The sequence below is a fragment of the Nuphar pumila genome, chromosome 7, assembly GCF_984573655.1.
Source record: "Nuphar pumila chromosome 7, dmNupPumi1.hap1.1, whole genome shotgun sequence".
Classification (NCBI taxonomy): Eukaryota; Viridiplantae; Streptophyta; class Magnoliopsida; order Nymphaeales; family Nymphaeaceae; genus Nuphar; species Nuphar pumila.
In genome coordinates, this window is record NC_143255.1 from 110944942 (window position 1) to 111089120 (window position 144179).

Here is a 144179-nt window from a genome sequence, read left to right on the forward strand (position 1 = left end):
GTCGGTTCTGAGTAAACCTGACCCGTTAACACCCCTTCTCAAGGGCTTTAGCAATCAGGGGCCAGCCAATGTGCGGTCGGTGATGAGAGGGTTTTTCTTTAAGATTGCCATGTCTATCAACGATGTGTTTTTTAGATAGAGATTTTCATTTAGATAATCGAATCCTTCCCTTAATATATCAAAAACAGCCTTTATGTTTTCTAAAATGATAGATTAAGACGGAATTTCACTGAAACTATCAGACATAGTCAAAATATATGCCTAGAATGCTTATCCGAGTAACTGCTAACTTATATGCAGTAAAATCATTAATCTGCCACTATTATGTGATAATATAAGCTGATGCAGGGCAGTGTCAGATCCAAGTCAAGCTGCAAAGAAAAAGAAAAGGCAAGAAAAACTGGAGCAGTACTAGGTTTGGAATCAGTTTTGGATCCGGATAAAGTATTTTTATTTTATGCATTGTATTTAAATATAAATTTAAATTTTGGGTTTATCCGAAATCCGTTGTAGGATTAGGGTTTGTCTTTTTGCATATAAATATTGTTACGATTTGTGACAATCTTGTATAGCGATTTGTGTGGTGAGACTACTACCTTGATATGATTTGTAGAAATCGACATACCACGATTTACAGGCAAATTCATGCCACGATTTGTAGACTCGTCATGTCACGATTTACAGGCAAAATCTAATTACGCTTTACCTGATGTAGTTGTAGGGATTGTTACGATTTGTAGACATTTGCAGGAGAGAAGACACGATCAACACAGGAATTTTATGTGATTCGGTCGATATGACCTACATCCACGAAACGGCTAAGCCACCCTCAAAGTGTTAATTGATAATCTTTATAGCCAGAGATACACGATTTTTATAAAGATATAGAGAGGAGAGGATAGACACTCCTAAAAAATGTAAGACCAGCAGGATAAAGATATCTTGTTGGATTTATAGGGCTTATCATAACAACCACCGTGAATCATGAGATATCAGGCTCAGCCGTTATAGAGCCATATTTTTAACACTCCCCCTCAAGTGGGGCGAAGATTAGCAGCCCCACTTGTTTATGATGCTTAAAAACTGATCGCAAGATAATCCTTTAGTCAATGCATCAGCTAGCTGGTTTGAACTTTCTATAAATGGAGTTTGAATTTCATGGTTCTGAACCTTCTCATGAACATAATGGCAATCAATTTCAATGTGTTTTGTTCGTTCGTGAAAGACAAGATTTGCAGCTATATGAATCGCAACTTGATTATCGCAGTACATAGAGATTGGTAGCTTATTCTAAATTCCCAGATCCTTTAGCAACATTTTTGTCCATGTGATTTCACTTGTTGTTGAAGCCATAGCTCGGTATTCTGCCTCTGCGCTGGATCGAGAAACCACGTTCTGTTTTTTGCTTTTCCAGGAAATCATATTCCCTTCTACGAAAATACAAAAGCCCGTAGTAGATCGTCTATCTTGAACATCCCTTGCTCAGTCTGCATCAGAGTACCCAACTATATCACAATGCTCAGATTTTTTATACCATAAACCTTGACTAGGCGCCCGTTTAAGATATTTCAAAATTCTCTCTAGAGCTTGAAGATCATTGTGAGTAGGAGCGTGCATAGCTTGACTTGCTCGGTTGATTGCGTAAGCTATATTAGGGTGAGTGATTGTAAGGTAGATAAGTCTTCCCACGAGTCGTTGATATTTGTCCTTGTCCTCAATAAGCTCCTCCTTAAGCATGTCTGCTCTTTTTCCTGTTTCACATGGAGTTTCAACGACTTTGGCTCCAAGCTTCCTTGTTTCCTTGAGGATATCAAATGTGTATTTTATTTGAGATAATAAAATGGCCCTTTTTTAGTATGCCAACTCAATTTAGAGAAAGTATTTAAGCCTCCACATGTCTTTGATGTCAAACACTCTATGTAGGTATTCCTTAGTACTAGCAATTTCTTTCTTGTGATTTTCAGTTAGAACAATATCATCCACATAGACCAAGACTACAGTGATGTTAGGATCATTTTTTTTAATAAATAAAGTGTTGTCACTAGCGCTTCGAAGAAATCCCTTTTCTTCAAGAGCCGAGCTCAGCTTAGAGTATCACGCCAGTGGTGATTGTTTTAGACCATAAATGGCCTTCTTCAACTTGCACACAACATTGGGTTTTTCCTTCATCAGGGTGCCCTGGAGGTAATTCCATATATACTTCTTCTTCAAGCTCTTCTTGAAGAAAATCATTTTTTACGTCAAGTTGGAACATATCTCATTTAAGGTTACATGCCACCGAGAGGAGAATTCTAAGGGTATTCATTTTTGCCACATGAGCAAAGGTCTCGGTGTAGTCGATCCCTTGTGTTTGGGTATATCCCTTAGCTACCAAACAAGCCTTATACCTTTCAACTGTCCCATCACTCTTATATTTGATTTTGAAGACCCACCGACATCCAACAATTTTTTGTCTAATAGGTCGAGAGACAATCTCCCAGGTTTGATTTTTGTGAAGAGCATCAAACTCTTCTTCCATAGCTCTTGCCCATGTTTTTTGAGTTTTGGCCTCTTGAAAGGTCGTGGGTTCATGCTGATTAATTTAACTCAGATATGTAACATACCTTGGTGACAATTTGTCATAGGATATGTGTTTTTATAAAGAGTGAGCAACTGAATATGTAATAAAGTCTTGAAAATGAGCTTGAGGTCTTGAAGTCCTCTCAGACCTTTGAAGATATGGTTCATGAAAATGAGTAGGGTCGTCTTCTAGATTGGATTCCACAGTCTCATGAGAGTCTTCAGGAGATCTATGCATGACAATGAAATCATCCATACTTCCCAAGTTGGGCAAAATTGGGTTTTTAACCTCTATTCCCTTTTCACAATTTTGTTGTGAGAAGTATGACACTTTTTCATTGAAGCTGACGTCCCTTGAAATAAGCATTTTTGAATTGTCAACATCAAAACATTTATATCCTTTTTGGGTTATCGAGTAACCAAGAAATACACATTTTTTTGCACGAGGGTTGAGCTTATTGCGGTGACGGGGTGAAATCCACACAAACACTTCACATTCAAAAGTGCGTAAGTGTTCCATTTTGATTTTCCTTCCCTTTAAAATCTTCAGAGGAGACTTTTCTTGAAGGTGTTTTGAGGGAAGTCTATTTATCAAGTTGCAGGCTGTCAAGATGGCTTCGTTCCAAAAAAAATTAAGGACATTACTTTAAATCATAATAGCACGAGTGACTTCAAAGAGGTACCAATTTTTTCTTTTCGCAACCCCATTTTGTTGAGGTTTTTCAACACACGTGGTTTGATGATCAATGCCATGAGCCTTTTTAAATTCATCAAAGGCTTGATTTTTGTATTCTTTCTCATTATTTGTTCGAAGAGCCTTGATTTTGACGTCAAATTGAGTTTTCACAAACTTGTAGAACTCTTTAAAGGTAGTCAAAGTTTTATCATTAGATTTCATGAGGTAGATCCATGTGCATTTTGAAAAATCATCAATGAAAGTAATATAATATTTGTAACCACCATTAGAGACTATAGGGGCTGGTCCCCAAACAACAGAATGAACTAATTGAAATGGTTTATTAGTGAGTTTTTCAGCTAATGAAAAAGGTAATCTACTAAGTTTTGCATACCAACAAGCATCACATAAGGTAGTGTCAAAATTAACCTCTGGGATAAGAGATTTTAACGCCTTTTTAATGAATGCCCAAAGACGATGATGCCATAATTCTCTATTATGCTTTTCCATGGTTATGAAGGCTTTATGATTCTGATTTTCACTCAAAAAATAAAGACCATTAATGCACTTTCCTTCACCAATCGTCCTTCCGGTTTGCCGATCCTGAAAAACAACATTAGTTGAAGAGAAGTCCATATTGCAATCTATAGCCTTGGTAATTTGAGATACCGACAGAAAATTAGAGGCTAATGTGGATATAATAAGAGCTTTGCTAAAATCGTTACAGAAAAAATCTTTAAGCCCAAAGCCGTTGATTTTGATTTTGGAACCATCAGCTAAGGAAACGAAACTATCGCTTATGGAATTTTCGTTATATAAACCAGACTTATCATTCATCATATATTGGAAAGCTCTAGAATCTATAATCCATTGAGAGTTAGAGGTCATATGTGAAGGAGCAGATTGAGAGACATTTTCAACGGTTGCTGATGTTGCCATATTGTTGTCATTTTTTGTAAGAGATTGAAGTAAATGCGTCAAGCTCTCAATAGTAAGTGGTGTTCCACTGGGTTCTTTTCCTTTTCACCCGGCTATGAGATCATCTTGATTTTCGGTCCCCTGTTTCTCAACTGACACCTGATAAGCCTCACAATTTTTATTTTTCATATTTTTTGGTTTTTCGACAATGAACCAACAGGTTTCGCGGGTATGCCCTATTTTTTTAAAATGAGTGCACTTAACCCCTTTCCCCCAGTTTTTGTTGTTGGAAAACTGTTGCCTTGATTCATTCTTACTTATCTTAAAGGCTTTTTTTTCTTGTGCCTCAGAACTATACGTATTGTCTTCTGAGTTCATTACACGCCTTCAGGCTTCTTCTCTCATAATTAATGAGCAAACCGTGTTTAATGACGGTAATGATTGAGTCATCAAAAATCGACTCCTCAAATTTTCATACTCGGGTCCCAAGCAAGCCAACATTTGAAAGATTCGTTCCTGTTCTCTTTGTTTTTTAGCATCTAACGGATTACTAAAACTTATGGTGTATGAGTCCAATTCATCCCATAAACCTTTGATTTTTGCATAGAATTCACTAAATGCAGTCTGACTGTTTTTTTTAAGGCTCCGTAATTCTTGGGTTATTTGGAATATTCTCGCAATATCATATTGTTTTTCGAACATTCCTTTAGCAGCCTCTCATATTTCTTCAGCCGTATTTAAGAACAAAAAACCATTTGCGATCTTAGGCTCCATGGAATTAAGTAACCATGACATTACAAGATGATTGTTTGATTCCCATTCTTCACGTGTCGGGTCACTTACATCGGGTCTCAGTTTTTTCGGTCACATAACCTAATTTCATCTTGCTGCTCAGGAATAAAGTAGCAGTTTTGGACCATTGTAAGTAATTGAAACCATTCAAAGACACATTCTTGATTTTGATATTTGGACTGACCTGTTCTTGAATCATGATTTTCTGAGGATCGATTTGGTTGCCACTGTTGCTTGTGCCTGCCATGGAGTTGCCTGTTCCGCGTCCTCAGCAACTTGGCTTTGATACCATGTTACGATTTGTAACAATCTTGTGTAGTGATTTGTGTGGTGCGACTACTACCTTGATACAATTTGTAGAAATCGTCATACCACGATTTACAGACAAATCTATGCCACAATTTGTAGACTCGTCATGTCACGATTTACAGGCAAAATCTAGTTACGATTTACCTGATGTAGTTGTAGGGATTGTTACGATTTGTAGACATCCGCAGGTGAGAAGACACGATCAACACAAGAATTTTACGTGATTCAGCCGATATAACCTACATCCACGTCAAAGTGTTAATTGTTAATCTTTATAGCCAGAGATATACGATTTTTATAGAGATGTAGAGAGGAGAGGATAGACACTCCTAAGAAATGTAAGACCAGCAGGATAAGGATATCTTGCTGGATTTACAGGGCTTATCATAACAACCACCGTGAATCACGAGATATGAGGCTCAGTCGTTATAGAGCCATATTTTTAACAAATACTTTATTTGGAAGCTTTGTAATTAGTTTTGTTAAATGACTATTCTAAACTTGATTAATTCTTTTCTTCTTCTCTCTAAACATTTTTTCCTGGTAGTTTGATAGTGGAGGTATAGTTTATAGTTTAGCAAATCTTTGTCAGTCGGGCATCTCATTTGCATCAAGTGGTATCACAGCAAGGACGCAAGTGCAAAGTTAAAAGATAATGATGATATTTATGAAAAACTATATATATATATATAAAAGGAATAATCTTTTTATTGTATATCCAAAAATAAAGCCTACCATTGGGTTTTGAACTTGCAACGACCCAACACAAAGTGACGTGCACTAACTGCTCCTACCAAACAAGTGGACCCCCCCCCCCCCCCCCCATTGGTCTGCCCAACCACAACTTTCTTAGTAAAAAACAAAACATTATAAAAAACCCAAATAAGCTAGGGGTGCTGGTTAGGCATTAGGCCAGGTAGCTTGTAGACCAAAGGCTTCTCAAAAAAGGAGTCGGGATAGGGTGCAATCACATGGCACAAAATTTGTGCATTAAGAACCTGATCACCCAACATCTGGCCTTGGGCTCCACAACTGACAGACATGTCCACAAGATGGAGGGCGATTCGGTGCGTAAGGCACAAATATTTGTGCAATCATATTGCACCTAATGATCTTTTCACCTCAAAAATGACCGTATCCTCGATGTCATGTCAGAGGATCATGTTGATCGTAACCATCCAACTGATGCATCTGGACGGGTAGTACTAGTCCACATCCAGTGAGAATGTGGACTAATCTATTGGATGGCTAGGATAAATGCTGTGAAGATCAGTTTAAATCCCCAGATTCAGATCAATTCGGCCAAAAGACGATTCAAAAGGGGCCGATCCAAGTTCGTTTCAATTCAAATTTTTTAATATTTTTTAAGGAATTTAATTTTTTAACATTTTTTTAATGGCAAGTATCGATAATAAAAAGGGTCTGATTCAAGATCGATTCCATTTCTTTTTCTTTTTTTTAAACCGATTCACCTAGTGAACGGCTAGGACTGAATGTAGAATGGATTTCATTTTAACAACATTCTTCAAGCGTCTCAACCCTTTGGACAGAAGGCTCAATAAACATACCCAATTTACCTTCGTCATTTTCAAGTTATAAAAGAAACTTTTTTTCTGCCTTATAACTTAAATGAGACTATTTGGCTTGCTATTTTTAACCCAAAAGCTAGCTTGGCAATTTTACTCTTTTTAATTCATTACTAACTCGAGTTAAATGGACGGAAGTCACACTTATTCGATAGTACTTTCTACAAAATTTTGGATTTGTGTATGCGTATTTTATCTAAATATATTTGTACTTGGCTGTCACAGGGATACTACGATTCATTCTCGTGTCCTATCCTCTTATATAGTATTATTCTTAACGAAAATTTACATGAAAATTACAGATAAATAGTGTACTGTCCTGTGCTCTTGTGAGATATTCAGGTTTTAGGTAAAAATAATGGGTCCTTATTTAAATATTCACCATTTAAAAAACTTAATTTAGAGGCTCAACTTTTGCCTAATATCCTAAAAACAGTCCCATGTTTTCAAAAAAGACATATGAAGACCCATCAGTTCAATGGAACCTCCACATAGAGGCCTGAAGCTAATTTCATGGCTAGGACGTACATGATATATATATATATATATATATATATATATATATAGAGAGAGAGAGAGAGAGAGAGAGAGAGAGAGAGAGTCACTAGATATATGGGCATTTTCAAGGCTTTTTTTTATATAAATCCAACCATGTGGATGTGCTATGTGCTTGGCATGGTGAATTTGCTAGAAATCAGCCATTGGATGTTGTATTTTAGATAAAAATATGTGAGTTTTGAATGCTTGATTATTTATGAAGATTATGAGTCATTGACTTTAAAGCCTTAAAAGAATCTCATTTATGCATCAAAATCGGATGATTCAAGGCGGATTCTTATAAAACCATGCATGTAGATCACGTCCGTATGACTAGATTCATGAGAAAAGAACAAATATATCATGAAAATTATGGTTCACACATTAGTTCTCATGTTCTAGTGTTTCTCTCTCTCTCTCTTTATATATATATCCTTGTTTGAGAAAAGATGTTTTGCTTACGATGCAAATCAGATTACTGACTTGTGAATATCTGCTAAACTACAGACTAAGGACTTTGGCTATCAAACTAGGAGGGAAAATTAGTTTAGAGATACAAACCTTAATCCTACAATAAATTTCTTATAAACCCAAAATCCAAATATAATGCAAGAAATAAATGTCTATCTGGATCCAAAATCGATTCCAAACCTAGTCCTCCAACTTTTTCTTTCCTTCTTTGCGGCTCAACCTGAATCTGAGTTTGCCCTGCATCATTCTCCTCCGGTTGGATAAGACTCTGCCTAGAGTCGGATTTCCGTTTAGATCCTCAAAACCGCCTTCAAGATTTGAGTCCTTACCATGGTGAAACCATTGTTTAGAGCTGGACGTCTAACCTGATCCAAGTTAAATGTGTTATGCTGCCGTTTAGAAACTCAGTTTAGGTCTCATTTTTTTGACTGGCGAGGAAACCTCGCAAAGAACCAGGTCACTTAATGTTCTCACTCTCACCCCCTGCGCAGTAAACCTTGGTTGAAGTCACCGACACCCAAGCCCTTACCAAGCCCACTAGTTGAAGGCACTCACACACCTGGTGGGAGTATAACCATGGACAAAGGGGTCAACACCTTCTCTCCGAGCCCGCTGCAACTTGGACAACCCCAGTGGGTGTAGAAACTCAGCTTTGTACTGCATCCTTAATTCAAGGTTTCCACCTATTTTTATCTTTGGCTTATGGTTAATCCAATCATAATAATTGTCCCCCATTATTTGGGATGGAAAAGACTTGCTGCAACTCCTTTTTAATCTTCCAATGTATGGTCCTTTTCATTGGTCTTTCATCAACTTCAAAGGCTAGCTTATAGGAGGGTCCCCTTGGAAATATATAGCATGGTTGTAAAGCTTAAAGTCAGGAACCACTTCCATCAAGGGCCGTCCTTACCAACAGAGTGCTCAGTGATACTGCATCTGTCTTTTATGTTACCAGGCTAGCCCGTGCAATTTGCTCCTCAAATGATCTCATTTGTATCGGGCTGGATGATTACAAACACGGTGAGGCAGTGTGTACAACTTGGCCCTAAGTGCACATGCATTAGGTGAGCTGCTCTTAGTCCGTACGGAATCAAGGGCTTAGAGGAATCACACCAGGATGCAACCAAGTCTTGACTTTGTAGGGTTTGTTCTCATTGGCTAGGACACAAATAGGGATGGCAGTGGACCGGAGCGGGGGCAGGGGACAAGGTCTCCACCCCCGCCCTGTCTCAAAATCCTACCCTCCATTCCTGCCTCCATCCTCACACGCGTTTTGATTTCAACCTCCATCCCTATTTCATGTCCTTCTTCGTTCCCGCCTCCATTCTCGTTTCATGTCCTCCATTCCTAGTCCAAACGGGGCGAGGTGGGGCCATTTCTCCTCAGTCCACTGTCATCTCTAAAGAAGGATTGGGGACAGAGCGGGGCGGGCCAAGGCAGGGATCGAGGACGGGGACGGGGCGGGGTGGGGGAAAGCTTAACTCCATCCCTGCCTTCATCCCTGCACGGGTTTTGATTTTAACCTCTATCCCTCTCTTCATCCCCGTTTCAAGTCCTCCATCCCCGGTGCAAGTCCTCCATCCCCGGTCCAAACGAGACGAGGCAGGGCGGGCCCATTTCCCCACAGTCCACTGCCATCCCTAGACACAAGAGGGGCTCCACTTGAGGCCCATTACTAGCATTCAGGCTTTATCTTGAATTATTGGAATCATGTTGCTTCCCACTAAGACTGTCAAAGGATATAGGGTAGGGTCTCCACTTCAAACACTAGCTGCTTCATAATGGGCTGTGGGTTCGACCTAATGTTGTCTTGGAATCAGATTCAGACCCAAATCAATTTTTAAAATGATTCAAAGAATCACCGATTCAGACTAGGGGTGGCAATCAGGTCGGGTTGGCGGGTTGGCGTGTCAGCATACCTCAACCCGAACCCCACCCGTTTATTAAACGGGTCGGCTGAGGCAAACACGAACCCGACCCGTTTAATAAGTGGGTAACCCGACACGACCCGCCAACCCATTTAATAAATGGGTTGGGTCGGGTAAACGAGTTTTCAGGTTCGCGGGTCAGGTTGGCGGGTTGGCAGACGAGTTGGCGGGTCGACGGGTCGGGTTGGCAGGTCGACCCACCCGCCTAACCCGTTTATTAAACGGGTCAGGCGGGTTGGCGGGTTGGCATACCCCTAACACGAACCCGACCCATTTAATAAACGGGTTAGGCGGGTTGACCCATTTATTAAACAGGTTCATTTTTTCCAAACCCGAACCCGCCTAAGAGGCGGGTTGGCGGGTCGTGTCAGGTTTTGCCACCCCTAATTCAGACTCGAAATCAAATAAGTTGCATCAACTAAAATAGAAAAAGAAAAAAAAATAAAAGAAAAGACAAAAAAAGGCTGACGATACTGCTCTATTTGAGGTGAATTGGCCGATTTATAAGGGGGCTGAATCAGCCCCTTTATTAAAGTCTATTTTGGGCTGGTTTGATTCGATTCGACCAAATAGCAACAATTTTGACAACACTGGCTTGACGGGTCCGATCCGATCAAGGCCATAACTTATACAAAGTCTAGCTGGACACGTTCCAGATCCATTTTACTCATAACCCATGATGGTCCGAATCAATGTTGTCAGAATCGGTATCGGAGCAATTCAATTTTTAAATATTTTTTAAGGGATTAATTTTTTATGCTCTATAATATTTTTTAATAACACGTGTCATCTGATGGTAAAAGTTGACGATTCATAACTTATTCGATTTGATTCTTTTTTTTTTTTTAAGAAACCGATTCACTAAGTGAACTCATTTTAACTGCATTGGTCCCAATGATTTTTTTTTTTTTTAAAGGCAAACTGGGGCTAGGCAAACGTACCACTGGGGTTTTGAACCTGCAACGTCCCACCACAGGGAGATGTGTCAGACAGCTCCTACTAACCACACGGAGCCCCGTTGGTTGTTCCAATGAATTATTGGCACAAGGAAACATCCAAACTAGGGCTATCAATGTGTAGGGATTGACCCAAATGAGATCTATTTCACATTATTTGTCCCTTAATTATTGGACAATTCTAAAACCATAGAAACTGGTTTTAAAAGCATGAAACTACAGGCCTTATTTATGCTTTCCAAACTTCGTAAAAAGTTTTGGAAAGCATTGGATAGAAATGAATGGAGGAGAAGGATTCATGTGGAAGACCCATAATGATTTTCTTTGTTGGTTCATATCGCCGACCCCAATTGTTTTGGGATGAAGGCGTAGTTGTTGTTGTTGTAAACTTTGTAAAAAGTTTTGGTTGCAGTTAAACCACCACTAATCTGATTGCTCAAATCGATTTCAACAATACCAAATCAACTTAAACAACCCAAGAAAGCATAAAAAAATAATTGCACAGAAAAGCAATAAAAAGATAAAGAATAACAAAGTACAAACCACACCCCCAAGAAGCTACATCTATAGGCAAAGCCCACAAACAATATTTCATTATCAATAAAGAGATCACAAGAAGAATACAAGATCCAAAAACCCTACTAAAATAGAGACAGTAACAACATATTCTCTCCCTCCGGTGAGATTCGAGATGGCAAACACCCCTAAAAAATACCTGTGGGCCTTAAGGTATGAATGTTGAAAGCTTTTGAAACCAAAACTCCCCCTATTCTCAACTTTTACAAAGAATATTTTTTTTTTATCTTTAAGTAGAAGGACCCTCACATTTTCTTCTTATTATTAATAAAACCAAATAACCAAAATACCCTCAAAGAAAATGAAAAGTAACTTACTAACTCTAACAGAGATTAAACTTCCTTAATGTGGGAAATGTGCTTTTCATATTGGATTGTTTATGGAGCAAACCCTTCCAAGTAGAAGCACAAGTTTTTTTTTTCTACTCTTATACATAACTTCCTGCTTGAGAGTTTGCCCTTATGCTTCCTACTCTTTCAATTATGATTTGCTCAACTAAAATTGATGCACCCAATCTGATATTAACATCATCCATGTCATCTCTAGTTGGAACCTACCATTGTTATAAAAATTGAATTAAATTGGCTGATTCAAATAGAATCAACTCCTTATTCAGACCTTTTTATATATGTTTTTTAAATTTAATTTCTACTTGTTTTTTCAAAAGATCAATTAAATTAGATTCGATTCGATGCAGCTTTTTTTAAATAAAATTTGATTTAAAAACCAATTCAAACAACATTGGACAATGCAAGTTTCAAATCCAGTATAGCCTAACTTGTGACTCCACTTGATCGGAATCAAAATTATAGGATGGTTAGGATCCAGATCCAAGAAGATCCGACCCATTTACAGTCCAAAGTGTCCCATCATTGGGAAATTTGCATTGTGTCAACCTCCCCCCTTTTCATTAGGTAGATGATTAAAGAACCGAATAAGACATTCACGATGGTAGCAGGGCAAAAGTGTGGTTGATGATTAGGTTATCAAAATCAAACCATAATTCCTCCCTTTCGACCCAAACCCAATTAATCAACCATTAGTACTAATCAACGATCCAATTAGGAAAAAGGCAAACTCACATGAGAGAGACGGAAAAGGCAAGCGACAGAGCATGTGCAGCACGGAGTGATCGAGAAGCTTTTGACTGTCCACCTGACCGTTGACCGTACTCTCAACACCCCCCCCTCCCCCCTGGAAATCGTGAGCATGTCTTTCGCTTTACATTGCAAGACACGAGCAAGCCGCGAGGAATTTACCTGATTCCCAAACTACCCTCAAACCTTTTGTCGTCCGACTGCCACTTTTTGTGTAACTGATATCGTAGTTTCGAAAGATACGGAGGGTAATCTTGCGAACCTACTCTTCTACTACCTCAGTTATTATCCGCTGGAGTCAGTTTAGGCGCGCGGTCTTCAAACTTCAAAGTTCAAACTCTGCACGTGCGGGGCCCGCATACCACGTCAGCGCATTTGCCACGTCACCGTTGCCCAGCTGCCGACCGGCGAGCCGTAATACAGGCGTCCCTCTTCTAGCAGAGCGATACCGTAGGCGTCGCACTCGCATGCCTCCGACTGCGAGTGGACCCGAAGTCTCATATTAGACTTTAAAGGGGTCAGACCGGGACCCACATTGCTTCCCGGATGGCCACACTTTCAAGATCGGACGGCGCGGGGTTTACTGCCTTGCAGGAAGTAGGTGAGCGACGAGCGCATGGGGAAAAGATTTGGCCCATCGCTTGATTCCGATTCTTTAGGGAGAGAGGGGTGAGCCATTAGCTTCTGCAACCTCTCTTTCCATCTTCTTCTTCTTCGTCTTCTCTCTTTCTCTCTATCTCATTTATTCCTTTCTTTTCTTTCTCCAAGCGAGAAAGAGAGAGAGAGAGGCCACGTGATAGGTAGTGAGGCGTCCTCTGCAAGCAACTGCCCTAGAAGAGAGAGAGAGAAAGGGAAGGAGGAATCATGGCAGCTTCTTCATCAAGGGCGAGGAGTAGCTCTCCCTTCGGATCCAGGAAGCCCTCCTACTCGTCCTCGTCTTCGTCCTCGTCGCTCATGAACGGGAAGCTCATCCCTCGCTCCTGTGCCTCCTCCGCCTCCTCGCACTTCTTCGGGGGCAGATCCGTCACGCCAAGCCGCGGAAGGAGCGCGAGAACGCCCACGCCGCCGCCGTTCCTTTCGTCGTCGTCGGACGCGCTCGTGGCCGACTCGATGGAGTCGGGGAAGGCCGGCGATAGCATATCGGTGACGGTGAGGTTTCGGCCTCTGAGGTGAGGGATCGAGCTCGGTTTCGGGTGGATCTGCTGGTTTCTTGGGATATCGTCTTGAGATCGTCGTTTTTTTTTTGTTTCTGTGTGCAGTGAGCGGGAGATTCAGCGTGGGGATGAGGTCGCTTGGTACGCGGGCGGGGACAAGATCGTGCGGAATGAGTATAATCCGGCGACGGCATACGCTTTCGGTACTTTTATGCAAATATCTTGCAAATCCCAAATTCACATATGAATGATGTTTTGTTGCCTTGGGCTGTGTTTAATTTGAGTGATTGATGAGAAACATAAAAGAAAAATTCGTCACTTGCAGACCGTGCCTGCATTTGCTTGAGAACGCCGCTTTCATGAATTCTATTAATCCTATTTTTACCATGTTTTGTTGCTTCTGGATGGAATTCATTGCTTAAAATAATGAGAGCTGTAATGTGCATAGCAATTCCCGAACAGAGGGATTGAACAGTTTGAGAATGTGTTAGATTCTATTACATCAGGCTGATTCTTAAGTACAGTGCTGCTGTATGAATGGATAGAAGTGTAAGACATATTGAACGCGTAAATCTGGACGGATCCCCTGTTAATACGGTAGTTTGTTGCAATGACTCTGAGATGTCCATTTTCATTTGGAATGCAGATGATACGAAACCGGATTACTGTTCATATTCCGTAATTGCAACACCTTCGTCACTCTGGAGTCTCACTAGATCCTAAATCCTTGGACTGGGAATTCTCATTGCTCTTCGGCAAATTGGATGTTTGTATGTATATATTTGTAATCATTCAGTATTCAAGTGAAACGAAGTGAAACTTTTGGGAACACATGGATGCAAATCATGCTACTGGAACGTTAACCATATCCAATTATCAGTCGTTCTTGATTTGGATTCTATCAATGTCCTGTGTTTCGACATTGTGTAATCATGTGTTGGCTGTTTGTTGATTCCTCATCACTCGTTCTTCTGCAACCAGCATGGTTAGATGGAAGGCACATAAATGGAAAGAATAGGAGATTGGATTCTGTGCAGAAGAATGGCATATTAAGCATAGCCTCTGGGAGATAATATAAAATGGCTGCATTTGGTTTTCAATATGAGCTACTTCTATGTGATGTTCACGAATTCCTGTCTTTTATGGAGCTTAGGTTCTTATATTGTCAGTTTGCATGCATTTGGTGCCCTTTGACTAGTGTGACTCTGCGTTTGAGGACTTTTGGTTTTGGAAAAGCACTGGTGCTAACATGTTGACTTTGTTATTGCAGATAGAGTGTTTGGACCTTCCGCATCTTCTAAGGCAGTATATGAAGTAGCTGCTAGGCCAGTGGTTAAGGCTGCGATGGAAGGTGTTAATGGTATGTGTTCTCTTTATCAAGTCATTCACTATCCTCGCCTTCTTCTCTTTTCTTTTTTTATGTAATAGCAGGATAACCAGTATATGCTGTTACTGTAAAGGAACTTGAGTGAACATGGTCCACCAAAAAAGAAACTACTACATCCATGGTGCTCACCTCGGTGAAATTATAGGAAATGCACATAGAAGAGGGAGAAGGTCACAGTGACATGGGGAATCACTTAAAGACATTTGTCTGGGCTTATTCTGTTGCTTATGTATACCAGGTGCCTTGATATGGTGACACATTGGTGTCTTCTTTGCTTTTGATTTTTTTTTCTTTTCGCTGTTGAACACTTATATCACATTGATACTCTTTTAGCATACAAAATATAGCTGCTTCTCCAAAAGAATTGTTTATAGAGGGATATGATGCCAGAATAAAAATGGATGCATCCAATAACATGAGTGCTGATAAATGTAGTGTTTTGTCTTTTCCACTTTTCTGTTCCATGCAACATTTACATATTAAGGAACCAAGGAAACTACAACAGTGAATGTTTGAAAAAACAACTCAGTGAACTCACCTATTTATTGGGAAAACATTCTAATGCAGAATGTATTGAATCTTAGCCTTTATTCTAATTTATGCCTAGTGTTGTGGGTTCAACTATGTGAATTCTCAACTTTTTGTTATTCCAAATCCATGTCCTAAATTTTGATGGGGTTAGAAATGATGTTTGGGGACCCTTTTTTCCCCTCACTACTACCTTTTTCAGTGGCCTAGAATAATGCCAATTTTTTTATAATTGAATTTCATAACAATTTTGTGCCATCATTGTTAACTGTTTGGGGCAGTAAAACGTGTGGGTATTGCGTGAATGAATGCTTTATTGTTGTTCAAGTACTATAATGCAAACAGTTCCTTCACACGTAAGTTTACAATAATTATCACTTTGTTGTTGCTTTCAGCATTGATGATTCAAATTCTTGTCTTTTGTACTTGGTTATTCATATTGATTTAATGTTTGAGCTTAGTATCACATTGAAACTAACCGGAAGTATGTTTATTTGAATTCTAGGGACGGTGTTTGCATATGGTGTTACAAGTAGTGGAAAGACACACACAATGCATGTAAGTTTTGTTAGTTGTTATTACATTGTGGTACGATTCTTTTTTGTTTACTGAAAGCAACTGCCAAAGATAGAATGGACTATTATGTATGTCTTTTGAAGCATATGTTAGGTGCTTGATGTTGTTGTGAACGCTAAATACTAATGTGTCACTTTCTTTATTTAAGTGATTTATGATTTTTGTATGTTTTATATCCTTCCTTTTAATGGTGTAAGTGGTAGAGGCGAATACATTAATCATTTTTAAGTTGTGTCATTTTGGATATTGTATATACCATTGAAGACCATCTATATGACTGTTTGCCTTATCTTTATGTCTTTTTACTTTGAATTAAAGTAAAGCTAATGTTAAGTTTATTCTATTTTATATGACGTCTATCCCGTGAGTGCTAGTGCTTATGCTTGTATGAATTTAAAGAATCCTTGACAACTTTCATTCATTGTTATCAGCATTAGTATGGTCTTTCCTATTTTTGTATTTTTTTCATGATAATTGGAGATTATTTTCTTCCATTTTCTTCAGATTTTTCATATATTAACTTAAAGTTTTGTGCTGTTCATATTTCTAATTTATTTCTTTAAAATTCAGGGCGATCAAAATTCCCCAGGAATCATACCATTGGCAATCAAGGATGTCTTTAGTATTATCCAAGATGTAAGAATCACATGTTTGATCATCTTGGTTTCCTGGTTTCATTTGAAACACTAGTATGATTGATTTTGATTTAAAGCATGGAAACATGCATGATTTTCTAACTTATGGTATGGAATGGAGCTGTTCACAGACACCTGGAAGTGAGTTTTTGCTTCGGGTCTCCTATCTTGAAATCTACAATGAGGTTGGTTTTGTTTTAAATGTTTATTTTATTTTTTATTTTCATTGTTATTGTTTTTAATTTTTAGTGGCCATTAAATATTTACTAATTTTCATAATTGTTAAGGTCATTCCTATCTGGTTTTCTATATGGGATGGTAGCTTGTGGCCTGCAATCTAGCTTACCCCAGCGTTGTGGTGCTGTCTCGGTTGGAATGATCCAACATGAGCACATTGGGGTCCAAGGTCATCTGCAACCTGCACATGGTCCCTGATGACTTTGGTTGAACTATCATTCCACATGTTGGTCTACTGAAAGTTCCTCTGGCTATATTCTTGGATCTAATCACTTTGTCATGTTGCCTTATTTAGATTGTCCCTACTCAATAATTCTCCTAAAAAACATTCATGTTTTCATGTTTCCAACAATTGGCTAATATAATATTCGGCATTCACCTTTTTGCTTCAGGTTATCAATGATCTGCTTGATCCTACAGGGCAAAACTTGAGGGTCAGGGAGGATGCCCAGGTGTGAAGCAAAGTGAAATCTGTTGTCAGTTTGTTCTTGGGCTTTTTTGATAACAATGCTTTAGTTTCCAATGATTTCTTTGCCTTTTTTTTTCACTGTCAAATTGCTGTGGATAACCGTCTTGTTGCAATTTGAGATTTTTAGCTGATCAAGTTAAAAGATATCTGAAATGTTTAGATTGTTTTTTATTCAATCATATGTCTAGTTTTTTTTAGATATCATCTTCTCATTCAGTTTTTTAGTTTCTATCATTCCTATGTGTAGTGCCTTGCTTTCCATCCTTGCGAAAGTGTGCTGCTTATTGTTGTCATGTCATTTATTGCCACTTCACAAAAGCTTGAGAATTTTTTACCCTGTTGAACACAGATTTTCATTTGTTGTTTATGTTTTTCTTAGATATGATTCAACAATTTTGTGCTTGGGTGAAGCATGCTTCTTGTTTCTTGTTTCTTGTGGTCAGACATACCCTGTTGCTCATCTTTGTTATTTTAATATGTTCATGATGAGTCCTTAGTTCTATTTCTAATCTTGTGTAGGGAACATATGTTGAAGGAATAAAAGAGGAAGTTGTCCTGTCTCCTGGACATGCACTTTCCTTCATTGCTGCTGGTGAAGGTATTTTATGTGTCATTATGTTAGCACTGACTGCCTTATAGATAGTCTGCACAATTCTGACCAATGAAGCGCTTATCATTCCATTTCCTTTTTTTAAGATTGTTGGATGTGTTTGTGTCTCAATCATTTTCATGTGTTAGGCAACTGGATGTCTTAAATACAAAAAATGTTGACAATTGTGAAAAAGGCTGCAATTACAAGTGTCATGCTATTATCACTTTGACGTTCTCCTTTTGGATTCTATATTGTGTTCAAATTTCAAAGATTAAAATCTGTGATCTTCTTTTAAGAGTAACCCTGAATAGATGTATGCTTGGACAAATCTTGATAGAAAAAAAATGAAGCCTGCTCCACACTTGTGACCTAATAGCTTTTCATAGGTCTTTCTAACATATGTATTGCATGCCCCGTTCATGATCTTGTGTTGCATTTCCTTATGGTATTGGTGGGATTGATTTCTTGTTATGCTTTTTCAGAAGGCAAATTTTTCATGCCGTTACTATCATTTTGGGCTGTGTAGAATCCCAATTTAATTGCTTGGGTCTTTCTTGTGTCCAATTTTCATCTCTGATTGTTTCTTTGTTTGCATGCCTCCTTATCACATGCAGAGCACCGCCATGTTGGCTCAAATAACTTTAACTTACTGAGTAGCCGAAGCCACACAATTTTCACCCTGGTATGCAATTGCTTCTGCAAATATGTATCTTTTTCTGTTTGCTTTTGTATTATTATTTGTGTACATTTTTATTGCATTTTTTTCTTTTTATTTCCATTCATTAATCTCAGCACTTTTTATTTGCTCAATATTATTCTCTTGTTCACTTTTAAGATGGAAATCTTTGGGGAAAAAAGCATCTTAGTTTATATTTTTTTTATGGTCTTATGAGATACTAGTTTAGCCACTTTTGTTTAGTAATTTTCAATCTTAATGTTAAAGGTCAGTCATTGAGGGTACTGAAAGGAAATCTTCTAGCAGAATGCTGCCTTGTACAAAATCTTGTAGCACCTTTACTAAATAAGAGGTATGGTACACTTTGGAGAAAACTGCTTTTCCTCTGAGCAGGCAGTGCACCACTGAGACCGGATTCTGAAACGCAGGACAGTCGTGATATATTTTCTTGTTTGTTTTCTGGTTATATTTGTTACGGAAGTAATGAAGGCACCGAACCCTAGGTAGAGAGAGAGAGAGAGAGAGAGAGAGCTGCAAGTAATCAATCTTCTTAATTATGATTAGGGCTTCTCTCTATATTAAATAGAGAGAGGCTGAAAAGAGTAGTTACATTTAAGTCTACTATAAAATCAAAAATTCAAATAGCATCTAATATATAAAACGACTTAACTTAAAACCACCTATTTACTTAAAACCACCTATTCTCAACACTCCCCCTCAAGCTGGAGCATAGATATCAATCATGCTTAGCTTGTCACAACATTTTGAGAAATTTGGTCTAGCAAGAGGTTTTGTAAACATATCTGCAACTTGGTCTTCAGACTTAAGGTATTTGGTAGTGATATGACCAGCTTGAACCATATCTCTTACATAGTGGCAATCAACCTCAATGTGCTTTGTTCTCTTATGAAATACAGGATTGTTCGCTATATATGTTGCCGCTTTATTATCACACATCATGGTCATGGGAGAAGAAACTTTCACCTGAAGATCATTAAGAATAGTACGAACCCATATCAATTCAGCAGCTGTTTGGGCCATAGCCCGATATTCATATTCTGCACTTACCTAGAAACAACATTTTGTTTCTTACTTTTCCAAGAGATCAAGTTGTCTCCCAGAAACACACAGAAACCTGTGGTAGATTTTCTATCCACTACAGATCCTGCATAGTCAGCATCAGAATAGGCCACTATCTCCAGATTTTCACTTTTTCTGAACAATAACCCCTTTCCAGGAGAAGATTTTAGGTATCTGAGAATCATAATAGCGGCATTCCAGTGTACCTCAGTTGGTTTGGCCATAAACTGACTAACTTTGCTTACAGCTAAAGCAATATCCGGCCTAGTCACAGTTACATACAGTAGCTTCCCTACTAGGGAACAATAGCTCTTGCTATCAACCAGTTTTGACCCTTCTTCAAACAACTGAACTTTATGGTCCATGGGAATATTTGCTAGTTTAGCTCCCAACATTCCCGTTTCCTTTAATAAGTCAAGAACATACTTCCGTTGAGACAAAACCATCCCTTCACGGCTCCTGGCAACTTCTATACCCAGAAAATACCTGAGTGAACCAAGGTCTTTTGTAACAAAGTGTTTTTGAAGATGAGCCTTTGTGGCTTCAATAGCTTTCACATCATTTCCTGTAAGAATGATGTCATCCACATATACCACCATAACAACTATGTCAGAGCTAGTTTTCTTTATAAAAAGTGTATGATCTGCTGCTGATCTATTAAAGCCAAACCGTGACATCACTTCAAACAATTTTTGAAACCATGCACGAGGACTTTGTTTCAGGCCATAAATCGCCTTTTTCAATCTACACACCTTCTGACACTCTCCCTCAACCTCGAATCCTGGAGGTTGTTGCATGTAAACGGTCTCAGATAGATCCCCATATAGAAATGCATTTTTCACATCTAACTGGTACAAGCTCCAACCATGCTGAACAGCTACTGAGAGAACAAGACGGATGGTACCCATCCGTGCAACAGGAGAAAAAGTTTCAAAGAAGTCAATTCCATATGTCTGAGTATACCCTTTCGCGACTAATCTGGCCTTGTACCTTTCAATAGAACCATCAGCTTTGTACTTTATTGTATATACCCATTTACATCCAACAATGTCAGCACCTGCTGGGGAATCGACTAGATCCCAGGTATGCTGAGATACTAAAGCTGTCATTTCTTCGTGCATAGCCTGCTTCCAGCGAGTATCAAGTTCGGCCTGTTGATAGTTCAGAGGAATAGTTTCAGCAGATAAGGCTGAAATAAAAGACTTCATCTGATGTCCAATTCTGGCATGGGAGACAAAATGAGATATGGGATATAAGGTACATTGTCTTGTCCCCTTTCGTAGAGCAATAGGCCTGTTATCATCATCCTGAAGATCACGATTGTCAGTAGAACTTACCTCAGGAGAAGAAGAAGATGAAGGCTCTTGCGGAAGTGGAACTCTACGCACATATACCAATGGAGGATTATTAAATCTGGAGGAGGATAAAGTTTGGTTCGGTAATGAGGGCACAGATTCCAAAGGAAAAGGAGGTATAGGTAATGGAAAAGACTCAGCTGGATCAACCTGCAGCGGGGAACCGGAAATAGAGTAATATGGAGAGGATTCCAGGAAAGATACATCCGCACTGACATACTCTCGGCGAGAAATGGGATCATAACATCGATAGCCCTTTTGATTTTTGGGATAACCGATAAATATACATTTTGTAGCTTGAGCGGCTAATTTAGCACGGTCAGGGCCAAGTTTGTGTACAAAACAAACACATCCAAATATTTTTGGGGATAAGGAAAAAAGTGGAGCATCAGGTTTTAGGATATGTAATGGAATGTGATCACCCACAGAAGACGAAGGCATGCGGTTGATCAGATAGCAAGCAGTGGTAATCGCATCACCCCAATATATCGCAGGAACATTGGATTGAATCATAATGGTCCTGGCAACATCAAGTAGGTGCCGATGTTTTCGCTCAGCCACCCCATTTTGTTGAGATGAATAGGCACAGGAAGTTTGTGGTTGGATGCTATGATCTTGGTAAAATTGTAACAGACCTTTTGATTTAAACTCGAGAGCATTATCAGTGCGAACAATCTTGACAATAGAGTCAAACTGAGTTCTTATTTCAAGAATTAGGGATTTAATAATACTTGGAACTTCAGATCGTTCTTTTATTAAAAAAACCCATGACAACTTAGAGAAAGCATCAACAATAACAAGATAATAACGACACTGAGTCCTAGTAGGAATCTTACTAGGACCCCATACATCTGCATGAAGAAGTTCAAAAACTTTATTACTAGACTGACTCTGACTCGAAGGGAACGAACTTCGATGATGCTTGCCCAATTGACATGCTTCATACTGAAGCGATGTGGTGGAAGGAATCTGAGGAAAGACCGACCGAAGCTTTGACAATGAGGGATGACCAAGACGACGATGCCACTGAATAGGACTGAATGACTGTTCCACTGCAGCATGAACAGTACCCATTGGATGATGTAGGTAGTAAATTCCATTTTCTTCATAGCCTCCACCAATCTTCTTCCCCGTCAGCAAATCCTGAAACTGACAACCCATTGGATCAAATATTACTCTAGAGTTTTGTTCTTTTATAAGGCAACTAACAGAGAGTAAACTTTGAGGAAATCGGAGCATGAAGAGCATTTTTCAACTGTAATGATGAGGAGATAGAAATATTTCCCTGACCAACAACCGGGGAGGATCTCCCATCGGCTAAGGAGACTCCAAGCTGAGCCTTGATATCCTTTAGATCTGAAAAAACACGTGAATTTCCACATAAATGTCTGGAAGCACCAGAGTCAATACCCACTTACTATTAGTCGGATGAAGATGATTTCCGGTTGAATATGCAACACCAACAACAGGAGGAGTGGAACTCAAAGGTCGAAGAGCTATCAGCTCATCATATTCCGCACGACTAAGGGTGATACTACTTTCATTGTCAGCGATATTCTTTTGTACATTTGTTGTCTCGGTAGTAGTCACATTTGCTTTAGGAGAATATAACTTTGATGAAGAAGAGGTTGGCCGACCTTGCTTATCCCAGCAGCGATCTTCTAAATGTCCAGATTTCCACAGAATGTGCATTGAAGCTTTCCTCTGCCTCCCATACCACGTCCACGACCTCGGCCTCTGATATTCGGAATATTTCCACGCCCATAACCGGATGAGACAACAAGGGCAAATGACTGAGTCACAGGCTGAGATTGTGGAAGAGAGATAGCTAGTCTACTCAGACGATTGTATGCATAAGCAAGAGTAGGAACATCTGATCCAGTCAACATTTGAACTTTTGCAACAGAAAAATCTGAAGAGAGACCGGTAAGAAAACGAGCAACCATGGTTTGTTCTTGATGATCCTTCTGCTTCGAGCAACACAGAGACCTGTGAGCATTAAGTCTTTCAAACGCAGCTTTGACAGAGGCATAGTACTGGGCTAAGGTCTGATCTCCCTGCTGCAAATTATATATCTCCTGTTCGACCTGTAGGATACGACTTACATTCGTTTCTTGTGAGTATGTATCACGAAGATTGTCCCACATTAGTTTGGCTGTATTATAGTAAATCAATCCATCTGCAATATGGGGTTCGACACTATTCATGATCCATGACATAACTATGTCATTATCTTCATCCCAAGTAACATATTTTCCCAATTTTTCAGTGGGTCCATCTTCCAACAAAATATGTTTTCGACGATGGTCAGATACCGACATCATAAACGTTCTGGACCATCTGACATAGTTGGTTTCATTCAATCTTACAGAAGACCCGTACGAAAAAGGATTGGCAAATGCTTTATATTCTCCAATATGTTCCAATTTGGAATCACATTTTGAAGTTTCAGCCATACTAAAAATTATACTTCTGTTTCAGCAGGGACAGATTTCAATAACTTGTGTTCCACTCACACAACAGCAGCTGTTAAAAAAAACAACGACAACAAGGTACAACAGGCCAGAAGAAGAGTATTTTCCCAGTACAGCAAGGGAGTCAAGCCTGCAATTTCTGCTACAGTAGTGGACAACAGACCACACACATGAATATTGAACAGCTGCACACACATATGAGTCAATCACGCATCATCCATAACCAACGACCAGCATCTATCCTCCACACAGACTCCCTCAACAACAACACAACTGATAATTTTCATCACAGTAGATAAAACCAACTTGCTGTTTCTACTGATCACGACAGAAAAAAAAATAAAGATAGATGCTGTATTCACGCCAACAGTGCAATCACGACAGTAAATAGATTAACGACAGCCTGAAGAATCACAGCAATCACGACAGCATGCTGTAAATCACGACTGCTAACAAACAAGAGGTTCATTTCTTCAAAGGACAACCAACCATACGAAGGTAATCAATCACGACAGAGGCACGATAGCCATACGAAGGTAAACAATGTTATCAGCTGCTAAATAAAAAAAAAACAGCAGATCTCGATCAAGAGAAAAGGGGGTTACTGCTGCCAGACCTGAAGAGCCCTTCCACGTTGTTCATTAGATCTGATAACAGATCTGGGCCAGATCTGTCATCAGATCAAAAAAAAATAAGACCACACCTGGTTTGAGATCGTTGCAGCAGATCACGCTCCTGATGTAGGTCACGCTCCTGGTGTGGATCACGCTCCTAGGATCGTAGGCTTTGATACCATGTTACGGAAGTAATGAAGGCACCAAACCCTAGGTAGAGAGAGATAGATAGAGATAGAGATAGAGATAGAGAGAGAGAGAGAGAGAGAGAGAGAGAGAGAGAGACGGCTGCAAGTAATCAATCTTCTTAATTATGATTAGGGCTTCTCTCTATATTAAATAGAGAGAGGCTGAAAAGAGTAGTTACATTTAAGTCTACTATAAAATCAAAAATTCAAATAGCATCTAATATATAAAACGACTTAACTTAAAAGCACCTATTTACTTAAAACCACCTATTCTCAACAATATTTAATATTCAAAACTCGATTATATGTTTCAAAACTAAGAAATACTTTCTGTTGGGTTATTCGGTGCACCATATGTTTAAATTTCTTGGTATTTTTTGAAATTTCAGTTTATAAGTAGTCCATATGTTCTCTGTCCTAAACTTCCCTTATTTTATTCTGTTGGTATTTGCTGTCTTTGATAGCAAACATCATCTTTTCTTTGTCGTCTGGTTCTTCATGCGTATTTGATAAAACACACCATATATGATATACACGAAGGGATGAAAGAATGATGCACATGCGATTTATTCCACAATATATATTGTTGCATTTTATTTTTTCAACTGTGGAAACCTTTAATTATGAGGACATATTTGAAAAGATTAACTGAAAAAAAAGAGGAAAAAAGAGATGTCCTTCTTGATCATAACCATGTTAGTGTGTTAAAAGTCAATGGAAGTTCCAAGAAGCAATCAATACTCAAGAGTCATGTAACTGTAGCTGCTATTTCTAGGTGTTGATGTCTGCAAATCAGGTGGTCTGGCCATGCAGGCTTCGACATTTCAACATGGCTTGGTAGAGGTCTCTAAGTGCTGTTGCATCATTCCTTGTACTTGTATTTAGATGTCTGTTAAAACCTTTGGTTCTTGGTTAAAGGATAATGTGCTATTCTCTTGATGGTTACAGGTTTTCTGCTTGAAATATCTTGGGCTTTCATTACACAGAATTCTTGATTGAGTTTCACAATTCCCAACTTTTCTAAGCTATTGTGAGGAATTTCTATATGTCAATGGTTCGGTATCCATGGTCATGAGGGTCTTATCCTATGTCACACGGACTCGGCTAGGGAGGCGCCACACCCGAGTCGACATGCCCCAACACGGGTGCGGACACGGCCCGGGCTCGGTCAACGCCGGGTCGGACTCGGTCAACGCCGGGTCGGACTCGGTCAACGCCGGGCCGGACTCGGTCAACGCTGAGTCGGACTTGGTCAACGAGTCGAGGCCGAGTCCGTCCTTGTTTTGGACTCGGTCAATGTTGACTAAGTCCATAAATGTTCATTTTAGGGCAAAAAACAAAAAAATTGATCTTTTTATATATATTTTTAATATATATATATATATATATATATATATATATATATAGCATGAGTCTCAAACATAAGCCCCAGAAAAAAAAATTATTCTTAAATATTATCATTTAATTCTCTCTCTCAATCTTAAAAGCTAATAAATTCTCATCCACGAGTACCAACACTTTTCATCCACCCAGTTCTCTCTCTTATAAAAGCTAATGAATTCTCATCCACGAGTAGCAACACTTTCTCATCCACCGAGATCTCTCTCTCTCTCTCTCTTTTTCAAATCTAGCTTTGAAAAATTAAAAGATTTTAATGCTTTTAATTAATGTTATGAATTTTAGCAAAACTGCAAAAGATGTTTAATGCATTTACCAGAACCTGCTTTTAGTTAATGCTTTTAATTAATACCTTGATGATGTTTTATTCCCATGGTAGCTAAGACTCTGCCGAGTCAATGATAAACTCAGCCGAGTTTGGTTCTAACCCAGTTATACTACTATTTTAACTCGGTTAGTTTAGGATCTGAGACAACTCGGAAGAGTCACGAGCCGAGTCCCCGTGTCCAAAATTTATATAGATATATGCACACACTGGATATATATATATATATATATATATATATATATATATATATATATATATATATATATATATATATATATATATATATATATATATAGCCGAGTCCTCGTGTCCAAAACTTTTAAAATTGCGCCGTACCCATGTCGCACCCGCACCCGCACCCGCACCCGCACCCATGTGACATAGGTCTTATCCTATAAAAAAAATGGATCCATGGAAGCAGCAACACTAGTTGATTGTTGTTCCTACTGGGATTAAGGCATTTTTTTTATCTCTGTCCTCCTCTACCTGCTTGGCTTTTGGCAGCATGTTCGTGAAGACAGTCCAAAAGTACTTTATCTGGGCAAGTAAGCTACAGTGATTGAAGTCAGCATATACTTGTTGCATGCTTCATGGTTTATCAACTACTGAAGGTTACAGCTCATGCTCTTGGTTCTATTTCCCTTTGTGCTCATATGGTTGGTGTTTGAATGTTGGCCTTTGCTTATGGTAGATGGTCATTGATAAATATTCACTGACAAATACTATCCAACGGTGCATAAATGCAGCGTGGGATTTGAAATGTAAGACAATAGATAGCTGGTTTATCATTGGTGGTCCTGGTGTACCATCTATGGGTATTTCTGCTTAACAAATCTGTTTTCAAGACTTGTCATCCCTAATCAGTATCAATGAATTGCTGATAATCTAGATTGGAAACATATTATTTTTGCTCACAATTGAAATTAGTTGGAAGGGAATGTAATGTCACAATGTTGTAGGCTAATCTATAGCTTGAATCAGAATGGTTACCTTTTCTTCTAGGAAAAAATTCTAGTGTTAACATTGATTCTGGTGCTTGTGTCTTTTGTTGTAGATGATTGAAAGCAGTGCCCATGGTGATGACTATGATGGGGTTATTTTCTCTCAACTTGTAAGTTTTTCGCTTCTGATTTTAATGAAAACAGTTGTATATCACCGGTACTGATACATCATTTTTCCTTAGAATTTGATTGATTTGGCTGGTTCTGAGAGCTCAAAAACAGAGACAACTGGTCTGCGTAGAAAGGAAGGTTCCTACATAAACAAAAGCTTGTTAACACTAGGAACGGTATGCAGTTCTTATCTCTGGGCTATGACCTTCTTATCACATTGCTGTCCAAATGATCTGTAGTTTGTTTTCCTACTTTACTAAAATTGCTCTTTGTTTCTTATCATGTTTGAGGTCCAATTTTTAATTCCCTGGTACAAACATTTTTACACAATCATTCTTACAAAGTCTTATTGTGGTACTTGTAGTGAATCATGCTCTATTTCTGAATTCAGTTAGTCTTTACACTTTGTTCCTCATAGTTCAGTTTGGAAATATATACTGCTAAAGATTGGAAGCTTTTTCATACTTTTGCCTTTTCTTTTATTAATAATTTGTGATTGTCTGTCTATCATTGGAGGACTATGATTTTGTTTTTGTGAGCATTTTTATTTGATTTATGTTTCTTGCTTCCTGGCATTTTTTCAACGTCTATTTTATTTTCTTGAACAGGTGATCTAAATGCTCTCCATCTAGACTAGTATGTGTTCATATTATGCTCATTAAAAATGGAGTTTCCTGTGTCACCCTTAACTAGTGGGTCTATAGTGACTGTTTGCCAATCTATTTGTTGCAGTTCTATGTATGCTGATATCTATACCTCATTTACAATTAGTCTGACTGGTTGGTCGTATTTGTGTTATTAAGGTTATTGGAAAGCTTAGTGAGGGAAAGGCTTCCCATATTCCTTATCGTGATTCAAAGCTTACTCGCCTTCTTCAGTCATCTCTAAGTGGCCATGGTCATGTATCGGTGAGTTTGTGTTTGCAGATGGTTCTGTTATATATTGATTAATAAGTTGTTTTTTCACCTTTTTTTGACAAAAATTCAGAATTCATGATTCTTCCTTAAGCTAATAAACTGCTTTGATTATTGCATATGATGCATTTTACATTTATGAGAAAATCAATATGTGCGCTGTTTGCAGCTCATTTGCACAGTTACCCCTGCATCAAGTAACATGGAGGAGACACATAATACTCTGAAATTTGCTAGCAGGGCAAAAAGAGTTGAAATTTATGCTTCTCGAAATAGGGTAAAGACTCTGGTTTCCTGTTAGGAATAAATTCTCAATGTGCCTTTGTTTATTTCCTTCTTCTTCCTCGTCTCCTCTTCTTTTTCTGGGTTGGTGAAGTCACGTTCCATGATGACATTGGAAGACTTTTTTGTTTTTCCAGATCATTGATGAAAAGTCTCTTATTAAGAAATACCAAAAAGAAATATCTAGTCTTAAGAAGGAGCTTGATCATCTTAGAAAAGGCATCCTTGTTGGTGTTAATCAGGACGAGATATTGAGCTTAAAGCAAAAGGTGCTTCTAAGATGCTTATTTGTATTGTGTAAAATACTTGTCATTGATTGTTTTCACTTCTGAGCTTTGTATTGCTTATCTTTTCACTTGCTTCTATTCAAAGTTTGTGATCAAGTGCTATGGACTATATTGTCATAAAATTTGATTCTAGTCTTGCTTGTGAAACAGTTGGAAGAAGGTCAAGTTAAGATGCAGTCACGATTGGAGGAGGAAGAGGAGGCTAAGGCTGCACTCATGAGTAGAATTCAACGTTTAACAAAGCTTATACTTGTTTCAACAAAGAACTCAATTCCAGGTTGTTCAAATGATATATCTGGCCATCAACGCCGTCGTTCTTTTGGAGAAGATGATGTACGTTATTCCTCTTTTATCTGGGTTCCAAATTATGTAATGGTTAGAATTAGTAACATGAACAAGTTACAAATACTTGTTATGTTCTCTATTTTGTGTACAAGCAATGCATCATTAAGGTGAAGGGCCTATACCGACAGAATGATGAAAGTGTTAGAAAATACTCAATATGAATCCTTAAAGTGTGATCTTTTTCATGTGTGGAGATCATTGAATTTGTTTTGCATTTTCATAAAATATCTTTATCCTGTTAACAATTTCTGGGTGACCAAGAGATCTGTATCATTTACGATCATGATCGGTCAAATAAAAAAAACAATAAAAGGTACTTCCCTTTTGGTACAGAAACATAGGAAAACACCCAATATGCCATGAGTAGGATCACGTCATTAATCAAATTTTTTATTAGGGCTTTTGTCTTGCAAGTCATTGTGTCTGTTGTGTAATTATCATTTAGGCATGCAAATCTGCTTGTTCCAGAGCACTATACATGCCCCTTGCTAAAAGTGCACTCTCTGCTTCTTGACATGCTTATGATATATGTAGTTTTTTGACTGCTCTTGTGCTATACTGTTACTTGTATTAGTGTTTTTTGCATCAGATACACCTTATCTGTTTATTTTTTTTCCAGAAGCTGGATGTGTTACGTGAGAGTTCTCCACTACTTCTTGAAGGTGAAATCTCCCAAAAGGACTTGCCAAGTTCTGGTGCGCTGGGTCTTACAGATCCAGCTAGTGATTTGAAGAAAAGAAGATCTTTAAGCAGGTGGAATGATGATCAGTTATCTATTGGCAGTTCAATTACTGAATCCAATCAAGCTGGTGAAATTTTTAGTGGGTCAGTCAATGGTTGCAGGCCTTCATCTGTAAGTTCTTCACTCTCTTTTCGCTGCTGACTGTAGAATTTGTTACTTTTCTATTAAACTATTCCACTTGGTGTTCACAAAATGTTGAAGATACAAAAAAAGAAAAAGGTTGTGATTGTCTACAAATGCTTCTACACAAAAGGCACTGTCAAAATGCAGCTGATCGGGGCTCTTTTTTTTTTTCTTGAACGTTTGCATGGCTAATGAACTCCTTCATGGGTCACTTCTTTCAAGGGTCAATCTCTACTATCTTGTCTGATTAGCAATTTAGTCTATGCAAGTTTCATTTTTTTTATAAAATCTTCATTTGGTAGTGACTTGTTTCATTATATCAACTTCGTCATCGTCATTAGGAAGCCATGTACAATCTGAACTGGCATAACCTTTTGAACTTGATTTCTTCTTCCGTTCAGGCCTTATGGTACATCATGTGTCACGCCATGGTCCTCCATGCCCTATTCATTGCTTCCTTTTGTCTTGGTTGGTCACTCTTCTTTTCAACATATCTATGCCATTTCAAGGGACATTTCTTTCATTATATTTTTCTGATGCTAGTTGTAAGTTTATATTAATGTTTATAATTCATATTTCTTTGTTATCCATGCCTTTCATTAACGTACATGTCTTCTTGCATATCACTCATCACAATTCTAGGTCTTATTGTAGTGCTATGAAACAATCCATTTTATTAGAAATGCACTAGCTGTTTGCAGAAGATCATCCTTTTAATGGAGCCTAAGTTTAGCTTATTGTATCTAATCTTTACAAGTTTTCTATCTTAATCGTTTTCTCTTCCTTGCTTCACTCTCTACTTTTTCAAAATTTTCCTGTTGCTTCGCTACAGTGGTATATAATATCATCTTCAAGTATTGTAAGAAAATATATGACCATCTTCAAACAGTGTAGACAAAAGCACCACTACTTTTTGGATAGGTGTTCATCTACTGGTAATGCAGCCGAGCGCTAGACCAAATCAGATACTTCATATGGCCTAAGTATAACTGACACAGTTAACTCTAATATCAAAGTGGCAGTTTGGATACTTGTCACTGTTCCTTTTTCCATATTGTATTGGAGGTGTTCATGATAGGTCATAGCCAGTAGCATAGAAATTCAGGGAGAGTTTCACAAGTTTAAAGCCTGTAAAAAGTGTTGAATAAGCAAAAGATTGTTTGGGAAAGTTGTCACATTATGTTTGCTTTGAGAAGAACATTTTCATAGTTTTATGCAGAATGAACGGCAATGGCAGTGCAAAAAGGGAATTTTTGTTGCTTTCAAAAGTTAATGTTTGTACTTTGTACTCCATAATGGCAAGCTTAATTTTATAAAATTTAATTGGCTTCTTGTGTATCAAACTAAAGCAGTTTTGGTTGCCAGCATTTGATGTACATTTGCAGAGAGCTACTTTGTACGTGAAGTTAATTCTTGTTTTCTTTTTTTCCTTTTTTCATTCATTTTGCACAGTAGGAAATATCTTCTTACCAGTGGTGGTTTATGTAAACAATCAAGGAACCTTCTATCATGAACAATAAGTCCACCAATGAAGTGAATAAGTACACAAGTGTTTACTAAAGAACACACTCACAAATCCTATAAAAGGAAATACACACAAGAGGGCACAATATAAAAAAATATTTTATTCAATATCACAAGTGTTCAAGAAGCATACTTTTACAAAGGGGAGAAGCCCTATTTTTTTACACAAGAGGTAGAGAAAGAGAGCTAAAAGAAAGAGAGAGAGAGAGAGGGCAAAGAAAGGGGAGAGAGGACCGCTTCAACGGCTAGACTTCTAGCGGTTGGACCAAGTCAACTTGACTTGGTCCAATATATTACAATGATATATATATATATATATATATATATATATATATATGCTATGTATATATAAATACATATATATATGTATATATATATACGTATACTATATTATATATAAATATAAAAATATATATAGTTTTATGTATATATATGTACAATTTAACACTCTCCCTCAAACTTATGGTATGATGACTGAAAGTTTGCCTAATAGGAAATAAAACCTAGGAGCAGAGAGAGGTTTGGTAAACAAGTTTGCCCGCGGGTACTCGGATGTGACATAGGGAAGATCAATGATTCGTTGAAGATATTCCCCTCAAACATAGAGACAGTCCATCTCGATCCACTTTGTTTTTTCATGAAAAGTGTTGTTGCTGGCAATGTAGATATAACTCTTATTGTCGTAGCACATCGTTGACGCTGCTAGAATCTTAATTCCCATATCAACCAACAATCTTCTTAGCCACACCACTTTTGTTGTAGTTGTAGCCATGGCTCGATACTCGGCTTCAGTTGAGGAGAGGAGAGGGAGAGCTTCTGTTAATTTTTGCACCTCCACGAGATTAACAATTTACGTAAAAAAATACAAAAACGTCTGGTTAAGTGTCTGTTATTAAGGTCACCTCCCCAATCTGCATCTAAGTCTAGTGCAGACGAAGAAGCCACAAACAAGCCTCTAAAAATTGAATTTTTTAGATATCTAATCATACGCAAGACCACTCCCATGTGAACAGATGTGAAAGTGTTGAAACTGACTAGCTGTGTGTACAACGTGTGCCATATCAAGACTAGTAATTGTTAAGTTAGAAAGTGCTCCAATAAGCTGTCGATAATGACTTGGATCATCCTGAGGCTCCTTCATCATCAATTTTCATTTTGACATTTCTTACTTTAGGAGTGTCAACTTTTCTGTCATATGATATACCAAACCTGAGAACAATATCAAAAGCAAACTTAGACTAAGATAATAAATACCCTCTAGCGGAACAAGCATCATCTATTCCTAGAAAGTATAATAAGAAACCCAAATCAATCATTTCAAAACTAGTTTTAAGAATATTTTTGATATTTTGAACTCCCTGTTTATCTTCTCCAACGATTATCATATCATCAACATAGAGAAATAAGATAACAATACCTGCATCAGAATTCTTAAGAAACAAAGTCATGTCAGTCAAACAAATCTAAAGCCAATATCAAGTATAACATTGCTAAATTTATCATACCAAGCTTTGAAAGCTTGTTTTAAGCCTTACAATGCCTTTTGTAGACGAAGAGCCTTCCCCTAAGGTATTCTCATACTTTGGGGGTGCTTCCATGTATACATCTATAAGATTGCGATTTAAAAAGGCATTTTTAATATCAATTTAATATATAGATCAATTTTTAATTGAAGCAACTGGAACGAGGGTTCTAACTGTATTAATGCAGGCAACAAGTGCAAAGGTTTCTTCATAATTTATGTCATATTCTTGCATATATCCTTTGGCAACTAGCCAAATTTTGTCTCTCTCAAGGGTCCCATCGCTCTTGGTTTTTATCTTATATACCCATCTCCAACCTTTGAATTTCTTTTCCTGTGGAAGATCTTGAATTGACTAAGTATGAGTCTTTTCTAATGCATCTAATTCTACCCTCATGGCATTAACCCATTCGGAGTGATCTTTGGCTTGTGCATAAGATGAGAGTTCTATATATGAATGTATTAGGGCTATGCATGCTTGATACTTGGAAGAAAAAGAGTCATAGAATACAACTTTTGAAGGAGGTTGTGAAACTCTAGATGATTTCCTAGTTTGCAGTTCTTCTTCACTTAAGTTGGAAAAAATTTCAAGTGAACATGGTGGTTTTTGATGTCCTCGTCTAGAATATTTTTTACATCATGAGATTCTTCATCAAGAGACTCATTATCTCTTGATTCAATAACATTTTCAAAATCATATTCACAATTATCAACATCTTGGTTGAAACTAAGATCAAATAAGAACGAGTACTCAGTTTCTTTTTCCAAAAAAGTTACATTTCTAGAAATATACAATTTTTCATTGTTAGGATCATAACACCAATATCTTTTTTGGTTATCAGCATAACAAAAAATGGCACAAGGAATAACTCTAGGAGAAAATTTGTCATTTTTGTTGGTTAATACAAAACATTTGCAACCAAAGACTCTTAATCTGGTATAGTCTTAAGAGAGTTTAACAAGTTTTTCAATAGGTGAAATATTTTGTAAAGAAGAGGATGTCATTCTTTTTATAAGATAAACAGAGGTTAAGACAACTTCTGCCCAATAAGTAAGGTCCTTGAAGTTTCAATGATGTACCTATGTTTTGTTTTAGCTAAGCCATTTTGTTGTGGTGTGTGAGGGCAAGATCTTTGATGTGTGATACCATGTAGATTAAGATAAATTTTAAATTCATTTGAAACAAATTCTCTCCTTAAATCAGTCAGAATTATAGAGATTTCATTTTCAAACCTATTTTTAACCAATTTATGAAAGTTTTGAAAATGGATAATGACTTCATATTTATGCTTAAGAAAGTATATCCAGGTATGTCTAGTAAAATCATTCATAAATATAACAGAATTTGCATATCCACCTTTGGATAAAAACATGCACTGGATTCCAAAGATCTGAATGTAGAAGCTCAAGTGGTCTAGCTGAAGCAAAAGTTCTATCATTAAATGGTAATCTTTTCATTTTTTCAAACACACAGTCTTCGCAAGAGAAAGCATTAAGATTACATTTTTTTTTCAAATTTGAAAAATATTGGATTTTAGATACATTTGGATGTCCTAATCTTCTATGCCATATATTTAAATATAGTTTTTAGACATTACAACACAAAATATCTTTGGGTATCTCTAAAAAATCCATATAGTAGAGATCTCATTTTCTATGGTTTTGCCCTGACTGGCGATCCTGCACCAAACATTCATTCGTAGAAAAGGAAATATTACAACCATAATAGGATATTTGAGAGACAGATAAAAGCTTTAAGTTTAATTTAGGAATGTGACGAACCTTTGGAATAAAAAAACTTTTTGAGTTTGAAAGTTCTTTTTCAAAATTCCATATTCTTTCAATTTTAAGAGATGTACCATCATCCGTAAAAACATTTGACGCACTTGAGTTATGATATTCAGATAAAATATCATTGTTTGGGTCGTGTGAAAAGATGCATCGGAATCAAGAAGCTAAGGAAATTTACCGGGGTTGTAATAAGATGAAACAACAACTCCAGTTGAAGAAGATGCTCCCTTGAGAAGTGGTTGACGAACATTCACTAATTGAGCCAAGGTTGTTCGTATCGTGTTGTATCATTTGATATGGTATGATACGTATCGTTACTTTTGAAGTTTACGATACGATACATACTCATATTGCGATACAAATGTGTATCATACTCGGATCGGATGTATCGTACGATACATCCCTGTATCGTGCTCTATCGTACGATACAACTTCAACACACTTTAAAAAAGATGAAAATTTCATTTTGGATTTTAAATATCTTTTGAGGGCCAACTTCTCCATTTGTCTAAAGGCCATTAGAAGTGCATTTCAACTGTTTTTTCACCCAAAAAAGTGGGTTAAGGTAAAAAAATGCATTTCCACCATTTTTTCACTCAAGAAAATGGGTTAAGGTAAAAAATCTTTATTATGAATAAAATTACAAAGCTACTCTTTAAAAAAAATTTGCCAAAAATTAAATATTTATATAAAGATAGAAATTAGGCTCCACACTCTTCCAACAAAGATGACATCAGATGATACATCATGACATGGAGTACTCAAGTAATGAGTGAAAACCAATTGAAAATCGAGTGGAACTATTGCCATAATATTTTTGTTTATGTAGTATGAATATATGAGTCTTGTGACATTTTCTTAATTGCAAGATATTTAATATTTTGCATTGTTCTTGTGAGATAGTTGATGTTTGATGATGTCTTATGCAGCTTATGGAGACATAAATGCTTCATTTGTGATTTTTTGGTTGTATTTTGTGCAATTCATCATTATTTCATGTGATATGATTTTTTTTAGAATTTTTACTAATTTTTCTGTTTTTTTTTTTATTTTTTTGGATTTTTACATTTTTTATTAAAAATTTATGATACGATACAATAAAGTGTTGCTATTGGCCCGACCAATATGGGTAAGAGATATGCTTCCAATGGATGAATCTTGAGATGCAGAAATATCACTTAACTCTTGTGGAGAGCCGACAAAAGCAATCTTCTTCTCATATGCCCCTCTTAGTTTAGGACATTGGGGTCTAATGTGTCACGATTATTGGCAATGATGACAAATAGTTTTTTTATCATAGTCATCGCCACGTCTTCTATAATGAGGTGGTTTATATGCACTTATGTAATTTTTCGGTCTAGAGATGGCCAAGACCGAGTCATCTCACTTTTAGTTACATGATTTTTCAATCTATTTTCCTCCATACTCAACTCTTCTATAGTATCTTCAATAGAGAAAACTTTTCCTCTATGGCAAAATATTGATTTTGTAGATTTAAATTCCGCTCTTAAGCCATTGACAAATTGATAAAAATGCTCCGCATCTATTTGTTTTTGGTGGAGTTCTATATCTTCGGGATAATGCCATTTTGTATCTAGAAGAGCTAATTCTTCTCAAAGTTCGGATAGATCATTATAGTATTATCTAATACTTTTATTCCCTTGGGTCATAGTACGAACACTATCTTGCATATTGCACACATGTGCAATATCCTTAAGAAAATAGCATTCTATTAAGATAATCTGAAGCCTTGTTAGCATGTTCAAATTTCGAAAGGCTAGAAGACTTTTTAACATCCACACCACTAATAAGCCAAGACATGATATTGACATGTCACATCCTCCATTTCTTCCACTTCTTCTCATAAGTGGTTATAACTTTGGTCTTTTCATTTTCTGTTAGTGGTGCCTCTTTCTCATCTTCTACGTTGGTGAGAACTAACTTAAGTTCCGGATCAGATCCATTTATTAGTCTCTATAACCCTTTTTCCCAAATAAAGTGCTTCATAATAGAAGCCCATGTTACATAGTTGAAATCATTGAGTTTCACGGGCTTGTCATCCATTTTACAAAAATAGAGAGGTGAAGAGAGAGAGATAGAAGTGAGAGAAGGAAAGAGGAAGTAAAATTGGAGAATACAAGCACTCCACCAATGTGTCATGCTAGCACTTGAAAACTTCAAAGATGCACGATCACAATCCACGAGCACTTGCACAATCACGGTCTCACGAACACTCCACCAATGGCTCACACCAGCACTTTAATGAGAATCACAAAAAGAACCAATAAACAGTCAAAGAACCTTCAATCACGAACAATAAGTCCACCAATGAAGTGAATAAGTACACAAGTGTTCATTAAGGAACACTCTTACAAATCCCACAAAAGGGAATACACACAAGAAGGCACAATATAAAAAAACAATATTTTATTTAATATCACAAGTGTGCAAGAAGCATACTTTTACAATGGGAAGAACCCTTATTTATATACACGAGAGAAAGAGAGAGAGAGAGAAAGAGAGCTAAAAGAAAGGAGAGAAAGGACCTCTCCAATGGCTAGATTTCTAGCCGTTGGACCTAGTCCAACAGCTAAAAATCTAGCCGTTGGATCAAGTCAACTATGGTTGACTTGGTCCAATGTATTATATATATATAGTTTTATGTATATATGTGTACAATTTAACAGTTTATTCTGCAGACCATGTCAACAGTGGATCAGATGGATTTGCTTGTTGAACAAGTGAAGATGCTTGCTGGGGAGGTTGCATTTAGCACCAGTACCCTGAAGCGTTTGTTGGAGCAGTCTGTCAATGATCCACATGATACTCAAATTCAGGTAGGTGTTATTCTTTTCTGTTTTAGCGTTATTTCCTTTCTGTGCTATCTAAGGTGCTGTACTCTGTGCTGCTTGAGTGTATAACTTTTGTTGTTTTACATCATGTGCCAGCACAAATTTTTGCTCAGTTTTGTGGCCATTTCTTCCATTGGTTGTCATGCTTAGAAAATGCATATGAAAAACGACATCTTTTTACCATCAATTTTCTATTCTTTTACCTTTTTCTCCCTTTTTCTTTTTAAAATTTCAATATCATTAAATCATTGCTGCTTTTTCAGCCCACTTTTATTGAAGAAAATATTTTGATTTTATGTTGTATCCACTACACATGATGACACTGGCGACTTGATCCAGTTTCTTTAATAGTTGGTTAACTTGTCAACAAGAATATTACTCTCATGACAATTGATTAAATATGTTTACTTATATTCTTCTATCCCAGTTTTTTTTAATACTGTTGGCTTCTTGGCAGTCACAAATACAAAAAATGGAAGGTGAAATCCAGGATAAAAGACGGCAAATGAGAATTCTTGAGCAGCGTATTATTGAAACTGGTGAGGCTTCGATGGCAAATGCATCAATGGTCGACATGCAACAGGTATTTTAATTCCTAAAATGATAATCTGTTTGAGCATCTACATGGTTGGCTTACATTTATTGCTTTTTTGAAAATGTTATCTATTTTTTTTGTGTATCACAAGCTAACTTTTGGCTCCATATGGAGTAGACTCTTACCAGATTGATGACTCAATGCAATGAGAAGGCCTTCGAGTTGGAGGTAGCTTCTTGATTCTGTTGATTTCTTGTGTGGGTCACTAAGTGTGATCATGGCTATGAAATAATCTGGTTTAGTTAATGGTTACTGTTCTTCTTGGAGCATTTTTCAGCACATGCCCCTCTGATTGCATAATGTTGTAAAATTTTAGGATGCCATCATAGTTAATCATACAACTTTGTGCAGATTAAATCAGCTGACAATCGTGTCCTTCAGGAGCAACTTCTTCAGAAGGTAGGCTTTGAAAATTTGTGGATAATGTAAATTTTGATGCTCCACATCTTTGTATTGTTTGGATGATTGTCCTGTGGTTGACTGAAAGCAAATAATATCACTTTTTCTTACATGACATGATATCTTTTATCCGTAGTGTTTTTTTCCTAAGTTTTTGACAATCGTTTCCTTCTGTGCCAGTCTTCGGAAAACAACGAACTACATGAGAAAATTGCTCTTCTGCAGCGGGAGCTGGATGCAGCATTGGAGAGTAAAGCTTCATTATCCACTGAACAGTGTGTCTCAGTGCCTTTTGCGGATGACCTGAAAAAGCAACTTCAGTTTCAGGTAATTGCATGAGTCTACGCATTTAGGTTTTGGTTGTGGCTGCATGGTTTCTTGTAATTGATGTATTATTTGTTTTAGTTTTTGGATGTATTGCAATGTCTTGGGTTGCTCATAGTTATAATGGACATCTTCTCTGGAAAAAATAAAAAAATGCTGCAGACCTTCAGCTGTTTCCCTTTGTAAACTGACAAACTGATGATCTCATTTTTTGTGATACTCATGTCATCACTAGCCCTTTGTAGATAAGGCCATATGTAACCTGAGATTCACTTTTTTTTTTTGGCTTGATTTAGTGCTGTTTATTCTCTACCAGCATTGCATATTTTGTTAGGTTAAATTAATGTGTGACTAAATAATATAGTATCTTAACTGGTTGCATTATGCAAGATGCCTTCTTTGTCCTATTAAGTCATGTTAGGCACCCTTGAAATCGTGATTGTTTTATTTTTTTTAGTGTTTGTTTGGTTAGTGATAGTGCATCAAGAATTGGTGCATGTGTTTATGCAGGAAATGGATCTGCATTCATTCTTAGGGTAAGTTTGGTTTGCTGGGCCACATGTGATTCCAAATCAAATTTGATTTGGAGTCTTGAAATCAGAATCACATGAGGCTCCTTGTGATTCTTATTCTCATTTAAATGAGAAAGCAATTCTCATTTGTAAAGGCAAATGAGAGTCCATTTCTCACCACTCATTCTGATGTTTGTTTAGCCAATGCCAATGAGATTCATTCTCTCATTTGCATGAGAGCCCAAATCATGGGACTCAATCAAACATACCATTGTTGTTTCTAATTTCTTCTGACTTGTGATGATATTGAAGTCAGGATGGCTGGATAGGAAGTTTGATTCTGTTGAAAGCCCTTTCTAGGCTGCCCTTCGAATAAAAAGATTATTGTGAATCTCATTATGTAATTTTTGTTTGCATTGTATGTAATCTATAGGCGGACAGGACATATATTTTGATACATTTGTCCCAGGTTGTACTGTTTACTTTTGGAAGATGGCAGTTTTGGATTCTGCAGCTTCATTTTCTAAGACTGAATAATTCCTTATCTTTCGCTTAAGTGCCAACATTTTTCTGATGCCATCCCTGCTGTTGATGTTGTTATTGCCCTGGATTTGTTTGGTTGACAAGCATCCATAGGGATGTTTTCCTAAAGAAGCTTCATGCTTCAGATTTTTTGAGATAAATGCATGAGAAACTTTCCAGGCTATCTGCAGGCTGCAGAAAATACATTAAATTAAGAATACATACTGCTGTGTTTTTCCTCTTACATAAAGCATTTAACAAGGAATCACATTGATTTCTGTGCAAGCTTGAATGCGTGTACTTTGATTTACTAGAATCAAGAATACGGCACAATCAAATGGGATAATGGTGTACCTACAGCTTGTTGGTGTGTTATATCTGAAAATCTGTCCCAAGGATGTGTGGTACCTACAGATTACCTCGTGCTCAAATTTGTAAAAATTCAAAATGTTCATCAGCAAATGGGATAGGGGCCTGCTGGTGCTGTGTATGTCTGCTTGATTGTTTATTCCTTTTTTTTTCCCATTTACATTATAGTGTCTTTATGTTGAAGAAGCACAAAGATGATTTTTTTTCCCTTTCTGATACGTCTGAAATTTAGGCTGTTGCATTTGTTGCTTTGCTTTGGGCAAGACTTTTATTAACTCTTGTACCATGTTGACTACATGGAATGTTTGTGTGATGATATCATTGTAGTCAATTTGCTTCTTAAACATGAAGTTGCTAACTTTTTGTTTTTTGTTTTATGTAGGAAACTGAGCTCAATAAGCTGAAGCAAGAAAACTTGCAACTAATTGAGAATGCCAATGCTTTGCATGCTCAGAATCAGAAACTGTCAGAAGAAGCATCATATGCAAAAGAACTAGCTTCTTCTGCTGCTGTTGAGTTAAAAAATCTTGCAGATGAAGTCACCAAGCTTTCCTTGCTGAATGCAAGACAAGCAAAAGAACTGCTCGCTGCCCAAGAAATGGCGTATTCTAGGGGATCCAACCTTCAAACTTGTAAAGGTGGCTTCCGGAAATATTCTGAGAGCAAGGTTGATGGAAATAAACATGGGAGAAGAGGGCGGTTGAGTTCCACGGGAAACGATAGCCAAAATTCTGTCTTTGATGACGTTGATTACTGGAACCTTGGCCTTGATGATATGAAGAATGAACTGCATGCAAGAAAACAAAGAGAAGCTGTCCTTGAGGCAGCTTTGGCTGAAAAAGAGCTTACGGAAGAAGAATACAGGAAAAAATATGACGAGGCTAAAAAAAAAGAAGCAGAGTTGGAAAATGAACTTGGTAATATGTGGGTACTTGTTGCTAAACTTAAAAAAGATGTTACCGTTGCCTCAGAAATTAATGGTCGAAGAACCAATCAGGGAACTGGCATCGAGTTTGATCTAAAAACACATGACGGTGAGACTAAAGATCACGTGCTAAAAGAGAGTCAACGATCAGATGAATTGACCAAACCACTTGCAGATGAAAGAAATAGAGGTGCTGAATTAGAAGCTCATGTTGCTCGCTTGAAGGTATCCCTTTCTTGTCCTGCAAGTATTGTTAACCTATTATATATGTCATTTGCCTAGTTACATGCCAGGAAATTTGTAGCGTATTATGTGCTTAACTGTTGGGCTGTCTATAAAAACAAGCTGAGCTCAAGCACCGATTTAAGTTTGTTATGTTTCGATTAATCCTGTTAAGTATATATACATTATTATTGCATGTTATCACAACAAATGTGTTTGGTTAGCGGTTTCCTTGTGAGTTGTTCAAGTGGAAGTTCAAAGGTTCGAGCCCCATCCCTCTCTTTTAACATGTTAACATGAAAATAATAATAATAATAATAATAATAATAATAATAATAATAATATTTAAGCTTGGCTCAGGTCTAGCTGAGCCAAGCTCAATCTTTGTGAAGCTTGCTTGAGCCTGAACAGCCCAAGCTCGGGCTTGGCTCAGTTCTTGTCCAGCCCTACACTATGTGACAGAGATATAGGTATAGTTCAATACACAACTAATTTTTTTTGAAAATAGGATATGGGCACATAAATTTTTAAATTTTTGAATCAATAAAAAGCTATTTTTAACATTCTAATATGTAAAAATGCATTTTTATTGAAATATTATTTAAAATTTTAAAATATTATAATAATGTGCATACATCTCATAGTCGTGTCAGCATGTCATAGTGTGTTCGACTTGTGTCACCCATGACATACTCTAAATGGCATTACTGTGGCATGGCCTACACTCTAGTTGGTGCATGTCTTAATATTGTATTGAGTTTATTCAGGTAAGAACCGACCCATTGACAGCCCTTGTTTGTAGTTAGGTCTGCAGCAAACTTTTGCTTAATCTGTGGCTAAGAGAATTGTTTCTGGCTATATTCTTTAAATTAATTATTTCAATTTCCCATTGCTGTTGTGTGCAAGATGTCGTTACCAGTCTATTTCTTTGTGAATACAACTTTTGTTCCTAATACATGATCTTTTGTAAATTGTTGTCGCTTTAGCATCTGCCAAGTTCTTGTCAGTTCCTTCTGTGGCTTTTCTATTGTTTTATGTTATTCACCATGGATTTTTAATATATGACCACAAACTGTGTCAGGCACGGATGCAAGAAAAGGTGAAGGAAAAAGATGAAGTGATTGAGAATAGAGATGCAAACTCTCATATTTGTAAAGTTTGTTTTGAAGCCCCAACGGCAGCAATCCTTTTGCCTTGTCGTCATTTTTGTTGTGAGCGATGATATTCTTTGTTTTGGATTGGCATTTGTTTTTTGAGATGAACAGGTGTCCTGATGTTTCAAGTATTTGCTTAATTTTCTGCAGTGTGTAAGCCTTGTTCTCTTGCCTGTTTAGAATGTCCTCTTTGCCGAACAAAGATTGATGATAGGATCATCGCTTTCACTTCCTAGCCATTTCATTTACCGTGCCTTCAGTGAAGAGGTATGTATTCAACATCTTGTTGATAATTGTGCTCAAGATCCCATTGGTGATGATGATTTATTACTATGATCACAGCCATTATAACCTGCCAACATGTATTACATTGCGTTTCAGTGTTGTACCTCACACATGCTTCTAAGGTTTTCTATAGGACACGTTTGATTGCTCCAACAAATAGTCATTGACTATTTGTCTTGGTGGAAAAAGTCATAAATAAATAGTCCCACTCTTACAAATAAACAAACAGACTAACTTTTCTGTGTTTTCTTGTAAGGTGGGCAGATACAAAATTGGGATAAATAGTACAGTGGGACTATTTGTCATCGCAATCAAACACACCCAGAATGTGCTAGAGTTCCTGTACTGCATTGTGTTGGTGCACCTGTAATGAAATAGATGTATAACCTGTCATAAGGACATGGGATGTGCCATTTTTGTATATGTTTCCATTTTCTAATGGCATACAAATGGACACGACACAAGGGGCAAGTTGGCGTATCCCTGTGAGCCTATGGCTAATAAATTCTTTAGTGCATGGACTAGAAGCATGTGAGCTCTTCGTATACGATAGTTCCCTATTCCTGAATCTTTCGGGTGGGAATTGTATATGGGCTAGTTGGACAGCCCACATCGTTTCCTACTTGCCTCTGATTTTAATAAAAAAAAGAATTTCCTTATTTTCTTTATGTCTTCATCCACTGCAGTCTGCATTAATTACCGTTTCACTGTGTTGTATGCAATAACTTTGTCATGTGCCTGTTAATAACGGTTGCGTCTGGCATTAACTCTAATCTTATATTTGGTAATGAATAGTTCAGCATTTTGCTTTCTGACAGTTTCTGTTGGATTTTGCATTAATCACCCACTTGTTTCCTTTTCAGGGCAACCGTTCAAGGTGAAAAGTGCTTATTTTAGTGTAACTTGTATGTAGAGGCGATTCTTTTATTGGTCCTGTGTAAGTATTGTTTGTTTCATACACCTATATCACTTGCCTCCGGAGGGATGGTAGCATTTGGTGTGAAGAGCGAAGAATTCACCCACTTGGTGCTTCCTATTTTGTATTAGAGGAAATGTTTGCATTTTCTTTTCCTTTCAACTGTTGTGTATATACCAATGGGTGCTCCGCTTGTCTGGTAGGAGCAGCTAGTGCACGTCACCTTGTGCTGGGTAGTTTCAGGTTCAAAACCCAATGGTATAATTGTATAACTGGTAGGGGTCTGCCTAACCCCAGTTTGCCTTGAAAAAAAAAATCGTTGTGCATAAAGGACATAGTTGTAAGCTTCATTTATCAATTCAATATTTATCAGCTGGCATTTATTAGCCACACTGATGTAGACACTGACACGGACGGCCAAAACTTTAATATTAAAATATTAACAAATAGTTTTTATTGATTTTTTAAGCTTTGTGCCCTTGTCTCCTATTTTCCAAAAAAAAAAGGTTTCAAACTTGCGGCTCGAACTCACTTCTCGTGTTCTTATATCCGCATGTCAATAGTAACTATTATTCAAATTCAATACCCAATGCGATCCGAACCTGAAATCCAATAAAACATTTCTCATATGAATCTCTTTTTTGCTATAATTGAGTTTTTTCGAAAAGTAATTATATATATATATATATTTATTTATATATGTTGTTCTAAACATTTCTCTCATATGAATCTCTTTTTTGTTGATTTCTCTGAAGGATAGAGTTTTTCCTTTCTTTTGTTTTCAATTTTGTATTCAAAAGATGTGTTGTAAATGGGGGAAAATATTGGCTACGCTCTAGTGGACTGTAACCTCCATTGGAAACAGCTTGATTCATAACATTTTCTTGATTGTTTTGTGGATCAAGCCCTATGGATATGGATTTGTTTGTACCGTAGTTGTCAGGAAACAAAATGGATATGAGAAGCGATGCATCAAGTGGAAGGGGGAAAGCGAACACTAAAAACTAGTATGAAGCAGGAAATTGTTATGAAGCTATTATGCAAGTGCATGCAAAATAAAAAGAAACCTAAAGTGAGCAAATATGAGGCTCAAGCTTAAGCAAATAAGAAATGACGAACAGACAGAGTATCAAACTACATAAAACCAACATGAATGCTTGTTATAAAAAATATATAATTTTTTCTAATATGAAAAATGTAGAAAGTGAGGGGAAATTTAGAGAAGCCAAAGAGAATCGATTTGAGAAAACAAAAGGAAAAGTTTCCACTAGAGAGAATTGAGTTTTCCATATTTTGAAAGTGGATTTCTCAAAGCTTCCTCTCTTTTTGGAGAAGCAAAGGGTTTCTTGCTTCTGAAGCGAGCTCTTGGGGAATCGAGTTTCCCCATGTAACAAGAAGCTTCCAGTAACTACGGTTTGTACCTTCCAAACTCAAACCCACCACTTCTCCCGGCACCCAAAAAAAAAAGGCAGCCCTTTTAGCCGACTAACACCAAACATTTTGTTAAAACATAAAATGAAAATGATTGCTTCATTATCATTATTTATAGAAACAAAAGCCCTTTTAACAAGAAAACACCAATAATCTCTTTCATTAAATGAAAGTGATTGACATTGTTAGCACGTGGACCTAGCTGGCGCATATAATTATCCTTTGTAGAATGCACATGCATCCATCAAAATTTTCAGTTACAATTGTCCATTCATGTGGGTCATCATTAGGTGTGCAAACCTTCAGATTCGGACCAGATCCCAATCTGAATCCGGATCTTAATCAGATCCAAAAAGGTTAGATTGAATCCGGATTCAAAATACATGTGGTAATATTGGATCCAAAAAAAAGTAGAAGAAAACAAGCTATTTACACATAAAAAATGCATTCGTGACTGATTTTGATTTGGGTCAACCCCAGATCCGACTTTAAAAGCTGATCTGAATCCTACCCAAATCCAAAATTGATCCGATTGAACAGATCCGAATCCACATTCGGATTTTACTTTAAGGATCCATACCCAAAGAAATTTATCAGACTTGGATCTATATCGGACTCGGATCGGATATCCGATCTGTTTGCAGCCCTAGTAACCATCACAGGGTTAGAGACGAGAGGAACCTCTCCTGTTACATCTCGTCTAGATCACGTGATGTACAAAGATTATTCTAGCAAATCTCCCAAAAATTATTCAAGTAAAAAAGGAGTTTGTGCCATTCAGGGTATCTTCACCCAATGCATATTTCAGTAAACTTGGTCATCACTCATTGAATGCCAACAAAACTGTCCCATTGTTGGAACTACAAAATCATTATATTTTCTTAAGTATAAACTTCTATTTTTTCTGTCAGAAAAATCTTTTCTAAGTTATTGGTTCTTTGAAAATTTTCATTTCTAAGAGTTTGGTAAATATCCAGTATAATATGCTGCTTAATAAGTTTGTGGTGCCATGTAAGGGCATCATGTTGGATTGTGCAAGCAGCCAAAATGAAAACTTTACTAAATATTTGGTAATTTTCATAAAAAAAGATTGATTCTACCAATTTTCTTGTCATGACAGGCAAGCAGATGGGTGCCCCCTTAGACTCGAACTGGCAACCCCTGGTCTGAGATAATGGGCTTTACCAAGTACTTGATCCAACTATTACAACCAATATATATATATATATATATATATATATATATATATATATATATATATATATATATATATATAGAGAGAGAGAGAGAGAGAGAGAGAGAGAGAGAGAGAGAGAGAGAGAGTAATGGGTCAGTGATAAACCACATGCTAAATGGTTTTTTCGGTCTTCTCGGGTGTTTTTTATGTGGTTCCGGTCTTATAAATGTGTTGGGCATGATCGATTTACTGAGAATTCACACCTGGATCATGTGTTTTCGATGAAAAAAAAACGATGTTTGGAGCCTCCAAAATTTACAAAGACTTTGGACCGTTGATTTTTCAAACTTTATAAAATGGACGTGCTACCCTAGTGGGTTCCAAATTTGCAGTGAAAGCTATTCTTTTTTTTTCAGCACATTTGACCCATTAGATGTAATCTACATCTTTTTATACGAAAGCTGGAGTTAGGCAGACCCCTACCAGTTATACAACCATACCATTGGGATTCAAACTTGAAGGTGACGGAAACTAACTGTTCCTGCTAGACAAGTCTACATCTTTGGTTCAGTAGAAACCGGTCTTTGTATCATGTTTTTTCTAACATGCATGTCGGAATTTAACCAAGGGTCGAAAAATCAACAGCCTACAATGTACTGAATTTTCAACTCTAAAGATATGAATTTTTACAATGAGAAAAAAAATATGATCCAAGGGGCAATTCCTACCATTTTGATCATAAATTATGAGTTTCAATTGAGAGGTTTGGAACCCAAGAGGGTACCAAAGTTTTCCTTTAATAAAGTTGGGTTAACAAGTTTGAGTAGGATTTTGTAATTATCTCAGTTTTCTCGATAAGTGGGTAAGCCAAAGTTCCAAACAACCAATTGGATTAATGTCCTAATCACACTGCCCTTGTGTTTTGTTTTGATTTGTTTATCTTTTGTTGATTGTTGTTAACCATAATCAAGAAAGCTATTCCTGCATATCAGTGCGGCATTGAAAACAACTGGGAATATTTGAATGTTTAGAGTATAAAATTCCAGTGGATGTCTTCTGGCTAGCAGGATTGGTCGATTGACTTGATTCACCATCCTTACCCAGATATTGGGCTCAAATGCCACTGGAGGCTATCCCCCAACATGCAGATTGCGGGGCCAGATAAAATAAAACAAGAGAGAGAGAGAGAGAGAGAGAGAGAGAGAGAGAGAGAGAGAGAGAGAGAGAGAGAGAGCTTTTGAAATTCGATTTGAAATAACACAAACTCTTATTAAATTGCTTCATATCTTTTGGAAGACTCTTGTTTCATCTAGATATTAATGTTTCCCATACGAATGCTGCTTATTTGTTAGAACCATGTTACTATTTGACACTGCAAATAAGACCATAACGATTGTGGTATAACTTCGGGTTTTTTTTTCTTGGCATAAAAAAAAAAAAGACTAACGATTATGGCATAACTTTGTTTTCTTTCGACCTTGATACTTGGTTTGCATTTGTTAAACGTGTTGATATCAGTACAGAATGCTCTTTTCAAAGACAAAGCAGCTTGTACAACTCCGTAAGAAGTACGGCTTATAGAAACATGTGCTACCTCGAACAGTAGTGCATATTTCTGCGGCCTCTTACCCAAATTTGAAAATCCAAAAGCAAAACTAAGGGTTCAATATCAGCACACTTTTTCCCCTTAGGCTGTCAGTGAGCTAGATTCTGCCAAGTCCCATCTTGATCTTGCTCAGCAAAAAATACACTATTTTGTCAAAAACAGTAAATTGATGAACGGTTCTAAATTAGTGTTTCGAAATTCAGCAACATGATGAAGCAGAAAATCGCATCATGTTTCACACGCTCACCCAATTCAAAGACTTTAGAGGACCACTAGAGGGGAGGGGTTATGAGGAGAATGGAGAGGGAGAGAGCAAACTTACACAAAAATGATTTCCTCTTTGAATGGTTAAGATATCACTTTCTCTATCAACAGATGCAACAGAAGAACATTCAACCTTTGGCTGCTATCGAATGCCAACACAGGAAACTCTAAAAGACTTCTGCCATCTTGCTTGCAAGAACACGTTCTCGTCTTTCAATGTATTCAAAAGGGAACCAACCAGCCCTTCCCTTGCACTCACCTTCAGCCCAGCCATTATTAGATACCTGGCACACAGCTCAACCAAATAAGATACAGCCACGACAAACACAATATTGCATTTGAAGCAAAAACATCATATCAGGGTTACTCTGCTCTATGCAGTTAAGACGCTCCTGCACAAACAGGGCATAATTTACACTACAGACATCACTAGTAACAACAACGCCTTCATCCCAAACAATTGGGGTCGGCGATATGAACCAAAAAGAAAATCATTTTGGGTCCTCCACATGAATTCTTCTCCTCCAATCATTTCTATCCAATGTCATGTCCTCGGTGAGGTTCAAAGCATTCATGTCCTTTCTTATATCTCCATCCAAGTCTTCTTAGGCCTACCCCGACCTTTTTTAGCTAATATATTTTCCCATTTCTCCATCCTTCTAACCGGAGCATCATTAGGCCTTCGCCGAATATGCCCAAACCATCGTAAACGATTCTCATTCATCTTATTTTCAATGGATGCAACGCCTACCTTCTTACGTATTTCCTCGTTCCGAATCTTAGTTTTTAGTGTCTTTCCACACATCCATCGAAGCATACGCATCTCAGTTACACTCATTTTTTGAATATGATGTCTCTTGGCAGCCCAACATTCCGTACCATATAGTAAAGCGGGTCTAATTGTCGTCCTATACAACTTCCCCTTCAACCTCAAAGGCATTCTACGATCGCACAACACTCCGGTTGCACTTTTCCATTTCATCCACCCAACCTTAATCCTATGATTTACATCTCCATCAATTTCTCCATTCTTTTGAATGATAGATCCCAAATATTTGAAACAGTCATCCACCGCTATTTCTTGCTCACCAAGCTTCACTACACTCTCATCACTACTTCGTTGCTTATTAAACCGCCATTCCATATATTATGTCTTACTCTTACTCAACATAAAACCTCTTGCTTCCAAAGTCTGTCTCCATAATTCTAACTTAGCATTAACCCCAGCTCTAGACTCATCAATCAAAACAATATCATCAACAAATAACATACACCACGACACATTTTCTTGAATTGATCTCGTAAGTTCATCTATCACTATAGCCAAAAGGAAAGGGCTTAATGCAGATCCTTGATGTAACCCAACCGTTATAGGAAAATTGTTTGTCACCCATCCACAAGTGCGGACATTGGTTACTACTCCTTCGTACATATCTTTAATTATATTAATGTACTTGAGAGAGATACCTTTCTTCATCATTGTCCACCAGAGAACATCCCTAGGTACTCTATCGTATGTCTTCTCCAAATCAATAAAAACCATATGCAAATCTTTGTTCCCCTCTCTATATCTCTCAATAAGTTGTCTAAGAAGATAAACATCCAGGATATTTTTGGAAGCGATTGTGATGAAATATCTGATTGGAATAAGAAGCTTATAAACCTAATGGAAGTCATAAGATATAAGATCTGGTAATCCAGCCTTCAGAGAACACAATCAATAATGCAGAAAAGTAAGTGGTCAGCATTAAAGTAGCCAGTGCAAGGTGAATGACATTGTATTATGTGGATAGGGTACATGTTTGATATACAGGCTTAGGTCATCACAATATCCATCAGAACTATCCACCACCATAAATGAAGAAAAATTAGGGTTGTAGGAAACAATTAAACATGAACATTACTATCATCACATTATAAGAAAATTGATATCATTGTTAAAACATGAAGATGAAGATGCAAGAACGAGAAAGAGAAGAATGGGAGAAGCCTCTAACGTATTTCATAAAGTTTTTTTTTTGTAAGAGAACTCGCTTCCATATTAAAAAGCGCCGACCCCCTTTAGAGTACATCAAAAGAAAAGATAAAAGACAAGTATACCCCCTTTAGTATAGGGTATGTACATAAAAACTTTATAAACTTTACATATGTTTATACTACTTAATATTATATATACTTTCAATACTCTCCTTCAAACTCAGAAGGATGTAAGAGAATCATTCCAAGTTTGGAAAGAAAAGTTATAATTCCATCTTCATAAGCCCTTCTTGTATAATGACAATCTATTTCAATGTGCTTAGTACGCTTATAAAATACCGAATTTTTGGCAATATGAATAGTGTAACGGTCCGACATATTTTAACCCAAAAATACAAGATTTTTTTTCTTCTAATATGTAATAATGCAACGGTTTTCACCAACGAACACGTTCCAACCGTAACAAGTACTAGACGGTCCGCCTGAGCGCAAAAACGAGCGTGTCTTACCCTCATAGTACGAGATCTAGTACGAAACCACAATTAACAAACTGATTGAATACATTACATAAAAGAATCATTAATTTAAATGATTCATCTGACCTCCCACCTGGTTCGCATTCCCACCCAACCTCAAACCTGCTGCACTGACACTATCAAACTCACCCGACCCATTTGTTGTCCAGCTATGCCCCTACAGCACTCGTTTAGACCAAGTTGAGTACAATTTCATTAAGCTTAGCACGATCACCAACCCGACTCTCTCTCACTCATTGACCCGGTTATCTCTAAATGGTCTCTTCGAGCAACTCGGTCCGGTCGCCATCTCAACTAGATTCTGCCGCTTTCCACCAACACGGTCTGAATCATCTTCACTTCATCATCACATGTCGAAAGTTTATTGGAGGAAAATTTCCCTGGAGATTTTTGGGAATTTTTTGTTTCTTATCGCCGTGCCCTACAAAGTAAGCTCTATTGCCAAATGCGTGTGAATTCTGAATATTTAAATATATTTTAAAAATATACATGTTCGCTTATATTCGAATTGTTACGCATGCCATATTCCTTTTGTCTCATGAATACAATATATATATATATACACATGGTACTTCAAATAAAATAACTTATATATGTATATACGCATTGGATTTCAAATAAAGTAGTTTTTAGATATATATCATACTTTGAACAAATGAATTTCAAATAAAATAATAAGTTTTGGTACATATCCTACTTGGAATAAAATAATAGTTTGGTACGTACCATACATTGAGAAAAAAGATTATATCTCAAATAGAATAAATAGTTGTTGCGTACATCCCCTCTGAATAAAATATGTATCAAACCTCGAATAAATAATAGTTTTTAATCATTCTCTGAATAAAATAATATAAGCATATGCATTATGTTTCGAATAAATAGTAGTTTTTGGTATGCATCACTCTGAATAAAATATTATAAAGATGCATGCATTATATTTTGAATAATACTTTCCGCTTATATCCTGCTTTTCGAAGATAAAATATTTGAAGCATGCGTAAAACAATGTACATCTCTGCTTAGCTCAAGAATAGAGCTCTGGGTTCAGAGAACCCTACTGACAGCAGAATAGTCTGCTCTGAATAAAAAAAATATGGTTGTGGCCCAAAAGAGACCAAGGTTCCGAGAGACCTTTCTGGTACACAGTAGTGTGTAGGGCATACTTTCGTTTTGAAATTGGCTCATGTACAAGCTTGAAATAAATCAACTCTCAAAGTGTGAAACAAAACATTATCTGATAAATAAAACATGCCTCCACACAAAACTTAAAATATTGATCCACCACATTGGGGAAGTACTCGTAAATACAGAACAAGTATTGATTGGGTCGAGTACACATATAGGGCTCTAGTTATTACCCTAAAAACAAGTATTTGGATTACTGAACCCCTGTTATGGCCTACACAGTGTAAGACACTTAAAATAATCTCTATAATACTGACCCATTCTGTTCCTATCTCTACTTTGGAGAAGGTAGATGGTACAACCTTGAGTGATTCTGTTCTGATTTTTGGAAGGGAGACGTCCTAGTGGTCTTCACTCACTCGTAGGTCTACGGAGGCTGAGGCTATCCATGTGTCATAGGTGATAAATCCCCAACTATTGCAGTAATTCAGGATGCATCCTACTTTTGTTCTGCCTTAGCGATGATTCTCTCGGTCACGGACCACCGGCTTTGGGTCCGCTACAGTCAGATACCCGGGTTTAAAACATATGAGAATAATATACCCCTAGAATGCCTGGACTGCGATGGTCTTCCCCCACGTACCAGGGTGGATGATTAATTATCGAAACAAAGACCCTTTTGAATCACAGTTTGAAATAAAAATATGCCCTAATTATGCAAACAATTTTGTTCTGTATTGTCTTACTTTTCGATGAAAATGCTCTATCTGAATTGATTGCATATGTTTAATATTCTGAATTACCGAAATTTGTATAGACTTACTAGACTGTTAGAAGTCTGACCCTTTAACGGGTTTTGTTTAGGTATAGGTCAGTGAATACAATGGGGCAAGAGCGACATCGAGGACTAGTACTCTCCAGAGGATCCAGAGCCCAACTTGGCACTTTTGTTCATAGTATTTTGTATTCCTAAGTTTTGAACTATTTGTATATTTGGTCAAAAATGATGTAAATAATATTTTGGTTTTCACTTTGATAATAGCTTTGTCTTATTTCATCCTTGTGGCTCACTCAAAATTTTCAAATTCGGACTCAATATTAAATCATTTTTTCGCTGTCAATATTTAAAAAGAAATTTTTTCAAAATTTTCGAAAAATTTCAGGTTTTAAATTTTGGAGTGTCACAATCTAGGTTGTTTTAGTTTGAATTTTGAAAAAAAATGGTTATATAAAATTTTTAAGTATTGAGAAACACTTTATAATTTTGTTTTTGTTTATGTAAACATGCACTATTAGGAATATTGTGACTTTAGTTTAGTTTTTTTGTTTAATATGCATATTATTTCATAATTTTCCTTTTTCTTTTAAGATATGCATGCATTCATAGCATATTTTCTTGAATGTCCAATGTCTTATGCAGCTCATAATGGTTTGATATGTGATGTTATGGTTTTATTTATCATTGTTTCTTGTGTTACAATTTTTATAGAAGTTTTCCAGACTTTTTTTTGTAATTCTTGGGGTTTTTAATTAAAACTATAATTTTTTACAATAGGATACAATACAATACGTATTTTATTTTGGGCCTAGCTAATACGGGTTATGATACGCTTTTTACAACCATGAGTGTAATGACATCTATAGGCTCCAATCTATAAAAAACATTAAAAAAATGTGAAAAGGATGACTTCTTGTAAAACCCATGTAAAAAAAATAAAAAAATCAGACCCGGGTCTGGTATGGACCTGACTTGAGCCCGTTCTCATTAGGGTTTTTAAAACCCGACGCATCTCCCCTATGCGCCACACCCCACCCGCGCCGCTCCACTCCCTCGACAGGATAAGGGAAACCCTAAAGGGGTTTCCCCGAAGATCGCCCTCCCCCGAGCTCTTTAAGAGCATGGCAGGAAGGGAGAGGCAGGGGGGACACCTCCCTTCTCTCCTCCTCCTCCTCGCTCCCTCTTCCCTTGTCAACCTGCAGAAGCCCGACGCCGGTGGCTTCCCCCGTGCCGCTCCGCTCCTCTCCTTGCGAGCTCCCCTCCGGCAAGCCGTTGTCGACGACCATGCCATCCCCCTTAGGTAACCCAATCCCTCTCCCATTGTTGTCGTCTCTTCCCCCACCCCTTTTCCCGTTTGGTGGTGGTGGACCAGAGCCACCATCGTGGGTGGCTCTGGGTCTATCAAGAGGGTGGTGTCGAGCACCCCTCCTCGTTGCCTCCCTTTCTTGCCTTCTTTTTCCTTCCTATCGCCGGCAGGGGGGCAGAGCTCCCTGTGTCGGCTCATTTTTCCGACAGGGGGTTCTGCCCCTGCCTCCTGTGGTCTTCCGGCAGGGGGCTCTGCCCCCTGCCCCCATCCTGTTTTTGGCAGGGGGCTTTGCCCCCCTGCCTTGTGTTTCCCGACAGGGGGTGAGGTCCCCCTACCTTTGTTTTGTCTTCGGTAGGGGGCTTCGCCCCCCTGCCTTCTTATGTTTCTCGGCAGAGGGCGAGGTCCCCCTTGCCTTCATTTTGTTTTTCGGCAAGGGGGGCTTTGCCCCCTTGCCTTCATTTGTTTTCCCAGCAGAGGACGGAGCCCCCTGCTCTCATGTTGCTTCTCGGTAGGGGGTTCTGCCCCCTGCCTCTTGTGTTTTGCCGGCAGGGGCGAAGCTCCCCCTACCTCCTTTGGTTCCCAGCGGGGGGCGAAGCCCCCTGCATCTTGTTTGTTTTTCGGCAGGGGGCTTCGCCCCCCTGCCTTGATCTTTCTGCCAGCAGGGGCCCCTGCCTGTCTCGTTTCCAACAGGGGGTGTCACCCCCTATTCGGTTATAGCATGTTTGGCAGGGAGTTTCCGCTCCCTCCCGTGCCTTCTCTGTCCGGGCAGGCAGAAAGCCCCTGTTCCCTGCATCTGCTGCTTTTTACCAGGCAGGGGTGAGGCCCCTGCCTCTAGCACCCTTGTCGGCAGGGTGCAAAGTTTCTGCCTCTGCAGCCTGCAGGTATGAGGCCTTGCTGCCTCTGTTGCTTTTCTGCAGGGAGTTGAGCTCCCTGCCTACCCTTGTGGTTCGGTACTACTGCAGGTGTTACTGGACCCGCTGCTGGCTTTCAGTGTGCATACTAACGTTCTAAGCATCGCAGGTTGAACGGTGAATCCTGCTCGTCCTTCGTGGCTCAAGCTCGTGCTTTCCTACGCTCAGAGACTATCGCAACCTCGCAACTTTCCGAGGTAAGGTAAAGTCGCACAAGGGGCAATAGATGAACCTAATTAAGTTGGAATAATTAAGATGTCCATGCTAGATGTACTTAGATTTATATTGCTTTTGCGTTGCGTATTTTCTTGTCTGTATATTTATGAGTCGAGGTATGGTTTCCCTCTTCGAGTATTAATTTGCATATTTGCTTATGTGGTTGAGGTGTGGTTTCGTACTTTTTGCAATACTTATGCCCTTAATTGCTTGCATATATACTTTCCTGTATGTTCGTTTGGGCGATGTATGATTTTGTACCTCGTGTATTACCTATGATCTTATTTGTTGGCCTGTATATTTGGCTATGGTATAATCTCGTACTTTGTGTATTGCCTACAATTTTTAGTTGTCTGAGGTACCGTTTACTACTTTGTGCATTACTTATGTGCTTTTCAATGTACGGCTTCGCAAATCGAGAGTTGCTTTGTGTTTTGCCATCATGGTATAATATGCACATGCTCATATTCATTGTAAGTATGTACCTACATAAATACAGTCTCGTGCATATCTTGTTTTGCTTGTTATTCAAATAATGGAAGTTGCGCTTCTGCGAACCCAGTGCTCTTCAAATTGCACAGCTTTTGCAAAGTTAAGTTTTAAGTCTCGCAGGATTGCGAAGTCACATTTGGGCCCTCCCAAGTCTACACACTTGGGAGAAATGTTTTATAACCCCGATTCGAGTTGTGACCCAATTCGAATAACCGCTATCAGGGGCATGAGCTGATGATTGAGTGGGGTTCTGTTGAAGGATCCATTCTTCATTTATCAAACCTAGTGTCGAGTGTTGTGCGAATCATGTTGATACTAAGATGAATTTTGGATGCAAAATCGATAGCGATGTGCCTTGTGTGAATGACTTAATGTGGCATTGTGGCTTTCAAGGATGAATCGTGCCAAATAAGCACTCCTATATTCTTTGGATCGCCATGAAGTTGTGTGTTGGGGGTTTCCTGTTGAGAAGCCTATGCACCCCTTTCTTTTTCAGTATAGCGTACTTTTAGACATGCACATGTTACGTACTTTGTTGATCGGACGAGAGATCCAAGACGACCTTGTATCATGGAATATGCAAAATATTGTTGAAATGAATTCAAGACTGATCTTGCCAAACTTTATTGTATTATTTCTTTTGCAGATAATATCTGTTGGGGTTTCTTTTATGAAACCATTTCCTTTTCATCGTAGTCGTACTTTTGACAAGTCCGACCATACTTTTTGATAAGTACGTCTTCTTACGTTGCGATGATTGGATGAGTAGGTTGTAGCAACCTCGATGAGTGCAAATAACAAATGCTGAGATCACCTAAATAGGTGATGTTTCCGCCTTCACCGGCAAGATGCTCGAGTTGGGTTGAAAGACCAGAATATGTAGAATGGGTCTTCAGTTAACTAACCCCGATGTACTCATTCGAACCGCTGACTCCTGTCAGGAGAGATGACAGGAAGATACAAAAACTTCGATGGACAAGCCATTAATGACAGTTATGAGTAAAATATTCGATTTCCCCAATCATCGGAGTTAGGGGAAGAAGACTACCATAATTATCCTAGGTGGTAGCCCTCCATGTTCAGGATGCATCCATTGTTTATGCTGCTTTGGGGATTTCTCTCTTGGTCACTGACCGTCTCCATAGGTGCGGACTCAGTCAGCTATCCGACTTATCATAAAATACATAGTATAATAAACCCCCGATCAGTCTAGGCTGTTTCTAGAGTCGTGCCTTGTGCGTACCCACTTGGCCAGTTAATATCGAAATATAATTTAAATCTGATTACACAAATTGTTGAGTTATGCACGTATGAAAGTTATAGCATGCAACTGGTTTCAATACTTATGGAATTATGTGTGTGATTGATATAGCATGGTATTTTGCTAGTTAAATTGCTTATGCAGTTCCTCGTTTGTAATAATTAGCCTACTTGTGCTAGTGAAATGCTTGTAATAATTTTAGCATTGTGCTCATGATAGTAAATTATTCTGCTTAATTATGTTCTATAGCGTATTGTATGTGCACCTACCAGTTTTTCGTGAAACTGACCCATTTGATGGGCAAGTGATGTATGGGTGATACAGTCTGCGATGACACGATGGCGTGATGAGATCAAGATAGAGTTTTTTTCCTGACGTTTCGCTCCTAAGGACATGTTGGTAAATTTGGTATAAAGTGTTTCAAAAATTCTTTTTTAATTAAACCTTGAGTTACTAAAACTGTTTTAGTAAACTTCTTTTTGGTTTCAATAAATATAATGGGTTATAAAATCCCATGAACAAATTCTCAATTATTGAAACTGCATTTTGAAATCATTTGATTTCAATAGTTGTGCGGAATTCGACAAAGGAAAGTTTACGCTGTAATGCGCTCAAGGTCCATTGACTTGTTTTAAAAATATCATTTTCTGCTGAAGTACTATTTAAACTCTGATAATCGTATGATTTCAAAGCTTTCTAAACTATTCTAAAAGTTACAAGTCCTGGTTTTTTGGGGCGTTACACTTCTACTCAATAGTTCTATACCTTTATTAGTACAATATGTTTACCCTATATATATATATATATATGTGTGTGTGTGTGTGTGTCAATTGAATGACGTAATTTTTCAAATGTGTGTACATTCCCATAACAATGGTGCTTTTCCAAAATCAAACTTTGTTGTTCACCATCTTGGACTAACCATCCCTTAGAAGGTGTTGTTAAAAGATCATTGATTCCTAACGAAATGGATGTAGGGGTGACTAGATAAAAGCTCAGAGCTTTGACTAGGTCCAGAATGTGTGATGTATAGCTATTCTAAAATGATATATCAATATGCTAATAAACTGTTTCGTGGCAATTTCATGTATTACTTTAGACATGTGAACAGCTACTGTATATGCAAGAATTTCAGGAATAGGGTTAAAAGAAAAACCTTGCGAACAACAACATAGTCCCCAATGGACAAGCTAAGTTCAATGTCAGACTCAGCCTGATGTGGATGCATAACCTGCCCAGCAGAAAGCCCAAAAAATATTTAATATGCAAGCATAAATCTGAAGCACTTTTGGAGAGATCAACCTGATGAATAATCAGTTCAAGAAACACAAGATTTTACCTCCCCCAAAAAGTAGGCAGTATTTTCAACTGATCTATCATAAGCTGGAGTAAACAGACCATTAGCCTCTTCATATGGAGGTGGAGGGGGGTTATCAACATTTGGAACTGGAGAAGCTTCAATATGCTGGCGTTCAGATACCATCTGCCGATCAATCATCACAAAAACTAGAAGTCATTGCAGTACTTTTTTGGAGAGAGAAAGGTTTCTAGTGCTGACACCATAAAATCTTTATTGTTATGCTTCTCAGCATGTGCTATTGCAAGGATCACTGCCTTACACTATTCAAAGGCATCCCATCATAAAGAACACATTAAAAGTCCTTCAATGAGCAAGTTTAATTGAACTTCAAACTTTAAATTGCAAAGCATATATGATGCAATCAAACAATTGTGGTTGAAGCAACAATAAGTATGTCATCTAAGGAAAGAAGTTTTGAGCCTAATCCTGGAAGCGCAAAGAGTGAGTATCAATTCATCAAGAAGAGATATGGTGGGCATTTTCTCGGAGGAAGAGGTTATCCGCAACTAATTGATCAGGACCTCATGAGTATTTTTGTTTAACTACGATAGTGTTGAGGTACTCCATGTTGCAAAGGAGAAAAATTACGAGGCTCAGCTTGATGTTAATGGCTGCCAATAAGAGAGAGAATCTGGAAGGCCATCTGTTAAGTGTGTTTCATGCTTAACTTTTTGTAAACTGGTGTGGATCTGCCTAACCCCAGTTTGCCAATAAAAAAAAGAATGGCAAAGGCACACACAGAATTACAAGAAATTAAAATTTACCTCCCCTTCTAGCTGATCAAGAATTTGTAGCACTCTTTGATGATAAATACGCTCTGATTCAACCTGGGACAGAAGAAGGTCCTTTAAAGATGTATCTTGTGCAAAAATAACATCAGCTTAGAAATGTGGTCAGCAAGACAAGAACTAATTGAGCATGGGAGTGCTATTACCATGGCAATAAGCCTCTGAAGAGTTAGCCTTTGTTGCTGGGCTTCAACAGCTGCCATTGCAGCCACAGCTTCTTTCCCTAATATTCCCATGTTTGACTTCAGTTCTTGAAGCTTTGCTTCAGTTGCTTCCAACTTTAAAGTATTATCTGCATTGCCAGTCCCTTCCCTAACTTTCATTTGACGCTTAGATACCTCAATAGCCTGTCTAGGATCCCATTGGAACAGCATAACCACAAGGGCACATTGAGAACATGACTAAATTCAAAAACTAGGGCTTTCTTCTTTTGCCTCTGTTTGTGTGTGTGTGCGCATGTATGTGGGTTTGCATGTGTGTGTGTGTGCACGTAAGTGTTGGGTGGTGGGGGGAGGAGAAATGAGGTTGGATTGTTTGAGGTAGGTAAGACAGAATCTGAATTAAGTTGGTGTACAAAAGCAAATTATCAACTTTGTTACATTAAAACAAATCAAACCACCTCACATTATGTACTTAACTAAAAGAAAGTTCATTAATTATTCTCTTTCCTTTTTCCTGATAACATGCAAGACATAGTAACTTTCAGAAACCATAGCTATTATAGAAGGCTAGTCCAGAACTTCACCACAAACTTGTTCAAGTCAACTCACATCCACAAGAGAACCTAGGCCACTTCCACATCAAAAAGGCTGGTCAAAATAATTGTAGTAGTGGTAGTAATAATATCAATAACAAATAACAGAGAAAAATACCTGTGCTTCAGCTTCTTGTCGCATTCTGTCATAACGTTGAGCAAGATGTCGAGCATCCTCCAGTGGAGCACCCATTACCATGGCTCTTAATGGTTCCGCAACCTGAAAAATAAAGAACATATGGAAAATCTCTACCCAAAAAGCAATAAAACATGAAAAGTATACAAAAACAAACAAAAGAAAAAAGATAGGAGTGAAATATAATGGCTGATGGCATTAAGAAAGTGCATTTTCAGTTCTAGCTGTAACAAAAAAAAATACAAAGTATTAAAGTGCCAACTATTTGAATTATTTTGTGGTCATGTCTATGCATCCACATTTTGTTGCAAGATATTGCTTGTTAATCTGAAAGTCTTGCGCACCCATGTGCATAGGACATGTGAAACCTCTTTGCTTCATTTGCATGCATCAGGTTCTTCTACAAGGTTCAAGTCATGGTTCCAACTTTCAATTCACACTCCAGCAAACTAGAAACATGATTCACAGTACCAACTAAATGCAAGCTCAATCCCAACCAGGTGAAAGCAGGTTCCCATGAATTAAACTTGTAATCACCATATCATATGTAGTCAAAAGCACCAACTAGTCTGCCTAGTTGGCCTAGGCGTAAGTAAAACGCCTAGGCTTTGCAATTCCTAGGTGGGTACCATAAAAGGTACCAATTTTGCCGATTAGGGTGCCTAGTTGGCGACTAAGCTGCCCTCACCTAAGCGAGGGAGCAGTTTAGTCATGTTTTATTATTATTACATGCATTCTGTTATTTTTTTGTATATATAATAATATATGTGCATGTATTTTTGTGATTTTTTTTTTGTGAAATGATGAAAACATGCTTAGTTAATTATATATATTTTGTACACTTTTTAAAAAAAAATTAATTGGGGTACCGACTAGGCACTGCCTAGCACTTTTGGCTCCATAAACCAAATCTGCACTTAGTTTCATATTTAATTCACAAAGACACTAGTCCCAAAAACGTGCAACACTTGTCAATGCACATAAATGAGAGCAGAAATCAGTTATAATGTGCCCAAGCACATCGACAAGTGCACTTCTTAAGAAACAAAGAACAGAAGTGAGAAGCATCCTACTTTTGGGACGAGTAGGAAATGGTGAAGATGTTAACGTAAACATATATGTTTACATATGTTTTTCTATACATATGTTACTTAGGGATATTTTAGTCTTTTTACATGTAAATTTAGAAATAATGTTTTTTATCTTTCTTTATTGTTATTCTTTTTATTTCAAATAATGTAAATATTGTCACGAAATGGTGCGGATTCCAATGCACTCCATGATGATCTCCAAGACTCAAAACATTATACATTTAAACAACAAACTTAAGAATAAAAAGACACATATCAAAATGTAAATACATAATTTTATTCATAATGGACATTAAAAGAAATACAAAATACAATTACATTCAAGCCTAGTTACAAGGCACTCAAAGAAAAATAATACACAACCCTAATACTTGTGAAAATGTCTACGAAGAGACAATACACATACAAGCACAAATACTTTATAAAAGAAGTGCACGAAAGCACTCTCACAACACTTGAACAAAATACGCAAAAAGCGTATAAATAATAAACAAGCAATAATGCATGTATTTCATAAATAAAAGCAAATGCTTGAGACTCTCAAGCTTGTCTTACAACAAGGGGGAACACCCCTATTTATACAAGAAAGGAGAGGTGCAAGAGGGGGCTCCCCAATGACTCTATTGGGGAGACCCCCAATGCACCTTTTTGGAAATACAAAAAGGAATAAATAAAAAATAAAAGAAATTAAAAAATAAAGGGAAAAATTACAGCATATTCCAAATGGAATATGCACAAAATGTAAAAGGACTAAAATACCCTTTTCGGGTAAAAAGAGAAAAATGTATAAATATATATACTTATATATAGAGATACGTATACATATAACATATGTATACGTATCTCTATGTATATAAGTATATATATTTATACTTACAATAATGTTTTGAGTATACATTTTAACACCCCCCCCTCAAACTTACGGTGTGATAACCGCAAGTTTGTCAAGAAGAAAATGAAATCTAGGCGAACAAAGAGCTTTTGTGAAGAAGTCCGCAAGTTGATACTCAGACGTCACGTATGGTAGATCAATGACCTTCTTCAAGTATTCTTCCCTGACATAATGGCAGTCCATCTCTATATGCTTTGTTCGCTCGTGAAATGTGTGGTTCTTGGCAATGTAGATTGCACTTTTATTGTCACAGCATAGCTTTGTTGGTTCTTTGACAACTACTCCCATATCTTCCAGAAGACGTCGAATCCATACTATTTCCATGGTGGTAGATGCCATGGCTCTGTATTCGGCTTCAGTGGATGATAAGGAGACCTTCTGTTGCTTTTTACATTGGCACGAGATCAAAGATTCTCCTAAGAAAATACAAAAACCAGTGGTGGAGTGACGGTTACTAGGGTCACCTCCCCAATCTGAGTCAGTATAAGCAAGCAATTTTAATTCAGAAGAAGAGGATAGGAATACTCCCTTATTCACCGTTCCCTTCAAATATCTGATGATGTGAAGCACAACACTCATATGAACGGTTGTAGGAGCATGCTGAAACTAGCTGGCGATGTGTATAGCATGTGACAAATCGGGTCGAGTAATGCTGAGATACATCAAAGAACCTACCAACTGTATGTAAGGAGTAGGATCGATTAGAGGAACACCATCGTCAATCTTCATTTTTGCTCCCACAACTTCAGGGGTTTCGCATACTTTGTCATCAGAAATTTCTGATCTGTCAATAATCTCACAAGCAAGCTTAGACTGAGATAAAAAATAACCACGTTGCGAATAGGCAACCTCAATTCCAAGAAAATATGTCAGAAAAACCAAGTCTGACATCTCAAATTTTGAAGTCAAGACGGACTTAATACCCTTGACTCCTTGAACATCATCACCTGTAATTAACATGTTATCAACATATAGTAATAATATTACAATCCCTGCCTTAGATTTTCTAGTAAATATAGCAGTGTCAGTATAACATGAGGAGAAACCATTTTCCAGCATTACACAGGTAAATCTGTCATACCAGGCTTTGGGGGCCTGTTTCAAACCATAAAGGGCCTTTCGAAGACGAAGAACTTTATCTTTAGGGATCTCCATGCCTGGTGGAGCATCCATATACACTTCTTCATTAAGATCACCATTTAAAAAGACATTTTTCACATCCATTTGAAAAATATTCCAATTTTTAATAGATGCAATAGTGATAAGACATCTAACTGTAACCATTCGGGCTACAGGAGCAAAAGTTTCTTCATAATCAATTCCATACTCTTGCCCATACCCTTTTGCAACTAAGCGAGCCTTATACCTTTCAAGGGATCCGTCGCTCTTAGTTTTAACCTTTAAAACCCATCGACAGCCTATAGTTTTCTTTCCTATGGGTAGAGTTTGGAAATCCCAAGTTTCAGTCCTTTTAAGAGCATTAAGTTCATTTTGCATAGCTTCTTGCCATTCTATACATTTTTTTGCTTCTTCAAAATTTCTTGGTTCAAAATAAGAATGAATGACACTAAAACAAGCCCTATATCGGGGTTAAAAGGAATCAAAGGAGACAAAACGAGTGGGAGGTCTCCTATTCCTCTCAGATCTTCGGTGATCGAGAACAGGAACAAGTTCACTATATTGATCAATAGCACTTCTAAAGGTGTCTTGGTTTCTACGTGAGTATGTTATTGGATCACTTGAAATCCTGCCTTCTTGTTGGTTATGCTCTTCGACATCACCCTCAATGTCCTCATCATGGTTTGATGATACATCATCATCACTAGATATATCATCATTACTAGACAATAAGTCAAAAAGGAAGGAATAATCAAAAAAATTTTGTTGAGAAACATTTTTTTCAAATCCACTTTCATTTTCCAAAAAAGTTACATTTCTAGAGATATATAACTTATCTTCTCGAAGATCATAACACCGAAATCCCTTTTGAGTTTCAGAATATCCAAGAAAAGCGCAGGGGATAGCCTTGGGAGAGAGTTTGTCATTCTTATCCGTAAGTATGAAACACTTACACCCGAAGACTCGTAACCTATTATAATCCGGTTCGAGTTTATATAAAATCTCAAAAGGGGATATTTTTCCTAATATTCTAGAAGACAAGCGATTTATCAGATAAACAGAAGCAAGAGCTGCTTCAGCCCAAAAAATTTTAGGGAAGTTTTGGGAAATAAGAAGGGTTCTAATGGTCTCAATGATATGCCTATGTTTTCTTTCGGCCAACCCATTCTGTTGAGGGGTTTTAGGACAAGATCTTTGGTGAATGATTCCGTGATCTTCAAGATATATTTTAAATTGGTTGGAGAGATATTCTCCTCCAGAATCACTTCTAAAAATTTTTATGTTCCTGTTAAATTGATTCTTGAGCACTGAATGGAAGGTTCTAAAGCACGAAAAAACTTCATGTTTGAATTTAAGAAAAAAGATCCATGAATATCTAGAGAAATCATCCACAAAAATAACATAATAAGAAAAGCCTTCTTTTGAGACAACAGGTGCGGGTCCCCAAACATCGGAATGAATAATTTCAAAGGGTTTAGATGAGAACATAGTTCTTTGCTCAAAAGGTAAACTTTGCATTTTGCCGAGAATACAGTCATTACAAGAAAAAGAACTTTTACATAGGTCCTTTGCAAAATGCAAATAAAATAACTTGGTGATATTAGGATGACCAAGTCTTTTGTGCCACACATTTATATCTTTGTTTCGGGCAACATTACAAAAAGATTTTGAAACTTGAAGAGATTCCATATAGTATAAATCGCCTTTTCTAAAGCCTTCCCCAATCAATTTCCCGGACAAGCGATCCTGTATTAAACATTTATCACATGAAAATTTAATATCACAACCATGGTCCGAGAGTTGAGAAACAAAGAAAAGATTTAAGTTAAGTTTAGGTATAAATCTAATTTTTGGAATAAAAAAATCTTGAGTTTCAAAATTACCTATTCCTTTAATTTTAAGGGAGGTTCCATCCGCAGTGGAAACAAAGGATGGAGAAACATTTTTTGAATAATCGGAAAGTGAAAATATGTTTGGGGACATATGAAAAGATGCACCTGAGTCCAAAAGCCAAGAGACTTTACCTGGAATGGAAGAAGTAGACACGGTGGCACCGGATGTAGCTCTCTTGAGAAGAGGTTGAAGGGCTTCCATTATTTGGTTCAACAAGAGTGACCCACTTGATGATGCATCTTCCTTTTGTGGTGCACCGGTGGTGGCCATAGCGAGAAGCTTCTTCCATTTGGGACATACGGGCTTGATATGCCCCGGTTCTTTACAAAAATGACATATAGTCTTGCTATAGTCTCTCTTTCCTCTTTGTCCACCCTCTCCTCCTTGATTTTGGAATTTAAAATGAGGAGGACGATAGGTCTTTACATTATTTCCGGGTCTTGATACGGCATTAGCCTCATTGTTTTCTTCATGATTACAAGGAACCATAAGAACACTTGATCCTTGTTTACATAAACTCATACGAGTCTCCTCACCACTTAATTTGGTGAGAACATCTTCAAGAGAGGGAGTAAATGAGGATAGAAGTGATGACCTTATTTGCTCAAATTCCGGTCTCAACCCATTCAAAAAATTAAAGATACGATCTTCTTCAAGTTGCTTGTGGCGGAGTTCAATTGCCTCTCCACTCCATTTTGGTTCAAGCATAGAGAGCTCATCCCAAATAGAGGAAAGATCGGCAAAATATTCCCTAATAGACATTTCACCTTGAGTAAGGGAGAGGGCCTTCTTTTGAAGGTAATACTTATGGGATAGATCTCTTGATGTATACATTTTCTCGAGATAATGCCAAGCTTCCGATGCTTTTTTGAATTTGATAATGTTGGCATTAATCTTTGTTTCGACGGATGCGAAGAACCAAGAAAGAATCTTGAAGTTCTTCATTTCCCATTCGTCGTGCTTCTTGGAGTATTCTTCAAGAGCTTTGATCCTTTCCTCTCCCTCAAGAATCTTGATTTCACTTCCGTCCATTACGGTTATCTTGGGTTCCGGAATTGTTCCTTGCACATAACCCCACAATCCTTTTCCTTTTATGTGAGCCTCCATATTCCCGGCCCAAATATGAAAGTTGGACCCATTCAACTTGAAGCCAAGGGCAAAGTGAGACTCTTTCTCACCCATTAATGCGTAAAGAGAAGGAGAAAAAAGGCGTACCAACACAATGTTTCAACTTCTAGTTTGCACAAGATCTTCTAAAATATTTGAGAAGCAAGATCCACCACTTCAATCTCTAAAGATCCGAAGACACGATTTTTGAGGCACTCGAACAAAGGAGGATCCCACGATCTTCAATCACCAACCGAGCTTTGATACCATGTGAAAATGTCTACAAAGAGACAATACACATACAAGCACAAATACTTTATAAAAGAAGTGCACAAAAGCACTCTCACAACACTTGAACAAAATACGCAAAAAGCGTATAAATAATAAACATGCAATAATGCATGTATTTCATAAATAAAAGCAAATGCTTGAGACTCTCAAGCTTGTCTTACAACAAGGGGGAACACCCCTATTTATACAAGAAAGGAGAGGTGCAAGAGGGGGCTCCCCAAAGGAGTCGTTGGGGAGCTCCCAACGGTCACAATTGTGACCGTTGGGGGCTCCCCAACGACTCTATTGGGGAGATCCCCAATGCACCTTTTTGGAAATACAAAAAGAAAAAAATAAAAAATAAAAGAAATAAAAAAATAAAGGGAAAAATTACAGCATATTCCAAATGGAATATGCGCAAAATGTAAAAGGACTAAAATACCCTTTTCGGGTAAAAAGAGAAAAATGTATAAATATATATACTTATATATAGAGATACGTATACATATAACATATGTATACGTATCTCTATGTATATAAGTATATATATTTATACTTACAATAATGTTTTGAGTATACATTTTAACAATACTACCCATCACTCTCTCACATTACAAAGGCACACACCTAGCCATATTTAGAGAGCCAGGTAGAAAAGAGATGGAGAGAAGAAGCGAAAAATGAGGAAAGTCTTCACATGTGGGAGAGAGCTCGCAACGGCTAGAATTCTAGCCGTTGGGAGCAAGTCAAGCTAGTTTGACTAGCTCCCAATGGCTAGAGTTCTAGCCGTTGGGAGCAACTCAAAGCTAGTTTGACTTGACTCCCATATATATATATATATTTATGATATTATATATATATATATATACTTATATTACATTAATCTTAACACCTCCCCTCAAACTTACAATGACTCATTATAAGTTTGAAATTACAAAAGAAGAAACCCATTACACAAGATGTCTTCGTAGACTTCATCAAGTTTTTCCGTTTGGTGCCTCTTCAAGGGGTACTCAATCATATGCTCCATTATATAAAGGATCTTCAATATCATCAAGCTTTGATATTCTCGAAATGTCTTTGAAATCAATCATACCACCAATATTTGAAGAACCTATAAAGAGCACAAAACAAGAACAATCTAAAACTAATTAACTATATATATATATATATATTATGGAGAGAGGATGGCCAAGCACACAAACATAAGATACATACAAAATAAGTCAATTTAACATTTTTTAAAATGATTTGAAATAAAAAATTTGAACACTCATTAACTACAAACATGATAGTCATTGACAAACTTGACCATAATAGAATAATATTAAGCCATATCACACGAACTCGGCTAGGAGGTCGACGCACCCGTGTCGACATTGTAATGAAGTATGCGGAAGAATTCAAGAATGCCAAAGCATTCACAATGTCCAACACGGACAAATGAAACAAGCACAAGAGAGAAAATCCACCAAGGGATATACGAAGGGCCTTATAATAAGGCTACACACATAAAAGAATATTTCTTTTATTGAAGAGGAGCTCTCTAAGAGCCATGCAAAATACAAGGGGGGTTCCCCCTATTTATAAGAGAAGGAAGACCAAAGGGGGCTCCCAATAGAGTCGTTGGGAGCCCCCTGTGAAAATCTCTATAAAAAAGGATTTTGTGTATAAACACAATACTAGAAACACAAAGTGTGCACAAAGGCATAAAAGGAGAACTCTCACAAGTGCACAAAGGCACGGATACAAATGCACAAAGGCATAAAAGGAGAACTCTCACAAGTGCACAAAGGCACGGATACAAATGCACAAACGTAAAAAAAATATCAACTTCAATATGTTGGGTCCCAAAAGAGGGCTTTACAAAAGTGTAAGTTACAAGGGGGTAACACCCCATATTTATAATACAAGGGAGAGAGGGAATGAGGGATTGTTGGGCTCCCAACGGCTCTAAATAGAGCTGTTGGGAGTCCAACAGCTCTCTCTACTTGATGCTTTTTGACTTTGGTCAAAAAAGCATAAAGCCAAATAAGTCCAAAAACTAAACTAAAAAAGAAAAAGAAACCTAACCTAGTTAAATAAACTAACCTAATCCTAACTAAACTTAAAAGTAAACTAAAACTATGAGATTACATATTGAATTATGTTACATTATTTAACACCCCCCTCAAACTTAGGGTGACATAACTGAAAGTTTGCCAAGAAGGAAGTTAAATCTTGGAGAGCACAACGCTTTGGTGAAGAAGTCTGCTAGTTGGTATTCTGATATAACATATGGAAGGTCTATAGTTCTTCTTAAGTATTCTTCACGAACATAGTGGCAGTCCATCTCAATGTGCTTCGTGCGCTCATGAAATGTGTGATTTTTGGTAATATAAATTGCACTTTTATTATCACAACATAGTTTTGTGGGCCCTTGAACTTGAATATTCATATCTTCCAGCAAGTTGCGAATCCAAACAATCTCCATGGTAGTAGATGCCATGGCTCTATATTCGGCTTCTGTGGATGAAAGTGAGACCTTATGTTGTTTCTTGCATCTCCAAGAAATTAAAGATTCTCCTAAAAAAATACAAAAACCAGTGGTGGAGTGACAGTTATTTGGGTCACCTCCCCAATCAGAGTCAGTATAAGCAATTAAATTCAATTCAGAAGAAGAAGATAGAAATACCCCATTGTTTACTGTACCCTTTATGTATCTGATGATGCGGAGAATGGCACTCATATGAACTGAAGTAGGTGCATGTTGAAACTGACTAGCAACATGTATAGCATGAGAAATATCAGGCCTCGTAATGCTGAGATACGTTAAAGATCCAACCAGTTGCCGGTAAGGTGTGAGATCTTTTAGGAGAATCCCATCATCAATCTTCATCTTTGAACCTACTATTTCAGGAGTTTCACAGACCTTGTCATCTGTGATTCCTGGTCTGTCAAGAATGTCACAAGCAAGTTTAGTTTGAGACAAAAAATAGCCTCTGTGAGAATAGGCAACCTCAATTCCCAAAAAATATGTCAGAAATCCTAAGTCTGACATTTCAAATCTTGAAGTCAGGATAGATTTAATGCTCTTGATTCCTTTGACATCATCACCTGTTATTAACATATCATTAACATATAACAGTAATATAACAATCTCTGCATCAGATTTCTTAACAAACAATGCAGTGTCAGTATAGCATGAAGTAAAACCATTTTCAGTCATTACATTGTTAAAACCTATCGTGCCAAGCCTTGGGAGCTTGTTTCAAGCCATAAAGAGCTTTACGAAGACGAAGAACTTTATTTTTAGGAATTTCCATACCAGGTGGAGCATCCATGTAGACTTCTTCATTAAGATCACCATTTAGAAAGGCATTTTTGACATCCATTTGGTAAATATTCCATTTTCTAATGGAAGCAATGGTGACGAGACATCTAACAGTAACCATACGAGCTACTGGAGCAAATGTCTCTTCATAGTCAATCCCGTATTCTTGACTATACCCTTTAGCTACAAGACGAGCTTTATACCTCTCAAGAGATCCATCACTCTTTGTTTTGACTTTGAACACCCATCGGCATCCTATAGTTTTCTTTCCACTGGGAAGCGTTTGAAATTCCCAAGTGTTGGCTTTCCTAAGCGCTTTGAGTTCATTCTCCATGACTTCTCTCCATTCAATACATCGTTTGGCATCTTCAAAATTTTTTGGTTCAAAATATGAGTGAATGGCACTTAAGCAAGCCCGATATTTAGGAGAGAGAATCAAAAGATACGAATCTAGAGGGAGTTCTTCTAGTTCTTTCGGTTCTTCTAGGGTTTGAATCATGTGAGGGGATAGATTCGCTAGGTTCACTATATTGCTCAATAGCACTTCTAAAGGGGAGTCTATCTCTATGAGTATAGGTGATAGGGTCTCTAGTTATATTTTCTTCTTGAGAGGTAGTAGGGTTAGAGTTATTGTTGATTTCAACCACTTCATTGTCACTGTTATATGTTGATTCATCATCACTAGAGATATCATCATCTTTAGATAAAAGATCAAAGAGAAAGGAATAGTCAGTAATTTCTAAATGAGATTCATTCTTTTCAAAACCACTATCATTTTCTAAAAATGTTACATTCCTTGAGACATATAACTTATCATTTTTAGTATCATAACATCGAAACCCTTTTTGGGTTTCGGAGTAGCCAAGAAAAGCACAAGGAATGGCTTTAGGTGAGAGTTTATCATTCTTATCTGTAAGGACAAAGCACTTACAACAAAAAACTCTCAATCTATTATAATCGGGTTCTTTTTCATATAGAGTTTCGAAAGGAGAGATTTTATCTAAATTTTTGAATGAAAGACGATTAATAAGATAAACTGAAGCAAGAACCGCTTCGGCCCAAAATTTTTTTGGAATACTTTGGGAAATAAGAAGGGTTCTAGTGGTTTCAATGATATGCCTATGCTTCCTTTCGGCTAACCCATTTTGTTGTGGGGTCTTAGGACACGATTTTTGATGGACAATACCATAGTCTTCAAGATATTTCTTAAATTCATTGGAAAGATATTCGCCTCCAGAATCGGTCCTAAAAATCTTTAAATTACTATTAAATTGATTCTTAATTATCATATGATATGATTTAAAACATGAAAACACTTCGTGCTTATGTTTAAGGAAATATATCCAACAATATCGAGAAAAATCATCTACAAAAATCACATAATAGGCAAAGCCTCCCTTGGATATGACGGGTGCCGGTCCCCAAACATCCGAATGAACAATTTCAAAAGGTTTTGTGGTAAACATAGATCTTTGTTCAAAAAGGCATACTTCTCATTTTTCCAAGAATACAATCATTACAAGAGAAAGTATTTTTACAAAGATTTTTAATAAAATGCAAATAGGATAACTTGGTGATGTTGGGATGACCAAGTCTTTCGTGTCAAACATTTATGTCTTTATGTTGGGCCACATTACAAAAAGGGGTTTTAGGGATTTGGAGAGAATCCACATAGTACAAGTCTCCCTTCCTAGAGCCTTCCCCAATCAACTTCTCGGACCGGTGATCCTGTATTAAACACTTATTAGATGAAAATTGAATGTCACATCCAAGGTCCGAGAGTTGAGAGACGGAAAGTAAGTTCAAATTCAATTTAGGTATAAATCTAATTTTGGGAATAAAAAAATTTTGAGTTTCAAAGTTTCCAATCCCTTTAATTTCAAGAGAAGTGCCATCCGCAGTTGAAACAAAAGATGGTGATAAACTTTTAGAATATTCAGAAAGAGAAGAGATGTTTGGAGACATATGAAAAGATGCATCCGAATCTAAAAGCCAAGAAGTTTTACCTGGAGGAGAAGGAGTGGATACGGTGGCACCGGAAATAGCTCCCTTAAGAAGAGGTTGAAGAGCTTCCATAATTTGATTTAGAGATAGAGCTCCACTTGTAGATTCCTCTTTTTGTGATTGAGATGTGGTTGCCATTGCAAGTAGTTTCTTCCATTTAGGACAAACCGGTTTGATGTGACCGGGTTTCTTGCAAAAGTGGCACACAATTTTGCTATTGTCCCTTCTTCCGCCTTGACCACCATTGTATCCTTGATTTTGGTTTTTAAAGTGAGGAGGTTTATATGTCCTCAAGTTGTTGCCAGGCCTAGACACGGCATTAGCTCCATCACATTCATCTTGATTTGTGGGCATTGCAAGAACACTTGGATTTTGCTTGCTAATGCCCATACGAGTTTCCTCTCCACTTGGTAATAACATCTTCAATGGAAGGAGATGTGAAAGAAGATAGAAGAGAGGACTGAATTTGTTCAAATTCGGGTCGAAGACCATTTAGGAAGTTAAAGAAGTGATCTTCCTCTAATTGCTTGTATCTAAGTTCAATAGCTTCGCCACTCCACTTGGGCTCAAGCATAGCAAGCTCATCCCAAATAGAGGATAATTCAGCAAAGTACTCACGAATAGACATCTCATTTTGTTGTAGGGTCAAGGCCCTCTTTTGAAGATAGTACTTGTGAGATAAGTCTCGTGAAGTATACATCTTTTCAAGATAATGCCAAGCTTCGGAGGCTTTCTTGAATTTGATGATATTGGCATTGATCTTGGTTTCAACGGATGAGAAGATCCAAGATAGGATCTTAAAGTTTCTCATTTCCCATTCCTCATGTTTCTTTGAATATTCTTTAAGAGCTTTTTGTCTTTCTTCTCCTTCAAGAATTTTGATTTCTCCTCTTTCAACCATCGTAATTTTTTGTTCGGGTTCTGTTATGGAACCTTGAACATATCCCTAAAGCCCCTTTCCTTTAATATGAGCTTCCATATTTCCGGCCCATACATGATAATTGGAACCATTGAGCTTAAAGCCAAGAGAGAAATGAGAGTCTTTTTCACCCATTAGAGAGATAAGATGAAGGAGAAAAATACGTACCACAAAGAGATTTTAACTCTTACTTGTTGTAGTAATCTTCCAAAATATTTGATGAAGAGAAGTCTTCACGCCAATCTCGAAAAAATTGAAGGCACGCTTTTCGAGGCACTCAATATTGTGAAGAATCACAAGACTTTCCTTCTCAAGCAACCTTGCTCTGATACCATGTGAAAATCTCTATAAAAAAGGATTTTGTGTACAAACACAATACTAGAAACACAAAGTGTGCACAAAGGCATAAAAGGAGAACTCTCAAAAGTGCACAAAGGCACCGATACAAATGCACAAAGGCATAAAAGGAGAACTCTCACAAGTGCACAAAGGCACGGATACAAATGCACAAACGTAAAAAAAATATCAACTTCAATATGTTGGGTCCCAAAAGAGGGCTTTACAAAAGTGTAAGTTACAAGGGGGTAACACCCCATATTTATAATACAAGGGAGAGAGAGAATGAGGGAGTGTTGGGCTCCCAACGGCTCTAAATAGAGCTGTTGGGAGTCCAACAGCTCTCTCTACTTTATGCTTTTTGACTTGGTCAAAAAAGCATAAAGCCAAATAAGTCCAAAAACTAAACTAAAAAAGAAAAAGAAACCTAACCTAGTTAAATAAACTAACCTAATCCTAACTAAACTTAAAAGTAAACTAAAACTATGAGATTACATATTGAATTATGTTACATTATTTAACACCCCCAACGGTCACAATTGTGACCGTTGGGGGCCCCAACGACTCCATTGTGGGGCCCCTTTTCGGTATCCCAAAATACATTTAAAAATAAAAAAACAAAAAATAAAAAACAGCAAAATAAAAGAAATAAAACAAGTACCCTTATTGGGTACTTGTGAAAAGACCATAATACCCCTATCGGGTATTATGGTAAATACATCTATATTTATATATATAGAGATGTATTATTACATATTATTACATATGTCTTAACAGACATGCCCCGACAGGGGTGCGGCTTCGGACACGAGGCAGACTCGGTCAACGCACAGGGGCCGAGTCTATCCACCTTATAGACTCGGTCAACTTTGATCGAGCCTATTGTTGTCCATATTTAAAATTTATTTTGGACTCGGGTTGGGTCCGGATTCAGACCCGACCCAAATCCAAAATGTTTATCGGGGTCGGGGCCGAACCTTAAAGAGGCTACGCAGGGGGAGGAGCTTACGACAGACCCCTCCCCGCCGATCTTTCCCTCTCCCCCAGCCGTCCCTCGCTCCTCGTCCCCTTCAGTCTCGTCGGCGATCCAGACCCCGACGACCGTAGTCGTAGGCGACACCAGCCACCAGTGACCCCAACCACTGGTCCTCTCAGGTATGCCCTCCTCCCTCTTCTGTTCTTTTTCCTCTTCGTCCGGTAGGGGGCGAAGCCCCCTGCCTCGTTCCTGTTCTTCGACAGGGGGCAGAGGCCCTGGCCTGAGTTTATTTTTCGGCAGGGGGCTCCTCTGCCTCAGATTTGTTTTCCGATAGGGGGCTCCGCCCCCCTGCCTCAGTTTATTTTCCGACAAGGGGGCGGAACCCCTGCATCGGATCTGTATTCCGGTAGGGGGCTCCGCCCCGCCTGCCTCGTTCGTGTTTTCCGGCTGGGGGCGGAGGCCCCTGCCTCAGTTTATTTTCCTGTCGGGGGCTGCCGCCTGCGTCGGATCTGTTTTTTGGTAGGGGGCTCCGCCCCCTGCCTCAGTTTATTTTTCGGCAGGGGGCTACCCCCTGCGTCCGATCTGTTTTTTGGTAGGGGGCTCCCCTGCCTCAGATCTGTTTTCCGGCAAGGGGCTGCCCCCTGCCTCAGATATGTTTTCCGGCAGGGGGCTCCACCCCATACCTCAGTCGCAGGTTTTCGGCAGGGGGCGAAGCCCGCCTCGGATCTATTTTCTGATAGGGGGCTCTCCCCCCTGCCTCAATTTGTTTTTTCAGTAGGGGGCTGCCCCTTGCCTCAGTCGCAGTTTTTTGGTAGGGGGTAGAGCCCCCTGCCTCTGTTATTTTCTTTAAGGCATACAATTAGAGGGGGTGGAGCTCTTGTTACTATTTTTTGAAGTGTTTATTAACTTTATTTACATATTTTCTTTTCAGTTTTCACTTTTCAGATATAATGGCGAGTTCTAGTGGCAGTGTCAATACAATTGGTTCACATTCTAACTCTAAATTAAAAGTTTCTCAACCACTTTGGAGGCTTGTAAGAAAAGGGATAAAAGCTAATGGTGGTGGTGGGAATGTGCAGTTTCATTGTAATCTATGTACGACTGTTTTCACGGGTTCTTATACCCGTGTGAAAGCACATCTTTTGCATATTCGTGGTCAAGGAATTAAGCCATGTTCTGGGGTTGACAAAGACTTGTTAAAGCAATTAAAGAAAGAATAAGAGGAAGCTGAAAAGAAGAAAATTGCAGAGATGAGAAGTGATTCGATTAATCTGCCTTTTGCTATTACTAGTGATAAACAAGAAGAGTTTTTGAAGAAAAGAAAGATGAAAGGTAATAAAACAATACAAGGATCATTCAAAAACATGGCAAGAGCAGAAATTGATAAAAAGATTGGTCGATTCTTTTACTCAATCTCAATTCCTTTTAATGTAGCTAGAAGTCCATATTGGAAAGATATGATTACATCTTTGGTTAATTATAATTTGAATGGTTATGTGCCTCCTAGTTCAGAAAAACTAAAAACAATCGTTCTTGCAGAGGAAAAAAATAGAATTGAAGACTTGTTAGAGACCCAAAAATTTGCATGAAAATGACATAGAGTGTCTATTATTTCTGATGGGCGGACTGATATACAAAGGCGACCACTAATAAACTTCATTGCTTACTCACTTAATGGGCCAATCTTTTTGAAGACTGTTGACGTATCTGGGAAGTATAAAGATGCTGAATATTTAAAGAGATTATTTGTTGAAGTGATAAAAGAAGTGGGTGAAGAAAGTGTGGTGCAAATCATTACTGACAACGCTCCAGTTTGCAGTCGTGCAAGAATGAATTTGGCAAGTGAGGATACGTATTCACATATTTTTTGGACTTCTTGTGCAGCACACAGTTTAAATTTGGTACTTAAGAGTATATGCAATCCATCAAAAGATGATGCACATGCACGTGAAATGTGTTTATGGATTGAGAAAATAGAGCATGATGTTCAAAATATTAGAAATTTTGTTGTAAACCATCATCATGCCCTTTTTATATTTAATAGGCATTCTGATCTCAAGTTATTGAAAGTTGTTGAAACTCGTTTTGCTTTTCTTATTGTTATGATGAAAAGAATTAAGAACTCAAAAATGCATTGATGATGATGGTGGTTGATAAAGATTGAGATTTTTATCGTACTGAAGATGATGTTAAGGCTCAAGCTATCAAAAAATGCATCTGTGATGATTTTTAGTGGGATAAAATTACATATTTTAATGAATTTACAGAGCCTATTTGAAAAATGTTGAGAGAAGTTGACAGAAATGTACCCATGCTTCATAGAATTTATGAAATGTGGGACAATATAATTGAAAAAGTTCAAAGTATCATCTTTAAACATGAGAAGAAAGATGTTGCACTTGATGATTCAGAATTTTACAATCATGTATATTTAGTTTTAGTGAGAAGATGGGATAAAAACAATACATCTTTGCATTGCATGGCACACTCTCTCAATCCAAAATATTGTGCAAAAAAATGGTTGACAGCAGGTGTTGGTCGTGTTTCTCCAAATGAAAATCTTGAGATATCAAGGAATAAAATGATATGTTGGGGAAGACTTTTTAATGATTCTCACATATTTAAGGTTGTAAATAGTGAGTTTGGAAAGTTCTTTAGTGGGAGATTTGATTCTTTAGCAACACTCGTGGCAAGGGACGAGAAAGATCTCCTTAATTGGTGGGCAACATATGGATCAGAGACACCAAATCTGCAACGCCTTGCAATGAAGTTGTTATCCCAACCTGCTACATCATCGTGTTATGAAAAAAATTGTATATATGCTCAAATTCACAATATTAAAAGAAACAAACTCACTAGTAAAAGAGCAGAGGATTTGGTTTATGTTCACTCTAATCTACGATTAATTTCTCGTTGCACCAAAGATGAGTATAGGTATTTTTTTTTCTTTTGTATTCAAAGTTTGTATTTAAATATTTGTATTCAAAGTTTGAAGTTAGATACTAAGTTAGTCATATTTTGATGCAGTTGTGGACCATCCAAGTATTGAGATGTAAATCTAGAAGATTTTGACTTGGAGGGAGAACATGATTTGCATACTATCAACATGGACTACCTCGATCCTGTTCTTCCTTTTAATTCAGACGATAAGGCAGATTTATGATAAGTTTTGTTGTTATCACACTCACAAGTTTCTTTATGTGTTATATTTTGGTAAGTTTGTGTTGTTACTTCAATAGAATTACTTTTTTATTTTTGCTTTAAAATTTACAATCTTATTATTAATTTATTGTTATGTATATAATTATATATATATATATATATATATATATATCTGAGTCCCCATGTCCAAAATTTTTGAAATTGTGCCGCACCCATGTGACATAGATATTAAGAGAGATGCAAACAATGAAAATCATGCACATATATATATATTTATCACAAAAGACATTAATGTATAACAATCATAGATTTTCATCATTATTAATACTAAGAAAGAATAACTCAACAAATCATCTTTGCACAACGGAAGATATAAATAAGCATGGATCAATTAGAAGCAATATTTAAAGTAACAGCTAATGCATATATGAATGAACCATGCAATAATTTAGAATCAATAAAGAAGTCACATATGAACCAATAATCAATAAACAATCTTTCACACATGCTCGGAAATAAGCAAAAAATAAAAGAATCCCAATGAGGATTCACACAAATACAATAGAAGTGCCCAAGCACTCAAGAGCAATCAAATGAACATAATAGCCACTATGGGCATGCACATATGAGATTTTACTAATGAAATGCTTAGAAAAGCATATAATGAAATATGTGAAATTTACAAAAAACAAAGTGCAAAAGCACATACAAGTCCAATCATTGACAACACAAAGATACAAAGGCACAATATAAGCACAAAAGTGCATAAGCACAAGCCCACTATGGGACAATACACAAAGCCAACAAAGGGCAACATAAGCAAAAAAAGAATATATATTTGTTTAGTGAATATATGCTTGAAAAAAAACATAACCTTATGCAAATCATGCAAGACAATTAATCATGGGATAACTCATGCAACTAAAGCATATACAATGCAAAATGCATAAAAATATTTCAACAACCATTTTTTATAAAAGAGAAAATGAGTTTAGAAAAATTACGAATAGATTTTAAAAAATCTCATACATCATAATGAATGAATTTTGTAAATTAAAATACTGGTTTAACCACCACAAGTAATCACCTCTTAGGCCTCCAAACCTCAAATATCGAGTGTATTAGCGACTAGAACAAGGGCATAATCATCATGCCACTAAAGGGCCAAAGACACACATGAAAGTGTGTATAAACATCTCTTGTCTACATATAATGACACGTCTATCAGCGACTAGAACAAGAGCATAATGCCAATGAAGGTCTAAAATCACACACGAAGGTGTGAATAAACATCTCTTGTCTAGATATAATGACACTCAAAAAACAAGTGTATCAACGACTAGATCAAGAGTATAATGCCAACAACGGGTTAAAATCACACACGAAGGTGTGAATAAACATCTTTTGTCTAAATATAATAACACTAAAAAATCAAGTGTATCAGCAACTACATCAAGAGTATAATGCCAACAATAGACTAAAATCACACACGAATATGTGAATAAACATCTCTTGTTTACATATAATGACACTAAAAAATCAAGTGTATCAACGACTAGATCAAAAATATAATCTCAATGCCAACAAAAGGCTAAAAACACACGAATGTGTGAATAAACATCCTTTGTTTACATATAATGACACTTAGATAAGAGGAAGAAGAAAACACCCGAGGTAAGAAGGCTTGTAATGTAAACACACTAATGACATCAATAAGAATATCAATTTTGACAATCTTTCGAAAAACCATGGTTTCAAAAATAGATAGCCATCACAGATAAACAGAGTTATAAGCATCCATAATAATAATGGCCATACAACAAATGAGTGAAACACCACACTTAGATCCTGTTAAAATGTAAACTGTAATATATATATATATATTATTTAATATTATTATATTTTCTTTTATTATTTTATTTTTCTTTATTTTCTTTTTTAGCATCTAGTTCAATAGAAACTAGATATTTGATCCAAACTTGACTGTGCAAATAGTTGTTGGAATGTAGTCCAACAGCTATAATAATAAATGTTGTTGGACTGTAGTCCAACAGCTATATTAAGAGACGTTGGAATCCAACGTCTCTTTTGGAGAGCTCAAAATGAGCTCTCCTCTCTCTTCCACTTTTTTGTATATATAAGGGTGAACCCCTTCAATGTAAAGGACCATGCTTCTTAAGCATTTTGTTCATGAATAAAGTATTATTTATTTTTCAAGTGTTCTTCCTTTTATACCCTTTCAAGGGTCATGCTTGTAGTGTCTCCAATAGACACTTGTTTGTGAGTTATTTGTGCATTTGTTGAAGACCACTATTTCATTACATGGTATCAGAGCTACGGAATCCTTAGATCTTGAAGTGCTTCCGCCTCAATTTCCGTGCCACATTTACAAAAGGTGTTTCGTCACCTTGTTCTTGGCTCAAGAAGATTTGTTTGAAGAAAGGCGAACTTGTGCTACAAAAAATTTTGGTTTTATATCCTCTCTTATTCCTTTGTCTACTCTTTTTCTTTTCTTTTTATTTTTCTCTCTCTCTCCTCCTATTTATTCCTCTCTTACCCTTGTAAAAGATGGATGACAATGATAAGAACACCATCATTCCTATGAAGCTAAATGATACTAACTATGTAATGTGGGCTTCGATTATGAAGCACCACATTTGGGGAAAAGGTTTATGGGGTATAGTGGATGGTTCCGATTTGGAACCTAAACTATCTCTTACCAAGAAAGAGGGTGATAAAGAGGTTCCTCTAACGGAAGAAGAGAAGAGTAAGGCGTTAGCCACTTATGAAAAGAAATGGAAAGAATGGAGGATAGGGCATGCAAAAATTATGCCATGGCTCATCAATAGCATAGACATTAAAAAATGCTCTAGTCTAGCTAAGTTTGAGCATGCCGATAAGGCTTGGGAATACGTCAAAAACATGTATTCCCTTAAAGATATTGCACATGTATGCAATTTACAAGATAAAGTTCGGACAATGACTCAAAAAGATAAAACTATTCGAGAATATTATAATGAGTTGTCCGAACTTTGGGAAGAGTTGGCTCTTCTTGAGCCCAAATGGCATTGTGCCGAAGACATCGAGCTTCGCCAAAAGCAACTCGATATGGAACATTTCTATCAATTTGTGAATGGTCTAAGGCCGGAGTTTGAATCCACCAAATCGGCCCTTTTACATCGTGGAAAAATTCTTTCTATTATTGATACTATAGAAGAGCTCACTATGGAGGAAAATAGACTTAGAAAAAGTACTCCAAAAGTTGATGATGACTCCGTTTTAGCTGTATCTAGACCGGGGAATCATACTCGTACTTACAAGCCGCCTCATTTTGGAAGGCAAAACGGCGACTTTGATAAAAGAAAAGTTATTTGTCATCATTGTCATGAACCGGGGCACTATAGGCCTCAATGTCCAAAGTTAAAAAGAAGAGAAGAAAAAAGAGTTGCATCTGTTGAATCTGAGTCAAAAGATCAAGATGCACCTGTGTCTATGGCTCAACTGATGGAAATCCTTCAACCTCTTCTCAAAGGGGTATCCTCCTCAACCGAAGCCTCAACTGGAGCGGCAGTTGCATCTTTCTCCGGTCCAGGTAACTTTCCTTGGCTTTTAGATTCTGGTGCTTCTTTTCATATGACCCCAAATGTTAATAGTCTATCCGAATGTCTTAAAAATAACTCAAGTGTGTCAAAGGTTTTTACAGCCGATGGCACATCTCTTGAAGTAAAAGGAATAGGATGTTTTGAAAATCTTCAAAAATCCAAAAGATTTTTTATCCCAGAAGTTAGATATATCCTTAAACTTAATTTGAATCTCTTATCTGTCTCGCAAATATCTGATTATGGATGTAATATCTCCTTCTCTTCTCATGGTTGTTGGGTACAGGATCGCCAGTCAGGGAAGCTGATTGGGGAAGGCCATAGAGAAGGAGGACTTTATTACATGGACTTTTTGGAATTACCCAAGAATGCATTTTGTTATAATATTCAGAAATTGAAATTGGATTTATGGCACAAAAGGCTTGGCCATCCTCATATGTCTAAAATTCAATATTTTCTAAGTTTGGAAAAATTTTGTAATTCTGAAAATTTTTCTTGTAAAGACTGCATTCTTGGCAAAATGAAAAGGTTACCATTTTTTAGTAGAACTTTTGTTTCCTCACGACCACTTGAGTTAATACATTCGGATGTTTGGGGCCCCGCACCAGTTATTTCCAAAGGTGGTTATACATATTATGTCATTTTTGTTGACGACTTTTTCTAGACATGCTTGGATTTATTTTCTTAAACATAAATCTGATGTCTTTGCTAACTTCCAAATATTTCATAAAATGGTTAAAAATAAGTTTCAAAATGATATTTCTGTTTTTCGCACTGATTCAGGGGGAGAAATTATGTCCAACGAATTCAAAGACTATCTCAATTTACATGGTATTACACATCAAAGATCATGTCCACACACTCCACAACAGAATGGCTTAGCCGAACGCAAACATCGACACATTATGGAAACTACTAGGACATTGCTAATTGCAAATCAAGTTCCAAAAAGTTTTTGGGCTGAAGCGGTCCTAACTGCCACCTACCTCATTAATAGGATGCCATCTTCCTCATTAAAGAATACAACTCCAATAGAAAAACTTGTTAATTTAACTCCAGATTATTCTAGATTAAGAGTCTTTGGATGCAAATGTTTTGTTTTCACCAACAGAAATGACAAACTCTCTCCTCGTGCAATCCCATGTGCCTTTTTAGGATATGCTGATAATAAAAAAGGCTACAGGTGTTTCGATTTTCAAAATGACAAATTATATGTGTCAAGAAATGTATCTTTTTTTGAAAAAGAAAGCTTCTTTGAATTTGAAAAATCCAAGGATGTCACTGAATACTCGTTTTTAATTGATCCAACTTCAAAATCCAATGAATGTGATGTTGGATGTGACCTTGACAATGATCAAAGTCCTATTGTTGTTGAAAATGATGATAATGAAGAGCAAATCCATAGGGATGTTAGTCTACAATATTCAAGACGTAGAGAGCAAAATCTTCCATGTGCATTACAAAAATACTCTGAAGTCTCACCTAGAAGAACGTCTAGAATCTCTAAACCTCTAGAAAAAATTGTCTTATGAATCTTTTTCACCCACGTATAGGGCCGCCATTGCATTAATACAATCATATGTTGAACCATCATCCTATTCTCAAGCAAAAAATCATATAGAATGGATAGAAGCCATGAAAATAGAATTGGATGCACTAGAAAAGGCCAATACTTGGACGATACAAGATATTCCTCCGGGTAAGAAACCTATAGGTTGTAGGTGGGTATACAAAGACAAAACCAAAAGTGATGGGACCTTGGAAAGATATAAGGCCCGTTTAGTAGCAAAAGGATATGCCCAAGAGTATGGCATCGATTATGAAGAAACATTTGCTCCTATGGCCCGTATGACCACTGTTAGAACTTTAATAGCCTTTGCCTCCATTAGAACATGGTCTATCTTTCAATTAGATGTCAAAAATGCTTTCCTGAATGGGAATCTCGTTGAAGAAGTATACATGGAAGCCCCACCTGGTATTAGTATCCCTAAGGGTAAAGCTCTTCGTCTAGAAAAAGCTCTTTATGGTCTTAAACAGGCTTCAAAAGGCTGGTATGACCGATTTAGTCATGTTATACTTGATATTGGTTTTCAACCTTGTTTAACTGACACTGCTTTGTTTGTTAAGAAATCTGATGCAGGCATCATTATTCTTCTTCTCTATGTGGACGATATGATCATCACTGGAGGCGACAAACATGGAGTTGCAAATATCAAATTTCTTCTTAAAACTCACTTTGAAATGACTGACTTAGGTTTATTAAGATATTTTTTAGGCATTGAAGTTGCTTATTCCCCTCGGGGGTATTTGATATCTCAATCTAAATTTGCTCTTGATATCGTTTCCAGGTCTGGAATTACAGATGATAAGAAAGTAGACACTCCAGAAGTTGTCAATGTTAAAATGAAAATTGATGATGGAGAACTTCTTGATGATCCTACTCCTTATAGACAGCTTGTTGGAGCTCTTTCTTATCTTTCCATTACTAGGCCAGATATAACTCATGTGGTTCATACAGTCAGTCAATTTCAGCATGCTCCCACCTTCGTGCACATGGGAGCGATTTTGCGTATTATTAGATACTTAAAATCCTCTCTTTCACGAGGACTCTTCTTGTCTGCTTCATTTTCATTAAATTTAATTGCATATACTAATGTTGACTGGGGAGGTGATCCCAATAATAGACACTCAACTACTGGTTTTTGTGTGTTCCTAGGTGAAACCTTAATTTCGTGGAGGTGCAAGAAGCAGCAAAAAGTCTCTCTTTCCTCCATCGAAGCTGAATACAGAGCCATGGCAACCACCACTATGGAGGTTGTTTGGCTCAGACGATTGCTAGCGGATATGGGAGCTAAAGCAACGCAAGCTTCAAAGATGTGTTGTGACAACAAAAGTGCGATCTACATTGCAAGCAACCGGACATTCCATGAGCGTACTAAACACATTGAGATGGACTGTCACTATGTCAGAGAGGAATACTTACATGGAACCATTGATCTGCCATATGTTACATAAGAATATCAATTAGCAGATTTCTTCACCAAGCCTCTCGCTGCTCCCAGATTTCACTTCCTCTTAGACAAACTTTCGCTCATTGTACCGTAAGTTTGAGGGGGAGTGTTAAAATGTAAACTGTAATATATATATATATATATAATTTAATATTATTATATTTTCTTTTATTATTTTATTTTTCTTTATTTTCTTTTTTAGCATCTAGTTCAATAGAAACTAGATATTTGATCCAGTCAAGTTCCTGTTGGAACTTGACTGTGCAAATAGCTGTTGGACTGTAGTCCAACAGCTATAATAAATGTTGTTGGACTATAGTCCAACAGCTATAATAATAAATGATGTTGGACTGTAGTCCAACAACTATATTAAGAGACGTTGGAATCCAACGTCTCTTTTGGAGAGCTCAAAATGAGCTCTCCTCTCTCTTCCACTTTTTTGTATATATAGGGGTGAACCCCTTCAATGTAAAGGACCATGCTTCTTAAGCATTTTGTTCATGAATAAAGTATTATTTATTTTTCAAGTGTTCTTCCTTTTATACCCTTTCAAGGGTCATGCTTGTAGTGTCTCCAATAGACACTTGTTTGTGAGTTATTTGTGCATTTGTTGAAGACCACCATTTCATTACAGATCCAGACATTAAACAATTGCCAGTTAGAGCCACACTATAAGTTGACAATCTAAACTGACATAAAACGAAGTGCACACAACTCACCCCAACAAACATCTCTGAATCAACAAAAGCATACATGGATTCAGAGGCCAATCAACTATCAATAAGATCCAAGATTAATGTCAACACGACATACATAAACTTTGATAATTGCAGATTGATAAGATGGCATGAGGTGCACACACAACTCACCTCAACGGCTAACCCTGACCCAACAACAAGGCCAAGAGAAATGATGGCTTTAGGGCAGTCAAATCCCTGCCTGCCAAAGTCCACTCAATCAGAGTGTTCTCAAATCCCAAGTCAGGTGTGACTCATCAAATACCAAAGCACAGGAAAAGCTACTAGTAGATCCTATTCCTTTCCTCCATTAGTGTATCATTGGAGGATAACAATCCCTTGTTTAAAGTCCGAAGGGACTAGAACAATAGAGTTGTTACTCATAGTAGTAGCCGCTGCTTGTTTGAGCTGACTTGCTTATCTTGTTCCACAGTCCTACAATCAGGAAAGGACAGGAAGGGCCCTGCTTCGAGAATTAAGATACCTTACCCGGCCTTTTTTTGAGTTCTTTTTCGAGTCGGGCACGAACCGACAGAAAGGCAAAACCAGAGTTACCAGTCGAGGAAGCGGGAGCGGGAAGCGATACGGGAAGCGGGAGCAGGAAGCGAGGCACTTTCAAAAATTTAGGAAGCGGGGAAGCGTGGGACCACTTAGAAGAAAATTCTGAACCGTCTCGGAAACGACCTAGGAAGCGAACCGGAAGCGACTTAGGACGCGAACCGGAAGCGAAAAAAAATGAAAAAAATGGGGAAGCGAGGGGGAAGCGAGGGGGAAGCGTGGGGGAAACGTGGGGGAAGCGTGGGGGAAGCGCGCTTCCCATTTATGGGAAGCGCGTCCCATAAAAGGGGGACGCGCTTCCCATAAAAGGGAAGTGCGCTTCCCAAAAAAGGGGGACGCTTCCCCTCACGCTTCGGAAGCGCGACGTTTCGCGCTTCCGAAGCGCGCTTCCCCTTTTGCCTAGGCGCTTCCGGTAACTCTGGGCAAAACCTCTTAAAGCAATCTTTGCCCTCCTTATTGGCTATGCAAAAAAAAGGCCAGTCTACCTGTTCCGACGCACATGCAAAGGTTGAATAAGGGTGACAGTACCTGTTCCGATGCATCATATAAAATTTTGTGATGGACAAATCAAGATGACATAAAAAGGCAATACATACTCACATGATTCAATTTCCAAATAGGTGAGTTCATATTAAATATCCGATTTGAAAAGACAAGTTTCAAATCAAATCCAAAAAAAAAGTTAGGTAAAAACATTAATATAAAAATTAGTGCAATCATATCACAACAATATGTCAATGGATGCAATTATATGCAATACAAGATGTCTCATGATAATTTTCACAATCTTGAATAAGCAAATAGCAAGTCATGCCCAATATAAGCACTCTTCGTAGAGGTGGTGGAATTATGAAGTTTGAGAATCCTTCAAAAGATCATAAACCCACCAATGAGAACCAAGTGTACTAAGCACATCTCATACAAAAGATCAATAAATCTCATTAAACACATCTCATACAAAAGATCAATAAATCTCATTAAAGAGACAAGAACACATATGACTAAGAAGTTAGAGCTAAATCATAAGTCTATTATGAAGCAATTGAAGACAATCAAATGGAGATTCCCAAAGAGCTATATAGATTCACATATATATCATCACACTAAACAAGAGATTTTTCTCATAATGTAACATTTTTTAATAAGCATGATGTAGAATATCAATGCGCAAGAGAGAAATCACAAAAGATAAACACATTTTTTATACGATAACAAGTCATGCTTATGCTTTTCAATAATTAAGACATATACCAAAAAGAAAATCTTAATCCAAGACGTGTCATTTGAAAATATTCTTTACTTAATAGAGCAATATTTCTCAAATATATATGAAATAACATATTCAAAAAGGCCTCATTAAAAAAAGACCACGATAAAAGATTATGCTTGATCACATCATAATATATTAAAAAAAATTCAAAGATAGTCCATACATATGTTAAGAAATATAAATTTTAGTATTTTTCATAACACAATATTATAAGCTACATATTCAACTTGAGTGAATAACTACAAAGGTGTTCTCTAAGGAACACACTCACAATACCCACAAAGGGAACAAAAAAGAGGTGTTCTAAAAGAACACAATCACAAATCCCACAAGAGGATACACAATAAGACACAATATAAAAATAAATATTTTTGATCAAATGAAATGAGTGTGTAAAAGCATATGCAAAATATAGTTTTTCACTACACATATCCATAATCTAAGACATCAAAACATCACAATTTCCACATACTTCACAAAGGATGCACCAGTTTCCCTGGCCTAACTAATGGAGATTCTTCAGCCTCTCATCAAAGGTGCCTCTTCCTCATCTGAAGCTTCAACCGGCGCAGCAGCCTCATCGTTTTCTGATCCAGGTAAAATTTCTTGGCTCCTTGACTCTGGTGCATCTTTTCATATGACCCCAAATAATCAAAGTCTATCCAAATGTGTTAAAAATAAAACAAGTGTGTCAAAGGTCTTTACTGCTGATGCGACTTCTCTTGAAATAGAAAGAATAGGAAATTTTGAAAAAAAATTATAAAACAAAGAATTTTTTTATTCCAGAAATTAGACATGTTCACAAATTAAATTTAAATCTTTTATCTGTATCTCAAATTTCTAATTATGGGTGTAATATTTTCTTTTCTTCTCATGATTGTTGGGTACAGGATCGCCAGTCAGGCAAGCTGATTGGGGAAGGCCATAGAGAAGGAGGACTCTATTACATTGATTTTTTGGAAACGCCGAAGAAAGTTTTTTGTTATAATATTCAAAAAATAGAGTTAGAATTGTGGCATAAGAGACTTGGTCACCCACATATAGCCAAAATCCAACATTTTCCAAATCTAGGAAAATTTTGTAACTCTGAATCATTTTATTGTAAAGATTGTATTCTCGGCAAAATGAAAAGATTACCATTTCAGAACAGAACCGTTTTCTCTTCAAGACCACTTGAATTAATACACTCGGATGTTTGGGGTCCTGCACCAGTAATTTCTAAAGGAGGATTTGTTTACTATGTTATTTTTGTCGATGATTTCTCCCGACATACGTGGATTTACTTTCTCAAACATAAGTCTGAAGTATTTTCATACTTTCAAACTTTTCATAATATGGTTAAAAACAAGTTTCAAAATGATATTACTATTTTTCGCACAGATTCAGGGAGAGAGTTTTTATCCACAGATTTTCAAAATTATCTTAAATTGCATGGCATCACACATCAAAGATCTTGTCCTTATACACCTCAACAAAATGGACTGGCATAACGAAAACATCGCCATATTATAGAAACCAGTAGGACTTTATTAATAGCAAATCAAGTCCCGAAAGACTTTTGGGCAGAAGCTGCCTTAACTGCCACCTATCTCATTAATAGGATGTCATCTTCTTCGTTACAAAATATCACTCCCATTGAAAAACTTATGAACATTTCTCCAGACTACTCTAGACTAAGAATATTTGGGTGCAAATGTTTCATATTTACTGACAAAAATGATAAACTTTCCCTTCGTGTGATTCCATGTGCCTTTTTAGGATATGCTGAAAAACAGAAAGGTTATAGATGTTTTGACTTTAAAAATAATAGACTATATGTGTCTAGAAATGTTTCCTTTCTTGAAAAGGAGAGCTTCTTTGATTTTAGAAAATTAAAAGACGTCACTGAGTATTCCTTTTTGCTAGATCTAACATCAACATCTGATGAATATGACCTTGATTGTAACTTTGATGATGATCAAAGAATTATTGATCTTAATGTTGAAAATGAAGTTCATAGAGATACTAGTATTCAATATTCCAAGCGACAAGAGTCTAATCCTCCATGTGCACTTGAAAAATATTCTAACATTCCAACTAGACAATCATCCCGAGTCTCGAGGCCTCCAGGAAAGTTTGTATCATACGAGTCTTTCTCACCCACATATAGGGCAGTTATTGCATTAATTCACTCATATGAAGAACCATCCACATATTTTCAAGCAAAAAATGATATCAAATGGATAGAAGTCATGAAAGCTGAATTAGATGCACTTGAAAAGACTTCTACATGGAATATTCAAGATCTTCCTCCAGGGAAGAAAACTATAGGATGTCGATGGGTTTATAAAATTAAAACCAAGAGTGATGATACTCTTGAAAGATATAAAGCCCGTTTAGTAGCCAAAGGTTATGCCCAAGAATATGGGATTGATTATGAAGAAACCTTTGCTCCGGTGGCTCGTATGACAACTGTCTGAACCTTAATTGCCTTAGCTTCTATAAAAAAATGGTCTATTTTTCAAATGAATGTCAAAAATGCTTTTTTAAATGAAAAGCTAGTTGAAGAAGTATACATGGAACCCCTTCCTGGTTTAAGTATTCCTAAGGGTAAAGTCATTCGCTTAAAAAAAGCTCTTTATGGACTTAAACAAGCACCAAAAGCTTGGTATGATAGATTTAGTCGTGTTATGATTGATATTGGTTTTCAATTCTGTTTAACTGACACTACTTTATTTATTAAGAATTCTGATGTAGGGATCATTGTGCTTCTTCTCTATGTGGATGATATGATCATCGCCGGAAGCGATAAACAGGGAGTTAAAACAATCAAAACACTTCTTAAATCTCATTTTGAAATGACTGATTTGGGCTTGTTGAGATATTTTTTAGGCATTGAAGTTGCTTATTCTCCTAAAGGATATTTATTATCTCAGACTAAACTTGCTTTTAATATTGTTTTCAGGTCTGGTATTACTGATGATAAGAAAGTTGACACTCCAGAAGTTGTTAATGTTAAAATGAAGATTGATGATGAAGAACTTCTTGCAGACCCTACTCCTTACAGACAACTTGTCGAGGCACTTTCCTATATATCCATTACTAGACCAGATATAGCACATGTTGTTCACACAGCAAGTCAATTTCAACATGCTCATACTTCTGTTCATATGGGAGCAGTCATGCGTATTATAAGATACATCAAGTCCTCTCTTTCACGAGGACTTTTCTTATCTTCCTCCTCTTCTCTTGATTTAATTGCATAGACTGATGCTGATTGGGGAGGTGATCCCAATAACAGACACTCAACCACTGGCTTTTTGTGTCTTTTTAGGGGAATCATTGATCTCGTGGAGGTGTAAAAAGCAGCAGAAGGTATCTCTCTCATCCACCAAAGCTGAATACAGAGCAATGGCAACCACAACCATGGAAGTAGTTTGGCTCTGACGACTGCTTGCTGACATGGGAGATAAAGCAACAAAGGCTTCACAAATGTGTTGTGACAACAAAAGTGCGATCTACATTGCCAGTAACAGAACATTCCACGAACGCACCAAACACATCAAAATGGATTGTCACTATGTCAAGGAGAAATATCTACACAGGATAATTGATCTGCCATATGTCACTTCAGAATATCAGTTAGCAGACTTCTTTACAAAGCCTCTCACTGCTCCTTGATTTCACTTTCTCTTAGACAAACTTTCGCTCATTGTACCGTAAGTTTGAGGGAGAGTGTTAAAATGTAAAACTGTACATATATATATATATATAATAATATTATATTATATATATATATATTTTTTTTTTCATTTCTTTATTTTCTGTAATTTTTTTCCTTTATTTTTTGTCTCTATGTCATCTAGTTCAGTTTGAACTAGAATGACTGTTGCTAGTCAAGTCCTGTCTAGACTTGACTAGCAATAGAGTTGTTGGACTGACACAGTCCAACAGCTCTAAATAGAGTTGTTGGACTGTGTCCAACAACTCTATTGAGTCCTCTTTCAACTCTGTATATAAAGGGGTGCAGCCTCTCTTGTATTTAATTCCAATGCTTCTTAAGCAATTGGTTTTTCATATCAATAAAGAATACATTTTTATTTTTATTTTGTTTCCAGTTATACCCTTTTTAAGGGTTATGCTTTAGTGTCATTCTTGACACTTGCCCTTGTGAATCTAAGCTCGTGTTTCGAAGATCCCCATTTCATTTCAAGAAGTGCTCTGCATCAATTTGTCTTTGGAGGAGTTCTATGTCTTTGGGACAATGTCATCTAGGCTCAAGAAGAGCCAACTCGTTTCAAAGGTCAGACAACTCACTAAAATATTCCCTAATACTTTTTTCTCCTTGAGTCATAGTACGTACTTTGTCTTGCAAATTGCATATGTGTGCAATATCCTTAAGAAACTACATTCTCTTAAGGTAGTCCCATGATTTATTTGCATGTTCAAATTTAGTTAGACTCGAACACTTTTTTATGTCAACACTACTAATGAGCCAAGACATAATCTTGGCATGCCCCATTCTCTATTCTTTCCATTTTTTCTCATGACCATAGCATTGGTTTTTTCTACCTCCGTAAAAGGTACTTTTTCTTCTTCGATCTTAGTAAGAATTAGCTTGGGTTTCAAATCGGACCTATCCACTAATCCCCACAACCCTTTCTCCCATATAAGGTGCTTCATGATTGAAGCCCATGTTACATAGTTTGTGTCGTTGAGCTTGATGGGTTTTATGGAGACATTATCATTGCCATCCTTGTTTACAAGGGCTAAAAGAGAATAGAAAAAAAAAGAGAGAAAAACAAAGAAGATCACGAGCACTCCACCACCAAGAAAGCTTCTTCAACGAAGAGCATCAACACAAGAGCACTTCACCACTAAGAGAGCACCTCCAATGAAGAGCATGAACACTCCTCCACAAAGTAAGCACCACAATCTTACAAGCACTTAAATGAATTTTGCAAAAAAGGCTTTAACTCTTCGAAATCTTGAGTGACACACTTCCCAATGCACCAAAAAATTAGTTTGATCTCCAAGCTCTGATACCATGAAAGGAAACAAGGTTTCTCAAAGATGTTCACCAAATCAACCAGGTGGACACTCAAAAAGTTCCACCAATCCACCAAAATAAACACACAAAGAACCACAAATAGGTTCACACACAAACACCCACTCAAGGGACAACAACAAGAGATAAAAATAAATATTTTATTGATCTCAACACATGCAAGAAGCATATATCAGAAGGGGAGTCATCCCCTATTTATATACATAAGGGAGAGTCTCTAGATAGACATTAGAGCAGGTCCAATGGCTCTATTTAGTGTCGTTGCGCCTGTCCCAAAGTCGGTTTTGACTAGTCAACTTTGTGTTGACTAGTCCAAAAGAAACTAGAAAAAAACAAAAAGAAACAACTTAGTTCTAACCTAGTTACATTGTAATATATATATATATATATATATATATATATATATATATATATATATATATATATATATGTACATAATGCACATACATATATACAATGTATATATATACATTTTTAACACTACTCAATTGCTTCTCAACACATCAAAAGACTAGATTAATTAAACATGAACTTGAACACTCTCTAGCTGAATTCTAAAACAAAACATGAAAATGAAGAAAACACAAATGGTGTTTTATGCTTAATGCACCCTCATGGTGGTCAGGGATAATCCACAGGTTGACCTCCCCAAAGCACTGCTGGACATTCTCTTTAGCAACAACATCAAATATATGATAAGAACTACATAGAAAACCCATCTCTATGGTATTTCAGTTGCTAAAGTGGCTGGACTGAAATAACCTTCCAGCAATAGAAACAAGAGCCCATGTCACACAGACACCATTTTGAACCCCACATGGTGTCCCCTTATATACTTTTGAAAACTTCATAAAAGTGGATGTATTCCTGTATTGGCATCCATATCCATGTGTCATAGATAAGAGACATACAGATAACTTGATAGGACAGACGTGGACTCGCAGGATCCAAGCCCCACTGTGCATATCAAAGAATCTCTACATGCTGTACTTTTTAAATAGAAATCCTAGCTAAGATTTTTATGCCAGTTACAAATTGTGGTTATTAAATACACTCAAAGAGGAGTTGCATTCTATCCTAACTACACCAAAGTCTTCTATTCCTCCAATAAAATATATTATTAACAACAAGTTCTTTAAAAAATTGATGAAATTTCAGGTGGAAGTAATCATTCTGCAAACATGGTAAAAAAATGAACATAAAATGAAAAAAAACAAGGAATGATAGGACATATATCATGACTATACCTGTAATGTTTGTGCTAATAAACGAGAAGTTTATCATCACTCAAATATATTATTGCAACGTGTGCAACCAACCAAATAAGTTAGGAGTAGGACATGGAAATTCAAAGTAGGCCAAGATGTGCACAATATCAAGAGAGGAAGATAAACATGCTCCAAAATTACAATTTGGAAACAAAAAAAGTCCTGACAGACACAAGGCCAACCTCACAAGATATCCATCAACCCACGCTATTGCCTAAAGACTAGCAATGCAATATCTGCAACCAAATGAAGTAACCTAAAGTACCAGAGAATCTAAAAACAAGGTGAATATGTAGATATCAATTACGAAAGATAAAGACACATAAAACTATAATGTTTTTTCAAAAGTTCAAAAGAATTGTGGTAGATAGGAAGGCAACATCTGCCTTTTATATTACCTAAGATTGTGTTATTGATATGATATTCTTAATAATCAGAACATAAGATTCCATCAGATAAATAAAAAACTAGTTGTTAGAGGCTCTGGTTAATCAAATTCAAACCTGTGTTCCCAAGGATTTAAGCATATTGCCACGTTCCTTTTCTATTTGAGAGCGAGCTCTCCCAAAAGTTAATGCAGCTTTTGCCAAGGTCCCACCACTAGTACAGGTATTCACAACACCATATTTCCTACTATCATCAGACAACTTGTTTCCTATCCAAACAGTTACAAGTTTTGGTTAAACGTCAGATTAAGTACTGATATTTCAAAGCCAGGTGAGTCTGCTGCTGCAGATAACTTACCAATTTCTACTTGCTTGGACCCATGAACGATAAAACCTTCTACACCACGAACAATGTCTCTTTGAAAATGCTAAAAGTAACAATAAATTAAACCTGATAACAAATAACAAACAAATCTTAAATGAATTAGAGGAAGGAGATTTACCTTTGCAGCACGAGTATATATGTATAGTTTCTCAAGTTTTTGATGCTGTAGAAGTTCAGCCTCATCTGTAATTACATTATCAGAACCTCCGTATCCACTTCCACCAAATTGCTTGAGAACAGCCTGAAATTTTTTAGAGATATCAATGTTTGACATGTTCTGAACATCTAATCAGATTTTAAGATTGGAACATTAAAAAAACTTGTTGAAGAGCCCATGATAAGAGTTCCAAGTTCCATCAAGCACTAGGAAGAATGCCAAACAAAGCGTATGCCACCAACCAAAAAATTAGGCTTCTGTTATATAGAAACCATCAGATCATAAAAGTTGATTAACAACAGAACATGCACACTATGGACAAAAGCAATGAGGAACTACAGAAATAATAAATGCATAACTGATGCACAATCTCCTATTATTTTGCTGATTATCACTTAAGTTTGCGAAGCATGCTCATTATAACAAAGCATATTAGAGATCAATGCATATGGCTGCATTATACACCTATGGCAGGATCAGCAGAGATGACACCTGCTGTTAAAGTCCACCACAATATCTACTTGAAACAACTAACAGAAAATTATGAAAAGATTGCATAATACAAGAAAAGGAGCTCCTGCTTCTTGCTCCTTCGACCGGAGGAAAGCAACCAGCCCAAGCTCCTGTCCAAGAGAGGAAGGCGGAAACACATTTTCTGCTGCTCATGCAGTAGCTGCTTCATTTAAAGTATCTTCGACCAATGTTCAGATGAAAGCAAGATATTGGCCAAATGTATTAAAGGGATTCACACATGATTCCGTCCCTACCAAATACAGGAAGATATCCACCTAAATAAGGAAGATGAAACCTTGTCACACCCACAAATTCTAGTTCTGTCCTCAGAAAAATACTGAAAATTAGGGAAATAAAATTTCCAACCTATCCACATAGCACAGAAATTTGGTTACTGATAATGCCTACCATATTCAAATAAAATCAAATACCAACACAAAATTTTCTAACAACTCTTGACTAAGAGAGTATAATTATTATGCCAACAAGAATATTCAACAAAATTGAGATAAATATACTACAATAAGTTAATGGTAATTCCTGGTACTTATCTAAATTAGACATCTTTTCTTGTGGGCTAAATAATATTGCCTCCACCAAATAACTACAAGATAGATGGGTGTGCATTGCAGCAATAGAATATGATGGTAGCATTGATTCACTAATACGACCAAAATAATCTGATCTTTTTTTCTTTTGCCAGTTCAGATAAATTAGTTCCACCAAATAGCTATGCGAATAAGATGGGTATTATATTCCAGTACTTGGTCTGTTGGGCATAACCTGAACGTCAATTTGCTGGCCTTAAGCAAAGCATTCTGATCGTATTTATCCTTCGTTTTATGCATAAGGAAAAACCCTACTACAACCGCAAATTTGCAGCATAAAATACAACAGTAGAAACAGAACAATCGAGTTTAGAACAAAGATTAAATAAATAAAAGAAGAAACCATCAACCAGATTGAATAAAAAATAAGAAAATAACAATGAAACGTGATACACAGGGCCATAATGTATCAAATTAATGGTTCAATTTCTAGGATAGCTTCACAAACCGAAAGGCAAAAATTGTGATGATGGCTCAAAAAATATAAACAGGAACCGTATCAGGAATTTGACATCATCAGTGATTGCGGAATCAAGTTCCATTCCCTTTCTTATGGTTCACGGGATCAACAACAGTAGAAACAGAACAATCGAGTTTAGAACAAAGATTAAATAAATAAAAGAAGAAACCATCAACCAGATTGAATAAAAAATAAGAAAATAACAATGAAACGTGATACACAGGGCCATAATGTATCAAATTAATGGTTCAATTTCTAGGATAGCTTCACAAACCGAAAGGCAAAAATTGTGATGATGGCTCAAAAAATATAAACAGGAACCGTATCAGGAATTTGACATCATCAGTGATTGCGGAATCAAGTTCCATTCCCTTTCTTATGGTTCACGGGATCAACATCTTTAGAGAGAGAGAGAGAGAGAGAGAGAGAGCACCTGTTGCTGCCTGGCGACCTGTTCCCGTAATCTCCTCAGCGCATCCATCAACCCCCTCACACGACCACCACCACCACCACCACCTTTGCGTTCAAACGAATCTCAGAAGAAGAAAGAAAAAAAGCACAAGGAAAAACGAAGATGGGAAGAGCCGGAGATTTTGGATCCTTTCTCACTCACTCTCCCTCTGCGTGAGGTTAGGCATGAGAATAGACCTCTGATTAGCAATAAACCATTTATAGTAACAGGTTTAACGATTATTTCCAGAAAAGGGAAAATTTACGTGTAGCTGCCCAACTTATCTCAATTTTACGTTTAATACCTGCAGAGTATACTATCAAAATTCTCAAAGCGGCTAAGTTTTCTAGAAATAACTCAAGCAGATATGCACAGGTTAATTTCAGTAAAGTTCTCAGACTAAAAACGTCAAGATGATAGTAAAGTTAAAATTTTAATAATCTAAAATTATCTTCATGCTTCTTTAATATTTTTAATATTTCTTAAAAACCATTCCTTTTTTCTAAGCTTGAGTTGGGCCACAAGACAGTGTTGTCAATCTCTTTGAAACCCCATTTCCTAAATCAAAGTTTCTCCTCGACCAATATCTAAAGAATAACTATTCAAAGGATCTCCACCATTAAACAAGGAAAGATGCCACAAGAAGCTAGAACTTGCAGAAGGTAAGGAATGCAATGATAATTGGTGCTCACCAAGCGCATCAACGAGCAAACCCTCCTCCTAAAAATATATAATAACCAAGAAAAAAAGGTTAAATAGTCAATTTTTATTTATTTAAGAGTAGTTAACTAACAACCATGGTCAAATTGACAAGGTTGACAGAAGCTCTTATTGATCTACTTTCAAAAAAGTCAGGTGCCTATTTGAGAATTTTGATACTTGAGGCAGTTAAATATAATATCATGTGAGGAGCTCATTTTCATTCTTTTTTCATATTTATTAGGCCCCCTTTTCTAATGTTCTCATGAATAATGAGAGGGCAGAAGGTTGGAATGTCCAGGATACTTGGATCAATTGGGTGATACTGCCTACAGAATGCCCATCCAAGCCATTAGAGTGGGATGCTCATTGCTTGGATGGGCCCCACTTTGTTTTCACAGATTTCATTCATTTTTTAGATGAACGGCATCCAAGTTACCCATGACTTTATCCTCACTCAATGTTTAAGTGTCAGTAACTTATGTGTCCTTTTCTACCCTCTGTTGTGTTTGAGATGAACGAATCCAAAGCGCTCCTGACCTGATCCTCACTCAATGTTTAAGTGTCGGTAACTTATGTCCTTTCTTACCCTCTGGTGGGTTTGAGATTTTGAATGGGGAAGGCGCCAAACCAAAAACAAGGAGACCATGGGTCACCATAGAGGAACGATTATCAACAGGGCTCCATGTGGTTGGTAGGAGCTGTCAATGAACGTCCCCTTCTGGTGGGACGTTGCTGGTTAATAACTGGTAAGGGTCTGCCTAACCCCAGCTTGCCTTTCAAAAAAAAAAGGTTGGGTCTATATCTCTATACCAACAGGGCACCCTTAGTTTATGAGCATTGAACCAGGTGGAAACCTAGCATCATAGATGCCCCAACTAGACCAATCAGGTCGGTCTGACTTGAGCTTGATGATGCACTTAGAAGACTGGATCAGTGGGCTCACCTGCTATCTTTGCCATCTATGGTTGGCATGGCTACAATAACAATCTACAAGAACCTGCAAGGCCTTCGCTTATTTGACACTGCACGGTTGGTAGGAGCAATCAGTGCATGTCTCTTTGTATTGGGACGTTGCAGGTTCAAAACCCACTAGTACGTTGAATAATAATTGGTGGGGGTCTGCCTAACCCAGCTTGTGTAACCCACTAGTACGTTGAATAATAATTGGTGGGGGTCTGCCTAACCTAGCTTGTGTAACGCTCTAAAAAATAGAGCATTTTTTTTAATTGATGTCCTTATCGATGGCAATGCTCTAATCAGACTAGGCATTAGGAATCCGCTTATGCACAAGTGCTAGTATATATTAGCTCATTATAATTAAGTCTGAGAAAGAGACAACTAAGGACAAAAACCCTTTATCAAGAAAACAGAAATATTTTGTCAAAATTTTGAGCAACTTACAAGTATGATAACTCAGTATGAGACTGGATCCTATTCTCATATTAGACTTGGGTCTAGGTTCAAAACATGAATCGATTCCAACTCGGAAATCTAAATTCAAAATATAAATAAGACAAGACAATTTATGAATCAATTTAAAACATTCATAAATTAATGAATTATTTGTAAACAGTTGTCAAAACAAATCAATAAGTCATTCTATTAAAGACTAATCAGAGATCTAAATAATTGGTTCTTGGCACCATCCGCAACATCTTGTCATTGCTCCAACTAATTCATTCATTACTTAAATATTTAAAATATAAGGGTCAGACTCATCAAGTCAAACATACATCTTTCGTAACATAATCAATGCAACCTTATATTATAATGCATTCAATTGAATAACTATAACACTTAAAATTAATGCATTCAGCTAAGCAATTCATGCAACATGTTACAAAACATAATTATATCTATGATTAAGCATTTGCATTATTAGGGATGTTTTCAATGCAAGTTTTCACAAAAATAAATATGTTGAAGTATAAGGCTTTTGTTTATCTTTTTACCCTTCCTGCAAGTATGTGTAGTATCATCGTCAAATCAGAAGAGACCACTCAGGTATTTATTATGTCATGTATTTTAATTTTCAAAATGACTTACTAAAATAGATCCATTGAGGGGGCCCGTGATTGAAAGAAAACCCATAGTAGCGGCAAAAATAATGCATCATAACATTTTTGCAAAATACATAGACCTATTACCTAGGACACAATTAGTAGTCTGAACCTTAACTTTGAAAACTAAGGATCAAGGAGATGCCTTTTGCTCTCAAAACATAAAATAGTTCAACAAAGTTTTGTACCACTTACCCTTTCTAATGTAAACCCAAGTTTGAATAAATTATTAGGTATTTTTATTATAAATAAGGGTTTACTATATTTTATCACAAGTGTCATTAACCATTCAGCATTCCATAACTCAATAACCCAAGTATCATTCTAAAGTAACTTTCACATTATCTTTCATGGTATGAGCATTGTGCTACTCATTCATGATAGTTACACAGTTATATTAGCTCATTTATGTTGATAATTCATCCAGTATGTTGTGGTATTTTTAAATCAGTCGAGTATCCATACGCCCTTATGCCTTTAAACCAGTTAGACATTTATTATATTATGTGCTTATATATATTTTTTATAATTTAATGTACTTTTAGTACCCTACTAATTCTTTTTAACAACTTACTCTTTCATGAACGATTTTGTTTGCATGTATGATTTTCATGTTTTATCGCATATCATTATTACATATCACACAACATATTCATGCACTTAAGGCACCACATTGATTCTTTTAAAGCACAAGCTCATTCATGAATATCCATATATACATACATATTTTTTATGTCTTATAGCATATCATAACATCATATAACATTATGCTGCATATCAAAATATCATGTTGTTCATTAACACATTATTACAACATAATATTCAAAAGATGTTCACAAGTGATGGCAAAATCACATTGCTTTAGTAGGCCTGCATATTGTCAATTAGTATGTCATGTGTCCATTTACTTCACTTCTGAAACTCACTCATAATTATCAGGTTCACTTTTGGAACTATGACATGCATTCAAACATAATTCATCAATTCGAGACTGTTAACATATAATTTACCTGCCATTGTAAATTCTATCATAAATCGTCCAGAACAATTTAGGCTCTAAGTTTTTTATAAAATATTCTCTCATATGTTACATGCATACAGAAAAAACTCAAACTTTAACTCATTACAAATTAAGAATTAAAATTTCTATAATCACAAATTATTTTCTGTTTACAAACTGTTTTATGTTCACAGAACAGTCTTGTCTAATTTTGTCTTTATAATAAAAAATTAGTCATAAATCATACATAATGAATTAAATGTTGAGTTTTTCACATTAGGTGGCTTGATATGTCTGATTTAAGCTCACAAAAACTTAGACTTAAATTTGATTCTAGTAGATAAATAAAAATCACATAATATTTGTTGTTTTTGTTATTTGACAGAACAAGTTTTAGAAAATTACTAATTCGTGAGCAACTTTTCTAATTTTTTAATTTCAAACAATGAGGAATCAATCTCCAAGATTTTAAATGTGTGTTCTTCCATATCCAGACTAATACACTTTAAAAATTTATCCATAGATCCTGAGTATTGGGGAGATATGATTTTTATAATTTTTTTCTATCTTCATAGAATCCCTGTTAAGACAGGATTCATGTGTCGACTTGCATAAGTCCTATATCTTAAAGCACAACTTATTTGAGTTTAGGATTTGGATTGAGAATGCTTTTATATGTCTGAAATATTCTCATAATTTTACAGAATTTATGGGTTCATGGTTTAGGAGAACCAAATTTATTTCGGATCAAAATACACAGAACAACATGCAATTTTCAGAAATCAAACAAGAACTGTATGTTTTTTAACAAAAATATCAAGAAAATACATCCAACGATTTTGATCCACTAAGAACACATCTAATTTATGCATGCAAACATTTAATCATGTTGTAAATACAAGAATATAATACATAACATGAATTTACATCCGAAATCAACTATTATTCTAAAGAGAACATATTTTTCTCAAAACCAGTTTTCAAAAAAGAATTATGGGTTTTCAAAACCTTTATACCCTACACAATATAAGTTCTTACATGTATTTAGGCCAATATATATGCTGATATGCATCTGAAGATCATCTCACGACATGCTCATGTAGTCTAACCCCATACACATGCATAAAGTTATGGTGAAACTAGCTCAAAAAGTTGGATCTACCGAAAGAACTCTCCCGAATTTGTATTCACCAATGGATCCTTTCTACAATATGCACCACCAATTGAGTAGCCACACTAAACCAACTCTTTCTTCTTTAAGGAGAGATGTGTGGGCTGAAGAAGAAAGAGGGAGAAAGAGATAAGGAAGTTGAAAAAGAGAAAGAGAATAGAAAACTAGGGTGTGTGTGGGAGGAGAGAGGTAAATACCTCCTTCTTAGAGCCTCTTTATGAGGTTTTCTAATCCCATAACTTAACTCTTGGAGCCAACCTTAGTCAATTAAAATTTCTTCTAAAATTATGAATCCTAGCTAATATGGGTTTCCTAAACAATAAGAAAACAATTAAAAAAACTCTAAAGCAAGAAAGTTGGTGGCGACATCCTACCTAGTTTGCCTTGATTACCTTGATTGAGTTTTTTCTCAAATGGGATTTCAAGATCAAGAAGAAGCCCATATAAAGGGGCGTTCCATCTTATGGGTCAAGTTTACCAATGCAATGCAAATTGAAATTCAAATCAAAATTGAAACTAAATCTCAAATTGAGATTCAAACTCAAATTAAAATTAAAATTTAAAAGTCACAAAATTTGAGACATAAATTTCATATTTTATTTATTATAAAATATTCTAAAGTGTTATAACTAGCCTTAAAAAAAAGGCCTTGATTTATTTGGTAGGAATTAGGGATAACTCATTAATGTCACCAAGTTGATGCCAGCATCACAAAACTCAAAACTCACGAAAAGATATTTCTTACTGCGAGGCTAAAGCTAGAATTACTGCAGATGGCACCTAGGATTTTATGCGAATGAACTCAGTGAGCAAGGCTATTTTTCTTTGCTACCTACAGAAAATGGTTAATAGAAACCCATCAATTTTGGATTATTAACCACACCGTCAACCGTTGTATATTAATTCATGGAGTCAGTTTTATGGGTTTTCTGTCTTTATATTTTTCAAATTTAGGGTACATTTGCTTTGCTGGCCATGTACAACTTCAAATCAAATGTGATTTTAGAGTCGTAAATGTGATCTGGATCCGTACGAGAATGCAAGGGGTCCTTTGCTCTTCTGATTTTGGTGCAAATGAGAGTCGGTTTTTCTAGCCCTATTGTCTCATGTATGTTTCAACATGAGAATGAGGCCAATAAAAGGCCAATCCAGATGGAATTCTTTTCCATCATGAAATAAACATCAAGCATCATGGTGAGAAAGTTTCATGCGGACACAAGTAGGCTCAGTTTTTCGCTCCACCTACCAATAACCTTTCATACCTCTTCCTTGTGAAAAGCTTCCACATGGAAAGGCCAGCTAGCAGTATTTTTTAGAAATTCCTGTCTAATCCATGAAAAGTCATTCCTTTGTGTGGGAATGAGACAAACAAAGCCTAAGTTGAAACGTCATACATGGCTTCCCTTATGATCTGTTGTTTTCCTCTTTTTTCTAAGTCGTTTCGCATCTCTCTATTTTGTTTTTCCACCAGTGATGTGAAAGGTCAAGTTTTACATGATATGAACTTGATCAAATCTCACCTCAGATGCCAAAATGCTATTCTTACAAGTTTCTTCCTGGCAGCACAATAATATGATGCATATTGCTTTTTGACCTTTTCGTATGTCGAATGTGCCAAGTTCTAGCATTTAATGCAGCCAGTGTGGAAAGTTGGTATTTCTAAAACTAAAGAAAATTTGAATGCATTTTCTGAAAGAAGATTTTCCATTGGTTTTATGGGTGGCAGCAAAGAAAGTCAGCCAGTTAGGACACATTTTCCAACTCACACAACCATCAAGGTATAATTTAAAATCTGTCATAGGGACATGCCATTTTGGCTGCATGAAAAAAGTTTGATAAACCATGAAAAAGTTTAAGGGCAACTTTGGTGAAGGTTAACCCTAGGTTTTTTGATAAACCATGAAAAAGTTTAAGTGCGTTAAACACTATTATTGAAAACTTAAGTGTATTTTTTATTATTGATCAAAATTTATCCGTGTTTTTGTTTCTAAAAAAATATGTTGCCAGCCGTTTGAATTGTTCAAAATATCATGATCTTTTCATTTTTTCTAAAGATGCAATTTTATCATATACCATTTACATCGTTGCCTTTAGAAAAACTTGACCATCTTTTACATTTTCATAGTTTTTCTACATAATTTCTTAAATTTTGACTTATTTATTTCATTATTTTTTTGCTAACAAAAATACATGAAATTTTTCAATTTCTCATGACACTAGGAAATTTGTAAACATTAAGGGTGTGTTTGATACACAAGAAAAAATAAAACACCTTTTGTCCATAGAGAAATTGTCAGTGGAGAAAAAATCAGAAACTTAAGGGTGTGTTTGAAAACGGGGAGGTTCCACTGGGGGAACTTCCTCTTCTTTTTTAGTGGAGCCCACACCCCCCATCAAACACAGAGGAAACATCCCCCATTGTTCTCCCGTTTTGGGGGAAATTTCCCCCCAAAATTGAAGGGAAAAAGTCACCAGATCCCCCCTCGTGATTTCCCCCCAAAGGGAAGATGCCCCCTAGGGGAACTTTCATTTTCAAAAGCACCCTAAGGGTCAGACTTTTTATCCTCAATTTCAAAGATATTTTCCCCCTCATAACATGCCCCAAGCACAACTTTTTTAAATGTGATGGCATCAATAGGACCCACAGCAAATGGGAATAAAATACAAAAAAATGATCTACCTATTCTTGAAATTTGGTGTGTTTTCCCAAATACCAAGAAATATGCTACAATTTCTAGGATATCTAAAAGTCATAGATTCCAAATTTATTTAAGACCATTTTACCTTTAGCATGATATTTTCCATTGACCTCTTTGATATTTGCAAATTTCTTTCAAATCTCCAAAAGATTAAAATCCAAGAAAAATTATATAATACTTTGTACAGACCTCCTGACATTTGCACAAATTTCTTGTAAACCTATAAAAGAATAAAATTCAAGTAAGAAGATTTACATGATATTTTGTGCAAACCTCTTTACATTTGAAAAAATTTGCAAATTTCTTACAAACTTTTTTTGAAAGATTAAAATCTAACTAAAGATATTTGTATGATATTTTGTGCGGATCTCTTGACATTCACATAAATTCATAAATTTCTTGCGGACCTCTTTGAAAAGATTAAAATCAAACTAAAGATATTCACATGATATCTTTTGTAAACCTATTGACATTTATATGCATTCACAAATTTCTTGTGAACCTCCTAGAAAAGATTAAAATCTAACTAAAGAGATTTACATGATATTTTGTGCAGACCTCCTAATATTAGCACAAACTTTTTACAAATCACTAAAAGATTAAGATCCAATTAAGGAGATTTGCATGATATTTTTTGGAGACCTCCCAACATTTACACAAGTATCATGTCAATCCCCTTAATTGAATTTTAATTTTTGAGTGTGATTGTTAAGAAATTCTCACAAATATCATATAAAGCTCCTTAGATGGATTTTAATCTTTTAAAGAAAGTTGATAAGAAATTTGTAAATGTATGCGAATGTCAAGAGGTCTACAAAAAATACCATGTGATCTCTTTAGTTGGATTTTAATCTTTTCAAAGAGGTCCGCAAGAAATTTATGAATTTATAAGAATGTCAAGAAGTCTCAAAAAATATCATCCAAATATCTTTAGTTGAATTTTAATCTTTTAAAAAAAGTTTGCAAAAATTTATGAATTTATGTAAATGTCAACAGGTCCATAGAAAATATCATAGAAATATCTTTAGTTGGATTTAAATATTTCAAAAGTGGTTTGGGAGAAATTTACAAATTTATGAGAATGTCAATAGGTCCACAAAAAATATCCTGAAAATATCTTTAGTTGAATTTTAATCTTTCAAAAGTGGTTCACAAAAAATTTGCAAATTTATGCAAATGTCATAAGGTCTGAAAAAAATATTATGCGAATATTCGTTGTTCGATTTTAATCTTTCAGAGGAAGTTCATAAAAAATTGTGAATGCACAAAATATCATGTGAATCTCTTTAGTTGGATTTTAATAAAGAGATTCACAAGAAATTTGTGAATTTTTGCGAATGTCATAAGAACCACACAAAATATCATGCAAATCTCCTTAGTTAAATTTTAATCTTTTAGAGAAGATTGCAAGAAATTTGTGTTTATTTTACGAATATCATCAAATCCACACAAAAATATAATGTTAATCTCCTTAGTTAGATTTTAATCTTTTAAAAGTTTGCAAAAAAATTGCAAATTTGTGTGAATGTGAAGAAGTCCGCACAAAATATCATATGAATCTTCTTATTTGAAATTTAATCTTTTAGAGGTTCACAAGAACTTTAAGAATTTGTGCGAATGTCAGAAAGTCAACAAAAAACATCATTTGAAAGGTAAAATAGTCTTAAACACGTCTTGAATCAATAATTTTGGATGTAGATAATTTTGATATATTTCTTGATATTTGCAAAAAAAAATGCGCCAAATTTTGAAGATAGTATGGTCATTTTCTGAATAAAATATCTCAGCGAATCTTTTTTTACCTATCAAACTTTCCCCAAGAAAAGCCAGTTTAGCAAAAGAAAAATTCACAGTTTAGCCAGTTTCATGTCAATGTGGGAAAGAGACATTTCTTTCAAGTTTCAAGCATAGTGGAAAAGATTGGATTGGATGTCATATCACGCATGCATATATCATGGTTTTTAGCTTGCCCTCACTTGGATTCAGGTGCCCTCTCAGTTTATAAGAATAATCAAATCTACATTCTCATCTCGTCCCTAAAAAGCGGTCATAATCCAGTGTTCATCTGATATGCCATGCAAGGAAACTTTCCAGTGCCTGGTACCCCATTTACTAGAAAGAAAAAAGAAACTTGATTCTTAAGCTTGTTACATGAACTTTGGTACAATCAATCATGAAGAAACTCTTCATTTTTGTGCTGCAACTCAACAAATAAAGTATGACATTCCATAATGAACAACGGAATTGAAGACTTCATAACCATCAGAGCCGATCATCAAATGGAGTATAGAAATGCAATCAACATCGCAAGGAGCATTATGACCAGCATCATCTGTCATCATAAGCAATGAAAATTGAGATAAATCAAGCAACACAACAAGAACTAGTTTCCATGAAAACTTGAAACTTACAATGAGCGCAGTTTGCTTTGATTGCTGCTCATCTACGTAAATTCGCCTGAAACAACAGATAGAACAAGACCATAATGACCATTCTGGACTAGTAAAGAATAGCGAAGTTCACACGGAGAAGGGAAGGTATAGACCTTTCTTTCAGTGACCCAGATGCCCTGCAAACGTTCTGTACCTTTTCTGTTAATTCAATTGTTTGTATAGCATTGGGATCATTCTTGTTAACCTGCAAAGTTGCACACCCTTCTTAAAAGAGTCTTCAGTTACAAAACAATGCCATTTTGCATGACTTGGTTAAGTCATTCATAGCACGCTGCACGCATATAAGCTTTCAAGGATCATAGAAACCCAGAGGAAATTATTGCAGATCATTGATCAGGTTAAGCACGAAAAAGAGATCAATTCCTCCGTAAATGAACTAACATATGAAGATGTTACAACGGGAGAAATTGCCAAAGACTACAGGTGTGCCATCGCTGCCTGTGTATGACTGTTATAGAACAAGATGATGAATTGCAAATGCAATCTCAAAGCAATTAACTATGTAATAGAAAAGATCGAAGAAAAATATGAAAGAAAAGAAAAAGCCATGGCAGATCGGAGAATCATTAGTGAACAATAAACCAGTTAATAATGTAAAAAATGTGACACAAATAAACATGTTTATTTAACAAAATCCAGGTTTTCAGAGGCTATAACATCACAAGATAAAATCTTATGAGAAAAAGAATGTGTACCTTGGACTGCAACAGGGAAGAAAAATCGAAAAAAGCACCATATACATCAGCCATCGTCCTAGTTTGGTCAACTACCTTAGCTACTAAACCTGAAAAACCATCAAAAGAATTTAGAAATGACAAACAGATTTATCTAAACAATTTTGCATGTGTTTTATAAGCTATTCGCTCTAACTAGCATTTTAAGCATCAAAATATTACCTCATTTTAAAAGAACATACCCTAATAACCAAAACTTGCATATATTATTGCTTCAACAAATTTGACACAAGTTGAAAACAAGAATGCCATATTTATCAAATATCAGAATCCTTTGGACTACATTTATCTCCACTCTTACGTTTTTCAAGAACAGTAGAACTGTAGAACCTTTATAAATTCCTGCAAACCAGGATACTTGGTTTTATTTATCCGGTATATAGCACCTACCTTTTGAAAGTACATCTTGTTTTTTGTTTTCATAACAAAAGTACATCTTGTTGAACATCCTCTTTTCATAAAAACTACCCAAAAGTTACAGATTCATGAACTTGTAATTATAAAATGGAAGACAGATGCTGCCTAAGATCATACATCAATAAGAAAACATATGTATGCACATACATTGTTTTCCAGTCATAAAAGTTTTTAAATATCAGAAATTAGAAAAGATTTATGGACTGTGCAAATCAACTAGGCCTCAGCTTAATAAAATCTGAACCTGGTGGTCTAAGTCTTAATTCAGCCTTTGAATGTTGGTACGGATGTACACTTTATGCCTAAATCCATCACCGCACTATATGTTTATTTTCCATTTTCTTCAACTAAGGCAATGGACATGGCTTATTTTAATAAGTACATGTATGTGTGCATGTGGGTGCTAGCATGTGCGTGTGCATGTATGCATGCACGATTTCACATACACATGCATGTGTACAACCTTTTCCACAGAAGTGTGATGCTGAAACATGTTTCATTATAATGAACAAAAACTGAACCAAAGTTGGTGATGTAGAAACTGCTTTAAACAGGTTCTTAGATCATGACATTTAGTTGATGATTTTTCTTTGCAAAAAAAAATCTATGAAGCTTTTGTCCATCTGAAGTGAATTCTGAGTGACAGTTAAGACAAGGCATTTATAGTTTGTAAAACAATGCACACCAGATCTATGCTACTCCAAGCTGCTAAAATGAAAAGCGTGCAAAATATTAATGATTTTGAAATGCATCTGAGTTATTGCATAATGATACGATTCATTTCTTACCACGTCTCATTTTGACAACTCCTTGGAAGACTTCAACCTTATTGTAGCATAAAGCTAATGTTCCGATAGCCATGATCTGAAATATGAACCAAATGTCAGTTTCCATGCAAGAAATCACCTGGTAAATAGAAAATTCAACCAACATTTCAGTAACATTTACAAAGGCTGCTGACCTGTTCAATCAAACAATTTATTCAATTTATGCACAAACTAGAGCCCTGATTGGATGCATTTATGTTTATTGTTTATAAACACTAAACATAAATGACATTTATAAATAACTAATATTAACTAACAAAAAGAAAAACCTTTGGTTGCAAAAATAATGATTGAAATCCACCTCCATTCGACCTGGTTGGTGTCAGCCATGTACTACCCAATGGCATCCCAAGAGAACAGCAGCATTTAGGACCCACACCACACCATGTTCTAACTCTCCATTTCCACCAGGACCATCATCATCCTAATAACCACCTCCACCAAAAAGTTCATCCCGACCAAGTTTGTGTAAAGAGTCTTTCACACAATCAAGTCTACAAACAACTTGACAAAACATACATTCACCCAATATGGTAAACCAAAATAGCATACAAAATGCTCCACAGCACAAACATAAGAATAGTGCATAAATGCACTTGAATCTGAATATGTGAGAGGTAAAACCCTCTACCTTTGTATATGAATTACAATGGGCATCATGCCCTTATTTATAGAGAGGTTACATGAGAGGAGCTATTAAAATAGCTGTTGGGATAGCTGTTGGGCTACTCCCAACAGCTCTAATTAGAGCCGTTGGGAGTAGCCCAACAGCTCTATTCAAACAGTCAACATTTTGACTGTTTGACAGAACCTGACAAAAAGGCTGTTGGCTGTTTTGACAGTCCAACAGCTCTAGTCAATTATGATTGTTTGACAAAAAGACAAAAAATAAGAAAGAAATAAAATTACAAAAATAAATAAATAAAAAAGTATTACAAGAATATAAGTATATACTTTAAATATATAGTTATATACATATATATATATATACATATACATACTCTTGTATTACGAAAAGTATGTATATATATATATATAAATATATATATATATATATATATATATATATATATTCAAGTATATACATATATATGTCATTTTCTAACAGTCTCCCTCAAACTTATGGTGAAATCACCGAAAGTTTGTCAAGTAAAAAGTTGAATCTTGGTGAGCATAGTGCCTTGGTGAAGAAGTCAGCAAGTTGATATTCTGTTGTCACATAGGGAAGATCAATAGTCTTCTTCAAATATTCTTCACGAACAAAATGGCAATCCATCTCTATATGCTTAGTTCTTTCATGAAATGTATGATTTCGAGCAATGTATATCGAACTCTTATTGTCACAGCACAATCTTGTAGGATTCTGAAGGTGAATCCCCATATCTGAAATCAGTTGTTTGAGCCACACGACTTCCATAGTAGTAGTTGCCATTGCTCTATATTCAGCTTCTGTAGATGATAATGACACCTTTTGTTGTTTCTTGCACCTCCATGAAATCAAAGATTCACCTAGAAATATACAAAAACCAGTTGTTGAGCGCCTGTTATTTGGATCTCCTCCCCAATCAGCATCAGAATATGCAATAAGATCTAAGGAGGAAGAAGAGGACAAAAAGACTCCCTTATTTATAGTGCCTCTGATGTATTTAATAATTCTCATGACTGCACTCATATGAGCTGATGTTGGAGCATGTTGAAATTGACTGGCTATATGTACAGCATGGGCTATGTCTGGTCTTGTAATACTTAAATACATAAGAGATCCCACTAGCTGTCTGAAGGGAGTTGGATTGTCCAAAGGAACTCCATCATCGGCTCGCATTTTCATTCCAACAATCTCTGGAGTATCAACAACTTTATCATCTGAAAGTCCTGACCTGTCAATAATATCTGAAGCAAACTTTGTTTGTGACAATATGTATCCTCGGTTAGAGTATGAAACTTCTATACCAAGAAAGTATGTTAGAAACCCAAGATCTGTCATTTCAAAAGAATTTTTCAAAAATTGTTTTACTTTCTTGATTCCCTCCTTGTCACTACCTGTAATTAACATATCATCAACATATAAAAGTAAAATTATAATACCAGCAGAAGAGTTCTTGATAAACAAAGCTGTATCAGTATAGCATGGTTTAAAACCATACCTTGTAATAACATTGTTAAAAGTATCAAACCAAGCTTTAGGTGCTTGTTTGAGGCCATATAATGCCTTTTTTAATTTAAGCACTTTACCTGAAGGAATTATTAATCCAGGTGGAATATCCATATATACTTCCTCATTGAGATTCCCATTTAAAAATGCATTTTTAACATCCATTTGAAATATATTCCAATTTTTAATAGCTGAAATAGCTACAAGCATTCGAACAGTGGTCATCCTGGCAACAGGAGCAAAAGTTTCTTCGTAATCTACTCCGTATTCTTGAGAATATCCTTTGGCAACTAATCTGGCTTTATGCCTTTCCAAGGATCCATCACTTTTGGTTTTTACTTTAAAAACCCATCTACAACCTATTGTCTTTTTTCCTATACGTAAATCCAGAATTTCCCAAGTATTAGCATCTTTAAGAGCTTCTAATTCTATGTGCATAGCTTTTATCCATTCAGGTAAATTTTTTGCTTCATTGTAACATGAGGGTTCAAAATATGAGTGGATAGCTATAAGACATGCTCTATGTTTAGGAGAGAATGAATCATAAGACACAAATTTATTTGGGATTCTTGAGGTTCGTTCTGATCTACGAATAGTGGTTTGTTCTGAAGGAATTTCTGATGCTTCATGATTACTTTGATTTACACCTTCATTGAATGCATTTCGATTTCTTCTAGTGTATACTATTGGTTCAACTATTGTTCTATTTTCAATAAGAGGTTCTACATAAATATTTTCATCATTAGACAATAGTTTGAACAAGAAAGAACAATCAGAGTTTATGTCTTCCGACATGTTTTCTTCAAATCCACTTTCATTTTCAACAAAATTAACATTCCTTGAAATGAGAAGTTTATCATTTTTGGTATCATAACATTTAAATCCTTTTTGTGTTTCTGAATAACCAATGAACGCACAGGAAATAGCTTTAGAAGATAGTTTATCTCCTTTATCATTCAAAACATAACATTTGCAACCAAAGATTCTCAGTCTTTGATAGTCAGGTTGATATTTGAATAATTTTTCAAAAGGAATTTCATTAGATAAAGTTTTGGAAGGCATCCTATTTATAAGATATACTGAGGTTAATGCAGCTTCGGCCCAAAGATTTTTTGGAACATTTTTAGCAATAAGAAGAGTTCTTGTAGTTTCCATAATATGTTTGTGTTTCCTTTCTGAAACTCCATTTTGTTGTGGGGTTCTAGGACATGATCTTTGATGTAAAATTCCTTCATTTTCTAAAAATTGTTTAAACTCATTTGACAAGTATTCTCCTCCAGAGTCAGTTCTGAGAATTTTGAGTTTACTTTCAAATTGATTTTTAATCATGTTATGGAATGTTTTGAAGGTTGCAAATACATTTGATTTATACTTAAGAAAGTAAATCCAACAATATCTAGTGAAGTCATCAATAAACACAACATAGTAGGATAATCCGCCTTTAGAGGCTACAGGAGCAGGACCCCATACATCCGAATGAACTAATTCAAAAGGCATTGAGGAGTAAAAAGTTCTTTGACCATAAGGCAAGACTTTCATTTTACCAAGTAAACATTCTTTGCATTCAAAATTATCTTTACAAAGATTCTTGGTAATAGGTACAAAATTTAATTTTCTTATATTTGGATGCCCAAGTCTATGATGCCAAGTCCGTATGTCTTTTGTTTGGGCAGTGTTGCAAAATGATTCCTTTGGAATACAAAGGAAATCCATATAATAGAGATCTCCTTGCTTAGAACCTTCCCCAATCAATTTCCCGGACTGGCGATCCTGCACCCAACATTTACTTGATGAGAAAATGACATCATATCCATGATCCGAGATTTGAGAAACAGAAAGTAGATTAAGATGAAGTTTTGGTATAAGTCTTATTTTCAGAATATAAAAGTTGTTATGTTTTGACAAATCATTTTTAAAAATTCCAACACCCTCTATTTCCAAGGCAGTACCATCGGCAGTGGAAACAAATGATGCATTTGAATTAGGTTGACATTCGGATAGTATAGTTCTATGTGGGGTCATATGAAAAGAAGCTCCTGAATCAAGAAGCCAAGAGCACATACCAGGAGTAGAAGAGGTTGCAATGGCCGCTCCTGAGGTAGATCCTTTAAGCAGTGGTTGTAATGCCTCCGTCAGTTGAGATAATGATTTGGTGAGGTCTTTGAGATTCAAAGTATCTTCATCTTGTTTTGATGGTGCAGCCGCAACACGCTTTTCTTGAGGCCTATATTTGTATCTATGACATTAAGGCCTAATATGACCGGGCTCATTACAATTATGGCAAATGATTTTTGATTCTCCTCGATTCTTATTAAAATGAGGAGGTTTATATGGCTTGATATAGTGTCCTGGTTTTGATGCGGCAAGTGCGCAATACTCTTCTTGACCATTGCTAGAAGTAGCAAGCACACTAACATTTTTACTCATGTTTAGCCTAGTCTCTTCTCCACTAAGTTTAGTGAGAATCTCATGAATATGAGGAGGTGATGAAGATGATAGCAAGGAGGCCCTTGTTTGTTCAAACTCGGGTCTCAAACCATAGAGAAAAGCGAAAAGTCTCTCTTCTTCAACTTGAACTCTCCGCATTTCTATACACTTTCCTTCCCATTTGGGTTCAAATTGGGCAAGTTGGGTCCAAATGGAAGATAACTCCATAAAATAATCTCTTATATTCTTATCTCCTTGTTTAATGTTTCTAACTTTTTCTTGGAGATAATACTTGTGAGCCATATCTTTTTCGGTAAACATACCTCTAAGATATTCCCATGTTTCATTTGCCTTTTTGTAATACAAAAGGTTTGAGGCAATTTTTGTCTCAACTCCACTAAGCATCCATGAAAGAATTTTGGCATTTTTCATTTCCCATTCATCTAATTTTTTGTAGTATTCTTCCATGGCTTTGTTTTTTTCTTCAAGACTAGTCTCAACGTCATTTTCACCTAATGTAATTTTGGGAGTGGGTTCAAGAATAGTACCTCTTACAAATCCCCACAAACCTTGACCCTTGATGAATGTCTCCAAGTGTCCCGCCCAAATGTTATAGTTGCTTCCTTCAAGTTTGAATGGCGGAATGAAGTTGGAGTTGCTTGTATTGTGCGGAAAAAATTCACCCATGATGAATCCAAAGAAAAAAAGGAACCACCAATCACGAAAGAAAGAAGGCACGCTTTACGAGGCAGTTCACCAATGCACGGTTGATCATACACCAAGCTCTGATACCATGTAAAGAGTCTTTCACACAATCAAGTCTACAAACAACTTGACAAAACATACATTCACCCAATATGGTAAACCAAAATAGCATACAAAATGCTCCACAACACAAACATAAGAATAGTGCATAAATGCACTTGAATCTGAATATGTGAGAGGTAAAACCCTCTACCTTTGTATATGAATTACAATGGGCAGCATGCCCTTATTTATAGAGAGGTTACATGAGAGGAGCTATTAAAATAGTTGTTGGGATAGCTGTTGGGCTACTCCCAACAGCTCTAATTAGAGCCGTTGGGAGTAGCCCAACAGCTCTATTCAAACAGTCAACATTTTGACTGTTTGACAGAACCTGACAAAAAGGCTGTTGGCTGTTTTGACAGTCCAACAGCTCTAGTCAATTATGACTGTTTGACAAAAAGACAAAAAATAAGAAAGAAATAAAATTACAAAAATAAATAAATAAAAAAGTATTACAAGAATATAAGCATATACTTTAAATATATAGTTATATACATATATATATACATATACATACTCTTGTATTACGAAAAGTATGTATATATATATATAAATATATATATATATATATATTCAAGTATATACATATATATGTCATTTTCTAACAGTTTGCACCAGTGCAGTGGGGTCCTCCTTATCAATCTCTGGTGTGTAATTGATGTGTTGCTAGCTTATTCTCAATCTGTGTGTATATATCTATATATATATAATGTTTGCTACCCTCGTGGGTAAGAAATCCCTTAGTAAAAAACTGTAATATTTTTAAAATTTTAATTGTTTTTTGCACATCTGATCCTCCATATATGATCTACATGTTTGGGTTGGTAGAAATTGGTGCTTGAATCATGTAATTCCAATTGTATATAAGATTTTGCAGTGGTTGAAAAATCAACGGCCTATAATGTACCAAATTTTTAACCCTCATAAAATCATATCTTTATGCCGAAAAAATATGATCCAAGAATAGATTCCTACTATTTGACCTCTGCTGAACACATCCATGGGGTAAGATTTGGTCAAAACAACCTCCTACTATCAGTTCCAACTAGAGGGTTCCTTATCCACGGGGGTATCAAATACTTTCTGATATATATATATATATATATATATATATATATATATATATATATATATATATATACATATATATATACACATATATATATAGAGAGAGAGAGGGGTCTTTGTATATAACTCTTTTATTCTTTTCTCGTCCAGTTATTGTAACATTCTATCCGTCGTCAAAGACTTTTAGGAATTTAGTTAGACAGTGAAAACACTGAAAAGATGAAACAAACTATTCTGCCCTTGTGATAGTGCAAATGGTTGCATTTTCTCCCTCATCTTCAGATGAAACTTGGAATTCTTAGCTGAGTGTACCCCACCATTATGCAAGTGCTTAAGCTATTTAAGATCTCAGTTCTAGTTAATTTTAAACTCGAGGTTGAATGACAACACAAGAAATTATTATATTAAAAAAAGGACAAAGTAATAAACAAGAACATAGGACTATATTATATTTAAAAGGGGATAAGATAATAAACAAATACAGAGGACTATCAACCGGTCCACGTAATATATAGAAATAGTATCGGATGAATTTCAACAAACAGTAAAAAGCTTAAGAATATTAAAATTACATACAGAAAAAGTGAAGTAATTAACCATGAGGGTGACTCTTGGCACATTAAATTTGCATGTGATTCACCCAATATGTGCACATGCAACCTGAATAAGTCAATCAGAAGAATGCAAAAACAATAGGCAATCAGAACATAAAAATGTGTGCATCTTGAAGATCTCTGCCTTTGAAAAATATAATGCCTGTAAGATCATTTAAGCAGGAACCCTTAAACAAACAACGTACTACATATGACCTAGAATAATTCAGACCTGAGGAATAGCACAAAATCGAAAGATGGCAGGATCTCGTAGAGCAGACATGTATCTTAAGCAATCTTCCATATGCGTTAATGCATTGGTCACCATCTCATTCAAGCATTGCACTGCTACAAATGAGTTCTCCTCACATTTCAAGTCCTGGACGAAATGTTACAAAATTATATTCAATCGACAGTGAAGTAAACATTCCATGTCTATAGGACATGGTTCACGAAGCTCCAGAAAATTCAAAGTGTTTCATATTAATACTTAATTTATAAGCACACATCAGCAGTAATTTGTTTAACTAGGTCATTAACTAACAAGAAATAGAAATACAGCACAGGAAATGCCATCATCCTGACAGATGTCTCCAGATTTAGTAACTTACCTCAAGTTTATTTACATACTTATTCCAGATTTGGCGAGGCCAGAACATGCGTGACTTTGGTATTTCATTAATATCCTCCAAGTAGTCTCTTATAATATTGGTTTTCTGCAATTAAGAAAAACAGTAATGTTGAGCTTAAAATTACAAATTTACTACTTCATAATTGCATCTGAAGAGTGTTGACAGTTTAATAAATTTTCTCGATCAAATGTTCCAAAATCAACCTGAAGGAACAAGCCCATTGAATTTGACAGATTGTCAGGAGGCATGTCTTCCAATCCAGAGGCATGGAAAAGTTTGGAAAGTCCCAAACCGACTAGTCCAGCAACATAATGGCAATATTCATCATAATCACTAATTGTTTCAACCTACAAACATTAAAAAAGAGAGGGAGGGACAGAAAGGAGTCAGTCAAGCACCTCAAATAGTATCATTTCACTGATGACTAAGTTTCTATTTGAATGGATACCTTATCAGCTACAAGAAGTAACATTTATTAACAAAAGTAGAAAGAAAATTTCTTCGTTCTTTCAATTTGAATATTTTTACTTCACTTTTATTAAAAAAAGTTGCAAGATAAATAGTAGAAAGGCAATAAAATATGACCCAAAAATAGGGCTGGGAAACGAACCAAGCAGCTCGTGGCTCGGATTGGTTCAGCTCACCATGAACTCATTTTTGTCGCTAGTGAGCCAAGCCACGAGCAGCTTGTGAACCATAAATGAGTCAAGCATGAAAAAAATGTGTTCAACTCATGTACGCTCATAAAAGTATATTATATAGAAAGTAAGTGCAACACCTATCACAAAATGTGGTTTTGCACAGCTGGTTCGAGTATATGGCAGGTCTACATATTTTAAATTCCAATGTTGACAATTTTAAACTTCATACAACTTTTTATACATGAGCCAGCTCGTGGCTTGGCCTGGCTGACTCGAGCTTGGCTCATCTAGTTACAAGCACGAGCCAAGAAAGAACAATTTGGGCTTGGCTCATTCGGCTCGTTTACTAGCCCTACCCAAAAATGATTTGGTTTTTCCTTAGAAGAGCATCAATCGGGTGTATCCCAAATGGGTTCCATTTTAGTCATTTGGTCCCATAGCCTCTTGAGCAGTGTTGTACATATTGTCCGATAAAGTACAATACATATTGTTACTTTTGAAAAATATGATATGATACACACTCGTGTATCATACCCATATCAGGTGTATCATGTTGTATTGTACGATTCAGGGTGTGGCACACTTAAAAAGGACCCGAAACTTACTTTTTAAGTTTTGGGTTTTAAAGGCCTCTTGAGGGTCGACTTCTCCATCTGTCTAGAAGTTGTTAGAAGGAAACCCACACACCTTAGGAGCCGTGAGATCGATTTGGGGGCTGATTCGTGCGCAAGAAAGAGGGCTTTTGCGATTTCTCAAGAGTGCATTTCTATCATTTTTCCATTCAAAGAAGTGGATTAAGGTAAAAAATCCTTATTCTTTGCTTATTATTGAGTTTTTTTTAGGAAGATGACATTAGAGGATCCATCATGACAACGGAGCACTCAAGTAATGAGTGAAAACCGATTAAAAATCAAGTGCAACTATTGTCAAAATTTTTTCGGGGTGATATCTCTCGATTGAAGCATCATTTAGCCAGAACATATCATAATGTGCATGCATGCACATCAAGAAAATTTTTGGATGTCGTGAAATGATAATGCCAACAATTACTTGATGATCTGAGAGAAAAAAGACAAGAAAGAGAGATGAATGGGGCAAAAATAGAGTATACACAGCCTTGGGAGGATGTGTATTATGAAGATGAGCTCCCTACTTCTGATCCTAAAGCCCCTAGCATAAGATCAGAAGTAAGAAGTTCTGCCGTGAAACAAAAAGGTGTGGTTGGTGCTAGTAGTAGTGTTCCCGCGGATACAAAAAGAAGAGAATGAGGGAGTTCTTCGAGAGGAGGTAGAGCAAGATGCTCCATTAGGAGTTTTTCCCCTCCTAAGACTGCCCTTGGGGCACAACCTAACATTCGTACTGCTATGACTCAACATTTAGTCGAGCAGGTGAATGTTACGGTTGGAAGATGGTTCTATGATGCCTGCATTCCTTTCAATGCGACAAATTTCTTTCATTTTCAGGCCATGACAAATGTCTTTCATTTTCAAGTCATGGCAAATGTCATAACCAGTATCAAGCTTGGATACTGTTAAAATATAAAGACTATATATAAATATATAATTTTGTAATACCCGATAAGGGTAAATCGGTCTTTTCCATTTTTTTGCATATTCTCCTTATGAATATGTTGTAATTATTTTTCTTTTTGCCTTTTTTTTTTAATTTCTTTTTCTTTAGCCATTGGGGAGCCCACATAATAGACGTTGGGCCCCTCCAACGGTCACAATTGTGACCGTTGGAAGGGCTCCAACGTCTATATGGAGCCCCTCCAAGGCCTCCATCTCTTGTATTATAAATAGGGGTTCAACCCCATTGTATTCTTCAAGCTTTTTAGCAAAATCTCTCTCATCTTTAATAAAGATCCTATATTATTTTTATACCTTTGTACATTTGTGATCTTTTGTATGTGTTGTGCCTTTGTGCACACTTGTTCCAAGTGTTCTTTTTGTACCTTTGTGCACACTTCACACATTGAGAACTTAGTGTTCTTGTGCATATAGTCTCTTTGAAGACTGATTCACACGGTATCAAATCTTGGCCTCTAAAAGAATTGCTCGTGCATTACCTCATTCTGGTGGTTGCCTAAAAAAGCGTGATCATATTTCCTCCTTACATTTTGGCATTGAGAGCTTCTATATCTCATTTTCAGTGAAGCATACCACATCAAGTAAGCTTAAAAGACCCATTGTGGTAAGTGCTTCTACTCTTGAAGTCTTGTTTTTTCTCTCATAAGCATCTCAATGGTGGAAAAAGATTCTTACTTTTCCCTTGGTTTCAAACTCAATGAGTTAAATTATCATGTCTGGGCTGGCAATATGGAGGCTCACATTAAGAAAAAGGGTCTTTGGGATTACATCCAATGTACAATCCTGGAGCCCGAACTAAAAATCACTATAGTGGAAAAGGGGGAAATAAAAGTTCTTGATGATGAGGAAAGGACAAAAGCATTTGAAAAAGAAGAAGATATTATTTGTCTATTGCTTGTATTATGTCTATTGTTGAGAAGAAGAAGAAGAAGAAGAAGACATTATTTGTCTATTGCATATATTATGTCTATTGTTGTTAATTTTTTTGTATACATGATTTTATTTTTTGTGTATTGTTCATTCACATTGTTAGTTGTATGATTTGTTTGAGCAGGTTAAGGTTATGTAATATAATTGCTTTACAATGTTCAACGACATATTATTTGTCTATTGCTTATTGTTGATTGATTTTATGTTGTATACATATTTCTTATTATATTTTTTTTATTTTTTATTTGGGGTACCGCCTAGGCCCCACCTAGACCTTTTTAGGGGCTCACCGCCTAGCACCTATGACAACTAAGCTCCTTCTATATGGACAACATGATCATCACAGGAGACAAACATAGTAAAAAATATTAAAAACTTCTCAAAAACAATTTTAAAATGACTAATTTAGGTTTTTAAATATACTTTTTAGAGATTGAAGTTGTTTATTCACCTATAGGGTATTTGCTATCTCAGTCTAAATTTGCTTTTGATATTGTTTGTAAGTCTAGCATTACAAATGATAAGAGAGTTGATACTCTCGAGGTTACGAATGTCAAAATGAGAATTGATGATAGAAAACCTTTTGATAATCCAACGCCTTATCGACAATTGATTGAAGCAGTCTCTTACCTATCAATCACTAGACTAGACAACTCATGTTGTTCACACAACGAGCCAATTTCAGCATGCTTCTACATCCATTCACATGAGAGTTGTTTTACGAATCATTAGATATATTAAGAATTTGATTTCTAGAGGTCTTTTTTTTCTTCTTCATCTACTTTGGATTTAATCGCTTATACTGATGTTGATTAGGGAGGAGATCCCAATAATAGGCACTCAACCATGGGTTGTGTTTTTATAGGCAAATCTCTAATTTCATGGAGGTGCAAGAAGCAACAGAAGGTCTCGCTTTCATCGACAAAAGCAGAATACCGAGCTATGGTTACGACTATGATGGAGGTGGTTTGGCTAAGAAGATTGCTTACATACATGAGAATTCAAATAATAGGAGCTTTGAAAATGTGGTGACAATAATAGCGCATCTACATTACCAGCAACCATATGTTCCACGAAAGGACAAAACATATTGAAATGGTCTATCACTATATATGAGAGGAGTAACTTTAAGGGAACATATGCCCTATGTCACGTACGAGTATCAATTGGCAAACTTCTTCACCAAAACTCTCTCAACTTCTAGGTTTTATTTCCTTAGCAAACTTTTGGTTATTATACCGTAAGTTTGAGGGGGAGTATTAAAATATGTGCACCATTTGTGTGTATATACATATACATATACATGTATGTGTGTATATATGTATATATATGTATATACATGTATATATATTATATATTTTCTTATTTTTATTTCTTATATTTTTTATTCTTTTTTGCCAACTCATGTTGACCTTTGACTAGCCGTTAGAGCTGGTCTAATAGCTAGTAGTCCTCACACTCTCCTCTCTTTACTCTCTCTTCTCCCTCTCTCTTGTGTATATAAATAGGGGATCCTCCCCCAATTGAATGTATGCTTCTTGTGTTTATCAAAAAAATATTAATTTTTATATATTGTGTGCCTTCTTTTGGTGTGTACCATTAGTGGCATTTGTGAGTGTGCCCATAGTTTCCCTTTGTGCTTGTCCACTTTGGATTCTTTGGTTAACTTTTGTTGTTCGTGCTTGAAGGCCCTTCTTTCTTTACACCAACATATTATAGAAGTAAACAGGCAACCAAAATAACTATAGCAGATATGTAATACAGTGGACATTATGCAGCTAAAGTCTAAGCCAGCCAATGAATCATTTTTAGTGAAATACTGTGCTACTTACCTCCATGCAAATGAATTTTGCCATTCCTGAACCCATTCTTTTGGTAATATCTTCAATTGCCTCTTGATAACTGACCAAATATTCATGAAGCAAATGCAATTAGAGAACTGTACCTATTAGAAGCATAATAGCATTTATTGTTCACCAAAGATTCATCATAAAACACAGTAGACTCTTTATATCTAAAGGGTTTCTTAAAATCCTTCTTGAAGACCATTATAACGGACATGACTAAGCATATAAATATGTAAAAAGCATGATAACAGCAAAATACAATAAATATAATACACTAATAATCAATTCAAACACGAAGCTCCTGTTGCTAATACTACAGTATATCAAAAACTCACCAGGAATCTGACACAATAATTTTGAAACTAGTTATACCATATGTCATGAACTTGGTAGATTAGTTTATGAGTGTCCCTTCATCTTTGAATTTGGTTAATCTTTGCTATTGTTCTTCATGTCCTTTGACACTATGGATTATAAATTCTTTCATTTACCATCTTCATTCGAGTTTGGATCATATACGGATTTAGACTTTCAGGGTCTACAGACAATAGGAGATATACAAGAAGGTTTTGCATCTTTCTTGGAGGTTCATCGTCCACCTGGACAGCAAAAAAGCTAGTCTGCTTCCATTAAGGCAGAATAGCTAAATGTAAATCAAGATTTAGCTCAGGTAGCCTCAAGATGTTAAGGGGCTGGATTTTTTAAATCCCCAGGCATTATGGTAATAAAAGTGTTTAAAATTTGTTAAAACATGGTTCATAAGAATAGAATGTAAAAGTCTGCGACTATGTTTATAAAGATTCTTAGCTGACTGTCTCACTTCCATATGCTTTTCCAAAGTGCCATCCATCCTTAGCAGACAACCAAGGAAGATTTCAAATCCATACATGAAAACTTGGACTTCTTTATAATCTGTTATAAAATATCCTCCCATTTCTTTCTGACTAGATAAGTTTGAAGCTTACTTCATTTCACTAGGGTTTAAGTGGGAGCATGATCATGCAGACTCACATCATGCAATATATTGGCTCCTTTCACTTTCTTGCAAAAATACAGGTTTAGGAGCAAGTTTACCTCTATGTCCCTTTCTTTATGTTTTTTATACCTTTTACTTATACCGCTTACTATCTTAGGTACTTTCCCTTTGTGTTTGTTCAACATGTATGAAGAGATTCACATGCATCTATCCATCATACTCTTCTCATAATCATCTCCAGCCTGACAACATGAATATGCATTAATCAAAGAGCGCATAAAGAGCATTGAATTAACTTGCATTAACCATAATGATATGATTTTCCTACTGTCGCATGACTGTACACATTCACACAGATGCAAGTATGCATGCCAATGTCACAGAAGTATTTCAGTAACAATAGATACTTTCTTGTATGCATGCACATTTGCAGATATAGCATTCAAGCAGGTCCACCCACAAGTAGATTGAGGTTGGTCCCCTTATCAGCACATTTGATCCCCATAACTGAGATAATGAACTGATCCCAACCCCAGTTCCCGAGTTTGATAAGCAAATTACCCAAATTTGAACAAGCTTAGGCTTGATGCATGTTCATGTACATCTACCATACATAAAATATCATGCCTTGATCCAATTGTTTAGGCTATTTTACTTTGAAGAGGCTTGAAGTGTAAAGAATTTCTGGTGGCTCTGAACATGAATTATATGCCTTTAGGTAACATAGATCTAGTGTACCTAAAGCTACACCTAACCCTTGGATACTTTCTGTTCTGGCCTTCTAAGGGGTTATATCATAGCAAACCGGCTGTAAGGTTCACTTGTGAAGAGGGTAAAATGCCAATGGACAACATAAACCATAGCCAAGAAATAGCCCAATCGTCATCCTGGACTTGATCTTAGCACACATAAACATAGCAAATGCTGTTGAAGGTGTCCCATGTTGCATTTAGCAATTGGATCTACACAAACTTATGGTCTCAATCATTTTAACATGTCAATAACATGTAACTAATTAGAGGTTGATGCAGTCTAGATCCAACCAGTAACTATGAATATTTCAGACTATTAAATCTGAAAAGGATTATATTGATCATTTACGTAAACAATGATGATTGGCTTAATTAGCAGCCTCCACATCAATCAGTAAAATAGAACCTTGAAGGACGAGAAACTACAACATGGATTCAATAGTTAACAAGAGCAAATATTGCAAGAGTAGCAAAAATAACCTTCTCCCAAGCTCCAAGAAGGCAGTTGAAACATGGTGAAATTGATCCATGAGGACTCTGTAGTGCTTTGTTCCACCTAAACATGAAAAAATGCACTACATCATCAAGATAAAAAAGATATCATGATTAAATGACTTAATTGAATGTGAATATTTTTTATTTTATAAACTTTGGTATCATTTAATGCACCCAAAAAAATGCGGCTGAAAAAGATGTAAACATGTGTTTCCTGACTTGCAATTATGCTGGTTTGTTGTAGCGCATTTTGCTTTTTTTTGTTTTCCCCTTTCATCCAAAAAAACAAGCAGCAAACACCATAGTCAGAGGTCAGTGAATGTCAGAACAGCATGACCATATAGCCTTTTATGTCTCTATTTCTGAAAGGAATACGTAAATGGCAATCACTTTTTCACTTGCCTAGCAAGGAAGATTACTGCTAACCATGAATTTAATCTACTCCGTGTGAAACTAGGGGTGTCAACGGGTCGGGTTTAGTTCGGATCCAGGTGGAATCAGACCTGGTCCCAATTTTCGGGTATGGTATCGGGTCCGGACCCAAGTCTAATCGGACACACCATAAGAGAAAGCATACCCGGACCCGACAAGAACTACATGAACCAGACCCGGTAAAATAATATTTTTTATTATTTTTACATTGAAAATTTGTGGGTCTTAATCGGAACTTGGGTCGGGCCCGGGTCTGGTATAAAATTTCATAAACTATACCCGGCTCCATGTATTAATCGGACCTTTAGGTCCAGAACTGGGTCTTAATCGGGTCTTCTTATTTATCACCATACCCGGACCCTATAAGGTTTGGTATGGGTCGGGTCTGGGTAAACCCGACCTGTTGACACCCCTATGTGGCACCAAGGCAGTAATCCTAGCATTAATAACACCTATTTATAAATCTAGTCTCATTAATCACTATAAGTAAATTGATTTAGTGCAAGCACCAAGGCCCACATGCAGCATTAACTTTGTTTCTGGCCTTGGGGAACAAGCTGCTCATTCAAGAACTCTTGCAGCAGATGGGCATCTCCCTAGCGAACCAGTACTGTATTTATAAGCAAGATGTAGAAATGATTTATCATCTGTTCATCAAATGTAAGTTTGCTGCAACTATTTGGAGGCAAACTTCAAGGTTGTTTAGGAAACAAAAATTTCAGCACTGTTATAATGCCCTTGGTTGTGGTACAAAGCATGCCCTTGGTTGTAAAAGGAGGCATGTTTAAAAAACAAGACGGCAATAATAAACCATATCTATCCATTGATGTCGACCAGATCCACTAGCTATGCAATATTTACTTATGTTGAAGGCTCCATGAGGCACAAACTACACCCAGCAGAGTAGGTTGAAACTAAATATGTAAAAACCCATATATGACAATCCTGAGCAATAAAGTGAATTCCCTGCTTCAATGACTAGTTTAATATTTTATATGTAACATCCTTGTAAGCTGCATATTTAAATTCTTTTACACCATCCAACTTGTTTATTTGTAATTTTGTACTCAAACTAAAAGGTAGACCCCAAACACCATTCATATGTAGATCTAATATCATTGCTATGTGTTTTTTTGCCTATCAAGGGTGACATACTTAGAATATAGCCAAGATAAAGTTTTCAGTTGAAGCATGCACAAGACATTGGACTCAATTAAGCACATAAAATACCAACATTACATTCCATATTGTCCCACTAGCAACAAGAAAAAAGAGGCAGGAACAACATTGTTACCAAAAGAAAAAGAAAAAGCAACAAATGATTTTACAAAAGCTTACATGAAAAATGCCAAGTGCTATCGTATATGTTACTATGAAAAGATTTCAGAATTGGTACTTTCACATCAGAAGGTATGCTTGTATCATCCTCTGTACAAGGAAAAGTATAAGGAACATCAGTCTCAGAACTGCATAATAAACACTCAAAGAAGACTAAAAGCAAGTGACAAAAAGAAAACAAGAGGAGAGATAATACAATCATGTGGAGAGTGAAATTCCAATTATCACATCCACTTTCAAACTATGAGTGCATATCAAGTATTAACCTATGTAAAAACCAAAAAATTTCGCTAATAAATATATTACGAAATATGCAATTTGGGCCTCAGATCCACATTTCGGATCTAGGACCCATAAAGTGGTCTTTATATCCACATCTATAATAAAACTAATAATAATAATAATAATAATAATAATAATAAATGAATAAAATTTTAATTTTTTTAAAATTAATCCAAGGATCCACAGTTGGATCCATTTGGATCCAACTTGTGGATCCATATCGTTTGGGGTCGGTTTACGGGTCTCGAGTCCGGCCCCGAGCCGCGCCCTATAACAACTTTTTAAAGAAAAGGGGCAACCCGATAAGGGTTGCCCGATAAAGCTGAAACAGAAACAAGAAAGGGGGCAGGGAGGGGTTACGCAAAGCGTAACCGACCCCGCGCCTCTCGGCAGAGGAGGGGGTTTGGGCCAATAAAGGGGGAGTGGAGAGGGGGTCTTGCCCTCTTCACTCAGTCTCTCTCTCTTTCTTTCTTCCCGTCTCTCAGTCTCTCTCTCTGTCGAGTTGGGTGTGCATCGGAGAAAAAGGGCACGCCGGAAAACCTGCGGCAAACATCAGCCATCGTCGCCTGCAAAGCTCCGGCTACCTGCTGCCACCGAAGCCCTCCTCGAGCATTCCTGTCACGGCATCAGTGAGGAGCGACACTAGCCGGCCCTGCCTTCGCGTCTCCAGCCTCCGATCGCCGGAAAACTCATCGGAGAAAGGTACGGGTCTTCTTGGAAACAGGGTGAGGGATCGAACAGGGGTTCGGTTCCGTGTGGGTGGGTTACCATGAATAGCAAAACCAATTTTTTTTTTGGGAAAAAAAATTCTGTTAACCCCAAGATGTGCGAGTTGGGGGTTGTGCGATTTGGGGGTTTCTTGTTTTTATGTAAGAAGGGGAACCGAAGACCATCGGGAACCTCAAATTTGCCTTAGTTTGGGGAGGATTCAGGTGTCGAAAATCCAAAAATTTTCGATTTGGGAATATCGAACTTCCGACAGTGAGGATTGATTTCACTGTTGCCATAGAAAAAAACTATTATGCTTGCATTGCATTTTTGGCTTCTTGCAGTACTGTTTCCAAACATGCATCTTTTTCACAACAAATTAAATAGTTGTAAAATGTTCTCCTGGAACTTACTTGGAAGTGCACCTCTTAACATACCAAAGTATTTTTTTCAGAAATATTTGTTTATATTCTCTTAAGCTTCATTTGAACTTGCTGAAAATGCCTTCTATCATTTGAAAAGGGAGAGGAAAGAAACTCTGCTGATTTAGGAGTACTAGCTGTGAACTTTTTTAGAACTGTGGATGTTTTTTTTAACTGTTGATGTTACTTGAATTGGGTGGATGGCCTAACTAGGCACTTTGATGCGCCCATATTGTGGTCATGCCTTATCTTGCCACCTTAAAGTTCAATTCCTTAGGCCATTATCCATCCCATGGAGCTATCGTCCGACTAGTCACCAGAACTTGCCTTGCTCAAATTCTGAAGGCCTTCTAAGCTCATGCACTTCTTGTGTTAACCTTATATTTCAATGTGAACTAAGCATAGTCGTCAGGTTTGTGGACTATGTCATGGGTATAGTCCAGTTGCTGGTATGCTAGGGGTTGGATCATTTGGACTAGGAAGAACACCTGTGCACTAACAACTCCAAGTCATGGGTCATGGGTCATGGGTCCCGTGTCGTTGCCCCAAGTAGAAAACCTTGTAACAATAGAACTGGCACTATCTATCGACATTGTTGCAAATAAAAACATCTGCTTGAGATTTTCTAATCTATTGACATTAAATGAATAAAATGAATAAAATGAATAAAATGAAGCATGACTAACTATTTATACTTGTTAGTAAGCATTAATGGGTCAATTGAATATCTTGGTGTATGCTGATCAGTTAATAGAAATTGTATACCTGGTGATATTCTGATTATCATACCCTCTTATACTAGTATACCCTGTTATCCTCTGATTAGATATAGTTGAACTGCATTGCACCATTATGAAGTGCTTTCACAGCTCTGATTTTCTTGAAACAGTAGGAATTGACTTCACTTGATTAAAATAACATTGACTATGGGTTTTGTATTAGGTTACACCAGATCGTTTACCTTTTCCTAATTATGAATATTTGAGATACCTTTTCTTGAATGTCTTGTTCTGTTAATATGTTATTGCAAAGTTGTTTCGTAGAGGTGCATACATAATATGAATGTGTGCAACCCTGAAATGTCAATTTCTAGATCCGGTTTATGTTCATGTGTGTGGATGATAACACATGTTATTGTTAAAATATGTGTATTATCGTCATTTGTAATCTCGTATATATTTATATTCATATATATATAGATACATATACATATATATATGTATATGTATATGTATATCTATATATATATGAATATAAATATATATTCTTTATTCACCCAAAAGGGTATTTCTGTAAATTCCTGTTTTGCGCATATTCCACTTTGGAATATTGCTTGTAATTTTCCTTTTTTATTTTTTTATTTTTCTTCTTTTTCCCTTTTCATTTTCGGCTTTTGTGCCACATAGGGAGGCTCCCCAAAGAGTCATTGGGGAGCCTCCAACGGTCACATATGTGACCGTTGGGGGCTCCCAACGACTCTCTTGGGAGCCCCCTTTGTGGCTCCTTTTCTTGCTTATAAATAGGGGCTCTCCCCTTTGTATTTTCTCAATTCTTGGGGAGCTTATGCTCCATTGTAATGGGGTTTTCACCCCTTCTCCATTATTCTTCAATGATATGTAACTTATGACTTTAAGTCATATTTTTCCCTTTTTATGGGTTTTATGTATTGGCACATTATGTGCATGTGTTGTTTCCCTTTAATGGGTATATTTGCACTTTACGTGCATAAGTATGGGTTCATTATTGAACCCAAGGTATTCCAAGTCACTTTCTAACATGGTATCAGAGCAAGGTCACGATGGGGTTGTCTCTTGGTGCAACGGAAAGCGTGTCGCTCAAGAAATGGTGAAGTATTCATTGCTCTTCCTAAAGTATTATGCTTTTGAAGTTATTCGGTATGTATCCCTTTTCCCAAAAAGTATTATGCATTTGAAAGTATGTTTCTTGCATATAGTTTGTTCGTTTTGATGGTCATGATAGTTGAATTATTTATTTTCACATTTCGTGTGCTCACATATTTTGAAAATATCTCCTTCTAAATTTGGTGAAATCGTTTGTTGTCCAAATATAAAATTCGTGTCTATTTATCGAACTACTTATAGCATATAATAGTAATTTATGTTTTTAAAAATTACCTTCAATTATGTGAGATTTATAGTTCTTAAATAAGTATTCCATGATTGACCTATAAGTTAACTTTTAAAATTATATATGATCTCTTGCTAAAATAATGATCTTTGCTTAAAATTTCTTAATTCTCATATGAACCCTAATTTGATTTGAGTTCCTCTCTTGATTATGGATTTTAGTGCATTTTTTGAAAAATTTGATATAATCATTATATGAGAATCTCTCACATCTAAAGTCTTTGTTGAATCCTAAAGTAGTTCTTGTTAATGATAACTTATAAGAACTCCTAAAAAGTTTTTCAATGTTTCTTGTTTGAAAAATTATTTATGATAAACCATTAGGAAAGATTGTTTTAAAAAAAAAAAAAGGGAATTTCGCACATAGAATGCATAGTTCATCTATTGCATCCTTTTTTTGGTATAAATGATTTCATTTTTCATCCTTATAAACTTGTTGGTTTGTATTTTTCATAAGGTTTCGAAATCTCTTAATAATATCTTTAAAAATGCCTACATTGGCCATAATATAGTTTTAGTTGTCCTCAATTGCACTTGTCAAGCATGTAATTACATAATTAAAACTTGAGAATTTCAAGCATTGCTCTTTTTATAAAGTGCATACTTGCTCACTTTTGTGTATTTTTGTATTGTGTGCACATTTGCTTCTCAAAATATTTGCGCTTGTATGCATTCCCTCTTTTTTATGATATACATGCCTTAGTGCATGTTTGTTTACACCTTGGTGTGTATTTGTTCAAGTATTGTATGAATGCTTTCGTGCACATCTTTTATAAAGCCTTGTGTGCTTACATGTGTATTGTCTCTTCGTAGACATTTTTGCATTATGGAGCCTTTATGCACATTTCTTATTGTGAAAAACATAATGAATTTAGATATTGAGTCCTTTTTAAATCATTGTAAGTGCTTATAGCACTTTGTACGTTTCCGCATATCTCATCTCAATCAAAGAATATTTAAAACTTGTTGTATGGGATTTAATCCCAAATCTATAAATTTTCAAGTACTTTTTCCTTGAGTATTGTGTTAAAGTTTTCTTTGTGAACCATTACGGTTCTTATGATTTCTTTGATTAAAAGCTTCTTGTGAAGCATTCTATGAAGTGAAATATATTTTTTATCTCTTTTTTGTGCTTGACCACTTTTGTGGTTTATTTTGCCCTTTAGTGGCCTCTTGTGTATGTGCGTGCTTCTGTGCTTTCGCTTGGAGTCGTTGCTCTTTTAAAGATTAGGCATAATTCATGTTTATGCAAAATTGTTTTTGATGGATTATATTGGACCTTTGATTCAATTTGTTAATCGGTCCTCTTTGTAAAAACTTTTTGGAAAATGATTCCTTATGTGTTTATTGCCCTTTTGTGGCATTTATATTTGTCCATCACATGTTATTTAATGCATCATTTATTTGGCCTTATTATTGTCATATTAGAGATATTTGTCGAGGTGAGTTATGGGCACCTCGTGTTGTATCATTTTAGAGTTATGGGCACAACATTCGGAATCACAAATGTGCAAATGTGTTCTTGTGTTTTTTCACAAGTGTTCTTGGTGTGTGTATGTTCACACATTTGTTCTAAAGAAAATTATTTTTGTTGAAGATACTTTTACATGCATTTATTCCAAAATGTTATTGTTATGAGTATTCATGTTTTAAAAGGAATATTGTTTCATTCGAGGTTTATTTTCATTACAAGTTTATTGCCTCAAAAGCCTTTTCCTTTTATGCCCATTATCTAAGTGTCATCATATGTAGACAAGAATTTTATTACACCTTCGTGTGTTTTTAGCCCTTTGTTGGCTTTTGCTCTCTTGGTCTAGTAGCTGAACACACTTGACTTGAGTGTTTTTATATGTAGACAAGGTACGTTGATTCACACCATGGTGTGTGATTTTTAGCCTATGTTGGCGTTTGTGTCCTTGTTCTAGTCACTTAGATGTATGCCCATGGTTGGCTTATTTCACTCATTTCAAGTGCCATCTTATGTAGACAAGATATGCATTGTGTTTTAGCCCATGGTTGGCTTATTACTCTTGTTCTAGTAGCTAAACATACTTGTTTTTAAGTGTATTTTTTACGTAGACAAGAGATACTTTTTAGTCCATGTTGGCATGTATTCTCTTGTTCTTGTCGTAGATGCACTTATTTCAAGTATTATTATATGTAGACAAGAGGTTCTTTTACACACCTTTGTGTGTGTCTTTGGCCTTTAATGGTTTTATATTCTTGATCTAGTAGCTTATACACTTGATTTATGGGTTTTTGGAGGACTAATGAGGAAGTTGTTTGTAATGGATAAACTATTGTTGAAATTTGCAAAATTTCATTCATGACTTGTGTTTTTCAAGTAACTCATATTTTTGATATGCATATCAAGTTGATTTCTTAGCATTTAATCTATATATTAAGTGCTTATGGTTTTTTTGCCATCCTTATATGCAAAATGTGGATTTTGTCAATTAAGTATGACTTTTATAAATGATTTTAAAACCTTGTGAACTCTTGGGTTTATTTTGCCTAAAGTATGCTTGGAGATTTCTTCTCTCTTGTTTGGGACTTCATTACATGTTTGAAGCATGATCATTAATGAGTTCTTTGAATATTAATTCATATATGCATATACTCTTTATGGCCTTTTTTGGGCTCTCATTCAATAAAGCATATGTTTTTTTATACCTCTTCGTAGGCTTCTTGTGATATCCCTTCGTGGATCTTTTTGTTATTCCCCATTATGGGGTTATATTTGTCCAATGTTGGACCTTATGAATGCATTATGCATTCTTGCAATTTATTTTTGCATAATTTGCTTCCGCTCAGTTTGTTTTAACATGATGTATGATTTTGAAACTTTAAGTATCATTTCTGCATAATTTGCATAATTTCTAACATAGGTCATCCATAATTATGCTAGTTAGAAATGGTCCATTTGAGTAAAAGTGCAAAGATATGTTTTACTTGTTTCTTTGTTGATTCTCCACAGGATCGCTAAAGATGTGGAACATTAGATGCATCATGGATTCGATCGATGGGGAATTGGACTTGAAGACCTAGCTCAAACTGTCATGAAGATAGAGTTTTTCTTAAAGACTTTTGAAGAATTGGACTTCGTCTCAAGACTTCCCTTTGTTTTTCCAAACTTTCGGGTTTTTTCCCGCAAAGTTTGAGGGGGGATGTTAAAATATGTGTATTATCGTCATTTGTAATCTCGTATATATTTATATTCATATATATATAGATACATATACATATATATATATATATATATGTATATGTATATCTATATATATATATGAATATAAATATATATTCTTTATTCACCCAAAAGGGTATTTCTGTAAATTCCTGTTTTGCGCATATTCCACTTTGGAATATTGCTTGTAATTTTCCTTTTTTATTTTTTTATTTTTCTTCTTTTTCCCTTTTCATTTTCGGCTTTTGTGCCACATAGGGAGGCTCCCCAAAGAGTCGTTGGGGAGCCTCCAACGGTCACATATGTGACCGTTGGGGGCTCCCAACGACTCTCTTGGGAGCCCCCTTTGTGGCTCCTTTTCTTGCTTATAAATAGGGGCTCTCCCCTTTGTATTTTCTCAATTCTTGGGGAGCTTATGCTCCATTGTAATGGGGTTTTCACCCCTTCTCCATTATTCTTCAATGATATGTAACTTATGACTTTAAGTCATATTTTTCCCTTTTTATGGGTTTTATGTATTGGCACATTATGTGCGTGTGTTGTTTCCCTTTAATGGGTATATTTGCACTTTACGTGCATAAGTATGGGTTCATTATTGAACCCAAGGTATTCCAAGTCACTTTCTAACAGTTATGAATGGAAGGTTTCATGTATCTACATTTATGGGACATGTTGAATTATCGTGCATGTATGATTTGGTTTCAAGTGCATTATGATTTGGTTTCAAGTGCATGTGCATATATGGGATCGAGGTGTATTGGCATGTAGAATCATGCATAAATATTCTCATGTACGTATGAAATTTTGGATAGATGCGAGTGCGTTAAGTGAATACATGAAAGCACTTGCACATGAATGTTGAACACGTGTATTTGGCAATTGGGCCCAGTGTTAGGAATAAAACACTATTTTGGTTTTGTTATGGGATGCATCGATGGCCTAAATGGACCATCATCGGCCTGGAGAGCCGTGAGTTTGGTTTCTTTTCACATATGTTTTGACTACATCTCTCAAACCACATAAGATGGTATGACACACTACTACACTGTTCATGTGGTACTCCTGGGCGGGAGTCCCATACGAGTTCTCGCAGGAGTGGATGCGAGATTTTATCTTTATTTTTGCATATGGTGTTGCAAACCTAAAGAATTGACTTAAATAAAAATATAATAAGAACAATGTAATTTACATTCTGGGATATCTCATCTGGAATATGAGAATCTTATAGATCCGGTCTTGGGGAGACTGTGAGGATACAAAAACTCCGTGTGCTGTAATTTTGTCCCCTGAACCCGATATTGAGGTTCTTTCTCCTGACCACGGTTTTAGGGAGAGTCCGCCACTTTACCCGGAAGTGGTGTGTTTGACACAGTTGTTGTTTATGGTACCAAGAAAGTGGCACTTGTGGGCGTGGGGTGTCTCTTGTATCCCTGACATTAGATGTGGAGGTCTAATGTTCCGAAGGTGATTCGGTCGAGGGCTAAGTTGAAACCCAGTAATAAAATACAAATTGTGTGTTAAGCTACCCTGGAAACCTACTTGACCTCGGAGATTGTACTTGTTTGGTGTATCCGCGGGCAACGGTAATTAAAAAGAGGAACTTAAAGTTGTATGCATTTAATAGGGCATGCATATGGAAAGATGAAACTTAAATGAAAGATAACAGAAGAAATCATGCATTGCACATAATCATGCATTTTTCTGTTATGCATTAGATCATGCATTTTTCTGTTATGCATTAGATCATGCATGTTTGAATCATTCTCTATATCATGACATGATTTGGTGGTAGCATATGATTTACTTCTTGAAATCATGCTGCAAAGTTTGGTTATTTAGTTCTTGATATATAGTATTGTTTTATTGTTCGTGACTGGTGAGCATATGTAATTGATGGTAAGTATGGATATTTGAATGCTGCAAATTTTATATCTGCACTCACTCAAATCATTGCATGAAATCTTATCCATGTTCTTTGTCTCACCTGGTTTCTTTAAAAGTAGTTGTGCTCAGAATTTCGGTTCTGAGACCCTACTTTGTTGGTTTTTCACAAGATATGGTGAACAGTGAGGTTGGACTGACTACTAGGAAGGGATGAAAGTCATACTTGAGTTTGACAGCTTCAGTAGGGGATAGAGTGACTCTTTCTTTTGTTTCAGTTCTTCTTGCTTTTTCAGTTGCTTTATTTTCAGTCGAATAAAATCTTGTCTCTGAAATTTTCTCTTATTCATAAATAAAGGAATTGTTCTAGTTGTTATGTATGATGGTTGCAAGTTCGTTTGTGGTGGTTGGGCTATCCAATGAAAATTGGAAGTGTGAGGACCCCGGATCTCTGGGAAGGTTTCCACATTGAAAAAAAAAATATTCTGTATTTTTAAAGGGTATGGATTGGGGTCGTTACAACCTATGTCACATAGGTACAGGTGCGAATGCGGATGCGGATGTGGATGCGGATGTGGCGTGCGGCACTTTAAAAAAACTTGTGTGGGGGTGCGGGGAGGGTATATATATATATAATTTTTAACAGTTTTAAGTTAACATTACGTGTATGTGTGTGCATTTATGTATTTATATATATATAACATTAGATAAAAATGGACTTGATTACGGTTAACTGAATCTACTTTTGGATAGAAATGGACCTCAATGTGGTTAACTTCACCTAACACAAAGGAAGTTGTGTCCAAGTGTCACACCCGCCTGGGTGTGGGTGTGACGCTCAGAAGAGTCTGTGTTACATAGGTATTAACCATAGTGATCAAACTGATAATTCAACATGTTGGAAAGGCTCATATTATGATTAGGTTAGCAACCAATTGTCATATTGCTTCCCTGTATTCTCTTGCCATCATAACGTTTCCAACATTCTCTTGTTTTGACTTTTCTTATTTTTAACACCATTCTTTTGCTGCCTTTAGATTGATAAAATTTGAAGCATAACTTTAAACAAACAAAATTAGCACAACCAGTGCCCAATTCAAAACAATAAAGTAATTACAGAAAAGAAAAAGGATACACTATAAGCCCCAAAAAATCTACATATGATAGGGTTGCATACACTATTTTAAGTTAAAGGAAAAAAAAAGAAATACTCTGCATAAAATAATATCATATAATATAAAAGAACTGAAGGAAATTGAGAACTAACCAACAGTATCAAGCGCACGAAGAACCAAGTAAAAAATACAGACCTGCAAAAATAGGAAAAACAAGCCTTTGTTAACCAATGTTTTGATTGTTGAAAGAAATCACTGAATAGAGCATCAATGGAAAAAATAACATGAGCAAAGAGTTGATTAAAAAAAGAAAAAAGGAGAGTATAGCTCTTCATCAAGAATATCAGAACCCAAACATGATAAACATGCGCAATTGGGAACAAGCTTGAACAACATGCCAAAATATTTGTCCTAACTCTTAAAGATCCTAAATGAAAACAAACAATTTTCTGCAAAACTTATGAGAAACCATATTTGACTGACAATAACTTATGGATTCTTCATCCTTATGTAAAAAGATTCATTCATGTTGTGTGATGCCAAAAGATCCATCAAAAAGCTGTCTTATTTGTAGGCACCCAATAACCTAAGACTTGATAGAGGGTTGGGGTCTTAACTCTTAAGGGGTTAAGCGTGAAGTTACTCGCCAATTAGCCTACTAGTGTCCACTAAAAGTAACTCCAATGTGTCTTAATATAATAGAATGAATGGAGGATAAGTTAACATTTAATGAAATTTCAGAACTATGCTGGCCATGCATTTAACATTTGGATACTTGGTAGAAAGCATGTCTATGGGCATCTAATCTTTTTTACTCACAGTCTCAGGGCAGGTTTTTGAACTAGCACTCTTTCCATACATCATTTCTCTCCTGGCAAGTACCAATATGGCATACCAATTAAGCATTCCCAGGGAGCCTTAGCTAGCAGGATCCATTAGTAAACCAACTGAATTTTATTGGTAGCTTATGTGTCATCCTCGCTCTATGCAATCAGTGGCATAAAGCTGGCTTTTCTATGGAGTCCAAGTCAATTTCAACCAACAAAAAGGATTTCTTTTCCCCTGCTTCTGGAATATGATCAATCATTATTCAAGTGGCAAGATTCCTGCATTCATCATTACAAGATTTGACAAAAGTCTGCCACCTGTTGATCATTAAAAAAAGAAAGAAAAATCTTCTGGTAAAAATGATAGCGAGATTGCTTTCCTGATATGTTTGATATGGACAAACAGAGTGAGCGGCCAAGACTCAGCCAACAACAAGATGGAAGTTTTTCCATTCACCTGAGCAAATAGGAACAAAGGCAGAAGAGTGGTGACCACTAAAATTTCTCTACAAAACAGCAACGAAAGTTACCAACCAAACCGAACCATTCCATCTTGCAGGCACGAACCCAACATGCAAAGAAAATCTTGGCATTCTACACTCTTCAAAAACATCAAGCAAAACCCATAACACCAGTCAGAAAAATCAATCAAAACCCACACAAATTTAGCAAAAAAAGAGGGGGGAAAACTATGAAAAATACATTCCCAAGGAGCCTTAGCTAGGAGGATCCATACGTAAGCAAAGCAGACGAATTTTCTCAATCGTTTATACATCATCCTCTCTCCGCCCCTTCAATTATGTAAAACCAACTTTTCAATGGCGCCCAAGTTAATACCTCCTACAATCAACAAGATTTCTTTTCCCCTGCCTCCCGAGAACGATCCATCGCTATTCAAGCGATACGGTTCTCGTACTCATCGTCGCAAGAATGAATGAACAGAACAAAGGAAGAAGAATGGTGAACACCAAAACTCTTATACGACATCTTAGCAACAAAACCAAGTAACCCACCAAACAAAAACGTTCCATCTTGCGGGCACCGACGCAACATGCAAAGTAAATCTTGACAACTCTATACCCTTCGAAAACACCAAGCAATACCCACAACACCAATCGGAAGAATCAGTCAGAAACCAGAAAGATTTAACCAAAAGAACTACGAAGGTAACGGAAACGATGAATTTTACGAAGATGGCAAAGGTACCGCGTCCCGGAGCTCCGAACCCAGCTGCTGGATGACGAGGGCGAAGCTTCGAGAGACCTTGGTGAGCATGGTGTAGCAGAAGGCCCAATGCGGCTCAGGAGGGATCTGCTTCTCGGCGCGGCTCGCCGCCATCATCATCTTCACCAGCACCGGAAAATCCTCTGGGTGCTTCAGGATTGCTCCCAACGTACCCATGCTCTTTTCCTTCTTCTCCCCTTCTCCTTCTTCCTTGTTGGTCTTCTTCTGTAGAGGATCAGATACCGAATATAAACAGATACGGTATTTCCCTATATAGGAACTCAACGCGTTGCATCCACGTACACAAACATGCTATATCTCTCTCTCCGTCTCGATCTCCAATGTTCTCTCACTATCCTACAAATTTATAATTTTCTGCAATGTTTTTATGCCAAAACTCTCGTGCTAAATGAAAAATATGGTTGTTTCGGTGGACAAAATATCAGCCTATTTATATTTAGATAGACATAAAGTAAAGAAAATATAAAAATAAATAGGTGTTTTCTTATGCATTAATGTTGGAAAACAAATGCAATTTATATCTGTTTTTAAGATATAACTTTAAAATATTGCAATTTTTAGAACATCAGAAAGGGGCATTTGTCCCCGCCGTGCGTTGCCCTTGTTATCAGATTGGAATGGGACCTGTATCGTTTGGCCAACGATTCAGGTGAATTAGGATATCGATTCTCAAGTGAATCGTTTTGAATCGCCCAAAAAAATAATTAAAATATTACTGTCAATCAGAACGTGATGGGTGTTAAAGCTATTAAAATAATAGTAAACTATTATTAAAAATTAATTTAGAGTTATTTTTTGTATTTATTAAAAAATACCTGATTCAGGTCAGTATCGTATCAATTTTCTGGCGATAAGACACGTATCTGCCCAACACTGAGTTTATAATAATGCTTCAAAAGGACCATGACACATGAAGCCCAGTTAGTGGGAATTTGGATGCACCTAATTATCCAAAAAACTGAAGGGCAAGTTGGTATTTTGGATGTGTCATGTTGACTTAGTATTTGAGTTTTTTCTAGTTAAGTAGCTGCATCCAGTCACTCCCAATGCTTCTGAACCTTGGGTTTTGCCCGAGTAGACCACATTCCAAGTTCTCACAGTAGTAGTTCGGATCCACTTCAAATCTGACTAAAAAGCCCTCTTATACATAAAAAAAGGTTTGGTTCCTGTACCATTAGACCTGATCTGGACCTAGATCCAATTATGTTAGACCAACAAGAGAAGGGATTAAGAGGATAGGTTCATGAATCAAGTGTCCATGTACCTTGGGGAGCTTATGACAAAGACAAATTTGAGAATTAAGACCCCTAACCTCCAATGAAATCTGCATATCATAAAGAAAGAAGGACCACACATAGGTGGGACATTGATGCTGTCAGTTTTTTCAAGTCTCTGGTCTACAGGATGCATAGGCACTGCACTCATTTTTGTTTTTTTGAAAGGCAAGCTGGGGTTAGGCAGACTCCTACCAGTTATACAACTATAGCATTGGGTTTTGAACCTGCAACATCTCAACACAAGGTGAACGGGCACCAGCTGCTCCTACCAGACAAGCGGAGGCCCCGTTGGTATATATAGGCACTGCACTCATGCAACCAAGAAAATGGATAGTAGAGCTAATAACCAAGCATTGCATTAAGGAATTGATAAAGCTAGGTTGATTCAGTCAACTCTTACAGGCTTGAACCAAATGCAGCTTATGTTACCAAGTCATAAAAAACGGACCACATTCAATTCAGTGTTGCAATTTGGAGGACCTAGGTAACTTGATCAGGTTTGTTTACATGACCAGGTTTTAGGGTAAAGTTAGTTGGATTGTATCAATATGGTGAGGTGCATGAAGCCTTTTACTTTATAGTGCTCTCATATTCTATTAAAAAATGCTGAAGGGTTGAGGAAAGAAACACAACAAGATTATATATTAATTATGGGTTAATTAGTGCCAAAGTTATACAAATGAATTACAAAAAGCTAGTCAACTTGTTAGCCCAACTTTATTAAAGGAAAACTTTGCTACCCTCATGGGTTTCAAACCTCTCAATTGAAACTCATAATTGGCCAAATCTGACTTCATGGATGTATTCAATATGATCAAAATGGTAGGAATTGTCCCTTGGATCATATTTTTTTTCAATGTAAAAATACATTTTTTTGAGTTGAAAAATCAGTATAATGTAGGCTGTTGATTTTTAGACCCTTAGTTAAAATCCTTGGAAAAAACATGATACAAAGACTGGTTTCTAATAAACCAAAGATTTTTTTTTTTGAAAGGCAAGCTGGGGTTAGGCAAACCCGTATAAGATATCTCTTAAGCCCCATGTGGCAGAGGGATTCGAACCTGGGCCTTCAGCTTGGCACAGGACCCTGCTTACCACATGGGAATGGGATACCACCTTGGTGGTTCTACTAAACCAAAAATGTGGATTACATACCAACGTGTTTGGCAGGAGCAGATATATAGTGCACGTCACCATGTGTTGGGATGTTGCAAGTTCGAATCTCTGGTATTGTTGTATAACTGGTAGGGGTCTTTCTAGCCCCAGTTTTCTCTGTCGAAGAAAAAAAAGGATGTAGATTGCATCTAATGGGGTCAAATGTGCTGGAAAAAAAATCGCTTTCACTAAGGATACAAAGGTGAAAGCCCATGCGGTTAAATGTAACAACAAAGAAGCTGGCCATGTTTTTGTAAATAGATAATAATGCGCTAGCCTTTCTGTAATTCGTCATAAAAAAAAAGACTGTTATTACATAATAACCATATATCAATAAAAAAGAATTACAGAAGCATATGCATAATAACTGGCACGTCCCCTTTTTCTGTCCTATATATATATATATATATATATATATATATATATATATATATATATATATATATATATATATATATATATATATATATATATATATATATATATATATACTGGTTGTCATAGCTGGATCAAGTACTGCAAGTACTTGGTAAAGCCTATTATCTGAGACCAGAGGTTGCCAGTTCGAATCTAGGGGGCCACCCCTCTGCTTGTCTGTCATGACAAGAAAATTGCAGAATCAATAGTTTTTTTTCATAAAAATTACCAAATATTTAGTAAAGTTTTCATTTTGGCTGCTTGCACAATCTAACATGATACCCTTACATGTAGGGGTGGCAATTTCTGACACGACCCGCCAACCCGCCTCTTAGGCGGGTTCGGGTTGGGCTTAAGCCAACCCGTTTAATAAACGGGTCGACCCGCGTAACCCATTTATTAAACAGGTCGGGTTCGGGTTGGGGGTATGCCAACCCGCCAACCCGGCTGACCCGTTTAATAAACGGGTTAGCCGGGTGGGTCGACCCGCCAACCCACCAACCCGACCCGCCAACCCGACCCGTCAACCCGTCAACCCGACCCGCCAACCTGCCTACCAGATCCCTCAACCCGCCAACCCGACCCGCCAACCTGAAAACCCGTTTACCCGACCCAACCCATTTATTAAATGGGTTGGCGGGTCGTGTCGGGTTACCCGTTTATTAAACGGGTTGGGTTCGTGTTTGCCACAGCCGACCCGTTTAATAAACGGGTCGGGTTCGGGTTGAGGTATGCTGACACGCCAACCCGACCCGATTGCCACCCCTACTTACATGGTACCCCAAACTTATTAAGCAGCATATTATACTGGATATTTACCAAACTCTTAGAAATGAAAATTTTCAAAGAACCAATAACTTAGAAAAGATTTTTCTGACAGAAAAAAACAGAAGTTTATAATTAAGAAAAGATAGTGATTTTGTAGTTCCAACAATGGGACAGTTTTGTTGGCATTCAATGAGTGATGACCAAGTTTACTGAAATATGCATTGGATGAAGATACCCTGAATGGCACAAACTCCTTTTTTATTTGAATCATTTTTTGGGAGATTTGCTAGAATAATCTTTGTACATCACGTGATCTAGACGAGATATAACAGGAGAGGTTCCTCTCGCCTCTAACCCTGTGATGGTTACTAGGGCTGCAAACGGATATCCGTCAGATGCCCGATCTGAGTCTGACATATTTTTTAGGGTATGTATTATTTTAAGCAAAATCTGAATGTGGATTCAGATCTGTTCAATTGGATCAATTTCGGATTTGGGTAGGATTCAGATAAGCTTTTTAAGTCGGATCTGAGGCTGATCCAAATCAAAATCTGACCAAATGCATTTTTTACATGTAAATAGCTTGTTTTCTTCTACTTTCTTAGGATGCAATATTACCACACGTATTTTGAATCTGAATTCAATCTAACCTTTTTGGATCTGATTAGGATTTGGATCTACTATTTATATTTTGAATTTGGATTGGAATCTGGCAGGATGTGGTCACCCGTTTGCACACCTAATGGTGACCCACATGAGTGGACAATTGTAATTGGAAAGTTTGTTGGATACATGTGCATTCTACAAAGGATAATTATATGTGCCAGCTTGGTCCACGTGCTAACAATGTCAATCACTTTCATTTAATGAAAGAGATTATTGGTGTTTTCTTGTTAAAAGGGCTTTTGTTTCTATAAATAATGATAATGAAGCAATCATTTTTATTTTTTTATTTTATGTTTTTAACAAAAAAGTTTGGAGCTAGTTTTTCGTTAGAAGGGCTGCATTTTTTTTTCTTTTGGTGCCGAGAGAAATGGCGGGTTTGAGTTTTGTTGGTACAAACCATAGTTACTGAAAGCTTCTTGTTACATGGGGAAACTAGATTCCTAATGTAGGGTACAGTGCGCTAGAGCGTAGCCGATAATTTCCCCCATTTACAACACATCTTTTGAATAAAAATTCGAAAACAAAAGAAACGAAAAACTCTTTCCTTTTCAGAAATCAGCAAAAAAGAGTTATTTTATGGATCAAGTTTGATTGGATTTCAGGATTGGATCGCATTGGGTATTGAATTTGAATAATAGTTCCTGGATCTTGACATGTTGATACAAGAACATGAGAACTGAGTTGGAGTCGCAAGTTTGAAACCTTTTTTTTTTTTTGAAAATAGGAGACAAGGGCACAAAGCTTAAAAAAACAAATAAAAATTTATTTGTTAATATTTTAATATTAAAAATTTACGTTTATTGAAATAATATTTAAAAATATTAGAATTTATTTAAAAAGTTAAAAAAAAATGGTCATTCGTGTCAGTGTCTATATCAGTGTGTTCAGTGTATCCGATCAAGTCAATAGGGACAACGTGCACCACGTAAAACCATCATTTTAACCAAAAAATCTATTTCTGGATCTTACAAAGCAGCAAAACCGCAAGCACCAACGGGGGGCTCCGCTTGTCTGGTAGGACTAGGTAGTGCACGTCACCTTGTGTTGGGACGTTGCAAGTTCAAATCCCAATGATATCGTTGTATAACTGGTAGGGGTCGGTCTAATCCTCCCAGCTCGACTTAGTAAAAAAAAAAAAAACACATATCATACACTTGATAAACGATTTGCAGTTCAGAGCATTATAAAAGCCTACAGAAAACAGAGAAGAGAGGAAGACGATACTGAAGGAAACATGTGGTACATATTAAGTAATGTCAACGTTAACCAATCCACAAAAACAATAAAAAGAATACAACATTACGCCTATTATATATGACTTAGAAAAAGACAACCAGGGAAAGGAATAAAAAGGATGTGTCACGAATGGTCAGACCGCATCTTCTTTTTAATATGATCTCATTCCTATTCATCCAAAGTTGTCTCCTTGTGATCAAGACTCAACACCTTCACCGGTAAATCCCCTTATCGCCTACTGTACCATGTTTTTCAAGAGAGAAATAGATCAGTTGTTGAAGGGTAGAACGACCCAGGTTGAGCCATAGTTAAAAGTTGTTTTTGGAGTATTGTAATGGTTTCATGCCCTAGTTAATAGTCTCCTGCGAGACAATTACAAAAAAAGAAAAACCTTATTCACCTTTTCCTTTACGTTTGGCACGCAGTATTGATCTCTATCTTTTCTTCTCTTGGCGGGAAAAAGAAGTGGACCACGCTCAGAGAGACCCAGAAACGCCCAAATAATGAACCCTTCTGCGAGGAAAGAGGAGGAGGAGGCTGAGTTCTACGTGCTGGAGCTTGTTGAGGAGAGGAAGAACAAGAAATGAGGTGCTCGGATCTTTGTCCGGTGGGCGGTGTCCGTTCTGATAATGGGTAGGGATGGCAGTGGATCGGGGGGGGGCGGAGGAGGGCGGGGGAGGAACTGGCCCGGATATACCTTGCTCAGATTGGACCAGAGATGGAGGCTAAAATGAAAACCTGTTCGGAGATGGAGGCGGGGATGGACTTACGCTTTCTCTCGTCTTGCCCCGCCCCGCTTCCAATCCTTCTTTAGGGATGGTAATGGACCGAGGGAAAAATGACTTATCATTTTGTCCTGTCAATGTCAATTCTCAATTCCGAATCATCTTGCCAGGTAGTGAACGTATCAGACAAATTGCATGACTACCTCAGTATCCATTTTGAGGAGTTTGACAGTGGATCCTCAGAGAATTTTCATGTGAGCTTTTCTGGCAGACACAATTGACTCCTACAGGGTTGCTATAATATTTGGCTTCCATTCTATATGGTTTACTTGTATACTTTCATCTCCCCACTATGCACATCAACAAAACTATTTATTTCAAACTTTTTTAAAGAAGCAGAGAAGTGGAAGGGTTTCCTCTACAAGTGGTGTTCAAGACTATGGTTCGAAAAAGCGGTCCAAACATCAGAAAGCTAAGAAGTCACTTGTAAAGTAAATCATATGTGGTGATATTTTTGCACTGATCTACTGATTGTTGATAGGCACTATTTCTTCCAATACATCAATATGATAATTCTATTTTCATTTTCTCTTTGTAAACTAGGGTACATGCATATGTGATGTGAGTCTACCTTTGAAAAAGGCATAAGCATCTGAATGCTATGTTAATATTGGAGATTGCATCAACTCCAGTTCTGGAAACAGATGTCCCTTATTATTTGTTTTACTGCTAAGCATTGATCTTATTTTATCATATTTTGATATGGTATGTGCATGCATGCTGCTGGTTTCTCTTCGAGTGTAATGCCCAGAGGTGCATGGTTGTATTGAAATTTGTTGCATGTAATATTTTTGAAGTTCTGAACCATAAAGATGAGTATGTTATTCATGATGTACCCGTAGCTTCTGCTGAAAAATAAATGTCACATTTAACAGAGGTTACATTCATTCATGCAGTATATTCATGATTGATGTTTGGAAACACAAAATTCAAGGCTAAGATAATGTTGATAGTGATGGGAAGTACTGAAATGATACCTGAGGTATATAAACACTTGAAATTCCCCTAATAAGAATCAAACTAGGTTGAAAAAACAATATTATTTAAAAACACTAAATTCATAAAGTAAAATTTGAGCTGACTTGTGTTTTCTTCTGTTAAAGATGGCAGTTGAATTTGCAGATAATCTGATGTCTAACAAGACAAATTGCTATGAAAATGAGAAGGGTGTTTCAACTCTTTCAGAACCGTCTGAAGGAAACTCACAATATGACAATTCTATAGAACAAATGAAATAAACTGAAAAAAGATGTTCCCACCAATATCACCTTCCATTAGTGACTAACAGCAGAAAAGAAGCGCAAGAAGGTGGTGCAGTGGCAAAGTCACTGTTGTTAAGGAAACCACGAGCAAGAGATAACCAAAAGGAAAAAAAGAACAAGAGCGATCAAACAAAACACAAGAAGAACACAGATTTACGTGGAAAAACCTCTCCTCAAATCCGAGAGAGAGTAAAAAACCACGGCCGCCCAGAGAGAAATATTATTACTCTTAACTGACAGTTACAAGCTGGGGAAAGAAAAGCGAGAATATAAACAAGGCAAGGACGACAACCCTAACCCTAACCAAATCAGGTCGGATCCACTGAAAACCGGGACCCGCGCCGGGGGGAGCCCCCGGACCCCCCTTCCTGCAAGGGCAAAAACAGTGAATCAGGCTCCACAACTCATCAACTGCTTCACTGAGTAAACTGAACTACAAATAAACAACCAAATCTTATGTGATTGATCATCAAATCTAAGACCTGTAGTAGTCTTTCCGCCTGCAATGAATGCACAATGGGAAGAATTGTGTATCTTTCATTTGTGTTGATGCGTGTATCACAATAATTTTTATTGGATATGGCATTTGTT

The 144179-nt window shown here is 36.6% G+C and overlaps 3 protein-coding genes across 5 annotated transcripts; 1 reads left to right on the plus strand and 2 right to left on the minus strand.

The window, feature by feature from the left end:
- Window positions 1-13100: 13100 nt before the first annotated feature.
- On the plus strand, window positions 13101-44206 carry LOC149832927 (kinesin-like protein KIN-7D, mitochondrial). 2 transcript variants are annotated; one of them, XM_090014781.1, is made up of 25 exons: window positions 13101-13574; window positions 13665-13762; window positions 14830-14919; window positions 15980-16032; window positions 16621-16686; window positions 16817-16870; window positions 17315-17374; window positions 17911-17989; window positions 18598-18665; window positions 27151-27207; window positions 27280-27384; window positions 28012-28116; window positions 28292-28399; window positions 28542-28673; window positions 28842-29024; window positions 29656-29889; window positions 37426-37575; window positions 38048-38173; window positions 38303-38353; window positions 38537-38584; window positions 38765-38911; window positions 40694-41461; window positions 42540-42669; window positions 42763-42879; window positions 43761-44206. In XM_090014781.1, the coding sequence occupies exons 1-24, from the start codon at window positions 13270-13272 to the stop codon at window positions 42846-42848; spliced, it is 3303 nt and encodes a 1100-aa protein (XP_089870907.1). In that variant the 5' UTR covers window positions 13101-13269; the 3' UTR covers window positions 42849-42879; window positions 43761-44206. The 2 variants fall into 2 exon arrangements, with proteins under 2 accessions (XP_089870907.1, XP_089870909.1); XM_090014783.1 differs by having other exon boundaries at window positions 37438-37575.
- A 3914-nt stretch (window positions 44207-48120) lies between these two features.
- LOC149832928 (SH3 domain-containing protein 2-like) lies at window positions 48121-95576 on the minus strand. The gene is made up of 10 exons (XM_090014784.1): window positions 95449-95576; window positions 93396-93518; window positions 93251-93320; window positions 93010-93161; window positions 59917-60018; window positions 59191-59391; window positions 59021-59083; window positions 58236-58379; window positions 58053-58127; window positions 48121-48575 (listed from the first exon to the last, which is right to left on the minus strand). The coding sequence occupies exons 1-10, from the start codon at window positions 95494-95496 to the stop codon at window positions 48459-48461; spliced, it is 1095 nt and encodes a 364-aa protein (XP_089870910.1). The 5' UTR covers window positions 95497-95576; the 3' UTR covers window positions 48121-48458.
- A 9419-nt stretch (window positions 95577-104995) lies between these two features.
- On the minus strand, window positions 104996-136308 carry LOC149832929 (squalene synthase 1-like). Of its 2 annotated transcripts, XM_090012649.1 has the most exons (13): window positions 135984-136308; window positions 134103-134145; window positions 124209-124298; window positions 122424-122499; window positions 120201-120270; window positions 115412-115555; window positions 115188-115292; window positions 114809-114955; window positions 107491-107566; window positions 106247-106335; window positions 105644-105735; window positions 105510-105555; window positions 104996-105430 (listed from the first exon to the last, which is right to left on the minus strand). In XM_090012649.1, the coding sequence occupies exons 1-13, from the start codon at window positions 136176-136178 to the stop codon at window positions 105374-105376; spliced, it is 1230 nt and encodes a 409-aa protein (XP_089868775.1). In that variant the 5' UTR covers window positions 136179-136308; the 3' UTR covers window positions 104996-105373. The 2 variants fall into 2 exon arrangements, with proteins under 2 accessions (XP_089868775.1, XP_089868776.1); XM_090012650.1 differs by lacking the exon at window positions 114809-114955 and having other exon boundaries at window positions 105233-105430.
- Between the last annotated feature and the right edge of the window lie 7871 nt (window positions 136309-144179).

Bases quoted from the DNA above. Each gene is read 5' to 3' on its own strand.
- LOC149832928 (XM_090014784.1), bottom strand. From the start codon at position 95,496: ATGGATGCGCTGAGGAGATTACGGGAACAGGTCGCCAGGCAGCAACAG. The intron at 93,162-93,250 runs GTAAGTTATCTG...CTGTTTGGATAG, and splicing joins GTCCAAGCAAGTAGAAATTG to GAAACAAGTTGTCTGATGAT. The intron at 58,128-58,235 runs GTAAAATCTTGT...TCTGCTGGGCAG, and splicing joins CTGCCTACTTTTTGGGGGAG to GTTATGCATCCACATCAGGC.
- LOC149832927 (XM_090014781.1), top strand. From the start codon at position 13,270: ATGGCAGCTTCTTCATCAAGGGCGAGGAGTAGCTCTCCCTTCGGATCC. The intron at 29,025-29,655 runs GTACGTTATTCC...TTTTTTTTCCAG, and splicing joins GTTCTTTTGGAGAAGATGAT to AAGCTGGATGTGTTACGTGA. The intron at 42,670-42,762 runs GTGAGCGATGAT...AATTTTCTGCAG, and splicing joins GCCTTGTCGTCATTTTTGTT to TGTGTAAGCCTTGTTCTCTT.
- LOC149832929 (XM_090012649.1), bottom strand. From the start codon at position 136,178: ATGGGTACGTTGGGAGCAATCCTGAAGCACCCAGAGGATTTTCCGGTG. The intron at 124,299-134,102 runs GTTAGTTCTCAA...TTCCTTGTACAG, and splicing joins TCGTGCGCTTGATACTGTTG to AGGATGATACAAGCATACCT. The intron at 105,736-106,246 runs GTACACATTCTT...GCAACTTTGCAG, and splicing joins CTTCCCTGTTGCAGTCCAAG to GTTAACAAGAATGATCCCAA.